Below are 144,179 nucleotides of genomic sequence, written 5' to 3' on the forward strand. Positions count from 1 at the left end.
TAAAAGGACGGTACAGTTGTATGATGTTCCTACCATTACTGGTGAGTCCTAAAGGGACGATACAGTTGTATGATGTTCCTACCATTACTGATGAGTCCTAAAGGGACGGTACAGTTGTATGATGTTCCTACCATTACTGGCGAGTCCTAAAGGGACGGTACAGTTGTATGAAGCAGGTTTAATCATGTTAAGGTCACTCAGTTTGTATTGGAAGGTTCTAATAGCTTGTGAGTGTTTTGTACAAATCTTTTCTTGTGGCAGAAAAACAGTCATCTTGATTTTCGACCGAATCGTCCAAGTCATGAACTAAAATTATTGTATTAGAAGTAGTTTTAAAAAATGATCTTTTTTTTTATTGCTTACTTTTTCTCATTATACCGCCATTTTTATTCTAAATCAGCGTGATTTATATGCAAGTACAATGTATATGAACCGAAACCTGCATGTATACCTACCGTGACAATGATTGACAGTTGATATGTTGTAATTGACAGTTCAGCCAAACGTGAAGTGCAGCGATGTCCCAAACATTTAACAGCTTTGTTGACATGAAAGATGTACTGAAGTTATGAACTTTACATGCAGAACTTTCCATTAATTTGTGGTTAACTTATAGCATGATTGATTTATATTATCGTTCAATGCATTCCTGTGATGTGAAGTTTATTCTGGGTTTTTGTGTTCATCCAATGACTTCACTTACATAAATCAAAAGTTTCCTTATTCTGCAGAATTTATCTAGCGTATCATTTCATAGAAAAAATCCAACAAATGGTTTGTGGGTGATAAGATGGGTCAGTGCGGCTTTACAGAAATTAAACAGCCAATCATACGGTATAGAATCTTACCACGAAATATAAGTTATTTTATTATCTTCCAAGTGTATCACTTTACTTCAAAAGGTTGCATTAGATATAAAACAAAACAAGTTAAGAGTCACGTGACAAAAATAATATTAACTTAATCGAGATATTTCTACGACAGAAACAGCAATATCTTGGTTATCTGTTTCAAACTTACTTCATACTGAAGCATTATTTACAATATAATGTATACCATATCATTGCAATTTAGTGTTCATATCACCGTAAGTCAATCGGACACCGCCGGTACTCTCCGTTAACAAGTAAGTGTTAAGTTGTTCGCATTGAAGCAAAAATCATTGTTTTCGGAAGGAAACAAAGATCAATAATATTGCGGTTTATTGTTTGTACTATGAATTTATCGTTAAAAATGTTTATGACGCCTGGGAAAATGTGGTAGTTGGCAATATGTGGGCATGACTACGGATGGGACAATGCATAGGTAAACTCTTAAAACATATTATACCATATACAAGTAGTGTATAATTATAAGAAATGATTTACATGCAAATGTTATGATTAAACGCCCTTAGGCGGATTCCATATTAACTGTATAAAGAGCACCTTACACGCTATGGCTCCAGTACAGGATGTAGCCCTTTTCCCTCTCCTAGTTACCGTGTTTGTGTTCTGTGTAACATAACATTCGCATTAATTAACCTACATACATACACAGTGGAACACGACCACTTAACCCTCTACATTACCACGTGTCTGTACTACTAAGTAACAATTGTCTTTGAGAAAAAATTGTCTAGTATTTGTAAGTTGCTTATCCTTTAGCTATGAAGAAAAAAACTGTAAAACGAGATCTACTCCTTTGTATTGTTCTGATATATATGTCACTTTTGACGTCTACGAAATTATGAAAAAAGATGCCCATGGTTGTTAATGGTCACCTGGGTATATATATTATCTTACATGTAGTAAATGTACTGTAAACATAGATATCTAGTACATGTTACGTAAATGTGAATTTTCAATGACATAATCAAAAGCAATAAAACTGTACATGAAATATAGGTCTGTGTAGAATCTGAATCCGTATATTAGGTAATTATATAAACCTAAGGGCTGTCGGGTAATAACAGAATCTGAGTATACAGATTCAAAGTCGAGCATATAAAGAAGCTTGTTGACATTGACATATGCTCCATTTGAGCCCTCTCCTTTCCCACTGGAATGGGCCAGGGTCAGAATTGGTATGCCGTGATTATACAACTGAATGTGACCTAAATACACTCATTAATGCCATTCTCCTATATAAACTACAGTAAACACCCCCATCACAGAGGCCAATGAGATGTTCATTGGGAAGAAAAAATCACAATTGTAATGGGGCACCTTAAAGCTATCTATGTAGAGCAATTTACAAGATTGGTACAGCTATGGCAATGGAGGGTTTCTGCAACATTAAACAACTTCGTGTCATCTGACCATACAACCGTAATGAAATACAACTTTATTATTATATATATTTATTCCTTAATAATGTTGATCAGTGTTAGAACGTCTGTTATAAACAATGATTTCTGTTTATATTCCTATTTGTGTTTCTTATTAAAATATAACGCAAACGTACGAAAGCTGATTAGTGTCACATGAACTTTGTTTATATCGTTATTACGAGTTACGCTGTGTCGTTTTTACGAGTTATGCATAGTTAACCTCGTTATTACGAATTAAGTTATCTCGATATTACAACTTAAGCTAGCTATTTATCTTTGTCGCGACATAAACTAGTTACCTTTTACGTGTGACGCTTTCGTACATTCGTGATGTCACACTTAAAACAGAAAGGCATTAGAAAATATCTGTAAGACATCAGTGCCCCGCTGCAACTTGACAACCCGAAACACAGTTGAGGATCGCATCAGCCGTTCCTGAGATTAGCTATATAGTTACATTGCATCGGGGCGGGACGGAACGTGACGGGCGAAGCCGGACAGGACGGGACGGACAAGGGTAACACGTATATGCCCCCCCCCCCCCCCCCCCCCCCCCCCCCCCCCCCCCCCCCCCCCCCCTTTCATGGCGGGGCATAAAACTCATCCTTCTATTTACAACCATAGTGCACGCATATATGTAATTGTATATTTCCGTAATTATGGGAATTATTGAAATGGAATAATAATGGTTCATGCTTTTTTTTTCTTTTTTTTTAACTTATATGTTTTTATTCAATACAATGATACATGTACAAGTTTAAAGAGCACTTAACAACTTCACACAACATCTATGAACTTACACAGCACTCGTACATCTGCTCATATATTGATACAGCATAGCACATGTACACCATACAGTAGAACGTACATATTCTTGGTTGCATACCAATAAGACATACTTATATTTTTACGTACAAATATAACAAACACTTGTATACCAATAGAACCTACATATTCTTGCATACTAATATAGAGCATACACACATATTCTTGCACACAAATATAACTTATATGATCTCACATACCAAAAGAACTATACATATTCTGGTGTACCAATATAAACTTACATATTTTCACACACCAAAAGAACACATACATATTCTGCATATAAGGAATGGTAATTATTTATACTATTAAAGCCCATAGAAGTTTAATGCACATTGTATTTTGTGTTTATTTTTTAAAGATAGGAAAAGTGATACAAAAACAAAGAAAAAAAAATTACGAACCCCCCCCCCCCCAGAAAGAAGATAGAGAGAAAAAAGAAAAGAAAAAAAGAAAGAAAAAAAGAAAAGAAAAAACAAAAAAGAAAGAATGGGTGAGATGAAAAAGGACGTATTGGATTTTTTTCATACAAGCGATCTCTCGGCTAGTATATGTGAGAGACAAATATAATGATAAGAACATAAATCAAATAACAGTATATAAAAAAAAAAAAAAAATAAATAAAAAAGAGAAAATGAGTTAATAGAACTTATATGAACAATAATTATAATTAACTGTTATAGTTCTGTAAGACTGTTCCATTTCTTCATGCTGTTTTCTAAATCTTCTTAAAGATATATGTATTATTCCTTCTCATAAACCCGCGGCTAAGTACAACACCCATTCGACGACACTATGGATGCCTGACAGATCGCACTGGAGCGATACCACGAACAGGAGAAAACGATATTAAATCTAATTAAATTTTATTTCGAAAGCAACAGTTCTTCAGCATATCAAAGTAACATCTGGAGGCTGATATAGTAACGGGTCGCCAAAATGAAACAATTAGTTTAATACGTTTATCGATGAGACGAGTCGACGATGTTGTATACTGCAGTGACTATACCCGACCCCTACCAATGTCTTCAGAACGCCAAGTTACTCAAGACACTGGTGTAAGAAATATCAATTTTACAGGAGTTGGAGATCATCCAACTAACCGAGGAGCCTAGCTGTAAAGGGACACAACGCTACACAATGGAAATAACAATTCAAAATCCCAGAGATGGTGACCAGGAAGGTTCAGATCTATTCTGGAATCGCAATGGCATAAATGGAGACGAGGCAAGCAGGTATTCCAACAGTTGAATGAGTGCGAAAGAACAGCATCTTCAGATAGAGAAGATACCGTTAATGACTACAATCTATACCGTTAATGACTACAACCTATTGCAGTATTGAAGGTTTTTAAATTCACGACAGGGTCCCTACACAGGAAAACAGGATTGAGTAAATGAAGACAGACGGGAGGCAAACAGGATCATATGCACAGGGACTTGACACGTTCCTATGATCCACAAGGAAAAATCAATCCCAGGGTTCAAACCCTAGATCACTTATCATTGATCTAGGGGTCGGACACCAGGGTTATTTTTTTCATTCTGGACCACAAACACGTATCAAACCCTGCGACTTCATAACTCTGTGGGACAGTTGTATCGGCAAGCACAGGTACATGTATTGGAGAAATATCGAGATCGGCTTGGAATACAGAAAACGGATTCAACAAGAGATTGTCAGGTGGGAGTAGACGTGATGCAGAAAGAGGAAAAATACGGGCAGACTATCGCTGGGTGAACAGCTAAGTTTCATATGAGACATTTGGATCACATCACATTCGCCTCCTAATCTATGTAAGGCTTGCTGTCAACACCAACGCGACATCGGGAGGAAACATCACCCCACGCCACCTACGTCTGGACCTCGCTATCTAGAGGAAATATCCCCCGAAATCTTTTCGTCTGAGGGTCGCATTCTACAGGAGGCGTTTGACTGCACACGTTATCGAAGAATTTGTCTCCGTTAAAAATGGGACACAAGAAGAATTTCTACGTCTGACATTGAACTTTTCTTTTCGTTTCTTAGTTCTCTTAAGAGATAAATTCATGGACACGATATAAGGATTTGGTTAAACCTATTTAATGGTATATCATCACAGAAAGATAATATAAGGTGGTGCACAGCTTGAATGTACATGTATATAGTGGCCCAGTCACATTGGCATGTTATCTCTGCCGGTTGAACGAATCATACAAAAGGGGAAACAGGTAAACCTCTTACGTCCAACGAAACAAAGACGATGCAAACTAATTTGCAACAGCCATTTAGAAGCATGATCTTCGATTTTTCGCTCTATTCTGTATCTGTAAAACCTATTGACTTTTAAGATAGTTTGAAAATCTGAGGAAGAATAAAGGGAGTTTACAAACAAAATATATAATAACTGAAGAGTAGTTTACAAAAGAAATGTTTATGAACAGAGAAGAAATAAACCACACAATACAGCAATTGTCTTCATTTTTTATTTCATGATTTTAATAGCGTCACATTCAGCACCCGAGTCCCTTCTAAAGGGGATACAAAATATGAATCCTCCCTGTTTGCATGCAATGTGACCCAATCACCTTCAAGGGTAGTATACAATTCATTCTTTTTCTTGCAACAGAACTCCGTCCTTACTTTACAATTTAGTATGCATTTAATCCTTTCTTATTTCACAGATAAGCATACAATTTAAGTTTTTCTTATAAAAATAAGCATACAATTTCTTTTCCCCCTTAAAATTTAGCATAGAATTTAATTCCTTATCATTTAGATTAGCAGCCATTTCATCCTTCTTATGTTAAAGCTTGGCATACAATATAATGCTCATCCTATAATCTAAAGTTTAGCATACAGTTTACTGCCTATCGTATAATCTAAAGTTTAGCATACAGTTTACTGCCTATCGTATAATCTAAAATTTAGCATACAGTTTACTGCCTATCGTATAATCTAAAATTTAGCATACAGTTTACTGCCTATCGTATAATCTAAAATTTAGCATACAGTTTACTGCCTATCATATAATCTAAAATTTAGCATACAGTTTACTGCCTATCATATAATCTAAAATTTAGCATACAATTAAATGCTCATTGTATATTGCCAATGGTATAAAATATGTAGTAAAATTCTCCAAATTAACCAAGAAAACTTATCATTTTATCTGTCTATTCTTTTAATGATTAATCCTGCAATCTCCTGGCAAAATGATGATGATGATTGATGGTGGTGGTGTGATAATGATGATGATGATAATGATGATGATTTATGGTGGTGGTGTAAGGATGATGATGATGATGATGATGATGATTTATGGTGGTGGTGTAAGGATGATGATGATGATGATGATGATGATGATGGAACATTAATTACTAAGCAGTACAAAGTTTTCTTTGCTGAATGCGTCCCAAATGAGTATTGCAATGTGATACTGACAATGGTGATGGAAATTCATGTAGCTGACAGAAAACAATGGAAATGATGTATGCTTGACACAGTTGTCATGTCTTTTCGTTGAAGCGAGGAAGTACAGGTAGTATCAGATTCCCAAATGAAGAGTCTTGTGTGATGAAGTAGCCCACAGAGTTGGCATTGGCATGCTGAAAATAAACATAAGTAATATGTATATATGCATAACCTATAACCTTTGTAGATCAGGATTTAATGTCCATGCAACAACCAGAATAAATGAATTTTTAAACAATCTAAATGTATATTAGATAAATAACCAGTATCAATAGGTATTATGTAACATTTCCCTCTGTTTGGTAAGTATGTCTGTGACTAGAATATGGTATATTACAACCAGTATGGGATTAAGTTTGAGGTTTGGGTGACTACACTCTGTAACTATACTGGTTGTGTTATACTAATGTCTATTCACTTACATTATCAATCATGGCTTTCAGAGACAGCATGAGAGGTTTGACCCTTTATTTGCGAAAGACTAACCTGTATTTTATGAAATTCTGAAAGCCCTGATTAAATCTGATCCACTTCACAAATTCATGGAGGTCCATGAATAAGAGAACATAAGAATAAATATGGTTACAATTTCATTCAAAAACAATGTTTTGGAATGTAAGTGTCAATGTACATCAGCAGTAAGTGTATCACTCTCCTTATACCGATCAAACAGGACACAAAAACTATTTGATCTTTCTCTGACACAACCACAACAGAACCTTCATGATTCATACCTTGTGATAAATTATTTAGAGAGCTGAATGATTAATTGAACATGAGCATCTTAACCAGTTTTTAATACGCCACACCTTAGGATTATACATTTTTGCAGAGTTAATAAGAAAGGAACTACAACAAAAAACCTCCAATCATTTGCAATGATTTAGGCTTGTCAGAAGCTATAGCAAGTTACACACATCAGAGGCTGTGGTGATTTAGACCAATCAAAGGATGTGCTGATTTACACAAATCAGAGAGTGTAGTAATTAAGACCAATCAGAGGACACGTTGATAAAAACAAATCAGCAGTTGTGATGATTTAGGCTAATCACTTACTGCAATGCTTTAGGCCAATCAGAGATTGTGATGATTTAGGCCAATCAGAGGACGTGTTGATTTACACAAATCAGAGGCTAGCTGTGGTGATGTATGCCAATCAGTCTGTGGTTATTTAGGCCAATAAGAGGACATGCTGATTTAAAACATCGGTGACCATGGTGACTTAAGCCAACCATTACTGATTTAGGTCAATTAGAGGCTGTAGTTATTAAGGCCAGTCAGAAGCTGTGGTGATTTAGGCCAATAAGAGGCTGTGGCAATTTAGGCCAACCAGTTGCTGCTGTCATGTAAGCTGATCGGTTACTGTTGTCATTTAAACTGATCAGTGACTGTGATGATTTTGACCAATCTGTTACTACTGTGATTTAGGCCAACCATAGCCTGTGGTGATTTAGACCAATCAATGGCTGCTATGATTTAAGCCAATCAGAGCCTGTCGTGATTTAGACCAATCTATGGCTAAATGTGATCTGTTATTGCTGTGAGTTTGGCCAATCAGCAATTATTGTGACTTGAATTTAACTTTAATGACACTTTCAATATCTAAATATTACTTTAATATCATATAAGAAGTAGTATTATACCCTGCTAACCCCTACCTGTAGTGCTGCCCTCTGTGCTGGGGTCATGTGTTGTGTTTCCATCACCATGCTTATCTGTAATAAGTACATCAATAACTTATGTACAGATGTTCTCATTTCATATACTTATGATGTGCCTAATTTTCCTGTGTTGATTCATCTTTACAATATTACATCAGTGTTATATACATATATAGATTGTTCACAGAGTCTGATGTTTTGGTGACAATAGTCACCTTTATCTGAGATATGATATCAAAAGCATATGTACAAGATGACAATAAATCACGGGTTGATTCGACTACCATACATGCCATAATTTCAGGAGACCAATAAGGGAGATTGATGATTATTTTAAGGGAGTTTTGCCTAAAATAAGGGAGATTTGTGCGCGACATGAATATCAACATTTTTACTCAATTTTAAAGCAATAAACTAATTTTGAAAGTGATAAAGAATATTTATATTTATTTTGGATATTAATCATATTGTATATGCAAACAACAAAAATTTGTATAAGGTAAAAAATGTAATAGTATACATTCAGATTCTGATGATATGAAATTATTTTTTAAAAAATTTTATGTAACACAAAAAGTTTCACAGCTTCATGCATATTACATAACAGCATTTGAAAAGGGTATATTATAATTACATGTAGCTAAAGATTAAGACAAGAAAGTGTATCATTTATCAGTTTGGATTTTTCTTAAAATTAGAAAGCTTGATCCACTCTGAGGGAACACATCAGTTGGAAAAATATCACCATGAAATGTCCTGTGGGATACCTTATGTTGGACCATTTAGATATAAAAATATTCCAAGTGTGCAAGTATATGTATATATACATGAAGTCATGAGAACTGAAGATGTTCATGTTAGGAGACTACAGTAAATCTTATCAAGATCATTCTAGATTTTGTATATTGTCTCTGTAGTGACTACAGTTCAAGCATATCTATACTTTGGGTGTTAAGTTTATGAAAACAATTTAAGATATCCATTAAATTAATTAATTTATGAAATTGTAATATACATGTTTTATTATTTTTTAATAAAACACCTTTTTGTTATCACATTTCTCTCCAGTAACAGTGTTATCATAGGCCTTCTGGGTCTCTAAATTTTTATGCACAATGGCCAAAATGTACTACAAATCACAATGTACTACAAGTATTTGATATTTTTGAGAGATATTTTCAGACAAAGGTGTGGAAGTTTAATGAAAATGCTTATGAAACGAATTCTAGATGACAGTAATTATGTCCATGACAATTTGATGCATTTAATTATCTAAAGGTACCAACACCTCATGATTATACGAACATTTTTTTTTGTGGCTCAAATTTACAGGCTTAACAAGAAGTCCAACTAGAGGCCTGACTAGTTCTCAATAAAGTAGCATACAAAAACAAAACAAACAAAAAAACCAAAAAAACCCACTGCAGCTGCTTCCAACAATGACTTTTTTTATATGATTCCATTACAACCTTCCCTAGTACAGATTAGAAAGTTTGGTGACACATTAACCTCTACATATCAAATCAGCAATACACTATTACACTTACCTTAACATAAAAACAATACATAATTTATTTTCACGGTCATTATTTCAATAATCATTAAAACAAAAGGATTATAAACTTTACAAAGTTGTAAAATGTCCAGACAATAACCATCTACATTTTGTAGGTCTAGGATAACATGTCGTCTCTCCAATACATCTCTAACCTTTTCTTAAACCTTCTCTGCTGGCCACAGAAACAACTGTTAATGCAAATCATGTATATATCATAGTAACATACATCAAACTTCAATATTAATGTTGCTGACATTTATAAAACGATGTTCTGGTGGTCACAGTCAGGAAACTTTTAAATAATATCTTGGAATGTGCTTGACATTTATACAAGTAAAGTTTGAAGACAAGTTGTCGGTTGTTCACTTGTCAAGATCTAGTGTACTTACATTTGACAAATGTGAAGCTTGCTGATTTACCGAACTTGTTGTACTGTAAAAACAAATATCATATTTAAATTTGACAAAACTACATGATAAATCCCAAACTTCATTTTCACGCTGAAGCAAAAAATTCAGCATACTGACATTATCATCCGATATTTAATGTCTTCAGGTTATGAGGGGAATATTTCAACCATGTTCAAGACACTTTTCTATTGTATGACTTCATACACAAGGGCAAGTCATTGATAATAATTACCTTATATACAGGTAAAGTCATAGATAATAACCTTATATACAGGGGTTAGTCATTGATAATAACCTTGTATACGTACAGGTGTTAGACATTGATAATAACCTTATATACAGGTGTTAGTCATTGATAATAACCTTATATACAGGTGTTAGTCATTGATTATAACCTTGTATAAAGGTGTTAGACATTGATAATAACCTTATATACAGGTGTTAGTCATTGATAATAACCTTATATACAGGTGTTAGTCATTGATTATAACCTTATATACAGGTGTTAGTCATTGATAATAACCTTATATACAGGTGTTAGTCATGATTATAACCTTATATACAGGGGTTAGTCATGATTATAACCTTATATACAGGTGTTAGTCATTGATAATAACCTTGTATACAGGGGTTAGACATTGATAATAACCTTATATACAGGGGTTAGACATTGATAATAACCTTATATACAGGTGTTAGACATTGATAATAACCTTGTATATAGGGGTTAGTCATGATTATAACCTTATATACAGGGGTTAGTCATGATTATAACCTTATATACAGGGGTTAGTCCTTGATTATAACCTTGTATACAGGGGTTAGTCATGATTATAACCTTATATACAGGGGTTAGTCATTGATAATAACCTTATATACAGGTGTTAGTCATGATTATAACCTTATATACAGGTATTAGACATTGGTTATAACCTTATATACAGGGGTTAGTCCTTGATTATAACCTTGTATACAGGGGTTAGTCATGATTATAACCTTATATACAGGGGTTAGTCATGATTATAACCTTATATACAGGGGTTAGCCCTTGATTATAACCTTGTATACAGGTATAAGTCATTGATTATAACCTTATATACAGGGGTTAGCCCTTGATTATAACCTTGTATACAGGTATAAGTCATCGATTATAACCTAATATGCAGGCGTTAGTCACAAAGATTTCAATTAAAACACCCTATACACAGAGGCTAGTCATGACATTTTAAAGTAAGTAAGTATGTATGTATGTATGTATGAAGATAGGTGATGGTTTTCTCTTTTTCTTTTTTTTCTTTTTGTTTACTCATCATCTCCATTAACTACTGTTATATCTATTTTTCATTTTTCTACTTATCTATATATTTAATTTTTTTTGTTAATCTTTTCTCTTCTTTGTTAGACATTCTCTTCAATAAATTATTCTCTATCATAAAGCAAAATTCTCCTCTCAGTTATGATCTTTCTTTTCCATAAATTGATAATAAGCATTCCATTTTACTTTTTCTCTACATAATTATATTTACAACTATACCACTAAAATTATTAATAATATTTATGTTAACGGAAGTATGGAAAGGACCTGTATAGGCTAAGCCTGTTGTCCAATCCAATTTGTATATATATCTCTATTATGAAATATTGTATTTAAATTAATTCAAATGATTTATTGAATAAAATATTTTGAAATGAAATGAAAATGACATTTTTCTACTGTACTTTGACTTTTTGATTTATAAACAAGAGCAAGTCATGATAATGACACTTTTCTACAGTAAAGATACTCTGGCAAATCACCATTATAACATCACCTTCAACTAAAATTACCAAGAGGCCCAATGGACCCGCATTGCTTATATCCCAGCATGCTACTGGTTCAAAACAAAAGACCCAGAGGGCCTGCATCACTCACCTGGATATTTGAGTAATTATGGCAAAATAGTAATAATTTTAGTAATATTTCAAATATCAATTACAGCAAAATACTCTAATTTAAGTTATATTTCAAATATTTTCCTACTTTTGAACTGCCTCTCGATATTTCTCCAGGCCCAATTTCATTAAAATTTATTTTGTTGTTCAGAAGATTTACCCTTCAGGCCAGGTGAACCAAAAAAAAAAGTAAATAATAAAAGCACTACAAAAGATAATAACTCTGTAAGATACAGTCAAATAATTTCTATTTTCAAAACTCGACCGAGATCTTATCGATATATATATTCATACATTCATCAAACTTGGTTGATATTTACTCCAGTTTTTGTGTTTACAAGGTCTAATAATAATATTATTACAAAGTGCAATAACTCTGTAAGCAAAATTACTGTTGATAATTCCAATTTCTAAACTTGTCCGAAATCTATCTGCATACAAAGTTTCACCAAACTTGGTTGATATTTACTTAAGTTATCGTGTTCAGAAGGTAATTGGTGACAGACAGACAGACGCCAGATGCCAAGGTATGGCATAAGCTCACCTTGGTCCTTTGGACCAGGTAAGCTTATAAGGACACAGGGCATGTGTAATGGAAAAAAATTGTTCAGAGATTTTAACATCTTTTATCCCTGTAACATAGGAAGAATGTCAAGGTCATTCATTAAAACAATTTGGTAGCCCTTTATCACAGTATGCTACATGGCAAACATGAGGCCTCTGGGCTTCTTGGTTATTGAGAAAAAGTTGTTTAAATAGTTTAGTATATTTTACCCCTATGACCTTGCAAGTAGTTCAAGGTCATTCATTGGAACAAACTTCACCACAGCATGCTATAGGGTGAGATTTTTGTAATCAATTAATCTGAACATTTGGATGACCTCTTTCGATCAATTATAAATCATAATCAGATTTTGTTACCTGATGATGCAATACTATTTCTGTGTGTCATATCAAGGAAAGACTATCTTTAATTTTATGGAACCCAAAGTAATGCCAAACTTTCAAAGAACTTGCACCAGAATTAAAAATCGTCCATGTTACCATATGTACATTTCGGGTGAGATGCTTGAATGCTGTACAGGCTGCCTTTAAAGTGTCTACAGGACCCCATCCATAACGAGTAATTTCATTTTTCTGATCTAGGCAAGATTTGACACAGTGGCAGAAACTTGTCTTTAGTTCTTTGAAATGCTTGAAAATGCTCATGCAGTGCCTTACTATGAGGTTTTGTTAGTTTTAACTTTTGATTGTTTTATCTTGTTAGCACATTAAAAGTTCTTCTAATGTCTGAATATTCTGTTTTAGTTGTGTAGAAGAAATGACATACAAAAATTACTATGTTGCATGAAGCGAACTGAAATAACCGAAAACTGACCAAAAAACTGATAACTGACCAGAACCGGAATAAAATTCTGAAACATGGGTATCTGACAATGCAAATCTCTGGGCCTCTTGCAAATTGAGAAGAAGTTGTTTGAAGATTTTAGCATATTTAACACATGTGACCCTGAAAGTAGGTCAAAGTCATTCATCTGAACAAACATTGTAGCCCATCACCCCAGCATACTACAGACCCAATATCAAGTCTTTGATTTTCTTGGTTATTGAGAATAAGTGGTTTGAGTGTTTTAGTATATTTTACCTCTGTGACCTTGAATGCAGGTAAAGGTCATTCATTTTGACCAAACTTATTACCCTTCAACCCAGCTTGCTATATGCCCACAATCAGGTCTCTGTGGGTCTTGGTTACCGAGACACCGACAACATTAGCACACTTGCTCTTTTTAGCTAAAAAAGTCTTTATAGTATAATCTTAAAAGACACAAGCTAAAATATCTGATATTCACCAGGTTTTGACTTACCCAGGCCCCATATTGGCAGCATTATTGGCTCCATTTCCTCCTCCACTGACACCTCCTCCTCCACCACTACCACCACTTCCACCGTGAGTCTGCATTCGCAGTCTCTTTTTCTGTTCCTCTAACTGTTCCAGTATCTTCCTATTCTTATGTTCTACAATTGAAATGTATATATTTTTTTACATATCATATATTTGTATGCTGTTTTCAATATTTCAATCAATCCTTCTTTTTTTCAGTAAAAAAATCTAAAAATCTTTGAAAAGATATTAAAATATTATTAAATTTGATGCTACAGACACAAGATGTCTTAATAAGGTAATAATTGTAAGATTTTGATGTAACAGATTTAATTAATGAAGTTGGTAGAGTGATGACATCCAAACATCTGTTTACAGTAACAGCTAGCAGTGACCCAAAATGTTGACCCCAAGAGATCTAGATTGAAACCCAATATTTCCCCAAAAGATGATGATTGTGAGTATAAGTGTATGGAGTTCCACGACCATGAGAAAATAAACAAAGTTGGAAGAGCAAGAACACCAAATATCTCTTTATAGTAACAGTGGCCTCAATTTTGAACCCTTGTGGATGAAATATGAATCCTTCAAGAGATGATGGCTGTAGGTGTAGAGTATTAATCAAGTTTCTGATCAGATGGTTGAAATGCATAATTGTACAAGAGATGATATATATATATGTGTAGTTGTAAGTATATGAAGTTTCAGGACAATCTGATAATCAATGAGGTCAGTCGTCAAGGACGTTGTTTCATCTATCTATATTCCTTAGGTATACAATTGTATACATATATATGAAACAATTTTCAGTACAAAAACCTGTGCAAATTACGCTGGTTTTGGAAGTGGCATATCCCTTTGATTCTCAAAATGAATTCACTATATTGCAATTTAGTATTTCCTAAAAAAGAAGATTTTGATCATATTTTCTAATTCTGGAGATTTAAGGGTGTCTACACCCCATATTGCTGATATCATTGTTGTATGAGACATTAAGTAAGGCTTCATGTTTACATAATGAAATCAGTAAAACACATGTAATTTCACTGAAGAATCTGATACAGATAAGGGAGATAACCTACAGTTATACTTCAAGTCAGGTTTATATATATTATATATATTAATTTTAGGACATTATCCGCAGTAAACAAGTCACAATAGGGCGCATTAAGAAGGTGATGGAAAAGCTGCTTCGCGTTGGCAATATACCTACTTCATTGTCAGAGCATTCACTCATTTCACCATTTGTTTATGGTGGGACATCAACAGTCACTACAAAAAATGGCATATATTATGGCAATACCAGAGTCGAGGGACTTTTACCCGACATGTAATTATGTAATATTTTCAAAACAGGTATCTTATGATAGACATACATGTTTTCCTAATATAAATTACCTTGTCCAGACCCTGGCGGTTGAAAAGCCATTTTCACTCTACTCGTGATGGTTCGGTTTCGTCTGCAACTTGCCCCTTGTAGCATTAAAAAGAAGGTCTCCCAAATGTTGAATGTAACACGATTTCTGATTGGTTACAGCGAATACTTTAACCAATAAAAACAAAGTATACATAAACAGCTGATTATCATTGACATCAGGGATCCGGTGCTGAAAATGGCCAGCTCGGAAGACATCTTCTCCGGCAAAGAAGACGATAACACTTCTTCTGATGCATCAAACGATCAACATAAATTTAAAGATCCATTAATAAGCGGTCTCGACCCAAGTGACGACGGAGAGGTAAATAAGTACCCGCATCTATCGCCTGGAATACGCCATCCCACCTTTGGCTTTGCTATTCTCAGCAAAACACAAATATCGATTAATTTCTGATTTGTGCTTCTGTCATTAACGTTAGTATACTGTCCTGTATCCCGTTTGTCTGCACAGACATGAGTCAGTGTACATTGCAAGGCCTTTTTCCATTATTTAATTGCTACATGACAATATTCATCTTCGGATCACTACTGCTTATGTAGACGAAAGAAAGTGCTGAGTACATGTATTTATAGTAGATAGACATGCATCATAAATTGTAGGAGTGATATTCGATGGATCTGTGACACTAAAGTCAAAGTATTTTCATTTTAAAATCATATAAAGACGGGAGTGCATTTATAGTCCACTAAAGCAAACCGTAAATACAGGCTTCAAAGTTCATGTTGGTGTATTGATCACTGTTAATAAAGTCGAAATCATGACAAGTTAAGGACAATCTTAATAAAGACATAATATTCATTTGATCTGTCCTAAAGAATCTGTTACTTATCACCAAACTCTTATTAGACTTTGACGTCTCTCTGAACTATTTGGTAAGAAAATAGGATTAGTAGTACAAGTTAATCAAATTTATATATGCATCCTTAAAAATTGACAGCTTTTTACTATGATAAGTGCATATACATTGTATGTAGGTTGTATTTGAGTTGTTTATTGTGTAACAGTAAAGGAGAAAAATGTAGTGGCCAGACCAGGGTTTGAACCCTAGACCTCTGAACACTAGCCTGATGCTCTACCAATTGATGAGCTACCTGGTCACAGATGATCGACCCAGTCCAGTCCCGCTACACACCTCTCTCCTTATTTCCAAGTATACGTATTCGCCCTCGAAGACACATGAGACCCTTACACCACCACCATGGGGTATTTTAGCTGGGCGCCAATTTTGAAACAGGAGAGGAGACAATGTAGCAGCCAGACCGGGGTTCGAACCCAGGACCTCCGAACACTAGCCGGATGCTCTACCAATTAAGTTACCTGGTCACCGATGATCAACCCAGTCCAGTCCTTCTACAATAGTAACAAATAAATATTGAATGTACACGAATACCAATTAATTCAATTCATGTAAAAAAAAAAAAAAAAGTATAAAAATTGTTCAATTAAATCCTAAAATGTAAATTTATTCATCTTATTATTTTTTTTAATTAATTGATTTATTGATGAGCATTCAGTCCAATCAAAACACTTAAGATACCCCAACTAGGCCCAGTGCTGGTAACAAATAAAATGGCCCAAGAATTTTGGGTCAAGAGTGAACCCTGCAGTAGTGCTAGGCTTTATGGTAAAGGCAGCAGGTTGACAAAGAGATGCTTGTCAGACCATTTTTATAATTGATATTTTCCACAGCAAAGACATAGCTACCAGCTTTCCTTCCAAATACTAAAGTACATTCTAAAAATAGCATCTTTTTTTCCACAAAACTATAACAGAATAAAATGAGCTCCTACCAGATATGGTGTCTTGTCCCACCAGATATGGTGTCTAGTCCCACCAGATATGGTGTCTAGTCCTACCAGATATGGTGTCTAGTCCCACCTGATATGGTGTCTAGTCCCACCAGATATGATGTCTAGTCCCACCAGATATGGTGTCTAGTCCTACCACAGATTCATTCAAGTCAGCCATCTACCACCATTACTCAAGCAACAATTACATCAGATTATTTTATCTATTTTTTACCTATATGAATTAAAAAAGAAAGAAAAAAACAACTTTTTCCATCTCACTCCTTTCTGGCATTCCCCTTCAAATTGTTGAAGTTGACCACACAGGACCATAAAGGAGAAGGTTTTGGGGCCAACATAAATAAAATCAAACATTAATCACTGTGATACACAAACAATATTCTGTTATGACATCTAAACAATGAGGTTCTTATTTTTACTTAAATGATATTTTGAAATTCCTACATCTCCACCATTATTAATGATCAGTAATAATAAGGTAATGGAAATTCCCCCTATATCCCATATATGTACCTTCATCTACATACATCTAGTTCATCTATCATTACTTTTTTAAATGCTTTTTATAGCATTTATATTGAAATATGCCACAATACATTGAGTAAAACCATGATCAAATATTGTATGTGAATAAAAGACTGCTTTTAAAGGTCACCTGAAATGAAGACTCAAGTACCTATTGCAATTACCTTTGTTCCAATACTGTCCATCGGAAACCATTAACAGTATGTTGACTTCTCAAAAACCCTTTAACCAGCTTTGATGAAGTTTTGCTAATATCTACCATGATCAAATGTCAACAGAAAATGTGATTTATATGAGGCCTGAGGGAAGTGTTCAAATTCTTTTAAGTTTCAAAAATCTTCTTTTCAGGACCAAATTATAATTATGATAGAATCAAATACACTTCATTGATAGAGATGGTGGAGTGGTCTCAGGATGCTTTAACAAAATTGTGAATTTCATGACCTAGGGGTCTCTATTGTTTTCTTAGGAAACATTGTATTACTATTATATATAGTATAATCTATGCAGAAAAATCATATTAATTGTATTTTTTAATTAAAAGTGTTGAAAATTAAACTGCCAGTTGAATGATTTACATTTTTCTGTTTCACAGATGGAGAGTCTTAGTTTAGATGCCTCTGGAAAATCAGACCTCAGTGTGTCACGCAGTTCAAGTCTGATAGCCAACCTGAGTCGCTATGACGATGACCTTGATGATGAGACCCGTGACCTTTTTGTTGTGGTAGATGACCCAGAGAAACACACAAGCACAATGGAATCCTATGTCACATTTAGAATCAACATGAAGGTATCAGTTATTTAGATTACAGGGTTTTGTAACTATTATATTTATCTGTATGATACTGCTAATTGTATAACACTGATCAGAATCATCTCACAATTGTTGAGATTATAAATAGAATACCATTTTTTAGGTCACCTGAGTCTCAGATGACCTATTGCAGTCACCATTTGACCGGTGGCATGTATTGTGCATCGTAAACAATTTATATTTTTGCCTTCTACTCATTAATCTAGATGCCCAGAACCAAAGTTGTTAAAAAAATGACCATGATCTACTTTCAAGGTTACAGGGGTCAAATATGGTAAAATCTTAACATACTTCTCAGTAACCAAGAGGCCTAGGGCCATGATATTGGAACAGTAGCATTCTTGGATAACAGACTGAAAAGTTTGTTTATTTGAAACACCATCATACTATTGAACTTTACTTTGCAATAAGAATGTAATATTTGTGCAAGTTTCACTTTTTGCCACTAGTTTATTATTGTTTTATTTGTCGTTTCATTATGAATGCATTTCAAAGATATTATGAATATTGGATAAATCTAACATGAATTTTACCCTGTAGACCACTAGGAGTGAGTTTGATGACAGTGAATATTCCGTCAGGCGAAGGTATAATGATTTTCTGTGGCTAAGACAACGGCTAGAAGAAAGCTACCCTACACATCTTGTACCTGTAAGTTTGTTTCTCAAGAAATAATCAATGTGTATGTACAAATGTACTATGATTGAAAATACAATTTCAAATTTTTCAGATTTTTTCTTTAAAAACAGTGAAAAAGATTTGTACATTATCACTGTGTATATCGGTAATAGGTATACCAAAATATAAAATATGAAAAAACTTGTTATGACAACAGACTTCAAAAGTTGAGTGGCTGTCTGTTACCTTAAGCCTTTGGCCATTTTCAGAAGTTTTTAAAAAACTTTTCCCCTAATATTTAATCAAATAATTGAAAAAATGCAATTTGGGTTGTCTTCCCTTTAGCATAATATTCATTGTTTGTGTGTTACTAAGTTGAACATTGACAAATTACTTGTAATTGTACTGAACCTTAGACTTCATTATTATTCCTGGTCATTCTGTTCAACTTTTAGCCATTACCAGAAAAGCACAGTCTGCGTCGTTTAGATAGATTCAGCCAAGAATTCCTACGAGTGCGACAGTCAGCTCTGCAGAAGTTTTTGACAAGGATAGCTGATCACCCTGTATTGTCCTTTGACACAAATTTCCATGTATTCTTAACCGCCAAAGCCTGGGTAAGTATCTATCTACTGTATGTATATCACTCTGCAAAAGCAATAGCAAATCTTGTTTTCAAAGGCTTTTTTTTTCTGTCATGTGTGAGGATTATATGGTCTGTTTCATAATTACCACAAACTTTTGATAGAATGGGAAAAGTTTGACCTGTCAAAAACAAAACTCCTAGTTTATCAGTTCAGAGTGGGGAAAATCTCCCAAACAACTTTGGTGACTAAGATACCAAGGTTCAAGATAATTGATATTTGACCTCAGTAGGGATCCAGATGTATGACCTAGACCAGCCTTGGTAGTTGTACAAACAAAATCCATAAAATGCAGAATAATGAATTGTCTAAGAATGAATTTGATGGATGGCTGGTTTGGAGAAGTTCCACTGTATTGGAATAAAATCTGATTTCAGGAATTCCAGGCACACAAGAAACAGGGGTCTGGTATCCTCAGTCGTGTTTCCGACTCGATACACAACATTAGCGCTGCCTACATGATGAAGAACCGCTCTCCTGAATTTACCATGATGCATGAATATGTTCAGTCCTTTGCTGACAAGCTGGGTGTCCTTGACCGGATATCACAGAGGGTGTCTAAGGAACAAGGAGGTGATTCTTACTGTAAAACATCGCATTTAAGTTTAGTTGTTTACTCTAGGATCTACGTAAAGTGTGACAAAAAACAGGACTTCACATTTACAGCTTTTATATCCAGTCATTTGGGTGGGAAATCCTTGTTGATCTTACATCTGTCACTGGTAGCAGAAGATCCTGCCTCACTGTACATTATATCACTACCCATATTTCTTCTTTTCTGTTTCTGGTAGGAACAATTCTGTCACACATTCAACAAAACAATGTAAGAGTTGGTTTATTGATGTTACTCTGTCAAAATTTTACTGAATTTTGAGACCATTTTTTAGCAAGCTAAGATTTTAGCAGATGACATTTTTAGCTAGTTTACTAGCTTGACATCAGGGACTGAAAAGTTACATACATGTATTTCACAAACAATTTTAAAGAAAGATTTAGATAGATTGGTCATGTCCTAATATGAAACGATGGAAATTTGAAAAAATAAAAACCACATTGCAGCTTTATTAGGTAGTGACTGAGTATATTATAGGGGAGATAATTACATTACATTGCAGGCATAGAGTACAGATAGATGTTAATAATTCATTGTTTTGTTGTTAATTATGTAATAAAATACATATCAAATAAATAAGGAAGGTAGAGCCAACGTCAGTTCAGGTGGGTGGGTCCTTCAGCGGGGTGCTTCACTTGAACTTGGATACACAAGGTATGCAGGGCGATAAACAGAGTATATAAATATAAAGAGGGGGGAGGTTAACCGCAACAAGGACAAGTGTCACCAGGTAAGTGGGTTACTTATAATTTATTTGTCGACTAGTTTCGCCTCTATATGCGAGGCTTCATCAGGACAAATTATAATACAAATTTTCCCCCTGAAGTACATTTTTCGGGGTTCAGAATCTATTGTGACGTAGTTCATAGACAATAGATATGGGCAGATAAGCCGTTATTAGTATTTTTCTCGTTCAAATGTTCGAGCTCCATATGAGAATACATGTATATATTAAATGTTCGCTACTCCATGTTAATAAAAAATTATTCTGTGTTATAAAGTGCAAGATATGTAAGCGCACATATGGACGGAGGGATTTATATGATCGTCATATCACGGAAAAACATCCATTTTATAAGATAGAACCAGAGATTTTCAAAGACGAAGTAAGGAAGGAAGCTGCCATTCCCAATAAGTGGCAAAGACCGGCCGAAGCTTCAACAAAACAAGATTGGACAAGAGTTAAATTCAAAGTCAAACCGGCAACGAACGGCAACAGCCCGGGACCACCTGTGATAACACCGGAACCCGTACAGAACACGTTGGAAATGCTGAAAGATGACCTACAACTTAGCGATGATTCCAGCGAAAACACCTCCACGAAAACCAGTAGTATTATGAACTTACCAGATAAGATCGTAGACTATAAGAAACTGGCGTACAAATCTGTATCTGACGCCACGATCTGCCTAGATGAGAGACAGTGAATATAGAAACCGGAAATAACAAGAACAAACTTTTTATAACACAGAATAATTTTTTATTAATATGGAGTAGCGAACATTTAATATATACATGTATTCTCATATGGAGCTCGAACATTTGAACGAGAAAAATACTAATAACGGCTTATCTGCCCATATCTATTGTCTATGAACTACGTCACAATAGATTCTGAACCCCGAAAAATGTACTTCAGGGGGAAAATTTGTATTATAATTTGTCCTGATGAAGCCTCGCATATAGAGGCGAAACTAGTCGACAAATAAATTATAAGTAACCCACTTACCTGGTGACACTTGTCCTTGTTGCGGTTAACCTCCCCCCTCTTTATAAAATACATATCAGTTATAGTTCAAACAAAGGTGTAAGTCCAGTTCACAAGCATAGCCTTATACCAATATGTACCAATTGATGTATGTGTAATATTAGACGAAAACATGTTTTTATACATCTGAGGGAATTTATTCCAAACCAGCACCACAGAAGTAAAAAGCTGTCTGTATTCTACTAATCTGTTTGTCCCCAGTTTAATGTTTGAGATCTAAAAACACAATTTTGGTCACTTCACACTTTTGAAAATTGTTTTCCCTTCTAGAGGATTACTTATTTAAGCATTAACAATGTGTTCCATATCTTGACCATTTTATGAGGGGTGAGCATATTCAGCAGAAATAACTCGACTTTAGCAGTACCACTAGTAGGCTGTAAAAAAATACAATACCTATTCACTTATTTTTGTCGCTGTATCTGTCAGAAGGGTTCGCAATTGATGGGAAGACCCGGCAATTATGAAATGTTGGAATGTGTTTTAGTGATTTGAAGATGTTACTAAATTACAGTAAAATTTTCTGGAGATATTGATGGGAGTATTGTATGGTTGCAGAGTATTTGTTGGAGATGAAGGACTGGGGACCTATATATACCCTTTGGGCTAACTCTGAGGATAACCTTACCACCTCACTGCTGGCGATGTCTAAGGCCGTCGACTCAAGCTGTGATGCTTTGAAGGAAGTGGTATGTAACTCATTGTAGTAGCTGGCCACTACCTCACTGAACATTTTACAGGAGCCCTATCACATGCTCTCCAGAGCTATAGGGCTAAAGAGTCTTTCTGATACACGGACAGAACCACAAATGGTCTGTAGTCTTTTTGGGTAAACACAAGCCATCCCATGTAACGTATTGAGCAATACACCTCTGATCTTCACGCAGGGCTGCAGTAGTCTGCTGCTCTACTGACTGAGCTATAGCTTCCCTCTTTATACTATAAACCAACTTATTTTCGCATGCGATTAATTTTCACTTATTTGGTGGTTGATTGAAATTCACAAAAATAAACCTCTGCGAAAGTTTCAATCACTGGTACATAGGCCATTTATGACTGTTATTGTGAAATTAAATTTCTGCAAAAAAGTTGTTAGACATGAAAATGTGAAATTAAGTCACCATGTAAATATGTTGGTTTACATGGTAGTAGATATTTAATTAGTAAAAATGGCTATGGCTGTCAGAATACAACTTGCATTTATTTAGAAAGTTAGAAAATATGGTTAGTTTTTAGCAGATCAGACTAAATGAGATAATTATGTTGGAACATACCTCAAAGTTTAAAATTTGCTTAACATCAAAACCTTCACATTTTTCTGACTGCAGTCTTGCTTCAGTGTAACATAGAGCATGCTAAGGCTTGTAAACAACTCAAACATCACACCAAAATCAAGTTTTTCTATAAACTTAGAATCATAAGTATGTCCACTTCTCTACAAAAATATACCACCGCTGCTGTAGGTACAATACATTATTTAATGCTGATAACTATTTTCACAGATTGAGAGAACAGAAGCCAACTTCTCTCAACCCCTCAAAGAATACACTCTCTACTGTGATGCCATCAAGGTGAGTCAAAGTGGTATGATTTTAATTATCAAGTTTTCTTAAATATAGTTTAAGAAAACTTGATAATTAAAGAAAATTGTCTGGCAATAAGCCTATGTCTTACTTGATAATTAAAGAAAATTGTCTGGCAATAAGCCTATGTCTTGCTTGATAATTAAAGAAAATTGTCTGGCAATAAGCCTATGTCTTGTATTAAATCTACAAATATCTATTGCAGCTCAGTAGAAATGGTACCATTTCCTGTTTTGTTTCCTTGATATAAACCTACTGGCTTAAATTTTACATGTAGGAAATCTTGGCTTATTACAGGATAGATGATATAATATAATTCTTACTTAAATGAATTGATATCGGATACATGAAAATATGATTCTTGTTCCCTCTTCTAGTATCTCAGAAATTAGAATCGGAGTAGGTATTTAACGTAACAAAAGAAACAGCATCAGATGCATTAACGTGAGTATTTTATCATTGAGAATTAAAAACCTTGAAAGGTAGAGTTTATGGGTTGTGTTAAGATGATTTACCACTGAGTATGTGATTTATAAACAGGCTGTTCTACGACGTAGAGATGCGATCCAGATGGAATATGATATGACCATAGAGGAGCTGAGCAAGAAGAAAGATGAACGAGAACAGGTAAATCGCCATGTTTTCCTGTACATGAGACAGGGACACCTCATAAGCTACACAGTTCTTACCATTTGCTTGGAACTTTTATACAATAATGTACAAGAAAATTTCTCAGAATGGAATCCTATGACATTTCATTCTCAGCTTTGAGGTTTATAAGAAAAGCTAGGAGGTACTTTATTATAAAACATTGATATTTCATATTAGAGCAAAAGTTAAATAGTTGATCAAAAGTTGAAATAACTGGTGAATACAAATTTACCAGTATCTTGATTGTGACAATAGAAATTTACAGGTATCTTGATTGTGACAATAGAAATTTACAGGTATCTTGATTGTGACAATAGAAATTTACAGGTATCTTGATTGTGACAATAGAAACTTACAGGTTTTTTTTACTGTGACATGTATTGTTCTTTATTGTTGTATTCCAGGTAAAGATTTCGGACCAGACCTACTCCATTGGAGCTTTCCTAGGAAAGGATCCCGAAGATGTGAAACAACAAAAACAGGAGAAATTAGAACAACAAATCACAGATGTAAGTTTAAAACTCTGTGTTATACAAACAGCTTTTAAAGATTTTGACTTTAAATCTGTTTAGTGGCAGATCATATACTCTGATGATGTATACTGTACGTGTACTTTATATGCATTTCTACCACAATACCCTGTGTTATTCAACTCTCAGACCATCAGTTAATCATTACAGCTGTTGATTAACAATCTGTTTATACCACACGTGGTATAAACTCTGTACGCATTTCGATTGGCGAACACGGTGAACTTTGACCCAAGCTGCAATTGTTAATGACGTCATCAATAATCTAATGACGTCACATCACCGGGTCCCGGACGTCACCGGTACACTTTATTTGCATACACAAAATTATACTTGGCCACGTTTCCCTTTGATTCAAGCCGATATTATTGTGGTAGAAACAGGTCACACGACTCGAAATTGTTGGATATGGAATTTATTTCACACTCGTAAGTTATTTTTTAAAAGTTGCAAAAAACACTCGCTAAAGCTCGTGTCTTTGGTAACTTTTAAAAAATAACTTACTTGTGTGAAATAAATTCCATATCCAACAACCACTCGTTGTGTAACCTCTATATATACATGAAACAGTTTTTCAGAATATAACCATAAATAAGCAAGTTTTTAAGTTTTCTCTATGACAAACACGTGTATGTATGTGTCATAAATCCTTCTCTAGTGAAACTCATCACTCGCACATTTAAAACTTGGTCGCCGCCATTTTGGAAGATAAATCTTCCAGCTTCGAGACGGAAGAGGTAGAAGATCTTCCAGAAGCAGAAGAGCTACAAATCAAGTGACAGGAAGATATCTTCTAGAAGGAGAAGAGTGCAAATCGAGTGGGGCTCTGTCTGGTCTTCTCTCCAGGAATAACAGCATGATGGAGACTACTTATAATTTAGAAAATTTAATCTACTACTATGTTCTAGAGCTCTCTTTATTCTTCATTTCAGCTCACAACTCAGATGGAATCCTTAAACGATAAAACTGCTTGTGCTGATGCAGACCTCAGGGTTGATATGGAGCGATGGCACAAAAACAAACAGCGGGACCTCAAAGAGCTCTTCATCAACCTAGCAGACAGGCAAATAGCATACTACGAAAGGGTAGGTATCACGGCTGGTACAAATATTCATAAAAACAATGAATGCAGGAACAACTGTCTTGTTCCTTTCCGTTTTTTTTTATATGATGATTTGTTCGAAATAACCTTGCAAGCTTTCATTAATTGATTGATCACTGCAGAGCAAACAAATTATGTTTATGAAGGATAGAAAATAAGACATGGTTCACTGTTGTGTTAAATTTTATCATTTGTAAAATATTTAATTTCAGACACTATCATGTTGGGAAGAGGCTATCTGTGCAATTCAGGAAAAGAATTTATTTGCCCCAAAGGAAAAATCAAACCCTGATACATGTGAAGAAATTGAGAAAGATGGAGAGAAAAAGGAAGAAGAAGATTAACGACACTTGAACTTTTTGCATCAGAATGTTACAATGTCAACCTGAAAATTGTTTGGAAATACCCCATAACCCAATGGGCAAGCATGTTACAGAGTATCTACGCAGGATGGTGTACAGGTCACACAGACAAAGGCTTCAGTGATGTGGGTTATCTTTTGACCAATACTTTAGGAAACACTGTGGTGACACTCAGTGTCTACAATAATAATTACTGCAGTGCAGGTATTGTTTGTCTGAATTCAATTAATCATGTGGCACACACTTGTTCAATGCAGTTTTATTTTTAAGCAGCAATTTTTTTTTTTCATTGAGAATAATGTATACGTATACATTTACCATCTATGCCTTGTATTCATGGATTACCTATAACATCTTCACGTGGTGAAATTCAACTCTTCTTTTTTCCCCGTTTTTTTTTTATTTGCAAAGAAATTGGCAACAAACCAATTGCATATTATTTACAAAGTGCTTCAATATTGAACCAAAAATTGATGTATCTTAAAATATTTTCAATGTTTGCATTTAGTTCTGGGTAAATTGCATTGTTTTAGCACTCTGTAACATGTATGTCATAATTTGTCTTAAAATTTCTGCCTTTTATCTGCAGGTTCTCTATGGTAATTGCAGAGTCGTCATCTTTCCATCTGTCTTTCATCCACACTATTACTTCTAAAGATAATCCATGCACTTAAAAAAGTTTCATCAGCCATAGACTATTACCGTATTTTACCGGGTATAAGCCCAAGGTGCTAGAGCACTGAAAATGGGCAGAAGTCGGGGGTGGGCTTATCCCCGGATATTTTTGCAAGAGGGAAAAAAATTGGCCGCCATCTTAGATTATAAAACGAAAGAGGATAGCCCGATCTACATCAATGATCTAAGACTGAAATATTTAAAAAAAAAATAATGCAATACATTGTTTTATTCCATTTGGATCTTGTCAACAAATTACAGGTGACATAATCGTAAGTTACAAGGTTTGGGAAATGTGTTCAGTCACCGCATAATTTGTGAAGAGAAATAAGAATGTATGAACCATTTCAAAAGTTGGGGTGGGCTTATTCCAGAATATGAGCCTATGCAGAAAAAAGATAAAAAATAGGGGGGGTGGGCTTGTCCCCGAGTATGGGCTTATACTTGGTAAAAAACGGTATATGTGGATGTACAATAGAGATTTAACAAAGTTCTAGATCAGTTTCATCAACGTTCTTTAACTTAAAGAAATCCTCTAACTTTAACATTTTCCATATGAAAACATTTATTATTTAAAGGATTTAAGACAAAAAAATATTAAGGAACTTTCCTTAAATTCTGTAATGCTTTCCTATGGAAAATTTTACATAAGGAATTTCCATAAGTTGATGAAACTGGGGCCAGGTCACTTTAAGAATGAGGATACGGTTCTTGTCTATACCGTCTGGCTCACAGTGGCACTTTCCTTGTTGTTTACTTTAAGCTGATTGTGTTTATTGCTCCATGTGTACAATTTTTGCTACAGTATTTACTCATCAACCATTTACCCATTAATCGGAGTTTAACTGTAATTCACATCTACCAGGTACACTACTGAGGTCTGGTCATCCACATAGTTTGTTGTCCTACCAAATATTTATAGTTTAGCCTTTAAGACACAAATATCCTGTACAGGTTGAGTAATAACTGTAACCCTTCTGTTTAAAAACATCACAGCTTTATCAATATCTTAATAAGCTGTCATCAAAATGCTAGTGGGCGAAAAGACTGTAGTGAAAAGCTTCTATTTTCTAAGTTGCAAAATGTTTGAAATCAAAATGTTGTTTCTTCTTAGAAAACCGTTTCAGACTTTTCTGTGTTTTCTTTTATTTATTTCATTTTTGTACTTAAATTGAAATTGAGTGCCCTCTATATTTGCCAGTAGCTGCAATGTATTGTGTCAAATGGAATGAATCCCAATGAAAACTATGTAGTAATTAGTGGGAAAGAAAATAGATTACTGGTAGGAAGTATTTGTATTCTGTATTTGTTATTTATTTACAGTTTTATTGCATTTTTTAAAATTTTTTGTTTGAGAAATACTCATGATTATGAAGATATACTAGATTGGTTGTGAGATTGAATGCATATTAATTATTCATTTAGATAGACAAAATAATTTCACTGGGGAATAATAATTTGAAATTAGACAAAATAATTTCACCGGGGAATAATAATTTGAAATTTGGAAGGCAGTCAAGTCTACAAAATTTGCTGGGCAAAGGACATTTTCACTGCCAAGTTTTTATCTGCTGTATCTGTAGAAATATGATGTCTTTAATTATGTAACAATTTTGACATAATTATGTTGTCTCGATCATGATATTGATTCTGATATCACACATGTAGGTTACGAAAGTCTACTTTGGCATAAACTGTCTCCTGACTACAAATGATGATACCCCGTATCACTCTAACATGTAGGCCTATGTTGACTATAAACTGCAGTGATGTCACACTACTCAATGGCTGTACAAGAATTTGTTTTGATGTACAATTAGGCCCACACCACATTAAGAGATGTCCTTTTCCTTTAGTCGGTCCATCAGCTTGTCCGTCTATTCAACGTCTTTGATAGATGTTAAGGCTTGTTTCTCTGATACTGTAATTCCCATATTTATCAAGCCTTGTGAAGGTACACCTTAATTCATGGGCAATCTAGGTCACTGTGACCTTTATTTTCTGGATAACTGACTTTGAAAAGGATAGGTTTTAGCTCCATTTCAATCAAGGCAGGAGCAGGAATGTAAATCTAATTAGTCGTTAATTTGAGTTCTCAACTTCAGCAAATTATAATAGTGCAATGGCCTTGTTAAGTTTTATTTCTCCTCTTGAAACAGAAAATTTTGTTTGAAGTGCTATCAAGAGTCTTGTTTATAGATAGAATTTGAGGGGGTGCAGTGTACTTTAATATTGGCTTATTGTCTCAGTCTTGTTTAACTTTTCATTTCATAGTAGTGTATTTGCCAAATGAATATGGCCTTGAAATATGTACACCTGTTATATTGTTGCATTTGTTTTTACATATATGTATGTAAAATGTGCCTCACATTTTCCAATTCTTGTGAAGGCATTATTATTAAGTACTGAGAAACAATTTGTAACCTATTTTTGTGTTACTATATTAGACCTATTAAACACTCCATCTATTATGAGTGCTCCCTATCCAATCCTTGGGTCCTATTTTTTCACCATAACAAATGACTTGCTGTCTTTGTGGGTTTTTTCCCCTTTCAATTTTGACAGTTCTGCAATCAATTTTCCAAATTTTAGTATAATTCAGCATGTTAATTGCCTCAGATATGGCAGAGACTTGTATATCACAAGTCTCTGGATATGGTAAATACTATAGAATATATAGGGATTTACTCCGAGTGGTAACAGATATATACTGATTATCAATTGATCTCATTTACGTGCTGTTGGTCCTCTTTAATCCAGACAAGTTTTTCCCTCCGGTCTAGATCCTAGTACATTGTATGCCAACTTTCATTACTATGATAATCATATTGTGTTCTGTTTTAATGATTTTGAAATGTTTAGATTAAAATTACACTGCAAAACTAGATCCTATTTTTGGTAATTGTTGAGAAGATGTCTCGGATTAATGAGGTTCAGTGGTAATCTTTAATCATATAATTTACAATGTAAATCTGTAGATTGGTGCAGAAATTTTGTATCCAAGTTGCTTTGTATGTCAAAGTAGGCATTGGTCATGTTGTCAGTATTAGTGGATTTGTGCAATTTTTGTTAAACAATTGATGATATAAAGAGATTTTGTGTTAAATTTTGTTTGTAAAATACTAACCTGCATAGCAATACCTGTCTAACCTGAACTTCTGTTGGAAACAATGCAATCTTTTTGGTCGGATTATACAGGGTTATGTACCTAGGAATATACATGGATCATTTGGAATTTAGTGCTATGATATATTAAACCGGTCAGAACACTCAGATGTCAGATTAGACAGGTTTGACTACTTTCTAAGAATGAAAAAAAAAATTGAGGAGACGTGTTGAATTAGAATGTTTGTTAGTTGATGAGAGATTTATACATGTTGCTTGTTGTGTCATGGAGAGGATTTGTTTAAAGAGTCTATGAAATTTTCGTGTTTCCCTGCATCAATGTTAAATTTCTGCCAAATGTCAAAGTTAATTACCATTACATCATAAGCAAATCATACATTTTCTTACCAGTTTTAAAATGTCACCTTTTTACGAGGGTTGATTTATATTTATCATGTCTTTAACATATAACTGTTATAGCAAGTAATAATCTGTGTTATCAATATAGAGAGATACAACTATAATAACACTATCGTAATCACGATATCCCATCAAGATCGAGTCGAAAGTGGAAGACATACAGATCAAGTCGATAGTGGAAAACATACAGATCGAGCCGATATTCATTGGTCCTGAAGGATCCGTCAGAGTCAATACTCATTGTTCTTGAAGGATACAGTCAGAGTCGAAATTCATTGGTCTTGATGGGATATTGATTAAACAATTTTCAATAATGTTCTCCTGATTATTATACCTATTTATGTGATAAATAGAATCTTATACTCTTGTTGGTGTAATAAACAGTTTACTAAACTCTTCATTAATTTGATGTCAGCTACTGAAAGGCTTGTGACATAAATCAAATTATTGAATTATTTTATATCCATAAAATATTGACACAGATGTAAGACAGTCTATATTTGGAAAATCTATTTCATTTCATCACAGATTAAATGTGTTTGACACCTGAGGAGTGTGATAACATATTAATACTCTATCAGGTGTTACATTATCTTTCACTGCTCACTGAAATAGCTCCTCACAAACAACTCTTTAAAAATCATCCCTATTTATTTCATTTTCATAATTGACAAAAATAAAAATGGCTTTGTTGTGAAATTTAATGAAGAAAACCTTTCTCTTTTTATGGAGTGTATTGTTCATTTAAAAAGTCAAAGGTCCTTGATTTTGACTAAAAGATAAAATTTATGCATCTTTTTCTGAAATAAACAAATTTCTCAACTCATTTTGGTTGACAAAAAGTCATGTCACTATCGCTAATTACCAAAAGTCACAGGAGACAGAACACTGTGTCCTGTAACTTTATAAAAGTAAATAAGGTGAACTCATATTGTGTTTTTATTTAATTATCCTACAGTAAGTCTGAGGGTGTCAACACATAACCTTTGTCCCAAAGTAGCGGTGGGGTTATTACAGGATAAATAGTATATAATGGTTGGTAATTCTACTGAACATCAATACATACCTATGTTGGAGTGGAGTCATTACCAGACATGGGCCAATTGCTGGATAAATATGGTAAATATGATTACCAGCAGTTAATTGTTGTGTGACCTCTATTGAATAATCAATTTTTTTTTATTATGATAATTAAAAAAGATTTTAGAATGTTCTTCATTTCATCAGATTATTTACGTACTACTCATGTTTTGATACCAGAAGGATAGCGACAACTTATTTCTTTTTGATAATCTGTTTATTTATTGACTTATTTATATAAATATTATATGTGTATCATTTTGCTCTCATTGTATTTTAATGAACACATTACTATGTATTTGTCTTCTGTAAATAGTGTACAAATATTTTAGCTACAATAGAAAACAACAAAACCACCCTGCATCACAAAATCACGAATTGTTCATCCATCATTGTTATAAACATTCCAGGCAGTTTTATGTTGTATTGTTTTATGTAGTAGAGAGAAAGTATACCTATATCCACAAATTTACAGTTTTGTATTTTTTCTTTTAAATGAATTGTATTGGGTATTAAGCATGTTGTATTTGGAGAAGGAAAAACAATATGCAATATTTAAAATCTTCCATCTTTTATAATATTTGCTAAAAAAATAAATGAAATTCAAACATTTTACCCAGAGATATGAAATGAATACAATTTAGGATTAAAGTCCATCTGGAGCACCATACCTTCATATTGTGAAATGATTAAAGGCTTATGATGTAGAAACTAGAAAGATATGATTTATTGATTTTACAATTGGCTTTATGTTTGATCTGTGATATACAATGTACAATACATGGCTAATAAATGATGGAAATAGTTCTGGTTGTGACAGTTTTTGTGGTAATTTCAGAAAGATATTCAGACATTTATATTTCTAGTGCCCAAAGTGTAATGTTGTGCTCAACGAGTGTTCAGTATTGGCAATCTGCAGTGATCAAATATCTGGTGAAAGCCTTAAAAGTCAGTAATAAAATAGGGTTTTAAAAGAAAACAAAGTTAATTACAAGTTTTGATTGATTTCATTTTAAAAGATCACAAAGTTAATTAAAAGTATTGATTAATTTCATTTTTGTATGCATTTAAATAATATTCTGCTCTTATGTTAAAGCATTCCTTCATCAAAGAGAGAGAGAAGAAATGACTGAACTCCATAATCAAGTTCACAAGGATCAAGTTTGTTATAGCATTCAAACAACTTCTTCTCTCAAACTAATATCAGTCAACAGAAAGTAATAAAAAATCACAGACAAAAATAATTTGGTAATTGTCATTTTATTAAACTGTGTTCTCTGACTATAAGCAAGAGAAAAGATTTTGGTGGGAGATGAACAAGACAAAATCTACCACTCCACTCCGACACTAGTGTGTTCTATCAATAACACTTGACCCATGTAAAATAGAGACTGTATGTGCAACCTATCTTCTTCCTAAATCAGCAAAATATTTAATACTAAATCAGCAGAATCAAGAAAAAGATCCACATTCCTGGAATATTAACATGAGTTCCTAAAGCCGGGTGAATCAAATCAAATACTGCCCAATAGTCTGGCCATACATTTGTTTTTGTCTCCAGCCACTTTCGTTGAGTAATATTCGTTGTAAGATGAGCATACGTGGCATTTTCTTTGGTTTAGAATTGTTGTTAACATCTGTTTAAATGCTGTGAAAACACAGGTACTACTATGATTATAAAGCAACTTCCATACCAGTAAAATATTGTAATTGGTGATATTCTTCGGCCATTACTGATCAATTGTAATTCTGCAAGGTCTGTTTTTTTAATCAGCAGTACATTATTATAATCTAATTAAATTAAAGATTATGAACATATTTCTTATTGATTGTGCAAGTGGATAAATTAAAATATCAGTGTAATATAATGTACATACTAATATATTGTATATATATTATAGGAAAAAGTATATATTTCAAAACAGATTCATATCAAATAAATAAGATGGAAAATGCTCTCCCACTTTTTAACATACAACATGGATGTATGGTACAGAAGTTTTGGGTATATGTTACACTAAACAGTGTTATCACAGGATCACAGACAAAATGATGGTGAATATACGTATAACATTGTAGAATAGTCATCTAATATACCAGGTAAATTAGTATAGGTATAAAAACATAAACTTGTAGACATCAGAAACATGACAGACAACCAACAAATGCCATTAGGAATTAAAGAGACTTCCAACCATTCAGGAATCATTTTTCATACATGATTAAAAATTTCATGGAGACTTTACTGGTCAAATTTTATTTTAACTTTCTTTATTTCACTGATTTTTCTGAACACAATTATCACAGTAGTTAAATGCTTCATGTACTAATGCGATCAACATACTATATCACAAAAAATCCTAACATTTTCATAATCCTGTTCTACCCATGAACAATGTTGGAAGTTTATAAAACTATGTAAAAAGAAATTATTTGAAATAAGATCAGAAAACAGAATAGACAAATAGATTGAGTTACATTGATGCATAGTTGAGAGATTATAGAAAACATTTGAGATAGCGATATGTACATTGTATTACCTACAGGCACTTATAAAACACAACATAGTAAACCCATTTTGATTACATTGATTGTATCAGGAGCAAAAAGTATACAAGATAAAAAAAAAACCATCAAAAAGTTTTCATCTCATGATAAAATAATACTGTTACACTAGATACCATCACCAGTAGTCAAACATCATACTCTGCTTGTACAGTGGAACCTTGTCAATCTGGAGTTGGGCGGGACTAAAATAACATTTCACCCCTTAGGGGGGTGAGACAGGGTGATTTCAAGCCGAGGGGGAAGATTCTTAAGTTGGTAAGCCTCATGTTTGGCAGCTTAGGTATCTAACCCCTGAGGGTTGAGATTTCCCCGTCTCATTTCTAAGGGGTGAATGATTATTTTCTCTAACCCTTTTTACCCTCTTATGTATCTGATATGGACGTTACATCAATGCAGGGAATGTTGACAAAACATGATTGAATTGTCGACGTGACGTCATGGTATTGTTGACGTGACAAAATACAATTCTTGAGATTATGCAAAGAGCATGTGTAGCTTATTTTTTCCCTAGGGTGAGAGAAAGGAAATCTCACACCGGTAAAATTGCGGATGTCCCTGTCCAGGGTAAGAGAAAAGTCAATCTCACATCAGTATAACTGTGAGTATCCCTGTCCAGAGTAAGAGACCTACAATTTACTTTCACACATGTAATTAACTGACCTGTTTCATTAATCTGTATTTGAAAAATAGAGGATAATTAACCAAAAAATATATTAAAGAAATTAAAAATTTTTAACAAAAATTAATTCCAATGCATGGCGACTGTAAGGAAATTGCAAGTCTAACAAGAGTTCCACCGAGTCTGATATTGTAGACATTAAATATAATTATTTTCAGATGTAAATAGATCCCCTTCATCTATACAAGATCACAATGATTTTACATAGAACCATAGAAACCCACATAAGCATAAAAATAAAGAAATAAGAAAATGTGAAAAAAAATTCTACCTACAAACTGAGATAAAAATTCTGGAATTTTCTTACAAACTCTGATTAATCGAGGAAAACTTATTTGATGTAAGATGCTTGTCCAAAAAAGACAACTAAGTGTGTAAAATAGAAACATTGATCTAAGCAGTGAATAAATAGCAATATATATATATATATAACAGAGGGGGAAAATGTATTGATAGAAAACCCACCAAACAATGGAGTAAAAATTGACAAAAAATATCTACCGATAGTGAACACGTTTAAATCATCAAAAATCATAATTTACTGTCACACATGTACTGTTTGTGCTTCATTCTGACTCAAAATATTGGTTACAAACTCATCTCTGGAGGCAAATGTATAATTTTTTGTGTGAGAATGAAGACCGACAGTACGACAAACACACTCGTATATATGGCATGTTAAATTTTACAGATCAAAAAAGTTCATCAATGATCTACATGACCCAATCATAACTTGTGTACATGTATTAAGAGATAGCACTTCTTTTAAACGGGTTCTTGGTAGTTGTAGCTTCAAAATTCTTTTAATATAAATTTATACACAACATACATTCAACCTGTTCAACCTAAAAATTGCCCCTCCCCCCTTATTTCATAATATTATGACTAACTTGTCCTTTGTCCGAAGATGATGACAGAGTGTAATTACTAGCTGAAATATGTCTCGCTTAAATCCTGTACTGGTTGTGATATACCAAAGTTTATTCATAACAGTATGACTTTATTCGTAGACAATGCATACCAACATGTGAATGAAATTGTAATTTAACTCACAAGAAACAATCAGCAATCTACTAAAGACAATGTACATTTATACAACTATTTCATTTTAGAAGATTGTGAAATCATTCAAATCTTCCCTGATTCCAATTGTCCAGAACGCATATTAGTTTGAATATGGTGCATAGGTCTATTTTTAAAAAGGTAACAGCTATTTTTTTCTAAAACCATACAATACGAGATTAACCCTTATTATGAATAGTAGTCAAAGACTAATAAACGACGTCATTAACGGTGAGTATAAAGATAAGTTGGCATTAAGAGTTATCCTTCCTTAATTAGCACTAAATTAAAAATATACTGTGTTGGTAAGCTTAGTATCTCCTGATGACTTACAATATTGTTCACTATCAGGCTTTATACTTAATAATACAGGCGACATAAAAAATGGCCAAATGACATTTGATCAGTACATAGAGATGTTTACAGTTTTCTGAATATTGTAATATATAGGCATAAACTTTGAGTTTTTATTCTAATAACATTTAGCTTGAAAGATAATGTTACCTGGTTAGTTTTTTTTAGAAAATTTGTATCTAGTATTTACTTCATTAAAATCTGAAATGGATCCAGCAAAGGTGCAGCAAAAATATGAACAGAAACAACGCAGAGAATAGAAAGTACCATTCTGATTGGTCAATACCAAAAATTGCATCATCACTAGTGACAACAATTGTAAACTGTACTAATTGTTTTTAAAAGAAATCTGAGATGTCATCAAGGACCGTGCCTCTATGTGTCTGGCTAGATTTTTATCCCCAGTAATCACCAGGAAAACATGATAGTGAATCTGTAAAGATTCACATACAGACAGGGTGATAACTATAGGGCTCTGCATTCTGGTATTTTGAATTAAATTTATCTGGTAGTACAATATACATGTACACAATTTGTATTTATTGGAATTTAAAAAATTGATTAAGAAAATAACTATGATGTATTAATGTTTTATCAGTTAAATTAATTCAATGATATTTGGAATCAAACAATGAAAATTAAAATTTTTACCTTTCTGATATTCTTTGCCATTTAATTAAGTTATATAGAAACATTGGTGAAAATATAAAACCTACATCTCCATAATACATTCACATTCATACATAATTGTATATTCATGGTCAAAACAAGTGTCCATGAAATTCAGCAAAACACTATTGCACATAGTTGTTTTGATGAAAAGTGGGACAATACTCCCAATTACTAGATCAGGAGAATTTTATTGCTAATGTAATACAAATGTAATAACTGTCACCACAGTTGTCTCATTAACATTCTTCACAAATTCATAAATATACAGTTTATATATTGATATTCAAATCTTCAAACTTATCATTGAAGCAAAATACTCCTGTTGAAAATTAATTTGATGAATTTTTCTTTTCTCTTCTCCATCTTGTAGGTGAATATAACCAGTATTTAACTGCCAAACAAAAGTCAAATTATTGAAATTAATTGCAAATATATAAACTGTTATATTGAGTTGAACATGAACTCCCCTAAAATTTCCTAACAACCTAATTTATTCAAAATATACCCCGTAAACTGAACCTATGGCAAATAACTTATTGTTGCGGAATTCATAGGAAGAGAAGGTGTCGCACGTCGAGTCCCACAAACACCGACTACCGATGCGGAGACCCTGGTTGTTGAGCTGGCCTATGTGGACGAGACAGATGATCTTAAAACGAGGGATGTTCATTTCTCTCACCCGTGTCTTGATGATCTGAAAACAACCATTAATATTCTGTAATGTAGTTAATCCGATGTTTAAATTCTTAACACCATCAGTGATTTCTCTATTCTATCATCACTTAAACAACTTATCCAAAAATAACCCTATGCCTGGTAATAACCCAAAGTCTGGTACTAAGGCCATACCTGGCAAATAAGCTAATACCTGACAATTAAGCCTGTCTGGTAATAAGCCTATGTCTGGTAATAAGCTCAAACATGTAAGATAAACCCATGACCAGAAATAAGCCCATTCCAAATATTAACCCCATGTCTGGTAATAAGGCTGTCCATGTCTACTGCAGTAAAATGCTAACAAAAGCTATTTCATTTTCCTGTAATAAGACGACTCCCTATCTGAATTGTCCTGTAATAAGACGACTCCCTATCTGAATTGTCCTGTAATAAGACGACTCCCTATCTGAATTGTCATGTAATAAGACCACTCCCTATCTGAATTGTCCTGTAATAAGACCACTCCCTATCTGGATTGTCATGTAATAAGACCACTCCCTATCTGAATTGTCCTGTAATAAGACCACTCCCTATCTGGATTGTCATGTAATAAGACCATTCCCTATCTGAATTGTCCTGTAATAAGACCACTCCCTATCTGAATTGTCCTGTAATAAGACCACTCCCTATCTGAATTGTCCTGTAATAAGACCACTCCCTATCTGGATTGTCCTGTAATAAGACCACTCCCTATCTGGATTGTCCTGTAATAAGACCACTCCCTATCTGAATTGTCCTGTAATAAGACCACTCCCTATCTGAATTGTCCTGTAATAAGACCACTCCCTATCTAGATTGTCCTGTAATAAGACCACTCCCTATCTGGATTGTCCTGTAATAAGACCACTCCCTATCTGGATTGTCCTGTAATAAGACCACTCCCTATCTGAATTGTCCTGTAATAAGACCACTCCCTATCCAGATTGTCCTGTAATAAGACCACTCCCTATCCAGATTGTCCTGTAATAAGACCACTCCCTATCTGGATTGTCCTGTAATAAGACCACTCCCTATCTGGATTGTCCTGTAATAAGACGACTCCCTATCTGAATTGTCCTGTGATAAGACCACTCCCTATCTGAATTGTCCTGTAACAAGACCACTCCCTATCTGGATTGTCCTGTAATAAGACCACTCCCTATCTAGATTATCCTGTAATAAGACGACTCCCTATCTAGATTATCCTGTAACAAGACGACTCCCTATCTAGATTGTCCTGTAATAAGACCACTCTCTATCCAGATTGTCCTGTAATAAGACCACTCCCTATCTGAATTGTCCTGTAATAAGACCACTCCCTATCCAGATTGTCCTGTAATAAGACCACTCCCTATCTGGATTGTCCTGTAATAAGACCACTCCCTATCTGAATTGTCCTGTAATAAGACCACTCCCTATCTGAATTGTCCTGTAATAAGACCACTCCCTATCTGAATTGTCCTGTAATAAGACCACTCCCTATCTGGATTGTCCTGTAATAAGACGACTCCCTATCTGAATTGTCCTGTAATAAGACCACTCCCTATCTGAATTGTCCTGTAATAAGACCACTTCCTATCTGAATTGTCCTGTAATAAGACCACTCCCTATCTGAATTGTCCTGTAATAAGACCACTCCCTATCTGAATTGTCCTGTAATAAGACGACTCCCTATCTAGATTGTCCTGTAATAAGACCACTCTCTATCCGGATTGTCCTTTAATAAGACCACTCCCTATCTGGATTGTCCTGTAATAAGACCACTCCCTATCCAGATTGTCCTGTAATAAGACGACTCCCTATCCAGATTGTCCTGTAATAAGACCACTCCCTATCTGAATTGTCCTGTGATAAGACCACTCCCTATCTGGATTGTCCTGTAATAAGACCACTCCCTATCTGGATTGTCCTGTAATAAGACCACTCCCTATCTAGATTGTCCTTTAATAAGACCACTCCCTATCTAGATTATCCTGTAATAAGACCACTCCCTATCTGAATTGTCCTGTAATAAGACCACTCCCTATCTGAATTGTCCTGTAATAAGACCACTCCCTATCTGAATTGTCCTGTAATAAGACCACTCCCTATCTGAATTGTCCTGTAATAAGACCACTCCCTATCTAGATTGTCCTGTAATAAGACCACTCCCTATCTGAATTGTCCTGTAATAAGACCACTCCCTATCTGGATTGTCCTGTAATAAGACCACTCCCTATCTGAATTGTCCTGTAATAAGACCACTCCCTATCTGAATTGTCCTGTAATAAGACCACTCCCTATCTAGATTGTCCTGTAATAAGACCACTCCCTATCTGAATTGTCCTGTAATAAGACCACTCCCTATCTGATTGTCCTGTAATAAGACCACTCCCTATCTGAATTGTCCTGTAATAAGACCACTCCCTATCTGAATTGTCCTGTAATAAGACCACTCCCTATCTGGATTGTCCTGTAATAAGACCACTCCCTATCTGAATTGTCCTGTAATAAGACCACTCCCTATCTGGATTGTCCTGTAATAAGACCACTCCCTATAGGTGTCCACATGATATACACATATAAGAATATTAAACTGTTGTGATGTGGTTTCCCTGGGGGAGTAGAGATATCAGTACTCTCTGGTAAAGGATAATGATATAAAGACGGTATAAAATGATATTAATTTATATATATGTTTAATTCAATATGAAACACAGTTGAAGATTCAGTTCAATAATACTTTTTACAGTACCAGGTAATACCATTTTTTATTAAACATTCTGCATAAACAGTCATTATCATACCTCTGACGTGGTCTTTGAGAGTTGTCGACACAGCTCGGGCTCATACTTTTCATGGCGAAGGCAACTTTCAAGAACATCACTAATGATGTATCGGATTTTGGCAGTAGGAAACTTCTGATTGGGTGTTGTCTGGTATGAGTTTTCGTATTTGACCGGTGGTCGGTAATGGTCATCATGACCTGGGTCATCGGTGAAAGAAACAGTACTCATAGAACTGAAAACAAAGGAAACAATGTAAAAAATTATTATTTTTCCATTGAAGTGTACATTATTGTTATACCGTATCTATCCAGTAATAAGCTCAATTAATGGGGCCAATTTAACTCATAAACTTTCGCTCTAAGTAGGGGTTACCTGGCTTATTGTAGGACAAGACAAAAGCAGTTATCATCATTTTTATTGAACTGCCATGTCACGGGTGGATTTGTTACTAGGTGTGTGCTTATTGCCAGAAAAATACGGTATACAAATTCAAAATTTAATTCCACAATTAAGCAAATAATGATTTTTGTGAAGAACAATTATGGATAAAAAGCAGCAGTGATGTTTTGATATTTGTGATAAATTAGACAAGGCTGTTAATGAACACATGAAGCTGTGTTAGTGATAAAGGTAATACTTTACAGTGACAATCATTAAGGTAGGTCCATATGTAACCTTACAGAGCCAAAAACACCATCGTCAGGTGGCCGGTAGACAGATAAAAAAAAGTGTTTACACAATATTTATTCTATGGTCTGTACAGTGTAGAGACTGAAGAGGAACTGGTTATCTTACTTATAACTTTGTAACGTTTAATCTATTTACTTCAGTACAAAGAAGTAGCATGCAGTTGCTAACTACAGTTTTCTTGCTGCTGAAAACATGCTTGTTGTTGATCTAGTGGATACATACAGTCAAACTTTTCCTTAAACTCTGATTACTCCGAGATCCTGTTTAGTCAAAACTATTCTTTATCTTTATTATAAAGCTCTGAAAACAGGAAAATCCTGATATTCTTAAGTGAAATATTGATCCCAGCGTGAATTCTTCATAAAGATTACATCAATTATGACTGAAAAGCTTAAATCTTACATGACAATCAAAAATCAATAAATAGGTGACTTTTCAAAGTTTGACTGTAGTTATAAATTAACAAACATCTTACTGCATGCATAGTAGTATTGCATATCACAGATTTAACAAAAATAAGCCCAGAAAATCTAATGCAAAAAACCTGGATTGTAATCAAAACATTTCTTGTTCAAATTTAGATTATTTAATTGATATTTTCTTGTACACCAATATATTGGTTTAATGAAGAAATCATATCAAAAATGAAATTCTGTGAAAACTCTTATCATAATTTCAAAATTTGAAATAAGAAAATTTATATTTTCAAAAGTAATACATGTACATGTAGTTACAAACAAAAAATGCTACATTGTGAGAATATATCTACTTGTCATTAGATTTTACAGGCCCGTTACTTTAACTACATATTAAAGAGACAGTATAAGTATGCGAGATCCATTATTCTATACACATTTCAACATGCACTTCTTATTAACGATGACAAATACCTGAAAGAAAGGCAGTTAAATTCAGGAAGGAGGTCATCAACAATATCTTACCTCTTTGACTTCAAAGTCACAGTTAATTCCCAAGCCAGTTGACATTGACTAAATCAACTTCTATAAACAGTTGAAAAGTTTTACGATGAAATAGCTCCACAGATAAATAGCATGCTTCAGTCACATTAACTTACAAATTCACTAACTGTCAGAAATACTTCTTTCGGAACAAATGTTTAAATGATAATGAATCCAGGAATGTGCTCAACTTAAAGTATTCTTAATGTCACAATTGTCCGTCAAAACATATACAATTAATGTAATTATAATATGCACATCCCAAAACTGGTAAAATAACAAACTGTTAATTTTACAATATCTGGTGCCTGTAAAAGTATGCCTAGTCACTTTACTCAGTGATAACAGCGTATGATATAAACCTTCCAAACCAGCTGTATTAAAGATGTTTCTTGGTCAAAATAAACACATAAAAAAACTGGGATATTGTTATCTTGTTCAGGTCTATTCTCATTAATTAGTAATACCTAATTATCCTCTTGTTTCAAAGTTACCCAGATAATACATGGATAATTTGGGTCATATTTCAACTTGTCAGCCTTGATCTTAATTAAACCACAAAAACTACACCTTATTAACACACAAGATAAGGGATCAAAGGATGTCCAAATCGTATTGGTATAACGCATGTCATTGGTCCACTGGAACAGCCAATGACAGGTGTGTATGACATCACAATCACCATGCAAATCAACCTGAGTAACCGTTTTGGATGTTACACCTATGTATAATATAAGGCAAAAATTGGCCTAACTTTGACACAATTTCAAACCTACATGTAACATGATCACACATGACACAGATACATCAAACCAAAGAGATTTACATTGTATATTACATAACACCAGCAATTTTATTTTTCAGCTTAAATCTGTTACTGGTGTATTACGAGGACTTTCAATAGAAGGTACCAGAGTCAACTCCCCATTAACGTTTCGATACCTGTGCTATCTAAACGGATAAGAGAAAGTCAAAACTCAAATTCGAAAGCAACAGGATTTTTGACAAACATTAAGAGATGTAAACATGTTCAGTTATGACATGATCAAAAAAAGTAAAATTCCATGGGTAACTTAAGGACCATTCTACATATAGTTCTTTATCAACACAATGTTGCCATCCAAGAGGCACACAGAATCAGTCCTCAGAGAAATTGGAATGTGTGGTCACAGGACAATCTGTGTAATTTGATCCCTACCTGGGGCGGTTTGTGTTTCTCAGCATGTTGAGATCACGAAACATTCTCTCTGTCGTGGTCAATAGTCAAAACACTTTACCCCAGTATTGCTCTCAATTACATGTGGGCCCGTTTGTTGTTCAGTGAGGTAGCCAACAGCTACTCTAAGACGTACCTGCTTCCAAATGACCATGGCTGTTGACCAGGAGATAAACCCAGCAAGCAAATAAACAAACAAAAATCTAAAGATGAACATCTAGCCAGGGGAAATAACAAAAAAAAAACTCCATTTAATGGCTTTTTCTTCTATACCCGATGGAGATCATACTTGAAATAGAAAATAAATCTAAAAGTTCAAAATCATCTTGATTTTACAACTGGTGCATTTGTACAAACTTACTAGCTAGATTAGTTGGCAGGTAAAGTTTTTCCAGATTAAGTACCTACAAACAGTGGAGGGGACAGAAACTGTTATATTGAAGTTAAGATGTTAGGGGACCCCTTGAACATTCCAAGTTTGTTGACATTTGAATATGACTGGGCTATATACAGCTCTATTCTCTGATCTCATCCACACATACCATTATGTACACACACAAACTACCACAGTCCCCCTCACCCAACATAAACACCATTACTCTTCCTACAAGTGTTATATTTCAGGTCCCAAGTACCAGACCACTATAAAATTTTAATCCACTGATCTGTGCTGACTCCATATTGCATTATCTTTTAAATCTAGCTATTCAAGTATAAACAAATAGTCCAAGTGTAACTTGATCTGTGCCTGTTTGTTTTTCAATTTTGTTGTACTAGTTGTAATGGTCTTGGCACAATGAAGTCTACATTTAAATATGAAGTCCAACTAGAGCTGTCCATCACAGGTTTCTAAAATGATCCCAGGAAAAATTGACAAAACTAGAACTGTAAGCCAATACACAGCTAAGTCAATACCCTAACTCCCACATACAAAATGTAACAAAATCATTAAAGGGGCATAACTCCATGGAATTCTTTCAAATATAAAATATTATCTGCAAAAACACACCTATCAAATGGCTGTGATGGGTAGTTTATTTAAAGTTTGTGTTAAAGATTTACAATCCATATCTTGGACTGAAATCAAAGTTTTAGTGATATATCATTTTAATTGGAAATATCACAAAAGTTACATAACAGTCTCATTAAAACACAGAAAAAAATAACTTCTTATAACTTCAAAGTGTTGTAAGTAAATTAACCTAAATGTAATTTGAACGAATCTTGACTAAATTTGGGTAATTATTTTGAAAGAGGGGCAGAACACTTACCTTTAATCTCACTGTTGCATTCCATGTTGACAGGTAAAGTCAAATTTATTCCTATATATTGTAACATGTACCTTACCTACATAAAGCAAGTCTGATTCAGACAAGAAATTGATCAGGCAGGCCATCAGCAGACAGAAATGGTAGGCAGTTATATGATAAACAGAATAACCAAATGTTTATTTCACCTCTATTGAAGCATTTAAAATTAACTCGCATAAAAAAAATTCAATTATAAATCCTTAATTTGTTCACAAAATAAGACTGTAAATAAAGTATAAATTTCAATGTTGGGGGATATATAATGTACCTGGACAATGTAAAGACTTTTTCCAATACCATTGTGTACTTATTCTGAAAAGGACAAGTCATCTACTTTGAGCTTATCATCAAACTAAATATATAACATGTGGGGTATCATACGGCCCCAGGCACAGCGAGCTTTGTATTACAAGTATGGACCATTTTAATGTTCGCTCTCAGGGTTATAGGGTTAAGACATACCTTAAATATACTTCTGATTGCTTTTTATAACATCCAATTGAGAGATAGACAGCCCATTGTGGACATGAAAAGAAATATTTACCAAGAACATTTCAGATTTTGAAATGTGTTCCATTTACGAGGCGTTTATAACCTAACACTTTAAATTACAGTTTTGTCAGTAGTTTGGAATGGATTCAAATAATTATCGTCAACAAGTACATCAAGAGCAAGCTCTGGTTATGGAATGTGATAGCTGACCATTTAAATAAAAGGCAAATAAATGTGAATAGTTCATAGCTCCTCCTCCTCCAGACAACCTTCTGAATCAAAATATAAAGGGCCACAACTCTGTATTTAATGGGACAACAGCTTGATTTTATTCCTTGACACTTAGTTATCTCAAAATGTACTCACACATAAAATGTTATGGTAGCTATGTGAGATACAAACAAACCCTGATTTTAGTATGCCACACTGTCATCCCAATAAAAAAAGACTGATGGACAGAAATGAGAGATAAACAACATACTCACAGAAATAATTTTTAACAAGAGATCACAGAGGGTTCTGGCACCCACCATCACATGACCTTTATTGGACCATTGTACGACTGATCTTTTCTCCACTTTACTCTTCTTCATCTTAATCATTTGAGAACAAGAGGAACCTACATAATAAATTTGAGAGAGATCCATGAAGAACTCTCTGAGAAATAGGGTTAACAAACTTCAACTAATATAAGAGGAATCAAAATGAAATTTAAAAAAATATTCATGAAGAACTCAAAATGAACATGTACAACTAGGGACCAAAAGGAACCTGCAGGTGATATTTGGGAACCCCGAAGAACTTTCTTTGAAACAGCAACAAGAGGCCCAATAGGTCTGGATTGTTCACCTGACTCTGCAGCAACTTTGAAGTTGATCTAAGTCATTTCTGCAGATACTAAGCTAAAACCTATAACAGTTCATAACACGACACGGCCACATTGAGACTTATCAAGCTTAATCAGCAGAAATAGATTTTTTTTAAATATGCAAGAATATTTTTTGCATTAATTAAGCTTTCACAAAGCTTAATTATATCCTTTAGCCACTTGACCCAAATAACAATATTGTGACATGGTTAATTATACACTGGACATTACAAGGCTTTGACCATGGTTAAATAGAAGTCTTTGTTATTCGCCCTGGATTAAGCATTATCTGACCACTTGTACAGGTGCCTGCTTACATGAAACACATATACCCTGGTATAGATCAGCATGTAAAACATACACTGGACTACAGTGTATTTAAAGTGCTACATACTGAATTCACCCACTGTTACTTGTCATCAAACAAACTTGGCTTTAGTTCCCCTTATGAATTTTTAATGGTGTGTAAACCTAAACACCATTCAAGCCTAAAACATCAATTCACCAATATTCTTCTTAAACAATGGTGGCTATTGTATGCCAATATATATATATATATTACCTAGACAGAGAAGCAATAGTAAATTTTGACAGGTTTTTTTTTAAATACGACTCATGTTACAACATTCTATGGCGGGAACTAAGTACACAGTTTGTGAGAGCTTGATATTAGCTCTGAAGTGGAGGCAGGACTGGTGAACAACGTTGTCAATTACACAGCAATCAATTCAAACTTTTCACTTTCCTTTTTTCATTTACTTGTATCATTGGATACAAAATATTTTGTCTTTTAAACACGACAACTGAATGACATATATATGATATCTGACAGGTGTATACATTGTAAAGAAATACAGGTACCTAGGAACTTAGTTTAGTACTGAATACTTAGACATACCAAGTCACATAGTCTTTCCTGTCTCGACAGACAATGTCACAAGACCTCTACTGTCTCATCATACCATAACACATAGCCTTTCCTGTCTTGACAGACAAAGTCACAAGACCTCTACTGTCTCATCATACCATAACACATAGCCTTTCCTGTCTCGACAGACAAAGTCACAAGACCTCTAATGTCTCATCACATCGAGACACATGGCCTTTCCTGTCTCGACAGACAAAGTCACAAGACCTCTAATGTCTCATCACATCGAGACACATGGCCTTTCCTGTCTCGACAGACAAAGTCACAAGACCTCTAATGTCTCATCACATCGAGACACATAGCCTTTCCTGTCTCGACAGACATAGTCACAAGACCTCTACTGTCGTAACATACCATGACCACATGCATTAACCTCAAAGAATTGTAAAGTAAGGAGCATACGGTAATTCCCAAATACATCATCAGATTGAATAATAAATCACAAGTGAAGTCAGCGAGCGATACTGTTTAATGAAACGTTTCTAAAATTGATTGAGAGAGTACCAGGTAGGAAGTTTTACTAAAACTAACTTCTGTCTACTGATACATCAGACAAATGGACAGATAACCTGATTCTAGTAATCTCCCCTTATTTCAAATAGAGTGTATAACGAATGTTTTATAATCACAAAACATATTGATAATATAGAGATAACAAGAGATGTCACAGGGTCTTGTCACCCATCCTCCCTCCTTCCATCCACCCATTGATTGATCTTTATTGGATCTATGCAAGACTCAAATCTTTTCTCTTCTTTTCTTTTCTTTCCTCTTTTCCTCTTGACATAAAATTTGAGAAAAGATAAATTTCCACTATCAACTTCAAATGATCCATGGAAAAGATTTTGAGAATAGCAATAACCAATTGCAACTGTTGGCAATTTAGTTTTTGGTTTAGTCTCAAAATTTTATATGTACAACAAATTTAAGAGACCAAGGGGAGCCCAAGCATATGACATTTGAGAAAAATCCATGAAGAACTTTCTGAGAATTACCTAATCACAAACTTCAAAAGTCAAAATTTAGTCTCAAATTCAATATGCACAACTAGGGACCTAGGGGAACCTCCCTATGAATATTAAGAGAGATCCTTTTGGTACTCGACTTCTCAAGAAATGGACATAGCAAGGATTATTTTACAAACAGACAACGTTAAACAATTCATGGACGAAGACAATTTGAACAGCCCACAATCTGATGACGGTGGGCTGAAAAGGGAAAATGTTCAAATACCACACAAACATCATATATAAGCAGGAACTGACAATGATGAAATATCAACATAGTAGGTATATATTTCTGAAGGTAATCAAGCTGAAGGAGAAAAGTCAGACGAGATCAACAAGAGGACATGGTCAAGTAGACAATGGTGGAGGATAAGGAGGGAAATCAAAACAGCAATAAGAGAAATGATGCAAAAAGGACAAGTTGACCAACTTCGCGGAAGTCCAAGTAAGGAGCAGAGCAACTAGGGTGACATGCACTGTTTAGGGACAAGTAATAGACAGATGTCAAAAGAAGGACAAAGAAATTTTGTAATGGACGGATGCCCAAATAAGGGCAAAATGATTACCAGTTATCAGTCCAGCCTCGGGACCTGGAATTCAAAATTATCCATTAAAAACTGACTTTATAGTATCTGTGTTCATTGAAACCAAAGTCTGACATGTTTTGAAATGTGACCAATATGTAAGAAAATATCTTTAAACATGAATTCAATTTGTACAATTATAAGAAAGTTGTATTTCTCTACCAACAGCTATCCTACACCAGGTACAGTATGTGTCTGTCATTCAAAGACACTATAACAGTATTGTTAGCAATATTTACATTATCTCTTCTTCATTTACATATACACAATTAAAAATGACAATTTACCATCAAGGTTAAATAAACTATCTTCAAAGAGCCTGAAATAAAATGTAGTGGAAATTTTGAAGTTGAAATTTCTGAAATTAGAATGTTTTTCATATAACTCCTATGAAAGATTTCACAAATACTTTTATATTTCGACAGATGTATGTATAATAATTATGTAGTAAATTTATTCAGCCGCTATTTGAATGTAACATTTATAGATATTAAATGAAAATGTTAGGTTGCCTTTATAGTTCACTTTCCGATGTCTATTTTTTCTATTGACCATGAGAAATATCCCTGTATATTGTTATTCTAAAGCAGACTTTGATGTTTAAAACATCTTGTAACAGGTTGTACGTACAGGTATACTCTAAGATGCCAAAGAGTATTAAATGCACTCAGGTACATATTTATCCTTTAGATCAAATACACACAGATATCGATTGAACATGGAGATTTCACCACATTAAGATTTAGTAGTTCATATTACTACAGTATTCCACCTAATAATTATATAACCACACCATCTGCTTTAAAATCACAAGAAGAGTGACATTTTCAGAAAAAAGTTTCCAGGTGAAATCATTTCTGGTGCAAGATTCCCACCATTTTTATTCTTATTTGCTGATTGAAACATTAGTAAAAATTCAGATTACCAGGGAGGCTATTTTCTTTTTAGATAAATGATACCAGGCAATGAATCAAAGACACAAAACATTCCTCAAATGCTAACCACCTAGGGCAATGTTTATGTCAAATATGGCAGATGATAGATATTCAACAAAATGTAGTAATCTACCAATATAGAAATTACAACAAAATGTAGTTGTCAACCGATATAAAAATTACAAGAAAATGATAAAATTGAAAGATACAAAGACAATATTGGACATGATCAAAAAATGAAATGTAAACTTCAAAGATATTGAAAGAGAAAATATGATTATTTTAGAAAATTTAAACGAAAAAATATCAAAATACATTTTATTGTATTCAATGATAAAATGACAGCAAAATACATGTACCCTGTTACTGGGAATATAAAATAGATAAGCTTCAAAGGCTTTAGCAGGATTTCAATCAAGGGAAAAAAAGATGGGCATGGAGGATGAATGTTATACATAGGTAATAATGTTTATTACAATAGACAGTACTATACTGCCTTTACATGATAGCCTGGTTTACAGTTCTTCCTTTAAAGTCCAGCTCAGCAGTGTCTTCCTTTGATCTCAGATAATCTACATATACCTGTACAGAGAAAATGTCCCTAAATCTGTAATAGTTGTGGGAGACACGTATTATGTAAACCCAAATCTACTGCAGTTATACTCGAATAATTACCACACTAACAGTAATTTAACATTGTAGGACCACGGTTCAACAAAACTTTAAACAAATATACACTCTATACAATGTTGGTTAAATTTTCATACAAATTCCAATCACCAAATAAGCATTTTATATCATATAAGGTAACTGTATTAGACTGTTGTAAGTTTGGTGACTCAATGTAGATCAATGTATCTATTAGGTAAGCCTCACTGTTCAGATCCTGTAAATGAAATATTATCATACTATCATCATGTTATATCAAAATCACAAAACATGCAGCGCACTGTTGGTAATTTTCACTCTGCCTACATGTGACATGATGCACCCTCAAGACTCTAGAGACTACAAAATCACAGCTTCTCTAGCAAACTTTACATGGAAATCAAAAATCCACAAATTAAAACCAGTTAGATATGTATATGTCTATAATACCGGAGGTCTTTAGGGAGCATCACATCACTAAACCTGGCAGTTTACACACCAAACCAAGCAAAAACAAAATTTCCTGTTAACACAAGCATGCCATAACACGATACTCGCTATTACCATTCTCCTGGTAGACTTTTGTCTATACTTTTTTCTACAGGTAGACTGAAAAGAAAATTCACCTGATGTATACACACAGATTACAACAAACAAGCTTACATATATAAGCCATTGTCTATACACATCTATAGGTGCATGGTAGAAAGTATTCCTAGTAGGACGTTATACACAGATGTACAATATTTTGGTGTTATATTTCAGTGATCAGGAATGATTAATAAATATTTTACTATAACAAATATCAACAAACTTAAAATTCAGTATATGAATGATAAACTATGAAACTCCAAAGTGTGTTTTTCCTATTTGATTATTTTTTTATACTTCAGATCATAAGTTTATTACATATCATACTTCAAGTCATAAGTATTATGTATTATACTTCAGGTCTTAATATCATTATTCATTATACTTCAGATCATAAATTCATTGCATATTATACTTCAGGTGATAATTCATTACCTATTACACTTCAGATCATAAATTCATTGCATATTATACTTCAGGTGATAATTCATTACCTATTACACTTCAGATCATAAATTCATTACGTACTATACTTCTGGTCATAAATTCATTACATATCATACTTTAAATAATGTATATTTGTCTAATTGATCTAAAAATTAGTTTATCTGATGTAATTTAATATCATCTTTATTGGTAAATGTTGTTTTTTTTTCATTATGAGCAATATTTTTTTAAAACACACTAGATGTAATGCAAATGAAGTGATAGTGAATTCCAACACGAAATGAAAAATTGAAGCATGATCAGTGTATAGCAGATTACAAAAATCTTCGACAGCGACACTCTTCTGTAATGAAAAACATTTTATATCTACTATGGTTGATTCTGTATGACAATGCAAATACCCAGTATACTCTCTGAATAACTGTGCATAGACAATTCAACATTTCACAGAAAAGAAAAGGATTGGTTATTTTTTTGAAACCACGAAAAATTGTTTGGAATTATGTGAAATTCTACAATGACAAGAGGCCAATGCATGGGCCCTAACAGTCACCTGAGTTCTGAAATACCTGGTACATAATGATAGTTGATAATTTTGTTTTTGTTTTTAATTAAGAATTTTAACACATTTGACCCTGTGATCTTGAAGGTAGGGCAAGGTCATTAATTTGAACAAAAATAAACGAGTCTGTTATCCAAGTATGTCACTATCCCAATATCATGACCCTCCAGGCCCTTATGGTATAAATGAGAAGTCATTTAAAATTTACACATATTTGACCCCAAGTTACCTTGAAAATAGGTCAAGGTCATTCATTTGAATAAACTTAGTAATAGTTCAACACAGCATATTACTGGCCCAATACCATGATTCTGGGCCTCTTTGTTATTGAGAAGAAGATGTTTAAAGATTTAAACACATTTTACCCTGTCATGCTACTGGCTGAATGTTGTATCCCTAGTCATTAAGAAGTCAAAATTGTAAATTATTTACAACACAAAACAGACAAGGAACAATAAAAGGTGATTGCAATAGATTTCATCTCAGGTGACCTAGAAATGATGTTTAAGCTCAAATGTCGAAAAGTTGTATACTACCACTCCAGACTAGAAAAGACATTCAACATAAAGATGTGGGATTTCTACTTCATAGTAAATCCAATCTACACAGTAGAGAGTTAGATCTAAAACTTGATGAATTGGAATTAATGCTTATCCTAATCAAAGCACTTCCATAGGTTGTGTATTCTTACCCCAGATTTTTGCCTCTGTGAACATCACTACTGGCCAAAGAAGACATTGACCCCTGCTTTTTTAGCAGACGGGCCGCCTTGTCACGCGCTACATCACTCGTCATGGTCCCTACAGCAACGACAGCTTATTGCACTGAAAAATATGAAAATAAAATCCTTATAACAAAACATATAGCTGGAAATATTGAGGTAAATTGTAAAACTATAACAATTCCACATTAATATTTCTTACACACATGTAGCAGTAGAAAGTTGGCAGTCAAACCTGTCCACAAGGACACCCTATATATTACACACCAAAATATTGTAAAGACCATCTGTCTAAATGGACCACCGACATATTCAAAATCTTGTCTATAACACTGCCTGTCTAAAAAAGTCACCTGGCTAAAAAGAGCACCTGTCTGTAATGAACACCTGTCTGTAATGACCACCTGTCTGTAATGATCACCTCTCTGTAATGACCACCTGTCTGTAATGAACACCTGTCTGTAATGACCACCTGTCTGTAATGACCACTTGTCTGTAATGAACACCTGTCTGTAATGACCACCTGTCTGTTATCACCACCTGTCTGTAATGACCACCTGTCTGTAATGAACACCTGTCTGTAATGACCACCTGTCTGTAATGACCACTTGTCTGTAATGAACACCTGTCTGTAATGACCACCTGTCTGTTATCACCACCTGTCTGTAATGACCACCTGTCTGTAATAAACACCTGTCTGTAATGGCCACCTGTCTGTATTGACCACCTGTCTGTAATGACCACCTGTCTGTAATGACCACCTGTCTGTAATGACCACCTGTCTGTAATGAACACCTGTCTGTAATGACCACCTATCTGTAATGAACACCTGTCTGTAATGACCACCTGTCTCTAATGAACACCTGTCTGTTATGACCACCTGTCTGTAATGACCACCTGTCTGTAATGACCACCTGTCTCTAATGACTATCTAACTGTAATGTCTCCCTGACTTCAAAAACTATCCTTTTTGTATCAAACCAAGAACATGTTATATGTATGGTCTCTGATACACAGTTTACTTTGTCTACATTTAGCTCATTTTGTTGGTCTTTGCCTATATCATTTGTATCATGTAACAATAAACCTAGTATTTCTAAAAAGACCACTTATCTATTAACTCTGTTTTTCTCTGATTTGGTTGGGCTACAGTCTGTGGAAAGTCTTCTTGACAAATTATCAAAATCATTTATTATCATACAAAGCAACATCTGTTGGAAGTACAATCATGTATTATGTAATTTTATTAAAGTTTTGAAATTCAGAAATCTTTTAAAATCAGGTGCTTTGAAAAATGTATGTTTACACTATGGATCATTGTGTGTCTATTATATCTAACACTTTTCGCCTGTACTCTCATATCCTGAGACTCACACAATTCAATGTCTTCTCACATGAATTCCAGTTACTCAAGCCACGTGAGCCAAAATATCACGTAATAAGAAAATGTTCTCCCTCCATATCACATCATATAATGATACACTCTTTCCCATCAATGACAATCATACTAAGAATAAACTGTCATTATTATCTACTGTAAATCTTATATCAAATTCAACCTAAAAATCTGCTTAGCAGGAGGTAAAAAGACGGTAACAAAATATAAAATGGTCAAACATAAAATTTCACTTCAGTTGAACATTCACAAGCTACCACTAATATTCCCATCGCAGTGGACATTTAAATCACCTGGCCGACACTTTTGAGATCAAAAGATCATGTGATTTAACATCGATGAAAGTGAACCCAGGTAGACTGTATACCTGTGTGGTATTTGTGGATGATAATAGAGTACAAACAGTGGACAAAAGCCAGGTAAAGTCAGGATGGGGCCATTGTGTGACATATTTACTTTACTTACTTTTGTCAATACATACACACAGATCATGTCATTACACCTATACATGGCCGATTATAATGAACTAAGGGATATGCACCATTAATAACGATTTATCTATTCCTGTTGATAATCGCCCTCTCAAGCCTGTTTATGATCAAATCAACCTTTCCTTGGCTACCAACATTACCCAACAAAATCACCATGTTACCCCACCAATTACCATGTTACCCAACCAATCACCATGTTACCCAACCAATCACCATGTTACCCCAGCAATCACCATGTAACCCCACTTATCACCATGTTACCCTGCTAAATACCAAACCACCCCACCAATCACCATGTTACCCCACCAATCACCATGTTACCTCACTAAAACATTGTTACCCCACCAATCACCATGTTACCCTGATAAATACCAAACCACTGCACCCCACCAATCACCAGGTTACCCCACCAATCACCATGTTACCCTGATAAATACCAAACCACTGCACCCCACCAATCACCATGTTACCCCACCAATCACCATGTTACCCCACCAATCACCATGTTACCCTGATAAATACCAAACCACTGCACCCCACCAATCACCATGTTACCCCACCAATCACCATGTTACCTCACCAATCACCATGTTACCCCACAATCGCCATGTTATCCGACCAATCACCATGTTACTCCACAATCGCCATGTTACCCCACCAATCACCATGTTACCTCACCAATCACCATGTTACCCCTCAATCGCCATGTTATCCGACCAATCACCATGTTACTCCACAATCGCCATGTTACCCCACCAAATACCATGTTACCCAACCAATAACTAATTGTTACCCCACCAAATATCATGTTACCCCACCAAGCACCATGTTACTCCACCAATCACCATGTTACCCCACCAAATACCATGTTACCCCACCAAATACCATGTAACCCAACCAAATATCATGTTACCCCACCAATCACCATGTTACCCCACCAATCACCATGTTACTCCACCAAATCACCATGTAACCCAACCAAATATCATGTTACCCCACCAATCACCATGTTACCCCACCAATCACCATGTTACTCCACCAATCGCCATGTTACTCCACCAAATACCATGTTACCCCATCAAATACCATGTTACCCCACCAATCACCATGTTACTCCACCAAATACCATGTTACCCCATCAAATACCATGTTACCCCACCAAATACCATGTTACCTCACCAAATACCATGTTACCCCATCAAATACCATGTTACCCCACCAATCACCATGTTACCCCACCAATCACCATGTTACCCCACCAATCACCATGTTACTCTACCAATCACCATGTTACCCCACCAATCACCATGTTACCTCTACCAATCACCATGTAACCCAACCAATCACCATGTTACCCAACCAATCACCATGTAACCCAACCAATCACCATGTTACCCAACCAATCACCATGTTACCCAACCAATCACCATGTTACCCCACCAATCACCATGTTACCTAACCAATCACCATGTAACCCAACCAATCACCATGTTACTCCACCAATCACCATGTTACTCCACCAAATATCATGTTACCCAACAAATATTATGTTACCCCACCAAATACCATGTTACCCCACCAATCACCATGTTATCCCACCAATCACCATGTTACCCCACCAATCAACATGTTACCCAACCAATCACCATGTTACCCAACCAATCACCATGTTACCCCACCAAATACCATGTTACCTCACCAAATATCATGTTACTCCATCAATCACCATGTTACCCCATCAAATACCATGTTACCCCACCAAATATCATGTTACTCCATCAATCACCATGTTACTACACCAAATACCATGTTACCCCACCAAATACCATGTTACCCCATCAATCACCATGTTACTCCACCAAATACCACGTTACTCCACCAAATACCACGTTACTACACCAAATACCATAACAAACTACAAAACTAACACTGTTCACAATTAATACACTACCAACTGCTATCAAGTATCATAAAAACACAGCTATGACCCTTAATTAAAATATAACAACACCAAAACAACCTACATGAACTATATGTATGTGTTATATATCACCATTACTTGGCTCCAACTTAACCAACATGTATACACCTGTGTCTGGCCCCTGTATTTTCACCTGTTCTGTGTATTCCAAAATCACTTCCTTGTTTTTATAATACATTACATGCATAATCTCCAGAACTCATAGTATATAGTTTTTCTAGGTTACACTTCTATTACATCTTTTAATGATCCTAAAACTAATCCTTTGATTTTCTTTATACCCTGGTGTTCTGACTTAAAAACAGCTCATAACTAACTAGTGTAAGAGTCCCTCACTTTTTCTGGTCTATATATATACTGAATAAATAACTAACTTTGGCTCACAGTTGGGGATAGGCTTATCACAGGATAGTGAAATATAACATTTGTTATCATACGAAGACAGTGAAATATAACATTTGTTATCACACGACGACAGTGAAATATAACATTTGTTATCATAGGACAGTGAAATATAACATTTGTTATCACACGAGGACAGTGAAATATAACATTTGTTATCACACAAGGACAGTGAGATATAACATTTGTTATCATAGGACTTATTACCAGACATGGGCTTATTACCAGGTGCAGGGTTATTATCAAGCATGGGGTTATTATCAGACATGGGGTTATTACCAGACATGGGCTTATTACCAGACATGGGGTTATTACCAGACATGGGCTTATAATCAGGCACAGGGTCATTAGCAAGCATGGGGTTATACCAGACATGGGCTTATTACTAGGCATGGGGTTATTACCCAACATGGGTGCATATGAATACAGTAAGAATTGTAGACTGGTTACTACACTGGTTTTGTCACTGTATCAGCCTTCAAGCAGACAATTCTATACTTTTCCTTCCTAACAGTACAGACATGGGAATCAATAAAGTTACTTTCATCCATAAAAATATCAGTGTATCAATGCAAATGCTTTTTTGAAACACTTACTCAATTACCAGGGGCTGGTGACAATGCCCTCCATGTGTGTGATTCATAGATTTCCTATAATATTCACACCCAACGGCAACATCACTGGTATTCATACTTAATAGGGCCTAAGTTTATTTATTTCATTTAAAAAGCTTTCATACATGCAAAATAAAGCTTTTAAATTGTGCATTTCATATTGATTTGTATCATGATATAGGAACTTGGTTGTATTATCATAACTTAATTGACTTTAAAAAATTGGTGATTTAAATTTTGGCAACCTACCAGATGTTTGTTCAAACATCATACAAGTGATAAACATCTCTATATACAGATCTAAAAATAGAACATTATAGCCGTTTCGTTTTCCACAACTCGCCAATGATATTAAGGACCAAACTGTGGAAATCCAACAAAGTCATATTAGGAAAATAAAACTGGACCTGAACAATTGCTAAAATATAGTTTGTTCAATTTTTAAAAAAGAGGCCCAGAGGGCCTGTATCACTTACATGGTTGGATCTGACCAAATGTCAAAACAATGTTCATGTTCAATTCGTTAATAGCGTTATTTGTTGATGTCAAACAATGCTATATATGGTTACGGAGTCCTTATTGGTGTGGTGAAAGACCCTTGGGCCCATCAGGATGGTGTTTATATGGTTATGGGATGGGGATCTTAACTGTTTCAAAATATAACCAAGAAACTACTGGTAAGTCCTTAGGGGAGGGGAAAGACCCCAGGGCCAATTTTACATCAGGATTATGTTCATTTCTTGATGCCCAACAATACTATACAACTGTATATGGTTATGGGGTGGGTATGTCAACAGTTTCAAAATTATAACCAAGAAACTAAGTCCGTAGGGGTGGAGAAGACCCCATGACCTATTTTTAAACATGATCATGTTTATGTTTATCTCTTTATGCCAGACAATGCTATAAATGATTATGGGGTGGGGATCTAAATGGTTTCAAAGAGTTGTGTTTATTTCTTTATGCCCAACAAATGTTATATATTGTTCATTGGGTGGGGATCTCCACAATCTCCGCAATTAAAATGGGAGGTCAGAGTCACCATTAATGCAAAATCTGTTCCACTTCCCCAAAGGATGTTTCTGACAATATTTGGTTAAATCCATTCAGTGCTTTGTGACAAATAGTGATTAAAAGGACTTACTTTAATTTCCCTTATCAGGCCGTCACCCCTCTGGTTCCAGGAGAGTCAGAATCACCATTTACGCAAAATCTGTTCCCCTTCCCCCAGGATGTTTCTGACCAATTTTGGTTTAATTGAGGACTTTTTAATTTGTAGCAATTTAAAGCACTTACCTCATTTCCCCCTGTTGGGCTCCACCCTTCCGACCCAAGGGGGTCAGAGTCACCATTGATATTAATGCAAAATTTGTTTCTCATCCCTCAAGGATGTTTCTTAACAACTTTGATTAAAGTCCCTTCATGACTTTTTTTGCTTAGTAAGGATTTGAAGCAAATATTGACAGACGACAGAAAGGTGGACAGACAGAGCCATTAAGTCCCTTAGGAAGCAACTCATATTTACCTGCATGGTCCCAGTAATAAAATTCTCCCTGGCTATTACAAGTAAATTCTTCCTGGCCTAGTCCCTTGGGAAGAAACCATGTAGTATCCAAGAAAATCCCCCCTGGTCATTACCAAGTAATTCTCCCTGGCCAAGTCCCTTAGGAAGCAACTAGTATCCTTGTTGTAAGACCTCTTTTTGTTTTTGATTTTGGCATTATAACTTGGTGACATTGATATATTAAAATCATAGCTATAAAATTGCGAACAAATATATCATATGCAATGATTCATTAAGGGCAAAATTAGAACTTTGAATGTATTTAAATTCCTGTAAATGAGGAATCTCAGATCCAGATATTGGTATTTCATATTGAAATGCTTTGTGTATAAACATTTCTAAGATAACGTGGAGTTATAGAGCAAATTAGTAAATTTGTAACATACATTACAATGGCATATGATTGCAGACTTATAGTTTTATTGGTGATATGCGAGTGTGGCGGTTGTATTGGGACCGGTAAACCGAGAGAGCACTGTTGCTTGGCTTTAAGAGTTCATGTATTATATACAGTCTTAATTCAACACTGATCATGATCAAAATTAGATAGGACCAACAAAGGACTCACCACACCATTCAACAACCAGTCTTAAATAAAAAAAAACACCTACAACACACTACTTGTCAACACTTATAATGCCAAAAATATCCAATTTACATGAATATTTTTCTGATTGTATTTTAAGTAGCACCTATGAATGTAAATGTGTGTTATTTCAAGAGATTACCTGCTGTGTATAAAACCTTATATCTTGTTTGGGTCAAAGATTATCTGTTCTTTATTTGAATGATATAAATCTAAATCTATTGTATTTTATGATTGAAATAAATTGATGATTAAAATTCGTAATATCGACAGCCAATACACGACAGCTGCCAAACTTGTTGGCAGTGTGTTACTACAACCCTAGGAGGGGCCACACAAGTCAGATGTTATGTTAAAGAGCTGTCGTCACATTGTCACACTGGTTAAAATATACCTGTGTTTCTAGATCCTTAGCTACAATGTACTTCCCTCGTCCTCCACAAATAGGTGCTTATCTAAATCTATGTAAATCTGTCTGTAAATAAGGTTACTGGTAACAATATGTTGTTTTTATGAACAGGGGATTTCTGCTTCATTTCACTGCAAGTTGATTGAGATAGCCGATGTCTTCTGTTTAGGGAGATTTTTTTAGTGTTTTCTACTTCAAGGATTGTAGACCATCTATAATGACCCTCCCCCACCCCAGTAAATGTATATTCATTCTGGAATAATTAGGTAAATTATGGTGAAGAGACAGAAAACCAGATATGTGTAGAAGAAACTTATAAAGGGGGAGAGTTTATATTAGATGAAATACATATGGGAGGTAATTATAAAATATCCCGGGTATTCCAGATAGAAATGCATGAGGTATAATCACCGATCTATTTTCAATAAAACAACGAATAATCTCTTGTAAGCTAAGTCTTTAAAATAAATATCTCGAGCCCGGTACATCCATTTGTTATATATATTAGTGGTCAGTTCCTGAAACAGTTTGCATGTTATCTTGGCTACACACTTTGGTCCTTTATCTCATCCCCTGTTTCTTCAATCGTTCATTTTCTGTAAATGTATCTTAACTGTATTTCACAGGTTAGACAAACTGGAAACATAAGTACAAGATACAAGAATTTTCATTGAACGTCGCATATTTAAAACAGTAAACATTAGCGCTGTAGCACTGTTCTTGCGACAAACATGAGATTAAATAACAAGTATAACATACTATATAGTACTAAGAAATGAATGGAATATTATCTAGTTAAGATATACATGTAGCATACAGGAATCACAGAAGTAACAAACAGCTAAAATAAGAATATGGCAATACATAAATCACAGAGGGCATATGAAAGCAATGGATTAGTCAATACTTGATTCTTTGGAATGTAGGAAACTCAAGACTGAATAATTAAGTTCTAGCTAAAACATGTACAAAATGTGTCAATTTTTGTTTGTAGAACAATAAATATATACTCTGACATACTGTAATTTAGAGCTGCATAATATATATTTTAGGTCTACATAGTGTATATTTTAGGTCTACATAATGTAATAGCTGCAAATCTATGGTGCAGAAAATACACACATACATTATATATGTATTATAGTACGTTTTAATTAAGCCTAGAAAATCCCGAAAACTAATAGGATCTTATATTGATCAGTATAAAAGGATATTATAATGACAAAGATAAGCTTTTAGGAAACCAAATACAAAATAAAGAATAAGCCATGTCTGTACTTATATACATGTTTTGATTTGTTCCAGGGGTAAAATAAAATGTTCACCAAACTTATTCAGAATTATGAAATCACAAATTTGATTTCATGTTATACATATGAATATATTTAAAACATATAACTTGTACAGTTCGTCAATTAGTACTGAATATACAGCATGATTCAGGAGCAGCAATTAAGTCTGTGTCTTGTTTTAATTCCAAATAGTTATTTGTTTTCTCAATAATAACTTCACCATTATTATTTAACATATGCTCTGTATCAAAACCTACATATATTAACTTCTTTGTAAACATTCATAACGTTTAAAAAGGTATGCTTTATTTGGCTCTGATATGGAGTGACTTGGCGACCTGTCGAGTCCACTCGTCTGGTGAGAACACATGGCTGTTTCTGATCACTCACATGCCATAAAACAAATTTCTGTCTGAGTAATCCATAGCAGGGGTTTTTGAGCATATAAGTTATACTCCTTTACGTCAACTTTTTCGGCTATATGATTACAGATACATACCACTTCCTCGTTTTCCTTCGGTTCAGTTTGTATACAGATGACAATGTGAAAATAGGAGAATGCAGTCAGTGTCTTCAGTTGCTTGGAGACTAGATGCTGTTTTGTGACACGAAAGGACAGATTTCGATTTCGTAACAGGTGCCCGTTGAATGAAATCTTTCCGTGTTAATTTTTTCATAAAGTTATTATTAATTTATATATTGATTGATATTTTCTTAACTTTTCTATCGTACTTTTTTATCAAGTGTGTTCAAAGATGTTTAAATTAGTGAAAAATATATTTCGTATCTGTCTTAATGTACCCTTACGGGTTATCAAAAACGGGAAACACCTTTACGCTATTCCAACAATATAATGTAACATAAGTTTTCATTAGTCGTGGAATTTCCTAATTGACCAATGAGATGCGTCCTTTTGAAAAATCACAGCTGAGCAATATGGCTACCTGAGATGTCGTTGTGGCAGGGATCAGGTGGAATTAGCGTAGATAAACGATGTATTTCCCGATTGGATGGCCTAAATATCTAAAAGAAACTCAGAGAGATTCCCCACCACTTCAATATGTTATTAGTAACTGTGATCGGATGCTATTCGCTGTACTTTCGGAAGATACACTGAGTATTTGGTATTGCAAGGTAAGAAATGAAGGAGAAAGTGACAGTCTATTTGACATTTTCATATGGCTATGTCATTTATAGAAAGAACCGGTGTATGTAGATACACCACTGATTTCCAGTTAATGACTTCACATGTTCAAATATGGTAAATAATTGTTCACAGTGTGCTTATGCATCTCTTCATTGTAGTTACTTCATTGCCTTTGTTTTTGCGTGCTAACTACTGTATATATCTCCTCCCATCATTTGAATGAACAATAATAAATTCCCCTGCCTACTGTTTAGTCTGTCTCCAATGAGAATGATACTATATATCTTGTTACAGTGATACAAATTCAATAGATTGAAGAAAACGAAGCGACTTCAAAGTATCATGCCATGATTGGTAGCTATGGCATATCTAATTAAACTTAAAAGAAGAAAACATAGAATACAAACTATGGAAGATATGAATATAATATAAGATGCTTGGTCAGTGGTCACCCCAGCCAAAGTTAGATACACCCCTCTCTCCTTCTTGCTCATATGAAACACTTTATCAATATAAAAGCAACAAAGATTATTGTCATGATTACAAAACTTTCAAACTCAGAATTGATTAAAAGAGGGCAAAATATAAACAAAAATATAGATGGGTATAGAGACTCCTAAAAGGTCCCAGAAGATCAAGACCAGGTGCTTCAATAGAGTAATAAGCATCTTCTGCTTTAGTGACGACACCCACGTGCACCATACAAGTGTAGGTCAAGTTCAGGTTAAGTCACAGTCTGCAATGAGAGTTAGGGTGGTGACGATGGAACCACATGTACACCAGCAAGCATCAGACATATGTCTGACTGCATGAGGAGCTAGCTCAGGCTAAGATACACATCATTTATATTTAATGATTGAATTAAGAAGAAACAAGGGTTGGTCATAAAGGCATATCAGAAATGGGGAAAACAACAGGATCAGAATAAGATACAAATATGAGACCTCTAGATATGTATAGGTGGACACTATAATAGATCTGTCTATCCATCAGGAGCCACTGATTGAGTTAGTGTACAATGTATATATGTGCCCAGTCCAATCCCATTGCACTAATACAGATATATGCATTGTATACTTTGAATTTATTATAAATTTAGATTAGGCCATAAAATATGTATACCTGTTTCCTTTATACATGTCTGAGAAATTAAAGTAGAGTAAAAACTTAGAAGAAATAAATAAGGCTATCTTAATTTTTTGTGTCCTGTTTTCTGAAAACCTTAACATTTCATTAATGTAATACATGTATATAATCATTTTGTAAACAAGATCCAGACTTATGAGATAGTGTTAATTATAATATAATATATAATAAGTAGACAGAAAACTTTAAAGTCGATCAATCTAAAGGAATATAGGAAGTATTCATATTTTTATTTCAGCATTCTAAAAATATTTTCATCAGAATTATAGTCACTGATATATGTAATTAGACTGCTAGGGTCTACAGGGGGACTCTGCCCTTTGTTCGGCTTCGTCTTGATGTTCTCTCATTATTTTTGGGGTCCAAGTTCAAGCAACCATCTTGTATGTAACCCTGTAAAGACTAGCTGCAATGTTCTAGTCAGCTAGATAGAACTCTCTTTAGCTCTATCAGTGATCCAGAGTTTAATCCCTAGTGGAGACATTAAACTTAATCTATCATGCTTGGATCCATTTCATCAGCACCCACATGTACAGTGGTAGGAACCCTGGAATTACACTTAGTTTTACTTGTGAAAGCATCATTGCAAGCCCTTGAACTTTAGAATGAGTGGTTCTTCCCTGGAGGTGACAAGTTGTTCAGTGTTTATATATGTCCATCTATAAACAATTATTGCTTGTATGTTTTGTCTTTGTGAAATCCCAAGCACAATTTTCAAAATGTTCATAAGCTCTAGATCTTTAGCTATATCAAGCAGTGTAGAGTGACCAAAAAAAGTAACCTGCAAGCAAATAAGTCCAGGCAAGGACTAAAACAATCTGCATTGGAAGTATTGCTGTACATAACAAATATAAACAAACCATAAATCATGTTAGGTCCTTCATGACACACTGCTAAGTACAGTATCCATATGGTTTGACATGTTCTAGCCGGGACAATGCCCGGGGCTCTGGACACAAGTTTGGGAAAGTTCTTGTTTGGAGAGTGTAAAAAAATATGAATAGCTCAAAAACATATTCTTACCTGGAAATTTTGTTTCTGGAAACAATCGCAATCATATATATTTATATCTGGTTGTTGAGTTTATCATTTTGAAGCAGATTGCAATTGTACTACTTGCTATCCACAAAACAACATGTGGGAGGCCTATATATATATATGACATGCTAGGTATATCTAGTTGATATATATATATATGACATGCTAGGTATATCTAGTTGATATATATATATATGACATGCTAGGTATATCTAGTTGATATATATACCGGTAAACTGTCATGAGGAACATAGCCACAACAACACAGGACCGTCTGTGATCCTGAGAACATAAACTGCTGTAAGTAGGGATTGAACCACACACCTTGTGTTTATATTTATTAATTATAAGTTGTGGTTGTATTGTCAGGTTAAAGACTGGTCTGTTAACGTTGCTGCCCCTAACTATACAACACACGTCTATAACATGTACAGGGGGCTTTGATTCAATACAAGTTTTTTTTAACATGGAGCTCGAGGTTTGTTTAACTTTTTTGGGGAAAAAATACAAGTATTAAAACATTTTAGAGTTTGCTTAAGTTAAAGCTTACTTCATACTTACAAATTGTGACTGAATTCTTGTTTCGTATATGAAAGTGATACAGTAGTTACTCACAATCTCCTAAAGTCTGTTAATTATAGTATCAGTATATGGAAATAATATTTATAACAAAAACATCTGTGCTCTTTATTTCTTTTGCATTCCTGATCTGTCTTATATAATAAGCTTTTAGTTCCAATCTATTGTAATTTTTGACTGAATGTATAAACAATGAATGCTTTGTAAACACAAATCCATGTAAATTTGTCTGTATAGTTACCTCATACATCTCTCTCACTCAGTAAGAAAACAGAAGTCTTTATTTTGAAAATGATTTCTTTTGTCTACATTTTTGTACTTATTGTGATAGGCAATACGGAAACAAAAGTGGAAGATGATTGATGTTTATTAATGATATGTATACAATAATACATTGTGTTATAGATAACGGATGTAAAACTGTTGGGCGGATTACCTTATTAGGTGTTGCTGCCATAACAAGATAAAGCACCTTGCCCATTATAGATTAGAAGATGCTAGCTGTTTAACCAGTACGTAATTGTATATAAACCATGACTGCAAGGCACATGTTTGCTGGAGCATAGCAGCCACATTGACATAGCCCCCTCTAAATACAGGTGTGACAATTCCTGTATGAGTTTGGTGCCTGCGGCAGGATGTTTGAATTCTGTCGTTACCTGAATTCTGTCGTTAACCTAACTAGGATTCTTACTTTACAGATTGTTATATCATCGTTTATGATGACCTGTCGGTCACGGCTTCTGACCTGGTGATGGAGTATATCCCTACTGACAGGAATTTAAAGATGTTTTTATTTAGCAAACATTTCACTGTGAATGTTTACAATCTTTACACTGCCTGGTATGAGGTACCTGAGATGACTGGAGTTCTTATTTCAGACTTCATCCATGAGTCAATACATGATTGCCTAGCTGCTTGCTGGAAGCAAACAATTTTTGATTTGATTTTTTCAATTTACTTCAAACAATAATACTAAACCCCCAAAAACTTTCATGCAAAAGAGCATCCTATAAGTAATGAGTGCACAACGGTTTTGAAAAAAACTTGCTAACTGGACAGATAGAGAAATAGAGTCATACTTCTGTTAGTTTCGAATTCTGACCCCTTGTGAAAGAGGCATGAAATGATTCTGAAATTTATCTATCATTTAACTTTTCAATTCAACCAGTCCCTGTAATATGATAATGACTAAATTGTGATAAATAATATAACATACACTATTGTGATATCCTAAGTAAACTCTATGTCAGCCACATTGCCTTAGAAGAGGAAAGTGTATCATCAGATTACACAGCTACACACTGACCTGACCCAGGTCAAGGCATCAGACCATATATATATACACACAATGTATATTTATATATAGTTAACACTGTCTAGTGGGATTGTCCCTGACCCTTGTATAAGATGTATAAGATGTATATATATATATATAACTTAGAAACACAAATGAAGAAGGAAGACAACTTTTTGACTCATGCCCTTTTTACCGGGCCTCGAACTCAAGATCTACGACACCAAATCACCTAGCCAGAAATATCCACAGCCTATAGGGCTGCGCCACATCGGCGTTCTTAATAAAGAACGTTTCAATGGCACAGTGATGGTTGGCCCGATACCCTGACATGATCATTGTGGAAGTCGTCTATAAGATGATATATGAATACCTTGATCGCAATGTATTTACATACATGGATGCGAATTGTACATATGTTATATATATTTCTCTCTGTACAACTACGACAGGAAATTCAAATCTATATCTTCGGATCACCAACCTGGAATCACCACAATTTCAAAATGATGGGTGGAGGAAAATTTTTTTGACAATTTTTTCTGAACATGTACTTTTGTGGATGTCATGCAGCCTCGCAGTGCGACGTTTCGAGAAACATCATCAATTATGACATTAAGAATAGAGATTTAATTATGTTGTTTGATTTAGTTCTAAATAAATATGCATTTTAATCATTTGCTCACTATATGCCATATATAAGGGTGGCGGGCCGCCAAAAACAGGCAATGGTGATCACTGCCAACACACAGTGTATATGATACATTGTGCTCATAAATAGATATATAGCTTAGAAACACAAATGACGAAGGACGACAACTTTTTGACTCGTGCCCTTAAGCTTACCGGGCCTCGAACTCACGATCTACGGCACCCAATCGCCTAGCCAGAAATATCTGCAGCCTATACCACATTGGCGTTCTTAATAAAGAATGTTTCAATGGCGCAGTGATGGGCGGCCCGATAGGGGTATAGGCTGCGGATATTTCTGGCTAGGGTGCCGTAGATCGTGAGTTTGAGGCCCGGTAAGGGCACAAGTCAAAAAGTTGTCTTCCTTCGTCATTTATGTTTCTAAACTATATATAAAACTGATAATTGACAAAAGAAGACGTTACATTTTGCATTGCATGTCGTCAACTTAAACATTTTCTATATATATATATATATATAGTTTAAAAATATAAATTCAACACGACAACATGAACTATTTAATCGATACACAAAGTATCTACAAGTTTTGGTTTGTTTTTGTTTAACGTCCTATTAACAGCCAGGGTTATTTAAGGACGTGCCAGGTTTTTGAGGTGGAGGAAAGTCGGAGTACCCGGAGAAAAACCACCGGCCTACGGTCAGTACCTGGCAAATGCCCCACGTAGGTTTCGATCTCGCAACCCAGAGGTGGAGGGCTAGTGTTAAAGTGTCGGGACACCTTAACCACTCGGCCACCGCGGCCCCTACAAGTTTTATTCTATATATATATATATAGGTATTATGATGTGCAATATATATATAAGCTATGTCATTCATTCTTCCCTCTGTTTGTACATGTCCTGTGCTGTTGTGGTTGTATCCTAGGACAAGACATATTAAGTTATTAACCCAGTTCCTCTGGAAATATAGCATGTCACAGGTCCTCCGTATGTTACTCAGTGAGATAGCCACCAGCTACTACAAGGAGTATTCCCCTCAAATTGGCCTTAAGGGTAATGAATGCAGCAAATAAATAATTTAAACCATTAGTTTTTATCAAAACATGGAATATATTCACAGGTCTATCTATCGCCCCTGATGGTGTATATATATACATAAATGATTGTTTCTCTTGTGTTTTTTAACTAAAACAAACTAAGTGGCCAACATATATTTACAACAAAATTCATCAATGAGATTGATAAAAACTAGCTTTAATGTGGCGATGAAACCTAATATTTCAATATTACCAAGCTCTAGATAATTATCAACACTGTATATCTGGGTGGTGTTGTTACACTTTGTAGACAAGAGGTTCTTTCTATCGATACTCAATGGCCAGTTTCATCCTACACTAACAATAATGTGTATATATCTATAGGACCCTCTATGCTTCTATCAAGTCCAACAAGAGTGATTAAGTTGATATTACTTTTGAATAACATAAATTTATTGAGAAAGTTTATCTACACAAAATCTGCACTTGCCCATATAGCAACCTTTCAGTATTTCATTGCGGATAGACATAAAATAAATTATAGCAATGATAATACATGTAGCTAAATGTAACTGGCCCATGAGTTATATATACAGTAATTGTCAGTTAAACATTATATCAACTTCTGATGTTTTGCATTTAGTTACACATCCATGTAAGTTGGATTGGAGCATACTTGTTCCATAACCATTCCCTAGTTCATACATTTTGTTCATGTTTTGTTAACAGAAAGTTGCCCTATTAAGATATTTGTTGTGGAGTGACTTCTTTAAAATGTGTTGTAGCCCACAGTACAGATCGTTAACTACACCCAGTCACAGCGCGACCTCGCCTGTCTCGGAGGATTCTGCCTGGCAGAATGGAAGCCCGATTCATCAATGATTGCGGTCATGGTAAGATGAGTAAATGTTTTCTCAGAATGGTCTACAGAACTCTTGCCTAACAACCTACATGTATCATCAGTATGTAAATTCTGAAAGTGCTGTACATGTGTTATTACATCATGATATACCAAAACAAATAACATAGTTATTATCTATATGTATACTATACTATACAGTGGTATACTGGTAAGTCCCATTATATTATATCCTTGCAATTGCTATTTTGTTTATAAGGAGACAATTAATTTTTTCCAACTTATGACATGTTTTGAACTTTACCCAGTTAATTAGATTTTGTGTTTAGATCCACTTTAGTCAAAGTGATATCAGGGATATATACATGTAGTACTCAAATATTTTCGTTTTCATATCACAAAGATTTTATTGAAAGAAAACAGTGGGTATTGGACAAAAGACTACTGCCTATATAAGCCGTCTCCTCAAACGTTCTCTTGTTAGATTATTTTTTTTATAATAAGATACTCTTATGTTACAAATTAAATGTATATGATTTTCTGTTATTAAAATTGTAATGCATTTACAATCTTTGTATTGATACAGAGCCATATATTGTAAGTGCTTAGATAACCAATATTGTATACAACAAATGTATGTAGTGCCCATGAAAAATATTGCATTATCATGTTGACATAGAATGTAATATTGAAGTCAATATTCATATTGTCTCTTCAATGCAGACGACCAAGCAACATGTGATGTTTTTCAAAGTGGACCTGGATATTTCCGTCGCTAACCATCACTGTCTTTATGTACAACAGGAGGGCCGGTATGTAGTGTAACAGAGTAACATATTAAAGGCAACTTGTATGACATTATGTAAATCATCGATTTACTAGGTATATAGTACTCTTCAGTTCAAAGGTGTTGGTGCAAACTGGGAGAGGGCACTGAGAGGGCTGTAACTGTTGACATTGTGGGCACTTGCATTGGAGGGCTAACTATTGACAATGTGGGCACTGGGAGGGCTACAACTTTTGACAATGTGGACACTGGGAGGGCTAACTGTTGATAATGTGGACACTGGGAAGGGTACATGTACATGTACAACTGTTGATTATGGGCACTGGGAGGGCTACAACTGTTGACATTGTGGGCACAGTGAGGGCTATAACTGTTGACATTGTGGGCACTGGGAGGACTACACCTGTTAACATTGTGGGTACAGTGTGGGGTATAACTGTTGACATTGTGGGCACTTGGAGGGCTAACTATTGACAATGTAGGCACTGGGAGGGCTACAACTGTTGACAATGTGGACACTGGGAGGACTAACTGTTGACAATGTGGACACTGGGAAGGGTACATGTACAACTGTTGACATTATGGGCACAGTGTGGGGTATAACTGTTGACATTGTGGGAACTAGGAGGGCTATAACTGTTGACATTGTGGGCACTGTGAGGGCTACAACTGTTGACATTGTGGGCACTGGGAGGACTTACAACTGTTGACATTGTGGGCACTGGGAAGACTACAACTGTTGACACTGTGGGCTACAACTGTTGACATTGTGGGCACTGGGAGGGCTACTAATGTTGACATTGTGGGCACTGGGAGGGCTATAACTGTTGACATTGTGGGCACTGGGAGGGCTACAACTGTTGACATTGTGGGCACTGGGAGGGCTACAACTGTTGACATTGTGGGCACTGGGAGGGCTACAACTGTTGACATTGTGGGCACTGGGAGGGCTACAACTGTTGACGTTGTGTCTATCCACCTGTCAGTCCTTCTGCGCCTCTTTCTACACTTTAACTTGTCCAGACTCTATTTCCTGTTCTATTTTCCCTTGGAACTTCATAGTTTAGGTATGGACATTGTGCCATATTTCAGGAGTAGGTTAATCTGACCTACATTTTGACCTCTGACTTACATTCAGTGGGGGACTGTAATTTCTGAATTGTCTTAATGTTATGAATATTAATTCAAGCTTGGATGAAAAAAAGAATGTAAAACTGTCTTTTGAAGATCTACACACATTTATGTTTTGAGTGTGATGCATGCTGTCATGTATACATCAGTTTAATATTGATTAAACCAAATGATAAACATCTACACATGGATAATTATCTGTCCATCATTTATAGATACAAACAGTTAGTAAACAACACAAGATAAAATCTTACTGCAAAACACAACACAAGATACAATTTTACTGCAAAACACAACACAAGATACAATTTTACTGCAAAAAAAACAAATACATAGAAATATTTCAAATAGTTGAATAGTCCTTGTGGAGGGTGTAAAAATAACTTCAAAACAAATAAGGATTTCTCATGAGGAGCAGCTGGGAAAGTGCTCAGGATATCAACAGATTTGTTTTGAAGTTATTTTTGTTTGTTTCATAGATATATCTAACCAATAGTTTATTTATCCAACAATAAGCCCTCGTAATAAGTCCTCCCCTGTACAATATAAATATTTTAATCTTCTGAAGTAAGTGCAGGGATTATGTGTTGCACCCATCCACCACCTCCACTTTCGGGCTTATTGTGGGGTAAATAAAAAAAACCACAAACTTTCACACATTTATTAACACATGACCTACACATGTAACCTTGACAGCCCGCCTCACAACAAATACACCAGCAACGGGTCACATAGATCATCAGGCAGCCTCATGCCCATCACATGGAACTTCCTAACACGGACTGTCAGCCGGAATGGGTACGATATGTAATATGTGTACAAGGAAACACATTATTGGTTCCAGTATGATTCTAGACTTTTAAAGATCGATGTTTTCATCTATTCTATAACTATAACTCTTGAAATTCTTTCAGAAATGAATTAATGTAGATAATTGGCTGATCATGATCATTTGGTAATATAAGAGTTTAAATGCAAGGACATTTTTTTTTTTTTTTAATTACAAATTGACATAAAAAATATTGTAGCAATAATTCATTCAAATTGATATCACTTATGTACTGTACATCTACCTTTATAGATATGTCAAAAGGGTTCTTAACCTGAGGAAGTTTGAATTCTGTGTACATGTCTGGACTAGTAAATTCCATTAATTCAGTACACTGATTCAAGTCACAAGCAAGACAAAAGTATTGGAAAATGGAGATATTTTGTATATTAAATGCACTGCTATTATTATTGCTTAATCTTGTTATACTGCCACCATCGTACACTTAAACCTTGTTATACTGCCATCATTATCGCTTGATCTTGTTATACTGCCAAAATTATACCCTTAAACCTTGTTATACTGCCACCATCATACACTTAAACCTTGTTATACTGCCAACATCATACACTTAAACCTTGTTATACTGCTATCATTATACACTTAAACCTTGTTATACTGCCACCATTATACACTTAAACCTTGTTATACTGCTATCATTATACACTTACACCTTGTTATACTGCCACCATTATACACTTAAACCTTGTTATACTGCCAACATCATACACTTAAACCTTGTTATACTGCCACCATTATACACTTAAACCTTGATATACTGCCAACATCATACACTTAAACCTTGTTATACTGCCACCATTATACAATTAAACCTTGTTATACTGCCACCATTATACACTTAAACCTTGATATACTGCCAACATCATACACTTAAACCTTGTTATACTGCCACCATTATACACTTAAACCTTGTTATACTGCCACCATTATACAATTAAACCTTGATATACTGCCACCATTATACAATTAAACCTTGTTATACTGCCACCATCATACACTTAAACCTTGTTATACTGCCAACATCATACACTTAAACCTTGTTATACTGCTATCATTATACACTTAAACCTTGTTATACTGCCACCATTATACACTTAAACCTTGTTATACTGCTATCATTATACACTTACACCTTGTTATACTGCCACCATTATACACTTAAACCTTGTTATACTGCCAACATCATACACTTAAACCTTGTTATACTGCCACCATTATACACTTAAACCTTGATATACTGCCAACATCATACACTTAAACCTTGTTATACTGCCACCATTATACAATTAAACCTTGTTATACTGCCACCATTATACACTTAAACCTTGATATACTGCCAACATCATACACTTAAACCTTGTTATACTGCCACCATTATACACTTAAACCTTGTTATACTGCCACCATTATACAATTAAACCTTGATATACTGCCACCATTATACAATTAAACCTTGTTATACTGCCACCATTATACACTTAAACCTTGTTATACTGCCACCATTATACACTTAAACCTTGTTATACTGCCAACATCATACACTTAAACCTTGTTATACTGCCAACATTATACACTTAAACCTTGTTATACTGCCACCATTATACACTTAAACCTTGTTATACTGCTATCATTATACACTTACACCTTGTTATACTGCCACCATTATACACTTAAACCTTGTTATACTGCCACCGTTATACACTTAAACCTTGTTATACTGCCAACATCATACACTTAAACCTTGTTATACTGCCACCATTATACACTTAAACCTTGTTATACTGCCACCATTATACACTTAAACCTTGTTATACTGCCATCATCATACACTTAAACCTTGTTATACTGCCAACATCATACACTTAAACCTTGTTATACTGCCACCATTATACACTTAAACCTTGTTATACTGCCACCATTATCACTAAACCCTTGTTATACCGCCACTATTATACACTTAAACCTTGTTATACTGCCAACATCATACACTTAAACCTTGTTATACTGCCAACATTATACACTTAAACCTTGTTATACTGCCACCATTATACACTTAAACCTTGTTATACTGCCACCATTATACACTTAAACCTTGTTATACTGCCAACATCATACACTTAAACCTTGTTATACTGCCACCATTATACACTTAAACCTTGTTATACTGCCACCATTATACACTTAAACCTTGTTATACCGCCACTATTATACACTTAAACCTTGTTATACTGCCATCATCATACACTTAAACCTTGTTATACTGCCACCATTATACACTTAAACCTTGTTATACTGCCAACATCATACACTTAAACCTTGTTATACTGCCAACATTATCACTTAACCTTGTTATACTGCCACCATTATACACTTAAACCTTGTTATACTGCCACCATTATACACTTAAACCTTGTTATACTGCCACCATTATCACTAAACCTTGTAATACTGCCACCGTTATACACTTAAACCTTGTTATACTGCCAACATCATACACTTAAACCTTGTTATACTGCCACCATTATACACTTAAACCTTGTTATACCGCCACTATTATACACTTAAACCTTGTTATACTGCCACCATTATACACTTAAACCTTGTTATACTGCCAACATCATACACTTAAACCTTGTTATACTGCCACCATTATCACTAAACCCTTGTTATACCGCCACTATTATACACTTAAACCTTGTTATACTGCCAACATCATACACTTAAACCTTGTTATACTGCCAACATTATACACTTAAACCTTGTTATACTGCCACCATTATACACTTAAACCTTGTTATACTGCCACCATTATACACTTAAACCTTGTTATACTGCCAACATCATACACTTAAACCTTGTTATACTGCCACCATTATACACTTAAACCTTGTTATACTGCCACCATTATACACTTAAACCTTGTTATACCGCCACTATTATACACTTAAACCTTGTTATACTGCCATCATCATACACTTAAACCTTGTTATACTGCCACCATTATACACTTAAACCTTGTTATACTGCCAACATCATACACTTAAACCTTGTTATACTGCCAACATCATCACTTAACCTTGTTATACTGCCACCATTATACACTTAAACCTTGTTATACTGCCACCATTATACACTTAAACCTTGTTATACTGCCACCATTATCACTAAACCTTGTAATACTGCCACCGTTATACACTTAAACCTTGTTATACTGCCAACATCATACACTTAAACCTTGTTATACTGCCACCATTATACACTTAAACCTTGTTATACCACCACTATTATACACTTAAACCTTGTTATACTGCCACCATTATACACTTAAACCTTGTTATACTGCCAACATCATACACTTAAACCTTGTTATACTGCCACCATTATACACTTAAACCTTGTTATACTGCCACCATTATACACTTAACCCTTGTTATACTGCCATCATTATACACTTAAACCTTGTTATACTGCCACAATTATCACTTAACCTTGTTATACTGCCACCATTATACACTTAAACCTTGTTATACTGCCACTATTATACACTTAACCTTGTTATACTGCCAACATTATACACTTAAACCTTGTTATACTGCCACTATTATACACTTAACCTTGTTATACTGCCACCATTATACACTTAAACCTTGTTATACTGCCACCATTATACACTTAAACCTTGTTATACTGCCACCATTATCACTTAACCTTGTTATACTGCCACCATTATACACTTAAACCTTGTTATACTGCCAACATCATACACTTAAACCTTGTTATACTGCCACCATTATACACTTAAACCTTGTTATACTGCCACCATTATACACTTAAACCTTGTTATACTGCCAACATCATACACTTAAACCTTGTTATACTGCCAACATTATCACTTAACCTTGTTATACTGCCACCATTATACACTTAAACCTTGTTATACTGCCACCATTATACACTTAAACCTTGTTATACTGCCACCATTATACACTTAAACCTTGTTATACTGCCACCATTATACACTTAAACCTTGTTATACCGCCACTATTATACACTTAAACCTTGTTATACTGCCACCATTATACACTTAAACCTTGTTATACTGCCAACATTATCACTAAGCCTTGTTATACTGCCACCATTATCACTTAACCTTGTTATACTGCCACCATTATACACTTAAACCTTGTTATACTGCCACCATTATACACTTAAACCTTGTTATACTGCCAACATTATACACTTAAACCTTGTTATACTGCCACCATTATCACTAAACCCTTGTTATACTGCCACCATTATACACTTAAACCTTGTTATACTGCCACCATTATACACTTAAACCTTGTTATACTGCTACCATTATCACTAAACCTTGTTATACTGCCACCATTATACACTTAAACCTTGTTATACTGCCACCATTATACACTTAAACCTTGTTATACTGCCACCATTATACACTTAAACCTTGTTATACTGCCACCATTATACACTTAAACCTTGTTATACTGCCACCATCATACACTTAAACCTTGTTATACTGCCATCATCATACACTTAAACCTTGTTATACTGCCACCATTATACACTTAAACCTTGTTATACTGCCACCATTATACACTTAAACCTTGTTATACTGCCACCATTATACACTTAAACCTTGTTATACTGCCATCATTATACACTTAAACCTTGTTATACTGCCATCATTTTACAGTAAAACCTTGATATACTGCCACCATTATACACTTAAACCTTGTTATACTTCAACCATCATACACTTAAACCTTGTTATACTGCCACCATTATACACTTAAACCTTGTTATACTGCCACCATTATACACTTAAACCTTGTTATACTGCCATCATCATACACTTAAACCTTGTTATACTGCCATCATCATACACTTAAACCTTGTTATACTGCCACCATTATACACTTAAACCTTGTTATACTGCCACCATTATCACTAAACCCTTGTTATACTGCCACCATTATACACTTAAACCTTGTTATACTGCCACCATTATACACTTAAACCTTGTTATACTGCCACCATTATACACTTAAACCTTGTTATACTGCCATCATCATACACTTAAACCTTGTTATACTGCCACCATTATACACTTAAACCTTGTTATACTGCCACCATTATCACTAAACCCTTGTTATACTGCCACCATTATACACTTAAACCTTGTTATACTGCCACCATTATACACTTAAACCTTGTTATACTGCCACCATTATACACTTAAACCTTGTTATACTGCCACCATTATACACTTAAACCTTGTTATACTGCCACCATTATACACTTAAACCTTGTTATACTTCAACCATAACACTGTATTTTATATGCATAGTTACTGTAATGGTTTAATTGTTAATTGTCTGTTACAGAGCTCACCCATCCAAACAGGACTTGAATGGAATCCCTGACAGTGATAGTGTTCCAGCCATCAAGCTTACTGCTGTGTTCCAGCTCAAACTCTCCAGCCAAATTACATGGTCAGTTCATCAAAAGTGTTGACACTTATTGATTTGTTGAATTAAGTTGCTAACCATGGAGACGAGAAACTAGGATGCTTTGTCACCCAGCAAAATCATTGTCACCAAAGAAAATGTGAATGACAGTAGTTTTATTTTCGGGGATTGACACAAAGTGAACGGAGGCATAAAATATAAACCTTCATCCTCTGGCACAAACAGAACTTGAAGTTGTCATGCACTCGTTTGGAAGCTAATATTTGTGTAAAAGTTCTTTTTGGGTTAAACATCAATGCTATGTATATGAATTTTTTCTCAAAATCTGACTTGTTTTGAGCTCCACTTCCATAAAAGTGGGAAAGAGAGGGCCATACACAAAAATACTTTAAGTTTGTTTAAATAAAAAGGAATGTGACTATAATAGCATAAATAAAACAGGAAAGTATAATGAATTAAATGGCCAAATGGAGATATTGTACAATTACCTTCCTCTTCGAGATAATTCCCTTTATCCATCTCATGTTATCAGATAATACCTATCACCTACCTATAACAGGGGTGTACAGATAATACCTATCACCTACCTATAACAGAGGTGTATAGATAATACCTATCACCTTACCTGTAACAGGGGTGTACAGATAATACCTATCACCTACCTATAACAGGGGTATACAGATAATACCTATCACCTACCTATAACAGGGGTGTACAGATAATACCTACCACCTACCTATAACAGGGGTGTACAGATAATACCTATCACCTACCTATAACAGGGGTGTACAGATAATACCTATCACCTACCTATAACAGGGGTGTACAGATAATACCTATCACCTACCTATAACAGGGGTGTACAGATAATACCTATCACCTACCTATAACAGGGGTGTACAGATAATACCTATCACCTACCTATAACAGGGGTGTACAGATAATACCTATCACCTACCTATAACAGGGGTGTACAGATAATACCTAACACCTACCTATAACAGGGGTGTACAGATAATACCTATCACCTACCTATAACAGGGGTGTACAGTTTCTCTGACTCAGCTGTACCTGTCTCGTATATTTTTAGTGATAATTCTCATCATTTACAAAAATCAAAGTAAGCTATTAAGTATGTTAGATATAAAATGAAAAGAACAAATCATATTGTATATGATGTACATGAGTTTCTCTTCTGCTAAGACTTCCTTTGATGTTGTAGGTGTTTATGTGTGAGAGAGGAGCTTGTAGTCGCCACAGCTGATGGATGTCTAAACCGAGTCAAATGGAACGGCACACTCAATGCCAAGGCTCGTCTAGTCCTTCAGGATATTCCAGTGTCATTGGACTTCCAAAAAACTAAAGGTATGGATAATGTTCTCTAGTAAAACCATGTTATACTGCCATCATTAATACAGTAAAACCTTGTTATACTGTCACCATTTATACATTAAAACTTGCTATGCTTAACCATTTATACAGTAGAACCTTGTTATACTGCCACCATTTATACAGTAAGACCTTGTTATACTGCTACCATTTATACAGCAAAATCTTGTTATACTGACAACGCTGTAAAACCTTGTTATATTACCATCATTGTAAATTAAATCCTTGTTATACTACTGACACTTGTACAGTAAAACCTTGTTATACTACCGACACTTGTACAGTAAAACCTTGTTATACTACCGACACTTGTACAGTAAAACCTTGTTATACTACCGACACTTGTACAGTAAAACCTTGTTATACTACCGACACTTGTACAGTAAAACCTTGTTATACTACCGACACTTGTACAGTAAAACCTTGTTATACTACCGACACTTGTACAGTAAAACCTTGTTATACTACCGACACTTGTACAGTAAAACCTTGTTATACTACCGACACTTGTACAGTAAAACCTTGTTATACTACCGACACTTGTACAGTAAAATCTTGTTATACTACAAACACTTGTACAGTAAAACCTTGTTATACTACCGACACTTGTACAGTAAAACCTTGTTATACTACCGACACTTGTACAGTAAAACCTTGTTATACTACCGACACTTGTACAGTAAAACCTTGTTATACTACCGACACTTGTACAGTAAAACCTTGTTATACTACCGACACTTGTACAGTAAAACCTTGTTATACTACCGACACTTGTACAGTAAAACCTTGTTATACTACCGACACTTGTACAGTAAAACCTTGTTATACTACAAATGTTTGTTTAGTAAAACATTACACTAAATCATCATTAATGATAGATGCATAATTGGCATTAATTGGTCCTAGATTCCTAATCGGTAGTAGAATTACAAACAACCAAATTATGAAATCTCACGATGTAAACAGAATGTTTAAATACAATAGTTGTACTAATGTTTGATGGATTGTGATTTGTTATAGCTGCCAGACTGACAGCAGAGGATGGTCATGTTGTCCACATGGAGTATAGCCCCATCATCGGCGGCTACATCATGGTTCTGTCCAGTGGGCGTGGCCTGTTTGTCATGCCACCCTCCTCGCGTGTTGACAACAGTGTATGTATTGTTATTCATTAACTTTTTGTATTAATACTCCTTGTATATTGCAGAAAACACAGTATTTTCAAAGTCAATATTTAATCTCTCAACTTAATTAGCTCACATGGTGAGTTCATGGTATGATGCAGTAGAGGGACGTCTGTCTGTCTGTCTGTCTGTCTGTCTGTCTGTCTGTCTGTCTGTCTGTCTGTCTGTCTGTCTGTCTGTCTGTCAGTCAGTCAGTCAGTCAGTCAGTCAGTCAGTCAGTCAGTCAGTCAGTCATTCATTCATTCATTCATTCATTCATTCATTCATTCATTCATTCATTCATTCATTCATTCATTCATTCATTCATTCATTCATTCATTCATTCATTCATTCATTCATTCATTCATTCATTCATTCATTCATTCATTCATTCATTCATTCATTCATTCATTCATTCATTCATTCATTCATTCATTCATTCATTCATTCATTCATTCATTCATTCATTCATTCATTCATTCATTCATTCATTCATTCATTCATTCATTCATTCATTCATTCATTCATTCATTCATTCATTCATTCATTCATTCATTCATTCATTCATTCATTCATTCATTCATTCATTCATTCATTCATTCATTCATTCATTCATTCATTCATTCATTCATTCATTCATTCATTCATTCATTCATTCATTCATTCATTCATTCATTCATTCATTCATTCATTCATTCATTCATTCATTCATTCATTCATTCATTCATTCATTCATTCATTCATTCATTCATTCATTCATTCATTCATTCATTCATTCATTCATTCATTCATTCATTCATTCATTCATTCATTCATTCATTCATTCATTCATTCATTCATTCATTCATTCATTTGGCCAGAAGGTACTTAGGGAAGAGTACATTAAAGTTCTCTCATATAAATAACCTTGTTTAGAATTACGCATATTTGTCATTGTAGAGGAGTGTAATTTGAAATACTGAAGACAACTACCCCCCAAAAAAATATTCATGTATATACATAAATTTGAAATCCTGTACGACCTTATCAGGGTCTATTGTGGCCAAGCTAATGTTTGAGGAATGTCTATGATCAAATAAAGCTAAAGTGTTTATATGAACATTTCTTTTAACATAAAAAAGCTGCAAATGACACATTTTGAAGAGTGAAAATAACTTAATAAATTAATCACTTTGCAAACAAAAAGACAATACACACAATATTTGTTTTCTTGGAAAACTAATGATTTGGTCCCATGCACTGAATATTTTGGAAAAAAGCTATGAGAATCCACTTCGGTACTGAATCAAAGACTTACATCTTGTAACCTTTGACCTTGCCACAGGTGGCTCAGGGTGTTTGGATTCAGGACTTGAAGGATGCCACCTGTCTATGTGTGAATCACCGGTACAGATTGATGGCCTTTGGTTGTTGCAGGTAAGTCATGATTACTGGTCAAAGTGCAGGGAAAACCTACTGTCACCATTTGTACAGTAAAACCTTGTTATACTGCCACCATTTGTACAATTGAACCTTGTTATACTGCCACCATTTGTACAATTGAACCTTGTTATACTGCCACCATTTATACAATTGAACCTTGTTATACTGCCACCATTTATACAATTGAACCTTGTTATACTGCCACCATTTGTACAATTGAACCTTGTTATACTGCCACCATTTATACAATTGAACCTTGTTATACTGCCACCATTTATACAATTGAACCTTGTTATACTGCCACCATTTATACAATTGAACCTTGTTATACTGCCACCATTTATACATTAAAACTTTGTTATACCGCCCTCATTTGTAGTATATACAGTGAAACTTTGTTATATTGCTGCCACTGGAATAAGGCTGTTCAAATGTAAATCTAGAGAAATAATTAAATGAAAATCTGAGTTATTAATCAATTGTTTGAATTTTTGTAGTGGTCACGGGCATGTGTATGTCATCAATGAATTGGAGGGAACCCTAGAATTGTCACACAAACTGACTGTGTCCAGCAGGGATTATCCAGGTAAAATGTTAGGTAGAAATGTCACACATCCAGGTTAAATGATCTGTAGAATCATCACATATCCAGGTAAAATGATCTGTAGAATCATTACATATCCAGGTAAAATGTTCTGTAGAATCATTACATATCCAGGTAAAATGTTCTGTAGAATCATCACATATCCAGGTAAAATGATCTGTAGAATCATTACATATCCAGGTAAAATTGTCTGTAGAATCATCACATATCCAGGTAAAATGATCTGTAGAATCATCACATATCCAGGTAAAATGATCTGTAGAATCATTACATATCCAGGTAAAATGATCTGTAGAATCATCACATATCCAGGTAAAATGATCTGTAGAATCATCACATATCCAGGTAAAATGATCTGTAGAATCATCACATATCCAGGTAAAATGATCTGTAGAATCATCACATATCCAGGTAAAATGATCTGTAGAATCATCACATATCCAGGTAAAATGATCTGTAGAATCATCACATATCCAGGTAAATGATCTGTAGAATCGTCACATATCCAGGTAAAATGTTCTGTAAAGATGTCATAAAATTTTCTTTATAACAGTCACATTATGTTAAGTGAGAAAATGCTAGAGATTTTGAATTTGAAATTGAGGAAGAATGTTTCCCATTTGAAGAAACACATGAGTTGCTAATTTTGAGATTTCATTGCTCCTTCTTTACATGTGTACAGATGCAGCACAGACAGCAGGTGCAGTTCGCTGCCTCAAGTGGACACCAGATGGTACTGCGATGGCGATGTGCTGGCGTAATGGAGGGTTTTCCCTGTGGAGTGTGTTTGGTTCTTTGCTGGTGTGTTCTCTTGGCGGAGACTACTGGTATGTAGGTCCTATCAGGACACACGCCTGTCAAAGCCTGTCAAACTAATCATCAAAATAATAATCATCTAGCAATAAGTCATATATGGTGTCTTAATACAGGATCAGATAACTACAATCATGGTGAATAGTATTGGAAGGAAAGTAAGGTCACATACGAGAGGAAGTCACTTAATTCAGGTGATCACTAACGCAGGTTGGACTGTACAATCAGAACTGAAAAATATCACCATAATATACAGTATGTATACACAAAGAAACAATACATATATGCTATGTAGACATATATTTCATGTCCAGGTTTCTGTGACTATAGTATACAATGTTACTTACAATGTTATTTAATGATTTTCCAGTTTTCCAAATGATGGTGTTCGTCTGTTTCCCCCTCCTGTGCGGTCATTGGTAAGTCTTATTTACTGTTATAAGGGGCTTATATGTGTCAGATTGTTAAAAAACATTATTTGATATACAACAAAATGGACAGGTAATTCAGTTTACATTATGAGTTGAATCTGTTGTGTCCCTCCATATGTCCCTCCATACGTCCCTCCATACGTCCCTTAGTCTGACTTTCAGCTGATACTACAAAATCATTCAAGATTCATTTCTATACATATTCTTCAGAGACTTTCACCAGTATATCAAATATAGGTCACTGTAACATATATTTTCTACTGCACTGACTTTGGTTAGCCCTTGAAGTTTCTATTATAGAGTTGAGGCATATATATATATATACAGGAAAAATGTTGTTCACTTTATGAATAGATACTTGCTGATAATGGGCTTTCTTTCTAGAAGCTTTCTTTCTAGAAGCTTTTGTTAATGATCTTGTTATTTTTGTCTCGCCCGCGACAAAAAGTTGCAAAGTAAGACTTGAGGGCTACTCTTCTGGTCTTTTTAAAGTCAGTTTAAAGTTTTGCGTTTAACCATTGCTCAAAAAGTATGAGTCTAACTTTAATCAAACTTGGTATATACGTAGTTAGACCACATAGTGGACATCTCAACAGACCTTTCATTTACAGAATTTATGGTGCAGCAAGTCTGGATAATAGGAATGGCATGAATCTGGACTTTAAAGTTTTGTGTTTAGCTCAGTTTCTCAAAAACTATCAATATTATTACAACCAAACCTGGAATAGTTGTATTGTAGTTCCCAGTATAAACATCTCAACACGCCCTGTAGATAATGTATCTTTTCATTTTTCTCTGTTTTTTTTTTGGGTGAAAAACCTTTAAATTTTGAGAAATCAATATCAAATCTTCTCCAATTTACTTTCACTATACATCTGTTGTATTTGTATCTCACTTTTGAGAAAGAGTGATTTTGGGGTAAAATGATATATAGGTGAATTTTGAGAATTAAAGAATTTGTGAAATTTTATATTTGTTTTGCCGTACATCAATACTTTAGACATGTCTATAAGATATACAGGGTGTTTCCATGCTGTCACAATAAAAGAAGAGTTTTCGTGGTCGTTTTTTGGCAAAAATACTGAAATTTTAATGAATTTTGGAGTTTGCTTAAAACTTACTATACTGACAAAGCAGGACAGACAAGACAAATAATTATGTGTAATTCTTGTGAAATATATGCCTTATTAACTTCAGCATAAATTGCAAAAATAGGGTATGAGCTTTTTACAAAACAATGAAAGAGCATTATTTATATCATTTTTGCTGACTGTAATAAATACCAGGCATGAGTTTGTTGTCGGCTAATTATGGCAGTCATACTGAACGAAAAGGAAAGAAGTTTGTTGTTTCTTCTTCTGTTGACAATAAAGGGCGTACTGTTGGATAATTATGGTAATGCTGTACATTGCCTATACTGAAGTTTTATGAACAGGAGTGGGGGTTGGAGGGCTACCAGTTGTGGATGGTGTGTGAGACGGTGGAGACAGAATTGGAGGGATATGTGGGTTACCATGGACACCGAGATATGTCACACATCATGCAGCTCCAGTTTGTAAAAAGTGCTTTAACTGTAAACCCTTGTATGGTAAGTAGATGGTATGGTACCTGTTGTATGAACTATATTAAACTGTTTTTCTCAGAAAAGCTTCTCATTTAAAACCATGAACTAATGACCCTAATTAACAATCGGGATATGTAGTAAGATGTCTGTATGAACCATGAACTAATCACCCTAATTAACAGCTGGGATGTGTAGTAAGATGGATTAGATAGATTACAGTACTTCCTAAATTATAGAAAATAGTCAAAAAAAGATTGGTGAATGCAAGGAGTTGGTCACTATATCCAGGACAAGGATAGGTATACCTAGTAGGTAAATTCTATAATATTGGAAGCTTTTATGCTCCAAAAATAATATGAAAAAAACATTTTCAAATAGTACAAAACAAACCTCTGTATAAACTCACCAATTATCTAGTAAAACCTTGTTGTACTGCCATCATTCCTCTGTTTATGACTATTATGTCCGAGTTTTACTGTCTTTTTGTTATATTTTAAAGCTATTTCTACACTTCTTTATCTACAGGCCAACCACGAGCATGTGTTCCTACAGGGAGAAGACAAGCTTTACATGAACACCAGTGATGTTTCCCAAAAATCTACTAGTCGCACAGAATCTCACTTACTTGTGGGCAACAAACACTGGCAGATCATACCAATATCTCATAGTTACCTTGCTACCAATTGGCCAATCAGAGTAAGTGTTACACTTTGGTAAATCATACACATCTTCCGTTGATCCAATCAAAGTATCTGATATGACAGACAATGGTAGATCATACCTGTAATTATCACCTCACAACGAGTCGTTAAGGGGATAGAGGGATTTGCTCTAATGTAACTAATCATAATCGTTTTTCATCTAATTATTATGAAACTTAGTTCACTTGTTAATAATGTTTGTAAAGTATCAGTTTTAAGATGAACTTTAAGTAAAATGTTTCCAGCAGTATTAATCAAAGGTCAGATGATGAAGGTATAGAGATTTGTCAAACATTACACAACATCTGGGTGTGTGTTACAGTATGCTGCAGTGGACAGGAGTGGTCAGTATCTGGCAGTGGCCGGTAAGACTGGACTTGCCCACTATAATTTCCTCAACAGAAAATGGAAGCTCTTTGGTAATGAGACACAGGTAAGGTTCCAGTATATAATATGGTGGTAATGAGACACAGGTAAGGTTCTAGTATATAATATGGTGGTAATGAGACACAGGAAAGGTTCCAGTATATAATATGGTGGTAATGAGACACAGGTAAGGTTCCAGTATATAATATGGTGGTAATGAGACACAGGTAAGGTTTCAGTATATAATATGGTGGTAATGACACACAGGTAAGGTTCTAGTATATAATATGGTGGTAATGAGACACAGGAAAGGTTCCAGTATATAATATGGTAGTAATGAGACACAGGTAAGGGTTCAGTATATAATATGGTGGTAATGAGACATTGGTAATTAAGTTTCCAGTATATAATATGGTGGCAATGAGACACAGGTAAGGTTCTGAAATCATGGTTTTCCTGAACAACACCTATTTCAAACTTCTTCTCAAATTCCACCAGTGGGATTCAGCTCTAACTTACCAGGAATGATCCTGAGATAGTCTTGATCAAGTGTTGTTATTTTTCGGGTTGATCCAAATTCCAAGATGGCCACTATGGCCAACAGTGCCACTATACTCGCTACAGAGAATGTATACTACAACAGTATAAGGGTCTTTGATTTAGAGTCAGATGACCGTTAAGGCCCTTGGGCCTCTTGGGATTAAATATCTTTTTGTGTATGAAACTATGACTACTAAGAATGACTATAATTATGTCTGTCTGGTGTTCTTTTGTAGGAGCGGGACTTGGTTGTTTCAGGAGGTATGGCATGGTGGAAAGACTTTATTTGTGTGGCGTGTTACAATATTGTAGGACAAAGAGACGAGGTAAATTATATTATATACTTTATTTACACAACCTTTGGTTGAAAAATGTAGGGTATTATTTTATTTTCCTGACAATAAGCCCATGTCTAGTAATAAGTCCGCCAATGTATTTTCCTATTCAGCAAATATTTTAACAAATTTATTTCTTGTAATAAGCGCAATCCCTGACTTTGCTATTGGCTTGTCAGAGGATAGATATATTTGGATTTTGTCTTGTTTATAATCATGTTCTATCATGATTTTCATAGTCCTATCAGACTCATTTGATTTCAACTTTTAACAACTTTTAATTGAATTTAGTGAGACTATTTTCTCCTACTTGTAACAATTTTTTCATTGTCTGTATCACCTCATACAGGTACAATGATCTAAAGAAACAATTAATTTTATATTCATAATGATGACACTAACATAAACTGTTTCTAACCTAACATGTCCTCCACTTTAGGCATGCCCTAATCTTTTTCCCTTATTTTTACAAGAGTGAGGCAGCAGCTCAGAGTCATGTTATAAAATTGTATATATTTGGTTTATATAACATGTAATGTATGTGTTTTTAATTTCAGATTAAGTGCTATCCTCGTAGCTGTAAACTAGACAACACATTCGCCATTAGTACGAAGGTGCCTTCCCAGGTTCTCTTACTAAACACATTCCGGGACATTCTCATAGTGTTCTGTATAGACTCGCACATCATGTTGTACAACATGGAGAGAAAAAATACTCAGTCCAGTAAGTATTCCGTATAGACTCACACATCATGTACAAATACTCAGTCCAGTAAATGTTCGGTATAGACTAACACGTCATGTTGTACAAATACTCAGTCCAGTAAGTGTTCTGTATAGACTAACACGTCATGTTGTACAAATACTCAGTCCAGTAAGTATTCCGTATAGACTCACACATCATGTTGTACAAATACTCAGTCCAGTAAGTGTTCTGTATAGACTAACACGTCATGTTGTACAAATACTCAGTCCAGTAAGTATTCCGTATAGACTCACACATCATGTTGTACAAATACTCAGTCCAGTAAGTGTTCTGTATAGACCCACACATCATGTTGTACAAATACTCAGTCCAGTAAGTATTCCGTATAGACTAACACAACATGTTGTACAAATACTCAGTCCAGTAAGTATTCCGTATAGACTCACACATCATGTTGTACAAATACTCAGTCCAGTAAGTATTCTGTATAGACTCACACATCATGTTGTACAAATACTCAGTCCAGTAAGTATTCCGTATAGACACACACATCATGTTGTACAAATACTCAGTCCAGTAAGTGTTCTGTATAGACTAACACATCATGTTGTACAAATACTCAGTCCAGTAAGTGTTCTGTATAGACCCACACATCATGTTGTACAAATACTCAGTCCAGTAAGTATTCTGTATAGACTCACACATCATGTTGTACAAATACTCAGTCCAGTAAGTATTCCGTATAGACACACACATCATGTTGTACAAATACTCAGTCCAGTAAGTGTTCTGTATAGACCCACACATCATGTTGTACAAATACTCAGTCCAGTAAGTGTTCTATATAGACTCACACATCATGTTGTACAAATACTCAGTCCAGTAAGTGTTCTGTATAGACTCACACATCATGTTGTACAAATACTCAGTCCAGTAAGTGTTCTGTATAGACTCACACATCATGTTGTACCAAAGTTCATTTAAGTGTCAATCCACCCTTGAAATGTCACTGATGCAATAACTACTGCTTACTTTTCATGGATAACTCATATTTTACCTGAGCCCAAGTTAGAACTTCACACTGACAGATAACTTCAGGTCCTTAAGATGTTTTTTTTATTTTGTAGATCCACTGTTGGACATCGTTAAAGTACAGGAAGTATCCTTGAACAACTACGTGCCACACCCGGTGTGTGTGACAGGGCTGGCCCTTACCTCACTAAAGACAGAGTACGGTATGTGTTTTGTAATGGTTGATAAACATGTACTCACATATTAATTAACTTAGGTTCATAGATAACTTCACTTCATTCACCACTAAAATCTAATTATAATGTCACCACTAAAACCTCATTATACTGTCACCACTAAAACCTCATTATACTGTCACCACTAAAACCTCATTATACTGTCACCACTAAAACCTCATTTTATACACAACACACCAAAACAGTATGAAAGTCAAAAATTTATTGAATGGAACCAATAACTTGTTCAGGCTCATATTAAATATTATCTAAAGGTTTTGGCATTCTTAGGGGCTGCTCATTCTTACAACTAAATAACATCAACTAACAATATTACATAATAAATTTTTACTCGCTACTCAAAAGATACACCTAAACAATTAAGATACTAATTATACTATAGGGGCATGCAACCCCCAAGCTAGAGCGATCATAGCTTAGCTAGCTATGACTAATAGAGAGGAGAGAAACCTAGCTTGAGCGACCTCAAGCCACAGAGTAAGCAGTTGGTAGCTAAAAAGCAGGCAGTTCTGCTAAGACTGTTTCAGATGGGGCGACCCCCGAGCTTGGGCGATCCCAAGCATATCATCTACATAAGAAATAAATACACAAAATATGATATAATGAATTGGGGGCAAGAAATTCCCCGAATTTAAAAGTGCTAATATCACGGCGTGATAAATTCATTACTGTGAGTGATATCCTCTAACTATTCCTTACTAAGAAGAGCAGCCCAAAATAAAAATAAAAATGTGACAGCTTGCATTGTAACAAAATAAAGCTTATTATTAATTATAATTAACCAACACAGATGTACAAAAAGGTGCTGCGAGCCGGCTGCCCCAACCTGAATCAGGGAGGTAGGTTTATCCAATGCTCAGACCAGCTTGCCAGGTGTTGTCTCACCATGAGGCCTTACTTATCCCTAAACAAATGAGCCCGAAACAAGTAAAAAAGACATGTAATAAATATAAATATTATAAGTAAACACATATAATAAAAACAACATATACACATGAAAAGTACAGGCAATCAAAACAAAACAACAGTATATAAATATTAAAAGGTAATTATAATATAATATAAACAATTATACACAAACCACAGTAAAGAAAACTGCAAATTATCAAAGGTGGAGGTGGGGCGGATGGTGGATGATGAATAAAACACTGCTGCTACAAATAATCACGCTGCTTGAAAATGAATGCAGGTGGCGCTATCCCCCGACGTATTTCCATTGGTCAAGAACATCACGTGATCAAAGGCGCGAGGTTAGAAATAGATATTTACTAACATGAAGACTGTGACGGGGTTTTTAAATGTTGTGTACAAACAACTATTTAGTAAACAAAATATCATTTTATACACAACACACCAAAACAGTATGAAAGTCAAAAATTTATTGAATGGAACCAATAACTTGTTCAGGCTCATATTAAATATTATCTAAAGGTTTTGGCATTCTTAGGGGCTGCTCATTCTTACAACTAAATAACATCAACTAACAATATTACATAATAAATTTTCACTCGCTACTCAAAAGATACACCTAAACAATTAAGATACTAATTATACTATAGGGGCATGCAACCCCCAAGCTAGAGCGATCATAGCTTAGCTAGCTATGACTAATAGAGAGGAGAGAAACCTAGCTTGAGCGACCTCAAGCCACAGAGTAAGCAGTTGGTAGCTAAAAAGCAGGCAGTTCTGCTAAGACTGTTTCAGATGGGGCGACCCCCGAGCTTGGGCGATCCCAAGCATATCATCTACATAAGAAATAAATACACAAAATATGATATAATGAATTGGGGGCAAGAAATTCCCCGAATTTAAAAGTGCTAATATCACGGCGTGATAAATTCATTACTGTGAGTGATATCCTCTAACTATTCCTTACTAAGAAGAGCAGCCCAAAATAAAAATAAAAATGTGACAGCTTGCATTGTAACAAAATAAAGCTTATTATTAATTATAATTAACCAACACAGATGTACAAAAAGGTGCTGCGAGCCGGCTGCCCCAACCTGAATCAGGGAGGTAGGTTTATCCAATGCTCAGACCAGCTTGCCAGGTGTTGTCTCACCATGAGGCCTTACTTATCCCTAAACAAATGAGCCCGAAACAAGTAAAAAAGACATGTAATAAATATAAATATTATAAGTAAACACATATAATAAAAACAACATATACACATGAAAAGTACAGGCAATCAAAACAAAACAACAGTATATAAATATTAAAAGGTAATTATAATATAATATAAACAATTATACACAAACCACAGTAAAGAAAACTGCAAATTATCAAAGGTGGAGGTGGGGCGGATGGTGGATGATGAATAAAACACTGCTGCTACAAATAATCACGCTGCTTGAAAATGAATGCAGGTGGCGCTATCCCCCGACGTATTTCCATTGGTCAAGAACATCACGTGATCAAAGGCGCGAGGTTAGAAATAGATATTTACTAACATGAAGACTGTGACGGGGTTTTTAAATGTTGTGTACAAACAACTATTTAGTAAACAAAATATCATTTTATACACAACACACCAAAACAGTATGAAAGTCAAAAATTTATTGAATGGAACCAATAACTTGTTCAGGCTCATATTAAATATTATCTAAAGGTTTTGGCATTCTTAGGGGCTGCTCATTCTTACAACTAAATAACATCAACTAACAATATTACATAATAAATTTTTACTCGCTACTCAAAAGATACACCTAAACAATTAAGATACTAATTATACTATAGGGGCATGCAACCCCCAAGCTAGAGCGATCATAGCTTAGCTAGCTATGACTAATAGAGAGGAGAGAAACCTAGCTTGAGCGACCTCAAGCCACAGAGTAAGCAGTTGGTAGCTAAAAAGCAGGCAGTTCTGCTAAGACTGTTTCAGATGGGGCGACCCCCGAGCTTGGGCGATCCCAAGCATATCATCTACATAAGAAATAAATACACAAAATATGATATAATGAATTGGGGGCAAGAAATTCCCCGAATTTAAAAGGCCAAATCGAAGAGGTTACAATAAAGTAACCGAATGAGAGCCCCCAAGCATACTGTCACCACTAAAACCTCATTATACAGTCACCACTAAAACCTCATTATACTGACACCACTAAAACCTCAATATACTGTCACCACTAAAACCTCATTATACAGTCACCACTAAAACCTCATTATACTGTCACCACTAAAACCTCATTATACTGTCACCACTAAAACCTCAATATACTGTCACCACTAAAACCTCATTATACTGTCACCACTAAAACCTTATTATACCGTCACCACTTAAACCTCATTATACTGTCACCACTAAAACCTTATTATACTGTCACCACTAAAACCTCATTATACTGTCACCACTTAAACCTCATTATACTGTCACACCTAAAACCGTATTATACTGTCACCACTAATACCCCATTATACTGTCACCACTAAAACCTCATTATACTGTCACCACTAAAACCTCATTATACTGTCACCACTAAAACCTTATTATACTGTCACCACTAAAACCTTATTATACTGTCACCACTAAAACCTCATTATACTGTCACCACTAATACCCCATTATACTGTCACCACTAAAACCTCATTATACTGTCACCACTAAAACCTCATTATACTGTCACCACTAAAACCTCATTATACTGTCACCACTAAAACCTCATTATACTGTCACCACTAAAACCTTATTATACTGTCACCACTAAAACCTCATGATACTGTCACCACGAATACCCCATTATACTGTCACCACTAAAACCTCATTATACTGTCACCACTAAAACCTCATTATACTGTCGCCACTAAAACCTCATTATACTGTCACCACTAAAACCTCATTATACTGTCATCACTTAAACCTGAATATACTGTCACCACTAAAACCTTATTATACTGTCACCACTAAAACCTCATTATACTGTCACCACTAAAACCTCAATATACTGTCACCACTAAAACCTCATTATACTGTTGCCACTAAAACCTCATTATACTGTCACCACTAAAACCTCATTATACCGTCACCACTAAAACCTCATTATACTGTCACCACTAAAACCTTATTATACAGTCACCACTAAAACCTCATTATACTGTCACCACTAAAACCTCATTATACTGTCACCACAAAAACCTCATTATACTGTCACTACTAAAACCTCATTATACTGTCACCACTAAAACCTCATTATACTGTCACCACTAAAACCTCATTATACTGTCACCACTAAAACCTCATTATACTGTCACCACTAAAACCTTATTATACTGTCACCACTAAAACCTCATTATACTGTCACCGCTAAAACCTCATTATAATGTCACCACTACAATCTCATTATACAGTCACCACTAAAACCTCATTATACTGTCACTGTCAAAACTTCATTATACTGTCATCACTAAAACCTCATTATACTGTCACCGCTAAAACCTCATTATAATGTCGCCGCTAAAACCTCATTATACTGTCACCACTTAAACCTCATTATATTGTCATCACAAAAACTTAATTTTACTGTCACCACTACAATCTCAATGTACTGTCATCAGTAAATTATAACTTTAATTTTTTTCTTGTTCAGGTACAAGATCAAACCATAATAACAAAGAAGCGGAGAGCTTACTGCTGAGTGTAGCAGGAAAACTACTCATGTTCCAGAGAGATGTGTCAGGGCCACAAGTCAAGGATCAAAAATCAAATCAAACCAAACATAAACCTGTAAGTACTGGACATACATAATATTTTATTATTTGTTTTTCCACTTTCCATGTCATTAAGTATATTTCAAATTCACTGTCTCTTTCTGTATGGAACGAGTTCCATTGAGTGTTGTCAGTATAACATTGAGTGTTGTCAGTATAACATTGAGTGTTGTCAGTATACCATTGAGTGTTGTCAGTATAACAATGAGTGTTGTCAGTATAACAATGAGTGTTGTCAGTATAACATTGAGTGTTGTCAGTATACCATTGAGTGTTGTCAGTATAACATTGAGTTTTGTCAGTATAACATTGAGTGTTGTCAGTATAACATTGAGTGTTGTCAGTATAACATTGAGTGTTGTCAGTATAACATTGAGTGTTGTCAGTATAACATTGAGTGTTGTCAGTATAACATTGAGTTTTGTCAGTATACCATTGAGTGTTGTCAGTATACCATTGAGTGTTGTCAGTATAACATTGAGTGTTGTCAGTATACCATTGAGTGTTGTCAGTATAACAATGAGTGTTGTCAGTATAACAGTGAGTGTTGTCAGTATAACATTGAGTGTTGTCAGTATACCATTGAGTGTTGTCAGTATAACATTGAGTGTTGTCAGTATAACAATGAGTGTTGTCAGTATAACAGTGAGTGTTGTCAGTATAACATTGAGTTTTGTCAGTATAACAATGAGTGTTGTCAGTATAACATTGAGTGTTGTCAGTATAACAGTGAGTGTTGTCAGTATAACAGTGAGTGTTGTCAGTATACCATTGAGTGTTGTCAGTATAACATTGAGTGTTGTCAGTATAACAGTGAGTGTTGTCAGTATACCATTGAGTGTTGTCAGTATGTATACCATTGAGTGTTGTCAGTATACCATTGAGTGTTGTCAGTATACCATTGAGTGTTGTCAGTATAACATTGAGTGTTGTCAGTATAACATTGAGTGTTGTCAGTATAACATTGAGTGTTGTCAGTATACCATTGAGTGTTGTCAGTATAACATTGAGTGTTGTCAGTATAACATTGAGTGTTGTCAGTATAACATTGAGTGTTGTCAGTATAACATTGAGTGTTGTCAGTATAACATTGAGTGTTGTCAGTATAACATTGAGTGTTGTCAGTATAACATTGAGTGTTGTCAGTATAACATTGAGTGTTGTCAGTATAACATTGAGTGTTGTCAGTATAACATTGAGTGTTGTCAGTATACCATTGAGTGTTGTCAGTATACCATTGAGTGTTGTCAGTATAACATTGAGTGTTGTCAGTATACCATTGAGTGTTGTCAGTATAACATTGAGTGTTGTCAGTATAACATTGAGTGTTGTCAGTATACCATTGAGTGTTGTCAGTATACCATTGAGTGTTGTCAGTATAACATTGAGTGTTGTCAGTATACCATTGAGTGTTGTCAGTATACCATTGAGTGTTGTCAGTATAATATTGAGTTTTGTCAGTATAACATTGAGTGTTGTCAGTATAACATTGAGTGTTGTCAGTATAACATTGAGTGTTGTCAGTATAACATTGAGTGTTGTCAGTATAACATTGAGTGTTGTCAGTATAACATTGAGTGTTGTCAGTATAACATTGAGTGTTGTCAGTATAACATTGAGTGTTGTCAGTATAACATTGAGTGTTGTCAGTATACCAGTGAGTGTTGTCAGTATAACATTGAGTGTTGTCAGTATACCATTGAGTGTTGTCAGTATACCATTGAGTGTTGTCAGTATAACAGGAGCTTGTCTGTTTCAGCCACAGTTTTGTCCGCCGTCAGTAGTTGCCACTAATGTGGAGAACATGTGGACGACTTCACGAGCAAATCAGGGCAAAATGCAGCTGATGGAGGCTTTGTGGTTAGGGTGTGGAGCTCAGGGTATGAAGGTTAGTATGGGTAGATACACACAAACTGTGACATTGGCTGGGTATGTCATCCGTGGTTAGGGTGTGGAGCTCAGGGTATGAAGGTTAGTATGGGTAGATACACACAAACTGTGACATTGGCTGGGTATGTCATCCGTGGTTAGGTTGTGGAGCTCAGGGTATGAAGGTTAGTATGGGTAGATACACACAAACTGTGACATTGGCTGGGTATGTCATCCGTGGTTAGGGTGTGGAGCTCAGGGTATGAAGGTTAGTATGGGTAGATACACACAAACTGTGACATTGGCTGGGTATGTCATCCGTGGTTAGGGTGTGGAGCTCAGGGTATGAAGGTTAGTATGGGTAGATACACACAAACTGTGACATTGGCTGGGTATGTCATCCGTTATACATCGTCAAGTATAAAATGAACAACAAAATCATAAGTATTTGATGTATAATGTACATCAGGTAGCGTGAACATGCAGGTCCGTCAGAATTTATGTCAGAAATGTTACATCTAATAACAAATGTATTTTGTTCTCTATCAGAATGGAAACCAATGTATTATTTATAGTGTGGACCTGAATATGATAACAGTTTTATCTCCACCAGAGGATTAAAGACCTATATACAGTACTTGTCTGTTTGTCTATAGGTGTGGCTGCCTCTCTACCCTCGGGATGAGACTAAGACCTTAAATTTCATGTCCAAAAGAATCATGCTGCCATTCAGGGTGGATATTTATCCGTTAGGTAAGACTTCTGTACAACTTGCAGGTAAGCTCAGGATATAATTTTTGACATGGAACAATTTCAGAATCTAAAAGGACTGTTCGACCAAGGTTTTTTTTCCTGATTACATTTGTACATAACAAACTGTGCAAAAATTGATTACAGGTAAAGGAACTGAACTTAATATTTTTTGTATAATTTTGTAAAAAAGAAAAAATTGCAAAGTTACTTTCTATTATGATTTTATTGTTTTTATAGCGGTGTTATTGTTTTTATAACTGTGTTATTTGAGGATGCTGTGATATTATTGTTTTTATAGCGATTTTATTGTTTTTATAGCTGTGTTATTTGAGGATGCTGTGATATTATTTTTATAGCGATTTTATTGTTTTTATAGCGGTGTTATTTGAGGATGCTGTGATATTAGGGGCAGCGGGAGATGCTTTAACTTACCAGTACAGCTCCCCGAGTGATGCCTCCCCGATGAAACCTACACATTACTTACCTTTTTGTATTCTGGAGAGAACTGTAAGTTATTTAATAATACATTACAAATATTGAATATATATATATGTGTGTGTGTGTGTTAATGATAATCAGCCCACATGACTTCAGTGAATTTCAGTCCATGTACTCAGTTCACATACTTATTTAATACATATTATCATGTCTATTCAATTGATGTACAATTGTACATACATTCTCATTTTCATATTTCTAACATTGTTGAAATGATCTTCACATGTTTGAGGAAATAAAGATATTCAATTCAATTCATAACATATATTGATGATAAGAACAAATATCGATAATTTCTGGATCCTTGGTTCTACAATGTCCTATATACTATCACAGTGAGAAATACAGATCCTTGTATGTCCTGACTTACATCAGCCACCACATCTACCTCAGATTTCAACACAATTAAAATTCATTCCTCAGTTTACCATCAGTCAGGTGCATTGACAATCAGCTTTGGTTCTCAACATGATACTGAAATATCTATAGAAATTAGAATTCAATTTTTATGGTTAAACATTTTATATTTAATTCCCCTTCCCTGCCCAGAATCAAACCTGTTAAATATGTACATGGTATATAATCATGTTACCGTACTTCCTATAATTCAAATGTTTTCCTTTGTCCAAGATGATACGGTAAATTGTAAATAAATTGTGTTTATTTTTCAGAGTCAGATATATTTACATCATATTCTCCGACAGTTATTAAGGAGGAAGTAAGTATGCTCCCACTCCCGTATACTGATAATCTTATATCAGCATTTTCACACATTTTAATAATATGCCCTGCCATGAAATGGGGGGCATATAGTGTTACCCTTGTCTGTCCTGTCCCTTTGCGTCCCATTGTGTTCCATCGTGTCCCATTTCGTCCCGTTGCAATATAACCTGCTAATCTCAAGAACAGCCAATGCAATCCTCACCAAACTTTGCATCCATAATTATGATGTCTTGTTTTGCACCTTACTTTTCTTCATGGATTAAGCATCCAACATGGATCAGATTGGCTGAAATCATATGCAGTAATAACTTTTGTTCTTTTAAATGGATCTCAATGAAACTTGATGGGATGATAACATGACAGCCCTCATTTTAAAAGAAAAAAAACCCCAATTTGCTGAATTTTAATTCAAGATGGCCACCAAATGGAGGCTTCTCATTGGTCAAAATTTAGGTAATGTCCAATTTTAATGAAAATTGGTATGTACATGTGGTGTGGTTATACTAAGACAATGGCAGTGTTAATTTGATGGACAAAAAACAAAAAAGGCTGCCATTTATTACCCTCTGATTGGCTGAAATCATATCCAATGATAACTTTTGTTCTATTTGATGCTGATCACAATGAAACTTGGTGGGAGGGATGACAACATGACAGTGTTCATTTAAAAAAAAATACTGGTATAGGATTCAAGATGGCCATCAAACAGAGGCTTCTGACATTGTCTGATTTTGATAAAATTTGGTACATTTTGATATATGTGTGGTTTTGTATAATAAATACAAAGACAATGGCAGTGTCCATGCTGTCAAATTGATGCTGCTATAATTTGTCTAAGTAACCGTGATTGTATTGTTATTGTTTGAATCTAAGTTATACCAAAGGGTCAGAATTGATCCTAGTTAAAATCAAAATGGTTGGAAGTTCTCATAGAACACTGAAATTAATTTCCCTTGTTGGCGGGGGCATTCCTGTCTTACAAACATATTTTCTATCTACCTGTGACCTATCTTGTAACCTTGAACTCTTGTGTCACAGCCTAGGAGTGAATGCACTTGATCTAGCCAGGAGTTGTACAGAGCTGTCCTATTTTCCGCACGTGTTGGAGCTCCTACTACACGAAGTCCTCGAGGCAGAGGCTACGTCTAAGGAACCCATTCCTGGTAAGATCAAATTATGATTGTTAGGATTTTAAACCTTTACAACATATTTATCTTCTATGTAGTCCTATGATATTGTATGTGTTGAAAACAAAATTATATTTAGGTTTTAATCAATTTACATGTTCAGATTAACCTAATGATACAGAAGATAGATGGTATTATTGTAAGTGTATTTCAGTGTAGAGTTTGTCCTTTAAGTTTATAGTTTAAGACACAGAAAGCCTAGAAGACAATTGATGGATACAAGTATATATGTTTAGACTTGGTCTTTGTCTGTATTTTTAACTTTGGCCTTGTTCTTCATTTCCAGACCCATTGCTGCCAAGAATTGTTGCATTTATCCAGGAATTTCCAGAATTCCTACAAACAGTTGTCCATTGTGCCAGGAAAACCGAGGTAGCCCTATGGCCATACCTGTTTTCATCTGTGGGAAACCCCAAAGACCTATTTCAGGTATTTCTATCAGTTGTTTGCTGAACTGACATTACCTGGATTGAACCTAGATTAGTATGGTGGGTGTCGTCAATTTGACCTAGATTTGTATGGCGGGTGTTGTTGATTTGACCTAGATTTGTATATCAGTCGTTTTCAATTTGACCTAGATTTGTATGGCAGGTGTCATCAATTTCACCTAGATTTGGATATTTGGTGAAATTTATGTGACCAGTGATTGACAGAAATGAATATCTTATTTTCTTGTTATTACAGGAGTGTTTAATTAATGGAAAGTTAGAGACGGCAGCTTCATACCTCATCATCCTTCAGAATCTGGAGAAACCCATCATCAGCCGGCAGGTGAGGATGGACACGTGTAATAAAAAGTCATACTGGAGGGTCAATAGGGCCACAAGGGTCGGAGTGGGGGTCAGAGTCTGTTCCCTGATTACAGAAAAAGATTTGATATGAAGCATTCCTGTTCCAAGGGAAATAGGAAATGTCAGGCGTTATTTAACAGAGTTACGGCCCCTTGGTTAATGGAAAATTTTGGTTTCTTTTATTTCTATGCAATAACTCCCACAAATATTATCTGATTATCATCAAACTTAATAACAGTGTCTTGCAAAATTAGTTTACTTTATTAGGTAGGAAATAGGGATAATACTTCATAAAATGTGAAATAGATGTTTACATTATTTAGAATGGAGTAAGTTTAGTGAATTCAGAGTACATTTTATAGTGGGCAGGGAATGGAGGCTCAACATGAATCATGTGGTTAATCTCTTCAAGATTAATTTTGTTTGAAGTCTTCAAATGACTACACTTTTTCATAAATGAAGGACAGCATCCTCCAGGGATCAGATGAGTGGGTGGGTTCCAAAAAAAAAAAAAAAAAAAAGTAGGGGTGAACATTTTAAAAGAATAACCCTTAGTCCTTATGTTACAGATATGAATCTAACCTAATTTAGTTTGAATCATCCTTAACCAAGTTAAGTAAATAGTTTAAACAAAAATTATATAAAAGCTCTTTAAGTGTGCCTTGCATCAGTTGAATTTTAAATTGGTGTGGACTTTGATATGGGATCAAATCCAGTCAGCTGGTTGCTATATACCAAATGTATCTTTCTCAATAAATTCAGACCGTATTTTTCTGGTAAATGTAAATTCCAACACAGCATCGCCTTATCTAGTGGGGACCATGATAATTCAGTTGGTTAGAGCTCGATCCAGCCACGTAACCTCAGGCGAAGGTCAGAGGTGTGTAGTTTGACGCTCCCTACCCATTTCTGTTTATCTTTCTCTTGCTGCTGAGAAACAGGCCAGTCTGTGCTGCCATGGTTGTGTCCTTGGGCAAGACACTTTACCCCAATTACTTTGGATGGCATGCGACGGTCTCCTGTATATTGTTTTGTGAAGGAGTTTTTGAACAAAGATATCCTGCCTTAAAATGAGCCTCACTGTTCACAAAGCAATAAACCCAGTAAAAAAACAACCTTATTCAGCTATATTCATCAATATCAAGTTTTTCTTCACAGCATGCCACATTATTACTAGACTCATCATTGGATAAAGGGAAGTGGGATTTAGCTCGGGACTTGGTTCGATTTCTCAAAGCCATAGGTAAGTTACATGTTGTATCTTCTTTTTCGTTGTCTTCGGTCTGTCTGTTCAGAACCAATATCTTCAGCCTCTGCTTTTAAATGTTGTACACTGTTGAAAACTGTATTACCAACACAGCTTGAATATTGTAAAGATTAATGTTATTTTTACCAGAGTTATTGCCCATTCATTTCTTTGTGCATGTTTTAGAATTTTAAATAATGTTAATGTTTTGTTGATAAACCATATACTGATTTTAACAGATCCTTCAGATGTAGACTCGCCCACAAATCTGTCCTTATATGGGCGTGCGGCTGGCTACTCAAGCCCCCCAATATCCCCGCCTGATGCCGATGGATTCAGCTTTACCAATGTTAGTAACGTCAGTAATATCAATCGTGTGCGAAGCTCCAGCGTGACCTCTACAGACCTGGTTCAAAATGTAAAGGTCAAGGAAAAGTTAAAACACACTGTGTCCGACAACCCAGCCCACGGGAGAAGGTCAGTAGATACATGATACGATATTCACCATGATCTGTGTACTGTGTGCTTAAAAATGAAAAGATGAGTGTTTATTAGGATAATATCAACAACATTTATCAAGAGCCTAATAATTATCATTATATTTAAGTGCACTCTTATTTTACTACTGTTACTGAAATTTTGAAGAGAATGATGAAATACTGAGATAAACTATAAAGATACTGAGATAAACAATAAAGATACTGAGATAAACAATAAAGATACTGAGATAAACTATAAAGATACTGAGATAAACAATAAAGATACTGAGATAAACAATAAAGATACTGAGATAAACAATAAAGATACTGAGATAAACTATAAAGATACTGAGATAAACAATAAAGATACTGAGATAAACTATAAAGATACTGAGATAAACTATAAAGATACTGAGATAAACAATAAAGATACTGAGATAAACAATAAAGATACTGAGATAAACTATAAAGATACTGAGATAAACAATAAAGATACTGAGATAAACTATAAAGATACTGAGATAAACTATAAAGATACTGAGATAAACAATAAAGATACTGAGATAAACAATAAAGATACTGAGATAAACTATAAAGATACTGGGATAAACAATAAATATACAGAGATAAACTATAAAGATACTGAGATAAACTATAAAGATACTGAGATAAACAAGATGGCAAATTAAATGAGGATTAAATAATTACCGTATTTAACATAATTAGTACACTGTAAAAACAGAAAAGTGAATGTGTGATATAAAAACACAGAAAAGTTTACATTTGATATCAAGATAATGTCTGGATCAGTCTTCAAATAAGAAACTGAAGAGCATGTTATCATTGGGGTCATCAACTTAATTAAGCACAGCCATCCTTAAAGGTATAGATTTTATAAATATATCCTGTACAGTTTGTATAGAATGTTTTAGCTAGCCTGTGAAGTGGAGAAATATTTCACTTCATTCTTCAATAAATTTTGAGGATTTCCTTTCACCACATAATTCAAAGTGTTCCAACTGTATTTTGACAATGAAAGGTTATTAGCAATTAAAGCTGTTAGGTGGATTATGTGGTCCCCTGAGGTTTTGTTATAATTGTGTTTATACTGAGGTTTAATGTAATACTATATAATGTTGTCATCTTCCAGAATGTCACCAAAGCCTAAAGATGATTCCACCGCTGACCAAGTGTACATTGATGTGATCCTATGTCGCCACTGCCGACGTCTTGTCGAGACAAACAGGATGCGAGACATGGGCTACTTTGCTGCCAATATGGAAGACTTTCAACTGGTGTCCTGGCTCAAACGAGAAAGGTACAAAATAATGGATAGGATTTACATGAGTTTGATTGGTGAAAGCTTATAAAATAAAAAGGTGGTAGATAGGTGATGCTGTGTATTGTATGTGTAATTCACACGTCAGTCTCAAATATTGAAAACATTAATTGCTTTCCTCTCTGTAACCTAGAGGGATAGCTAGTGTTCTATAATGTGTGTACATGTGTTACTCCATCTTATTTCCTAATTAGACTTTGTATTTAGCTCTACTGTCAACACATAAGAACTCACTTGATATTTTAAGGTTACGAGCAGCTAAGGTTGAAGATTTTGTGACGGCGTTAAGAGACCTACATCAACAGTTCCAGTGGCCATTTCCTATACTATCGTACTCTGCCTTCCAACAACTTAAAAACAAAACTTGTGAGTACATTACAAAAGATTTCCTGGTCCATCATAACCTTCCCTGACATATGAAGTAAATATTCACAACACAAATAAAACACTGGTTAGGTTGTTTTTAATAGATATGTTGAAGGAAAATGAATTAAGATATAGTCAGTTTCTTAATAGAAAAAAGCCACGAAAATTTGAACTATCTAAAAAAGAACATTTACTGCACTTAATAAAGGATTAACTACACATTGATGATAATTATTTATATAATTTATATTTACTTATCTAATGTTGGTTTTTGCAGTTTCAACATCAAGTCTGGCTTCAGTGTCACTACTGGAGGAGGAGATAGGGAATGAAGAACGGGATGTATCAGCAGGAGAGAAAAGAGAGAGAGAGGAAGGGGGGACGTACAATCAGTACCTCGGGACTACCAGGCAAGGTCCTAATGAACAGAACTTGTCTCACTCTCTGTCAGACGATATCTTCCTCCGACCTCAGATATCACACAGTAAGTGTTCACACGATCGGGTAACTATGTATTGTATCTATCTTCAATCCCCCTGTCCACATGATACCTAATAGGGGCGTGATGCTTGAAATACAATTTGAAGTAGTTAACAAATTAACCCTCTCCAAACTTAATACCAGGGTTCTATACTTCTAGGGGAGAGGGTTTATATCGGGATAAATATGGTATTTGTTTTCAGAATACATACAATGTATCTTATTGTTCAGACAACATGAGAATCCCAGTGTGTAAACAGGGCCATAATTTTACTCAAAATTGATAAAATGAGGTCGAGATATGAATGAAATATAAATTAAAAAATTAATTGATTTTAGCTGAGGAAAGTAGCCTTGCCACTATGGAAGTGTCAGATAACAGTTCTCTGTTGGGGGAGTTCGAGTACCTGGCTGATGTCAGTAGCTGTACAGAACCCCTGTCACCTGAGCTAGAGATTCTCTCTCAAGAGATGGCCAACAAGGGACCCATGCAGTCAGAATTGGAACTCAGGTGAGTGTCACAGCCTATAGAACTCAGGTGAGTGTCACAGCCTATAGAACTCAGGTGAGTGTCACAGCCTGTAGAACTCAGGTGAGTGTCACAGCCTATAGAACTCAGGTGAGTGTCACAGCCTATAGAACTCGGGTGAGTGTCACAGCCTGTAGAACTCAGGTGAGTGTCACAGCCTGTAGAACTCAGGTGAGTGTCACAGCCTATAGAACTCAGGTGAGTGTCACAGCCTATAGAACTCAGGTGAGTGTCACAGCCTATAGAACTCAGGTGAGTGTCACAGCCTATAGAACTCAGGTGAGTGTCACAGCCTGTAGAACTCAGGTGAGTGTCACAGCCTGTAGAACTCAGATGTCACAGCCTATAGAACTCAGGTGTCACAGCCTATAGAACTCAGGTGAGTGTCACAGCCTATAGAACTCAGGTGAGTGCCGCAGCCTATAGAACTCAGGTGTCACAGCCTATAGAACTCAGGTGAGTGTCACAGCCTATAGAACTCAGGTGAGTGTCACAGCCTATAGAACTCAGGTGAGTGTCACAGCCTATAGAACTCAGGTGAGTGTCACAGCCTGTAGAACTCAGGTGAGTGTCACAGCCTGTAGAACTCAGATGTCACAGCCTATAGAACTCAGGTGTCACAGCCTATAGAACTCAGGTGAGTGTCACAGCCTATAGAACTCAGGTGAGTGCCGCAGCCTATAGAACTCAGGTGTCACAGCCTATAGAACTCAGGTGAGTGTCACAGCCTATAGAACTCAGGTGAGTGTCACAGCCTATAGAACTCGGGTGAGTGTCACAGCCTATAGAACTCGGGTGAGTGTCACAGCCTATAGAACTCGGTGAGTGTCACAGCCTATAGAACTCGGGTGAGTGTCACAGCCTATAGAACTCAGGTGAGTGTCACAGCCTGTAGAACTCAGGTGAGTGTCACAGCCTGTAGAACTCAGATGTCACAGCCTATAGAACTCAGGTGTCACAGCCTATAGAACTCAGGTGAGTGTCACAGCCTATAGAACTCAGGTGAGTGCCGCAGCCTATAGAACTCAGGTGTCACAGCCTATAGAACTCAGTTGAGTGTCACAGCCTATAGAACTCAGGTGAGTGTCACAGCCTATAGAACTCGGGTGAGTGTCACAGCCTATAGAACTCGGGTGAGTGTCACAGCCTATAGAACTCGGTGAGTGTCACAGCCTATAGAACTCGGGTGAGTGTCACAGCCTATAGAACTCAGGTGAGTGTCACAGCCTGTAGAACTCAGGTGAGTGTCACAGCCTGTAGAACTCAGGTGAGTGTCACAGCCTATAGAACTCGGGTGAGTGTCACAGCCTATAGAACTCGGGTGAGTGTCACCGCCTATAGAACTTGGGTGAGTGTCACAGCCTATAGAACTCAGGTGAGTGTCACAGCCTATAGAACTCAGGTGAGTGCCACAGCCTATAGAACTCAGGTGAGTGCCAAAGCCTATAGGCCAATTCATTGGTTTCCAGTCTGGGTCAGACATTCTTTGGGATCTTGGCTTAATTGTTTGATCTGTTGAAATGTCCTAGCATAATGTTAAGATACAATGGAAACCCCCATCAAAATCCGACACCTTTAGAAACCGAACCAAAATGAATGTGTACAGAATTGTTCCACTTAGTTATGGTATTGAAAAACTTCTGAAAACAATCACTCAATATTGTAAATGAGGAAATTACTTTCTGTACAAAATATGCAAAATATTTATAAGTAGTCAACTATTTCCTAGATTGATCAGGATAATATGTGATGCTAACCTCATTGACCTGTCACTGGGTCAAAGGTTAAGGTCACATAATAAATATTTTTACTAGTAAATAATTTATGGCATTATGAAGCAAAATTGATGATTAAAGATCAAGGCCTGAATAACTGATAAATAATTATTTGTTAAAATGTAATGAATATAAGGTGATTTGGATAGGTTATGGGTAAAATATCAAGGTCAAGTAAAATTTGTTTTATTTGGTAAATGTATTTGTAGTGAATATTAAATAGTTATTACATTCTTAGCTATAAATGGACAGACTATGTATTTGACAATAAGTTAACAGTAAATGACTTCTGCCTGTCGGTGTAAGACCTGCTAGATTAAGTCCTGTCGGTGTAAGACCTGCTAGATTAAGTCCTGTCTGTGTAAGACCTGCTAGATTAAGTCCTGTCTGTGTAAGACCTGCTAGATTAAGTCCTGTCTGTGTAAGACCTGTCAGATTAAGTCCTGTGTAAGGCTTGTCTATGTAAGCTGCATGTCTGTGTAAGCTGCATGTCGGTGTAAACCCCACCCAATTAAGTCCTGTGTAAGGCCTGTCTTTGTAAGCCTTGCCCAATTAAGTCCTGTGTAAGGCTTGTCGGTGTAAACCCCACCCAATTATGTCCTGTGTAAATTGAGTCCTGCCTGATTAAGTCCTGTCTTTGTTAAGTCTCCCTGTGTAATAAAGCCATATCTGTGTAAACCTTGCCTATGTAAGTTCGATCCATAAGCTCTGCCTGGGGGGCAGGGGCACTTATGTCTTACAGACAATTTCTAGTTTCTGTCCATTACTGTTCCCCAATAATTTCTTGTATAATGTATTTGTTTGACCAGGTACTTGCTCCAGATATCTCTAGAGGCTGGATGCCTGGAGTGGGCTCTCATCTTTTCTATATTACTGCGCGATGCTCTTGCCGTTGTGAGGACAGTCAACACTGCCAGTATGACTGACACACCATTGGAGATCATAGCCCGTATGAGGGAGGGACTGTCCTACCTGGAACTGTGGTCAGATACTGAGTGGTAAGAATAACAGAGTGGCAGCATCGTTTGTTCTGAAATGATACATTTGATATAAAAGCTAATTATGGAGTGTTATAGGTTTTGTCACCTGAGACAAAGTCTATTATCCATCACAGCTATAGGTCCTTTATCCATCATGGCTATCAACTTTGTCCCTCAAGACTCACAGCTGTAGGTCCTTTATCCCTCACTTCTCACAGCTGTAGGTCCTTTTTCCCTCACGTCTCACAGCTGTAGGTCCTTTTTCCCTCACGTCTTACAGATGTAGGTCCTTTATCCCTCACGTCTCACAGCTATAGGTCCTTTATCCCTCACCTCGCATAGCTGTAGGTCCTTTATCCCTCACGTCTCACAGCTATATGTCCTTTATCCCTCACGTCTCACAGCTATAGGTCCTTTATCCCTCACGTCTCACAGCTATAGGTCCTTTATCCCTCACATCTCATGGCTATAGGTCCTTTATCCCTCACGTCTCACAGCTATAGGTCCTTTATCCCTCACATCTCACAGCTATAGGTCCTTTATCCCTCACGTCTCACAGCTATAGGTCCTTTATCCCTCACGTCTCACAGCTATAGGTCCTTTATCCCTCACGTCTCACAGCTATAGGTCCTTTATCCCTCACGTCTCACAGTTGTAGGTCCTTTATCCCTCACGTCTCACAGCTATAGGTCCTTTATCCCTCACGTCTCACAGCTATAGGTCCTTTATCCCTCACATCTCACAGCTATAGGTCCTTTATCCCTCACCTCTCACAGTTGAAGGTCCTTTATCCCTCACGTCTCACAGTTGTAGGTCCTTTATCCCTCACGTCTCACAGCTGTAGGTCCTTTGTCCCTCACTTCTCACAGCTGTAGGTCCTTTATCCCTCACGTCTCACAGCTATAGGTCCTTTGTCCCTCACATCTCACAGCTATAGGTCCTTAATCCCTCACCTCTCAGAGCTGTAGGTCCTTTATCCCTCACTTCTCACAGCTGTAGGTCCTTTATCCCTCACGTCTCACAGCTATAGGTACTTTGTCCCTCACGTCTCACAGATGTAGGTCCTTTATCCCTCACGTCTCACAGCTATAGGTCCTTTATCCCTCACCTCTCACAGCTGTAGGTCCTTTATCCATCACATCTCACAGCTGTAGATCCTTTATCCATCACTTCTCACAGCTGTAGGTCCTTTATCACTCACCTCTCACAGCTATAGGTCCTTTGTCCCTCACGTCTCACAGCTATAGGTCCTTTATCCCTCACCTCTCACAGCTATAGGTCCTTTATCCCTCACCTCTCACAGCTATAGGTCCTTTATCCCTCACCTCTCACAGTTGTAGGTCCTTTATCCCTCACGTCTCACAGCTATAGGTCCTTTATCCCTCACTTCTCACAGCTATAGGTCCTTTGTCCCTCACGTCTCACAGCTATAGGTCCTTTATCCCTCACGTCTCACAGCTATAGGTCCTTTATCCCTCACGTCTCACAGTTGTAGGTCCTTTATCCCTCACCTCTCACAGCTATAGGTCCTTTATCCCTCACGTCTCACAGCTATAGGTCCTTTATCCCTCACATCTCACAGTTGTAGGTCCTTTATCCCTCACGTCTCACAGCTATATGTCCTTTATCCCTCACCTCTCACAGCTATAGGTCCTTTATCCCTCACCTCTCACAGCTATAGGTCCTTTATCCCTCACGTCTCACAGCTATAGGTCCTTTATCCCTCACGTCTCACAGTTGTAGGTCCTTTATCCCTCACCTCTCACAGCTATAGGTCCTTTGTCCCTCACCTCTCACAGCTATAGGTCCTTTATCCCTCACCTCTCACAGTTGTAGGTCCTTTATCCCTCACGTGTCACAGTTGTAGGTCCTTTATCCCTCACATCTCACAGCTATGGGTCCTTTATCCCTCACGTCTCACAGTTGTAGGTCCTTTATCCCTCACGTCTCACAGCTGTAGGTCCTTTATCTCTCACATCTCACAGCTATAGGTCCTTTATCCCTCACATCTCACAGCTATAGGTCCTTTATCCCTCACATCTCACAGCTATAGGTCCTTTATCCCTCACCTCTCACAGCTATAGGTCCTTTATCCCTCACATCTCACAGCTATAGGTCCTTTGTCCCTCACATCTCACAGCTATAGGTCCTTTATCCCTCACGTCTCACAGCTGTAGGTCCTTTATCCCTCACGTCTCACAGCTATAGGTCCTTTGTCCTCATTGCTGTTTCAATGACTAGTAACCAGAATATCCTTTAGATGGGACAGGTAGCTGTAAGTCTTAAATTTTCATTTTTTTATGTAAAACTACCCAACCTGCTTTCTGCTGGCCTCCATATCAAACTCTTCAGAAGATTTCCTCTGATTATAAAACATCTTATACTCACTGATCATTGTCCTGACATTTGATGATAAATAAGTGTGTACATTTGTCTTTATACGCGGTACATCTCTGGATTTTTTCAGTCTCGGGTACAAGCCATTCCTGCATGCCATTCGAGGACAGATTCAAGTATTAAATAAACTAGTGGAACAGACAGCACCTACACTACAGCTAAGTACAACCCCAATAGAAAGTTCTCCACTAGACGAGGGACAGATTTCACCTGTGTTACAAGCCATGCGTACAATGGACATTGACAATACTGTAGAGAATGACACTGAGAGCAAAGTCAAGGAGGAGAAAAGTAGTGATTGTGTTGTGTCCTGATATTCAACATAGCTGCCAAATATTTCATGCATTAACCACTGAATACATGTTGCTATGGATACAGCTAGTGGACCAAGATTTTCATAACTGTCAATTGTCATCACTTGTTATTGTTTTATGTGTGAGATCAAGGTCTCTACATGGATAAGCAGTGTTACCAGTAGTATAAATTTCTCATTGTTGATACCAGTATCAAAATGGCCTACTTTTGGTGAAAAAATCATATTTTCTGTATGTATGTGTATACATCCCCCCTTACAAAAACATAGATATGATTAGAATGATCACGCTGGGATTAGGAAATAAAAATCTAACAACATTAAAAGTTAAGGTAGGTAGAGTCCCAGAACTCAAATGTGTACCTCTGTATAAGACAAGTTCCAATCTTTTTGACTTGAAACTGCATGCCCAATGGCTATGTTGGAATTATTTTTGAAGAGTTTGTCTTTTCAGTGTGAATTTTTGGCACAAGTTTGAAAAATAATTTATTCTGCATTTTCAAAGATTTTTGAAAATATGTTCCTTCCTTGACCCTCATCATAACTTAAGGGAGGTGGAATATTGAAAATTATTTGTAACTTAATTGTTACAGACAAATTAATTAACTTCAAATTATTGGAGAGTAGTGTATATAAATTTGTAATGATATAACTTTCTTCTGACACATTTTGAGTATTCTAAACTAGGTTGTAATGTATAGGTATGGGGAAAATAAGCCATTTTGATCAATAATGTTTTCCTCATAAAATCACCAGTATTGAGATTACAAGCTTTGTACATTGACAATAGATTTACTGGGGAAATCAGAACTCCAAGATAAATAAGTATCATATTTAACCTGACAAGTGCACTTGCAAAACATAAGAGGGGTGAACTAAATAAAAAGTCACAAGGAAAAATTTCCAGATGAAATCAAGGTTGAAAACAGATTTTACAGATGCACTTGTTAGGTTGAATAAAGTAAATTTGTAAATGTGATGCTGTAAAATATCTTGCATGAATAAATTATGATAATTAATCAACAAGTATTTAGATAAGCTGAATCATTTTCACCATTATTTTGAGTATGACCTTTTAATGAAGTCAATGAATTCTGGTACAAGATGAAATCATGCTGAAGTATTTTATTTTTCCCAGCAATTCAGAATTTCTGTATTTGTATTTCTAAATATCTGTGAAATATATTATGTGCCATTAAGAAAAACATTGTAACGAAAAGGTGACACGCCCATTATAATTGCTGTATACATGTGTTTTATATATCGTTAATGATGTCGTTTTGGTCCTACCTGTAAAACAATGATTTATATACTCCACTTGCACAACCTGAGTTCAAACATGTACATAAGTGTTCAGGTGTACCTTTTTTATGACATTGTTTGAAACCTGTCAATCGTTATGATGTTTCATTTTAATACTTAATTGGTAGGTTTTTCCAGTTTGGAGGGGGGTGGATATGGAAAGGAGAGAAAAAACTCAAACAGGACAATAATCTGTCATTGTTGTTGTTATTGTTTTTGTTGTTGTTATTTACCTTACGATTGCGTGTCACATCTTATAATGTTGTACATGTATTAATCAATAGATTTCGCCAAGTAGCTAAAAGGATATAAAGTTGTCCTTGAATTCAAGAATACCATAAAAAGATATTTCCTTGGTGTGATCCTTGCTACCAAAGTCAAAATGACGAGCTGGTAAATTTTACCAATGATGTTAAAAGACATTTGAGAGTTTTGTTGAATGTTATGCTTCCTGTTTGGAACATACAAATAAACAACTATTAGTAGGTACTGTGGATGTGTACAGATAAACAACTACTAGTAGGTACTGTGGATGTGTACATATAAACGACTACTAGTAGGTTCTGTGGATGTGTACAGATAAACAACTACTAGTAGGTACTGTGGATGTGTACAGATAAACAACTACTAGTAGGTACTGTGGATGTGTACAGATAAACAACGACTAGTAGGTACTGTGGATGTGTACAGATAAACAACGACTAGTAGGTACTGTGGATGTGTACAGATAAACGACTACTAGTAGGTACTGTGGATGTGTACAAATAAACGACTACTAGTAGGTACTGTGGATGTGTACAGATAAACGACTACTAGTAGGTACTGTGGATGTGTACAGATAAACAACTACTAGTAGTACTGTGGATGTGTACAGATAACAACTACTAGTAGGTACTGTGGATGTGTACAGATAAACCACTACTAGTAGGTACTGTGATGTGTACAGATAAACCACTAGGTACTGTGGATGTGTACAGATATTAACACTAGAGTACTGTGGATGTGTTACAGATAAGCTACTAGGTACTGTGGATGTGTACAGATAAACAACTACTAGTAGGTACTGTGGATGTGTACAGATAAACGACTACTAGTAGGTACTGTGGATATGTACAGATTAACGACTACTAGTAGGTACTGTGGATGTGTACAGATTAACGACTACTAGTAGGTACTGTGGATGTGTACAGATAAACAACTAGGTACTGTGGATGTGTACAGATAAACAACTACTAGTAGGTACTGTGGATGTGTACAGATAAACAACTACTAGTAGGTACTGTGGATGTGTACAGATAAACGACTACTAGTAGGTACTGTGGATGTGTACAGATAAACAACTACTAGTAGGTACTGTGGATGTGTACAGATAAACGACTACTAGTAGGTACTGTGGATGTGTACAGATAAACAACTACTAGTAGGTACTGTGGATGTGTACAGATAAACAACTAGGTACTGTGGATGTGTACAGATAAACAACTACTAGTAGGTACTGTGGATGTGTACAGATAAACGACTACTAGTAGGTACTGTGGATGTGTACAGATAAACAACTACTAGTAGGTACTGTGGATGTGTACAGATAAACAACTACTAGTAGGTACTGTGGATGTGTACAGATAAACAACTACTAGTAGGTACTGTGGATGTGTACAGATAAACAACTACTAGTAGGTACTGTGGATGTGTACAGATAAACGACTACTAGTAGGTATTGTGGATGTGTACAGATAAACAACTACTAGTAGGTACTGTGGATGTGTACATATAAACAACTACTAGTAGGTACTGTGGATGTGTACAGATAAACAACTACTAGTAGGTACTGTGGATGTGTACAGATAAACAACTACTAGTAGGTACTGTGGATGTGTACAGATAAACAACTACTAGTAGGTACTGTGGATGTGTACAGATAAACAACTACTAGTAGGTACTGTGGATGTGTACAGATAAACGACTACTAGTAGGTACTGTGGATGTGTACAGATAAACGACAACTAGTAGGTACTGTGGATGTGTACAGATTAACGACTACTAGTAGGTACTGTGGATGTGTACAGATAAACGACTACTAGTAGGTACTGTGGATGTGTACAGATAAACGACTACTAGTAGGTACTGTGGATGTGTACAGATAAACGACTACTAGTAGGTACTGAGGATGTGTACAGATAAACGACTACTAGTAGGTACTGTGGATGTGTACAGATTAACGACTACTAGTAGGTACTATGGATGTGTACAGATAAACAACTACTAGTAGGTACTGTGGATGTGTACAGATAAACAACTACTAGTAGGTACTGTGGATGTGTACAGATAAACAACTAGGTACTGTGGATGTGTACAGATAAACAACTACTAGTAGGTACTGTGGATGTGTACAGATAAACAACTAGGTACTGTGGATGTGTACAGATAAACAACTAGGTACTGAGGATGTGTACAGATAAACGACTACTAGTAGGTACTGAGGATGTGTACAGATAAACGACTACTAGTAGGTACTGTGGATTTGTACACTGTCAGATAGATTTTGGATCACCATCTTTATTTTTTACTTTTTATTTTCTCTCTTATATTTCATAATCTGAATTTAAGGAGCTCATTCTTCTAACTTTTAGATCTAGAGTTTTGGAATGTAGAGTTACCAAGAGGCCCAATGTGCCTGTATCACTTACCTGTTGTACAGCTTGTAAAGAGAAGACTACTGAACACTAAATGAATACCATTTCTGTTCAGTAACTGGTGCTTGTCATATATCCTAACCCTGGGATTTTAATGTAAGCAAAGTTGAATCCCTGTCACATTAAAAGGTCATCAAGGTCATTGATTTGAACACATTTTCATTTGAGCATACTAATGATATCATGATTCTGGGCCTTTGAATTATCAAGAGGTGTCATTCAATAAGTATTAACACATTTGACCCCTGTAACACTGAACAAACTGGCCCAGTAGCAAGAACCTGGGCCTTTCAGTTAATGAGAAGTTGTTTAAAGATTTTAACAAATATGACCTCTGTGACCTCAAGGTCATTCATGTCAAGGTACTTGCTAGCCCTTAATCAGTTTTCTAGCACTTACAAGCCTGTACATTGGTGGACCATGCATAAAGAAGATGTATAGTACACATACAATATGTTGAGAGTTTGTATGAATGTGTGTAATGATTGTATGTGTTGACAACAAAATTATGTGTACACACGAGTGCGAGTTATTTTGAGGATGTTGTATTTATTCACATAAGTATTATTTACCCAAAGCACCTTGTTCATGTACACATTTAAACAAGTATTAGTTCTATTGAAATGTACCAATTACATGTTTACAAGAATAGAATGTCTTTATCCTGTAACAAGCCTAAGGGGACTACCTATACACTTTTACTCAAATAAGAGAGTGAGCTTATTACAGGACAAAGTTTGTTCATTCTAGCCAACCAATTAGTGACTATAAATGGTTTGTCACAGTTACATAATAGCCAGGGTCTATTTGAGTTTGGAGATCCTTGTAGTACCTAGTAGCTACCTCTAGTAGCGACCTCTAGTAGCTACCTCTACTGACAGACCTATTTCGGGCCCCTGCATCTTTTGCTCAAAGACCATAATGTAGTTTGAAAAAGAATACAACATACTTTCTTGTTGAAAATGAAATATATTTATGAAAAATAAAACAATTAAAGGTCACATTTTTCTCTAAGCATTTAGTGTGAATGAGTGAGTGTGACTGTATTTGAATGTATAAAAAATTTGTCACTTTGTAAGAACAGCAGTAATCAACTAACGAGCTGAAATTGTATTAATGTCTACTTACAAATGTACGGGTAGGTAAATTCATATATATCTAACACAATTGAAGACTATTGCTTGTAACGGTACGATAACAGGACTTAAGTATGGTTAAGTAAAGCTAGACTTTGACAGCCATGTACCACCAGTCAGATATGTTTTGGTTGGGTTCTCCACAAAATATGTTTATTACATAATATGTATCATATGCATGTATTATTATATCTATCTGTGATTTGTAAACTTATAAACTTATATTTAACTTTATTGGAATTGTGATATTTGTTTGATTTCATTGTCGGGCACTTTTTGTTTAAGCTTTGGCCTACATGTACTACTATAAAGTATACATTTGAACATGTACCTGACTATAGCCTAGCTACAATACTGGTATTAAGACTGGCAACACTTTTATAAAAAAAACTTAAATAAATTCATTTGTCAGTCTTGAGTAAATAATGATACAAAAAATATATTAACTTTACTTGTATTGGATGATATCTATGCTTTGTCAGCATTTTAACAGTCACTAGTATTTACCCAATCATTATTCTGTAATCGTTCGTTGGCCAGATGTTCATTTCTGTAATTGATATATTTTTGTTGGACAGATATTATGTGTACCCACTAAGTTGTTGAAGCTGCATTTGTTGTCTACTTAGAGCATTATTTTTGTATTAGTTACATGTATTTAGTTGTAGTCTGTATGAGAGAGAAATAGATGTCATATTTATCTTGTAACAAGCCCAGGGGACCAACCGTAACCTCTCCCAAAGTATAGGGGATGGGTTTATCACAGGACAGTGAATTAAAAAACGTTGGCTTTTTTACTGAACTACAATAGACATGTGTACACTATGTTTGTATTGTTGTGATGTACACCTGGTATTTTGCTGGGTAAGCACCAGATATTATTTACTGTATTTGATGCCTGAGAGAGATTCTGCTAGACTTTAGCTGATATTTCTTTTCCCTGTACATGTGAATTTACATCCATTCATATGATGGCTCTGTTGTTTACTTGGATCATCATACTTTTTCAGACAAGTCATTACTTATACAATACCATAAAGGTTATTGTTTTCAAGTGGCTTTTTTCCTTGTTTGCAAAGATACAATGAAATTCCATAAAAAATCAAGTAACGTGGAAATTAATTTAAAAAATCAGTCTGTTTAATAACCTTCAAAAAAAATCACATTCTGTTTAACAACCTTCAAAAAAAATCACAGTCTGTTTAATAACCTTCAAAAAAAATCACAGTCTGTTTCATAATCTTAAAAAAAAGGCTTCTAACTGTTGCTAAAACTACAAAATTTGAACCATCAAAAATATAACTTTATCACCCAATCGGCTTGTTATCCAGTGAATTCACCCAGTAATATTTTTGCATGATAAAAAGTATCTTAAATTTGTTTTCATTTCATATGAGATTCTATGAAACAAGTTTCAGATTCTGAAGTTTTCATTTTTGTGGGCCTTGGGGAACAAAAGTTGAAATTTTGAGACGAGTTTCATAAAATCTCACATGATATGAAAACAAATTTAATATCTTATATTTGTAAAAGTAAAAATTACTGGTGATAATACCAAATTCAACATGAGGTTTAACAGACTTCTTACTGAGTAAGGTTTACATATATCAGGTCTCAAATACTCAATATAATATTACTAAAATGTTAGATAACTAAGCTAAAAAATTAGTCTGTCATCGTATCTAAATTATTTAGCAATAATTAAAGTTTTAGTGCCAGGTTCTGTTGTAGAAAAATACTTAAACATAACTGGCAGAAGTTGCAATACACAGATTTACGGGTACATACTAGTAAGTCTTAGATTATCAGTATGTTTTATCTGAAGCACAATGTTTGATTTAGAAATATCATGCATTCAGATGGAAAAAAATTCAGTACATTTAGTAATTCTCAAAACTTTTCATTGGAATACTCCTATATATTTTCCATTCATTTTATCATCCAAAAAATCCACACACAAAATTTGATTCTTTCATTTTCAAAATCAAAGTCACTTCCAAATGTCATAAATTCTCTATATTTGTAAACAGAAGAGAAGTAGTTTAGAATAGTTCAGGACTTGTTTCATTTATGTATACATGTAGTTACATATTAAACATGGTTGTCAGTAGATAAAAATGATCTGATTGTCATTTCAGGTTGTTCATGATTTACAAAACACATTGGTTACAATGCATTTGTTACAATACAATTCTATTACAAGAACTGTAAACTGCGTGGATCTGTATGTCTGAATGGGATGTTGAAACTTTAAAATGTACCGTATTTGTCCTGTAGCAAGCCCAGAGGGCCAACACATAAACTATTGCTGAACAATAATATAAGATTTTTTTAGCAGTTTTACTGAACTGTAATACATACGAGTTATCGTATTACCGGGCATGGGCTTATTACCAGATAAATACAGTTAATAGATATTGTATATTAATGGCAGTCTGTATATAGTCCAGTTTACTTGTCGATAGATAAATATAGGACTAAAACCTTCAGCCAGGTGGTGCCCTGGGTCAGGGTTGTCATGACGATATAAATTCAGGTTACCCATGTGAGTATGGAGGATGTGGAGAAGAATGAATGTTGAGCGAGTGATTGTAGCGCAGAAACATTAGTCACCTCACTAGTGATGAGACGTGAATAATAATATGAATGAAGGTGCTTTTTAAATAAATGAAAACAAACATATCTTAATTTGTGTTTTGTCAAACATTTGTACATGCTTTCATCATTTTAGTTTATGGTGTCCTTGCAACAGATAAAGTCATTTGGCCACTGCTATATATAGAGGTCATACTTAAATGAGTTAAGTTTCCTCATATAAATGACCTATGACCTGACGAAAGGCAAATCACAGTAGTGAGCCAGTTACTACTGTACCAGTATCCAATTGTGTTTGGTAAAATCTGTTGCAGTACCTAACTCGGATTACACCTTAGTTCCACATTGCTTTGGACCTGTATCATCTAAGGTTGGTTGATGTTCTCGCTTCACACTTCATTCAATTTTTTGAGGTCGACACACTCTGTTGGTTGTCATCCTTTCTATAATACCACCTTGTTCCATGAGGTTGAATTCATTTGTCACATTTTCCAGTAGTGGGAATAGTACATGCCTAGAGGCACTACCACAACGAGGAACTGTATGATCCTCCAACTTAATACTGACTGGCTCTGACTAGTCCAAGCAAGTCATCCATAACTACTCATTATTAATCCCATTTAGTGTGCAACATTACGTTCGTGTACATTACTGGAGCTGGATCCACCTAACACACATATTGGAAACTTGACATATTTGCATTTTCAAAAAAATCAACAATTATCACCGAATCAACAAACATTTGGATAATTTTCACACTTACAATGTATACTTTAATTTACAGTTTGATCAATGAACCCTAGATTATACCAAATGGAACATGTATAAGGATGAATATCACAAGCATAATATCACAAAATGAATAAATGAAATATATGTTGGAAAAAACATACTGTAAGTACCACTTCTTTTCATTACCGGTATGTAATTAGGTGGATAGGAGGACTCGGTGTCAGATTATATCAACCATTTTACCTTAAGGTGAAAAAAAAATTCACTTGGTTAAAAAAAGATTTTGCATTAATGTCTACAAGGAATTCTTTCACTTAAGTAGAAAAAAATGCATTTATTCTACTTCAGCAGCAAAAATACTCCCTGAAGAGGAAGTACGATTAAATCTTAAAATGACTCGCCATACATTGTTAGCAAAAGACCCCATCTCCTACTAATGCAACTTTAAAGTTGATTTTAGCCATCATCATTGGTGTGTAAAACTGATTACGTATTCATTCCAATATAAGATAAGGCTAAGTTTATTCATTTAAATAAATTGTATTGCCTACCATCTCAGTATACCACTAGCCTAATATCATGACCCTAGCTCCCTTCCTTACAATATAAAACACATTTGACCTTGATTTGATGACCTGGACAGTAGGTTAAGGTCATTCATTTGAAATCCTGGTAGTTCTTCATTCCACCATCCTTGGTTAATCTTCGTTAGTGAGAATTGTGTAAAGATTATAACAGAATTGACCCCTGTGACATTGAAATTAAAAGTGATCCATCCCAGCATGCTTACTAACCCAATTATCATGATACTGGGTCTATTCGTTAATGCCAAGTCAAACAAATTTAAAATACCGTTACATTTGATCCTTGTAACCTTGAAAGTAGGTCAATCTCAATCACTTGAATAAACTTGACAGCTCATCATCAAATCATGCTACTGGCCATATATACAACACACATTTCCTATCTGACGTTAAAACAAACCAGGCTGTCTTTCATTATGCAATTGAACCAATATCATACTCAGGCCTCTTGGTGGAGAAGTTGTGCTCAAAGGAACAAACTTCATAGCACAACATCCCATCATGTTACTGCTTTAGTTTGAAGATGACCTTGAAAGTAGTTCAACCGGAGATGTCGACAAGACAAAAGGCTAACGATGGTCAGATGGACGGACCATACACCACGGCATAAGCTCACTTGCTCTTCTGGCAGGTGAGCGAAGCGTTGTCTGAGCATACAGATGGGAGCAAATTCAGCTAGACTGTATCAAACACTTAAAACTAAGCCCAAGTAAGACAGTAGTGTTTTACTACAAACGAAATTCCTATGTCAAATTTTCCCCAGATTTGAACCTCGGTTTTCTAATGATTTCAATGCAAGTGAACTATGACCTGTAAGGAAGGTGCCACAGACCATGGCATTCCATGATTTTAGGCGATTAAATACATAGAGAAACATAACCAGTCTATTCCAGTCAAACTGCTGGGTTGCTGATTCAACCTGGCGTTTCGGGTGGAGTTAAATTTTAGGTCATTCTTCAGTTTCTGACAGTCTTGCAACGAAGAGAGACTGAGTAGACAATCATCTGCAAATAAATTGATATCACAGGTAAAAGAATCTACAATGCCAATGATAACGGTAGGAAAAGGTAATGGGCCCACCACTGTCCCCTGGAAAACCAGGGAACAACTTCTGGATTGGTACCATAAGATTGTAAACTGGAGTCTAGAACTTTGTCAAACGCTTTCGAGAGGTCGAACAGAGCCATATCAGTTTGTTTAGTTTTGTCAATGTTCCTGTGGAAGTCATCAATAATAAGAATTGATTGTGTTTCAATAGAGTTTGGATCAATGTTGTGATGCTAAGGGCGAGAAATTATGTTACTATCTGTCACAGTACACTTCACGACCAGTTTCAGCGTTGATCTCCGAATCGACTACAGATTACCAGATCTATACCGTTCACACCATTGTTAAACCGGCACACCGAAATGGAAATAACCTGTCAATCAAAATGGCACGGAGTGGTATTGTGGGCAGCCATATTTGAAAGTTTTTAATTGCCAAAGTTGCCAACGATGTTTTGACAATGGAATTGGAAAATGGTGATTTTACGTGTTCAAAATTATGATAAAGAAAAGACGGCAAAGTATCTTAAAGTAGAACAATAAGAGTTGAAAAATAAATATACTCTTTAAAACCCCCAAAACGACTTTTCATGAGAGATGAACTTTCCAACATGTTGACACATCGGGTTTAGTAACCAATGTCGTTTTACAACTTCTCGTGACTCTTATGTTAGAAATGTTAGTGAATGATACTTTTTGTGTGTTATCTAATTCTTATCTATCCTTTATCGTATAAATCAATTGATTGAAGAGTGACCAGAAATACAAACGGAATCATATAAAATAAGTCAGAATTTTAACTCGGATATATATATGATGTTTTTATGTCTGAGACACGCACGTTCGTATCCTAAGACGATGTTATTTACTGGAGTGTATGGTGGTTAGTATTGCTATGTCAACTCCAACACTAGTCATCCGTGTTGGCCAGTGGACGGAAGATTTTAGTTTCCATTGGACTGTAAGTATTGGAGCTTCCAAGTCTTTTCTTTTTATCTAAAGAGTCTATCAAACATATGTATTGCTGGAATTAGGCACAAGTTATAAATTAAATCACAGAGTTATTTATTTATGTATAAGAAATTGAAGCTGGGCTTTTAATTGTATCCATATTTATATAACATTACTGGCGTCAATCCCAGACGCCTATACTGACTAAACTAGCCCGTGGTCGAATAATATAACATTCCAAGACACTTAACAGTCTGTTTGTAATGCTAGGGCGGGGGTTAAAATTACACATTTACAAGATACAAGGTACTAGAAAGTTTATTTGACGTCAAATATAAACAACAGAGTAACATATAGGCTCTTTTATTGCATTTTTACCGGTGAGATATCGAAAATTATTCATTCTTTAAATGTGATATTTTTCACTATTGAAAAAATATCACTTTTTCTTTTCTGATTTGACCATCAGAACACCGTGAACGACAATAAGGAAAATAAAGATTTGCTATCCGTTATGTTATAGGCCTATGACGTCGTAATCCAAGATAATTCGCGATTTAGCGTACATTTGTGAGTCGTTGGGGACCGCAATGAATTCTGGGAGAGATTGAGCTGCCTCGGTATATTTTACTATAAAATGTAATAAACAGAATATCTAACAGTATCTTCAGTAATACCAAACATATTTCACTCGTGTGGCTAATATATTTGGTATTACTGAAGACACTGTAAGATATCCTTCACTGTATATATTTCGAGAAATATAAATAAAATATTGTTTTTGCGCTGGGTTTATCGCCCCGAGAAAAAAAGTAAAACAGACATACAAGACAACAACATAAATATACCACAGCACTAGCTAGTTTTATAAATTTATCACAGATATAAATTGCACTTACATCACAGAATTATGGACGTGGAAGAAAAATGTCTAAGAATGAACACTCGTATATTTTAAAACTAAAACATTATTGGCAGGTGTAATATACATATATGCTAATGTTGCAAAAAGTAAAAATTTCCAGAATACGCACTATATAGTCCACCTTAAATAAACGACATTTAACTAAAATGCAGAATCAGAGACGTGTAGACTATATCAGAAGAAAACAAGAAATATCTTTTAAAAAGTATCGGTAAGTATAGAAGAATTCATTTACTATCACAATCATGTTCGGCCTTTCTTGAAGTACTTGCATTCATTCCCTACGAAATTGTCAAATATTTGGCGCGAACCAGTGAGCGCGTGACGGTGTTATCGCCCCTTGATAATGATGGGCAGGGCACTGCGATCACTGGGATTTACTTCCTGAAACTGTTTATGACAGAAGTGAGTGTCTCCGAGTTGCCGCACCGGAGTAATGATGTGCCATGCCTACAGGAGACGCAGGGTGAAGGAAATCTAGACAACAAAACTAACAGGTAACACATATATCAGAAAGTACACAAACATATTACCGTGGGCACGGGTCTGTTACGTGTGTTCTTATTATGAGGAACGACGCGGATAATTCTACAAAGTGGGCTTGTCTAGCGAACACTACTTCCTTGTTGGTTGCCACTTATGTTAGCCATTGTTGTAGTTGGTATAACATCCATAAACTGAAATTATTCTGTCAATAATATTGAAGAGCTTCCTTTAAAACAATATAGATATTATTGTTAAGAATAAATTATTTTGTAATCAAACGGAAAGTAGAAGGCTGCTTGTTACTCCGTGTATCATTTGACCCTAGTTTGGAGCCGATATTCGCAATGTACGTCTGTGACACAATATATATATGTATTGACATTATCATTTTTCGTAAATGTTTAGTCCCTACTGTGGTCTGAGAGAGTTGTAATATAGTAGGTGTTTTTATTAGTCCTATCATCCTATATATGACACCAATGGTTCATGTCTAGCCCTGGCCCGATACCTACATGCATTGTCGGCGCCAGGGAAGACTTTGGCTATAATTCATACTATAATCAACTTTAAATTTATTATCAGATATTTACATTTTTGTTATTTGTCAAATAACAGTCTTATCTATCAACAACAACATCAAAATGCAAATATCAGGTAATAATGTTAAACAGCATGATATTAACATTTGTAGTCTTATATTAAATATATAGATCTAGGACTAGTGTTTTCATGTTTTTCTTTGAAAAGAGAATGTTGCCAGTATGGAAAGATGGTTGGAAAGCCAGATATTACAGATGAGGGTAGATATATTACTTCATATACAAAGGGGCCAGTGCTGGGGGTGTATGAAGATAACATTGTTCTTACATAAACTTCTATATTCCTTATGTTATATGTATCTGATTTAGCTATAGTCTCTGTGTGTCCAACCTAGTACACTTACAAAACCAATAAGGATGATTTTGATAAAACTAGGAACATGTTTCTATGTGAATTGACGGTAAGACAAAAATTAGAAATAGTTTTGAAAGACTGTCTATATCGCTTCTTTGGAGCAGTTTTTTGTGCAGAATTATTGGACTGTATCAGCCTATATCATTGAAGTAAGCAACCTTTCTATGGACTTCAGAAAAGAGTTATATACAGTATATATGTGTGTGTACATGTAATTATAGGAACAAGTACACAAGTGTAATTACCACTACCCCCACCCCATCAACCAGTATTAAGTATAATCAGGTATGAATTCTACTGTATTCCAAAAATATCCAATAGCTGCATTTCAAGATATAATCAAGGTCAAGGTGATTAATGCGCTGGAAAAGGGGGAAAAATTATTAAAAAAATAAAAAAATTGGGTTAATCAGCAAAAATGCAAGCGAAATTGACAAATTTAGCATACATGTCTATATACCTGGGGTATGACTATATTTAACTCTCTCTATATTTGTATTGTGACAGACTGAACAACCTTGGCCAGGTAGCAGAAATGATCAGAACTAGTGATTAGAGTTCACAGGTCACACATGCATCTCTTAAATTTAAATACACAAAGCTGTTACATTGAACAATAATACCAAACCAGGTTTATATTTGGAATACACAGGAGGCTTTTGGAAGAGTTTTATCAGAAAAGAATATTGCATGCATGTGTACTCATTGTCAAAAAATATATAAGGTTTATATAAAATATTAAGAAAAGTGAAAGTGTTGTAATATTACCGACGTTCTTGTTATGCTTGTGTATACAGAAACAAGATATGGCCAATGTTTGTTTACTGTAGATATAATATACCCTGTGTCTTGTAATAAACCCACCAATGTAGATATTGCACTTTAGAAGAAGTACTACAATATGACAGTTCATTGTCATGTAAATTTTTTATTACATATGCATATTATTATATTAAATATAATATGCATATGTAATAAAAAAAAAATTAAAATGTTGTGTTTTTTAAATCTTTCAAACCTGGTTTGTGAAAGTATAATTTATACTTTCACAAACCAGGTTTGAAAGATTTAAAAACCACAAAATTGTCTGTATCCAGTTGATGTACCACATATTGAAATAACACAATAAATCATAATTCCTGATATGAAAGGAAATCTAAAATAAAATTTATTTAAATTAAAAATGTATGATGTATTGCATGTCTTGTAAAATATTTGAAAATGAACAAAAAGTCAATTTTGGGATTATTATTTTTTTTTTTTTTTTTTTTTCATTTTACGGTCAAACATTGAATGTTCAACTTAAAAAGTAATATTCTTAACTGGTTCTCAAATAAAACCCAAACAAATAGAGCTCAAATCAAGTCAAATGAAGCTTAAACAAAAGCTAATCAGCAAGATAGATGCATAATTTTAAAATGATAAATGAATATACAATGTAAAATTTTGTATAGCATATTTTTATTATTGGTCTTCAAAAGGCTTTGTATTTATTGGAAACTAAATCACAAGGAGATATACAAATCTACTTTAATAAATCTTAACTTCTGTGATCTGGTATCTTGGATTTAGAGGATGTGTCACCAAAAGGTGGCTTCATTTAACATAGAAAAGACAAAAATAACCTACAATGGCCTGTATACAGTAGAAAAGTGGTGGGACTATTTGGCTAACTGTAAATCAGTGTGACCTTCTAATTCTTTTTAAACAAATCTAGAGTAGTTTCCATTGGATGAGTCCCAATACTAAGAGATAGCAGGAACTCCAATTTGAGTGAGTCCCAAAAGCATATATCAAACATGTAAGTCTCAGCGATTTTTGATTATGTGAATTTTTTTTTTACCTGTAATTCTTTCATTTTTTTGACGATTTTTCACATACATCATGTATTATATAATATAATAGACATATATACACATATACTTTCACACTTACATGCTGTGTCATCATCATCATCATCATCATCATCATCTTTTACTTTCTGCACACAGCTCACTCGTGTACATTCACACCCATTCTCACACACATAGCAGACTGACTTTACAACAAACACTCACATACAGATACAAAAGCATATTATTGATTTTTATTTATCTATTTTTTTTTTTTTTTTTTGTATTTTTTTTTTGTATTTTGGTGTACGTACATGTACAATGAATGTATATATATGATATGTTTGTGTGTTGATCCACTTGAGGACAGGAACACATCATGGTGTTTTATACATCTCGCCTGCATTGTGTCCATGTTTTAGTTACAGGGTACAGCACATTGTTTCCTGGTTCTGTGGAAGTGTTTGTTGAGAGTTGGATAATTTTTCTATTGTTATGAACATTTTAAACAATAATTACCCTGTTAGTTGTATATTTTAATATTTTAATGCTTTTATGGGTTCATCAAAGTTTAGCATGCAACCCATACTGGGCATAAGCCTACCCATATCTATTGCAAGAAGGTGTACGTCTTGCAATATTGTAGGATAAATATATATTATGGTTAGTCTGAAAATTCCCAACATTCAATGCTATATTGAGAATTATAAAAAAAAAGATACTGCACATCATGAAATCTGTTATTGTGTTTGATCTTATGTTGTAAATTCTTTCCAAATGTTTGAAACTTGTAGTATTAGACAATTCTGTATATGCTCACATCATTAATAAAATATTTCATTAAGTCTGTAACCATGTAGAGGGATGTTTTTATTACATTAGGAAAACCTTGTTATACTGCCATCATTTGTCCAGTAAAACCTTGTTATACTGCGTTCATTTGTCCAGTAAAACCTTGTTATACTGCCATCATTTGTCCATTAAAACCTTGTTATACTGCGTTCATTTGTACAGTAAAACCTTGTTATACTGCCATCATTTGTACAGTAAAACCTTGTTATACTGCCATCATTTGTACAGTTAAACATTGTTATATACACATCATTTATTCACTTTGTGGCCAGGGTTTGATTCCCCGATCAGACATGAAAAGGTAATAACTTAGGGGGTCACCGTCGGACCATGTTAGTTTTCTCCAGGTTCTACGGTTTTCTCCAACACTAAGAACCCTCACACGCTTCTATCTGAGCCAATATAAGTTGATAAAACTTGTTTCACAATTGTTGTAAATTGATAAAGTTTTCATACATTTAATTCAGTAAAATCTTGGTAAAATGTGTGTGTCACCATTCACACCATAAATCCCAACCCTGGTTGATGCCATGTCCATCTAAACAGGAGATACACAGAGACAGAGACTTAAACTGAAATAAACATTATACGTAAATGTGAACCTTGAAATGAGTTGGTGGTAAGGAAGTTATAAAGGGAAGTGTGAGCCTTGAAATGAGTTGGTGGTAAACAAGTTATAAAGGGAAGTGTGAACCTTGAAATGAGTTGGTGGTAAGCAAGTTATAAAGGGAAGTGTGAGCCTTGAAATGAGTTGGTGGTAAACAAGTTATAAAGGGAAGTGTGAACCTTGAAATGAGTTGATTGTAAGCAAGTTATAAAGGGAAGTTTGAACCTTGCAATGAGTTGGTGGTAAACAAGTTATAAAGGGAAGTGTGAACCTTGCAATGAGTTGGTGGTAAACAAGTTATAAAGGGAAGTGTGAACCTTGTAATGAGTTGGTGGTAAGCGAGTTTTTAAGGAAAGTGTGAAGCTTGAAATGAAATGGCGGTAAGCAAGTTATAAAGGGAAATGTGAACCTTGAAATGAGTTGGTGGTAAGCGAGATTTTAAGGAAAGTGGGAAGCTTAAACTAAGTTGAGGGTAAGCAAGTTATAAAGGGAAGTGTGAAGCTTGTAATGAGTTGGTGGTAAGGAAGTTATTAAGAGACTTGAAATGAGTTAGTGATAAGCAAGTTATAAAGGAAAGTGTGAACCATGAAATGAAATGGTGGTAAGCAAGTTATAAAGGGAAGTGTGAACCTTGAAATGAAATGGTGGTAAGCAAGTTATCAATTGAAGCGACCATAAATTAGATCTTATCTTTAAAGGAGAGTTAAAAGAAATTCTAGTACCTAAAAAAATGCAACTGAGCCTAGTAACTTTTGAAATCCCTGTTCTTTCTATCCACTAATACTCTTGTCACTGTTAACACCATGTTGTACCGATAATATCATAATATCGGGAAGTTCAGGGCGTCTTGGTCATGATGAGTGCCTGATCTTCACTACAAGCAGGTTCTAATGTATTGATTTTTCAGGTTCTGTGGATATTTATAGTTGAAAATCAGCAAATGTCGTTGTAAAGTGATAATATTCAGCAAATTCTAGTTTTATTTGATTTAACTGTGTGAAATGGTTAGAGTGGAATTTTAATCAAGATAATGGTGTAATGTGGAATTGTGAACTTGCTTTTACTATATCTGATTTTGTATACCAGGTTTGGAATTCTCACAAGTAGTGGTTTGTGGGTATCACTATATTTATCTCTTCAGTCCATCGCTAACAAAAGCCATTTATGTAATTGTAATTTATGATAATTGTGACATGTGATATTTTATGATTTCTATTTAATCGGTTCTTGTGTAGTAGAGTTATTTCCATGTTTTGTAGTATTCGCTCAGGCTTCCATTAGTGGAGGATGCTGATCAGCGGTAGTGCCAGTGTTTACATTGATTCTGTCGGAAACAAAGCACAAAAACAAATCACTTGAGATTCATCTCATTAAGACTATTTTGTTTGTGATAAACAACAATGAAGAGATTTGTATTTTTTCATTGATCATTGAGGCCGCCAGGACACTCATAAATTTCTAATGAATCGCGTGCTGGAAAAGCCGCACAGTACTGTTAAACATCCATCTCTTGTGCTAGGTCAAGTGGGGTCTCAAGATTACACCGATACTGCTGGGACCACAGAGGGATCATGGCGCCATCTTGTGCAGACACAACATGATCTCCGCTATTATAATGTTGTTGAAATGTTGACATAAAATTTTCATTTAACCCCGACATCTAACTTTTAATTTTATAATTGTTTTATGTTTGTACAACTATTTAATCTGGAGTGTTGTGATATTGACAATTTTTTGTTCAAATGTTCAGGAGAAACATTTCTCATTTGATGACATCTTGACACATAAACAAATACATGCATGCAGAGAAAGCTTAAAGTACGTGATACCTGATATGAGTGAAATACAATTAGGAGTTTTGAATATCCAGGTACATTGACATCCTGGGCCAAAGTCAGGTAGATATTCCTCTTTAAATCAGCAGAAGAACTAATAATGATGATATTAATAATTCCCACTGAGTAGGTATTTTCTCAATGATTGATTTTGAGAAGTATAATATCTTGGACAATAATATCCTTCACAAATAGAATGTTTTGTAAAATCTACATGATCATCAACTCAGAGCATGTGATTACTGACCAGCCATGATCACGCGACTGATAGAGTGTACATGTGTCTCCAGGTATATCATATTAATATTTCTAGATCTCCATAGTGCTTCATTGTCACTAGGATAGTTGTACAGTGTAAAAATATTTGGCATCAGGGTATTGTAACAACAAATATTAAAGTGTTCATAGTTGTACTGTAAATTTTTAATTATGAAGTATACATGTATATCCAACATAGATTGTAGCATTATATAAGAGCACGACTTATCCATCTAAAGACAAAGGGTTTATGTCAAATAAAACATTGATTATAGCAGGAAGTAAGATATATCCTTTTCATACCTGGTATAAGGCTATTAACCTCCTGATTTGAAGTAGGATAGGGTAGGTTTAAATTGGCTGATTTAGGTGTGAAGTACCCTAGAATAACAGATGTTGCACTCAGATATTTAACAATGTTGTCATGATCAGCTTCACACTGTTTTCAACTACTTTTGTCAGAGCTAAAGGGAATATATACTAGCTCTGTTCCATTTTGTTCAGTGTTAATTCCCAATGCCATTGGTTTTGGAGCAAAATTTTGTTGCAGTAATTATATAATAAGCATACAGTCAAACCTTGTTAACTCGAAGTCATTGGGATCGTGAAAAAACTTCGAGTTATCCGAGTCTTCGAGTTAACCAAGTTTCAAGGAAGACTTGTTGGTATGTATAGGTCTTTTAAAAAATTCCTGAACAGAAACACGACTATTTGATTTCAAATAATAATCATAACAAAAGCGTATTTATTATTAATACTAAAACGATATTTCTAATAAATAGATGATATTTCATGCAATACTGTCATATCGTTTTGAAATCAAGTAGGAGCGTATACTTGTGATTGGGAGTCGTGTCCGACATGTCATTTCTAAGTGAGTGAAAGACAAGAAGATTACAAAGACAAGAAGATTACCACACAATTTCAGCACTTTAATATCTATTTAAATAATTTCTATCATGGTGCATAAATGATATAATTGTAAAACATCATAAAAAGCAAATACATGTACCGTATATGACCTAATAAAGGCGCCTGCCCTAATAAGGGCGCCCCTACCTTTTTTCCAAGGAAAAATTTTTTGACTGAGTGTCAAAATGGTGTTCAAAAGTAATGATTCATGTGAAATGATTTGCTGCTTTATGTGCTCAATTTTCTTCAGAAAATTAAGTCACTGGAACACAAGTTTTCACCACATTTTGAATATATTCCTACAGATGTCAGTGCAAAGTGCAACCGAAACTAAACACACATTTGAAGATAAAGTAAAAGACTTCATTCTTGTTGTTAACTAACTGTTGTTCAGAACAGAAAGCTAGTAAAAGACATTGTAAATCAATTATTAGGTCAAAGAAAACGATGTCTAATATGATCTGGGAAATCACCCTGCGTCTATAAATAGAACACAAAAGAGTTCCATTTGAACATAAATGGTGGAACACACGTTCTCTGGTCTAAAGAATAGCTGGCATGGTTTACAAGTTTACAGGAATATTCAAGTGATGTTTAAGCTTAATATATGATAATGAATAGATATCTTCATATGGAATATTTTTATGACTGAATATTTTACCATTTCCACAGCCTTGGGTATTCTGCTATAAGGTATAGTCTGTTTTATAAAACTTCAGAATAACGAATCTTAATAAGGGCGCCCCCACTGTGAATTACCCGCGCCCTGCACACTTATTAGGTCATTTACGGTATACGAAATCTGCGGCAAATAATACATACACAAATTTATCAGCACAGGCCACGTGTTGACAAGTGGAGTAGCAGCCGGAAATACACATTGCGCATCAATCTTTTACAACAATCACGGAGTTGAGTCACAAAAATATGATCCAACAGTTTTAGAACCATAAACTAAAATCACTTATCATAGTTTGATCAGAAACATGTCCTGAAAATAATCCACGCGTTACCCGGCATGGTTGTGATTTCAGGTGTGTCGGATAAGTTCCGCCTGATCGTACATGGTGACCCAGACAAATTGACAGTGTAGCAAGCTTGGGTATAATTATCGCACTACTTTAATCATCAAAGGGCTTATTATGTAAGTGCTGTTTGTCAATATCAATACTGTCGGATCTTAATAAAGACAGGTTTTACAGTAACAATAGTCGGGTATGTTTAATGTAATTTAATAACAAACCGAAACAAAAACGGGATATTTCTCGTGCCCGAAATTTTAAACAATTTACCAAGACGCATGCCGAGTATTTTGTTGACACATTTTGTTTAAAAGTGAAAATACTGTTTTCAACTTCTGGAGTTTTTCAAATTATCCGAGTTTTTATTACAGAGAAAAAGAAGGATTTTGGCCGGGACAGGAGTATTACTTCGAGTTAAACAGGGTCTTCGAGTTAAACGAGTTTGAGTTAACGAAGTTTGTTTGTATATTACAGTATAAACTAACTTTCAAGAAAAAAAATTAAATTATCATTAATTGAATGTATCATGATTGAAATGTCAACATTAAAGATGAAATCTTGTTGTTGTTTTTTTGTGAAATGATTCATTTTCAAGTGAAATGTTTCCTAATATAGCCTGTCTACCAGTTGTATTGATGGTACGTAATCGTAAGTAATGTAAGAGGAAATTAATAAACTATGATGAAAATGAGAATTGAGATCACATTTCAAGGATTTCCGGGAACACAGGATGATGTATATATTTATATATATATATCACAATATTTATCCTGATTCCAGGCGTGGACAGAGCACACTTAGTGCCCACACTGACGTCCATCCCAGCCCTTGTTCACGATAGATTGACTTTATACGTGAGGTGCAGGGGTAATTGAATAACAGGAAATTCTCATCTGTTGATGAGCTTAAGTACTTTATATATATATAATACAGTATATATACATGAACTTTACAAGGAAGATGTTGCCTGGTATACGTGTAACCTAGTTGTGAGTTAAATGATGAAGGATTTACTGATTCACACAGGTAAAGAATTGTGATAGCTATTAATTTTCTACAAATGACTGTTGGCAGTTTTGTTGTGACAGTTTTAATGTATAAAACATTTATCGTGTTTTACATGTGTTGGTACAGACCAAAGCCAAAGGCTTGTCTGGCTGATTTAAGTTAAGTTACATCAAGCTTCATATAGTGTAATGAGTTCTCATTTTACTTTCTATTTCTTAACTTCATATTTACACAGACAATGAATAGCAGTTGTGTCTATTTTTGTTGCTGAAATTACTCCGATGCCAACGCTAGAAGATAAGCATGTAAGATCTTGCTAACTTGAACATATCGGCCTACATCTTGTATATAATGCTGAGATCTCAGGATCATAGCTTCTAAATGATATCTCGCCTGGTCAAGCTATGTCTTGGATATGAAGGTGGGATCTCATTTTTACAAGGGAGATCTGACATGAGATTCCAGGTATATATGAGTGATAATACAAGGAAGACTTTTAGACTGTTCAAAGTTACACAGAATGTGGATATCTGGGACTAGATAAAAAACAGTTCGATTACATTAAATTTTATCTTACCACACTGTTATGTATCTCCTGTTCAAAAGAGTTTCTGTTATTCAGAATTTCCAAATACCAATTATGTTAGTTAAAAAAAAAAAACAGAAATGAAAAGGGAGTTAACTCTTGACATAAATCACTTGTATGATGTAAAGTAGCATATATCCTTAACAATCACTGATAAACTGATTCATTTCTGTTCAACACAATTCAAACATGTAATTGACCTTTTGGAAATAGATGCTTAAACAGACAGTAAAACAACTCGGCTCACATTATAAAGTGAAGTTATTTTGAGTATATATACAAAACAGCAGTTATAATTTTTCAAGGAAACACAGAGTTTTGAAAGACAAGGTACGTAATCATAATATAAAAATTGAAGTGAATTTGAGTCAGTTTTACAACCAACTGTGTTTAACGGATTTCTTCCTGGTTGATGGGAGATTCGCACCATGTCGTGTATTGGGTTTCACTGTCAGGCTGTTTGGTGGTAAATGAAATCATTGTTAAAAGATATAAAGGCATGTTATTCCTGTACAAAGAAGGCAGCTAATGTTTGTAAATTTTACACACCTCATTATAGATATTCTATTACCCAAAATATTATAGCTGAGTACACATAGGTCACCATGTCACCATAAAATGTACTTATGAAATAACATGGTATCTGATCAGGGGTATGTATCTGATTGATCACTTGGATGTTTAATTAAGTCCATGCTGAGTACAATTTGTATTTTATAAGTAATATTGTCTGTACTCTAAGATAAATATTTGTAGATATGAACATCTGTTACAGTACTATATGAATAAATAAAATATTCAAAGACAAAATCACACAAGTAATTTCACGAATATTAAAGCTCTTCAGGCAGTTTCTCGGCATAGGTGTCCGTAGATAGCTGGGTTAAGTTTTTAGGTCAGGATGACCTTCAGCCATTGTGATTCGTCTGTCGTTATGTGTAAACTTTTCACATTTTAAACTTCTTCTCAAGTTTCACCATTGGTACTGAGTTCTAACTTACCTAATATGATCCTGAGATGATCCTGACCCAGTGTTGTTATCTTTTGGGATGGTCTGAAATACAAGGTGGCTACTATCTTGAAAGACATTTTGAATTTCTCAAGTTGAACTAGTGAGATTAAGCTCTAATTTTTCTGAAATGATCCTGAGATCATGGTCCTGACCAAATGTTGTTATTTTTTAGGTTGGCCCAAAATCCAAGATGGCTTCCATAGCTGCCATCTTTAAAAAAACATGTTTGAAACTTCTTCCCAAGTTCAGTCAGTGGGATTCAGCTCTAACTTTCCTGAAATTAACCTGAGATGGTCTTGGCCAAGTGTTGTTATTTTTTTTCAGTTTGGCCTGAAATCCATTATGGCTGCAATGTCTGCAATTTTCAAAAACACATTTCAAATTCTTCACAAATTCCACCTGTTGTTTTCAGTTAATTCTGAAACGATTCTGAGATGGTTCTGACAGTAGAATAACCACTATACTGCTACTGAGTATATCATATGTATACTACAATAGTGATAGGGTCTGTTATGAGATTCCAGGCATATACGAGAGATAAAAGCATTCAGATTTAACTTGGTCAATTAAGATCTAAATATCTCGCCTACTTTAGAGGGTTATCAAACGGGAAAAGATGGATTGATCTCACACAGGGGGTAAAGACAGCTGGCATGCACTAGATGGCGCTACTCACAATAACATAACGCCATCATTTTACATTGAGTAACCAAGTCGTAAATTATGTCATCTATTTTGACACTCATTCCATGGAGCATTGAAGATGATGCAATGAAAAACTTATGTATGTGAGAAATCAATCATGGGTCTGTTCCGCTAACAAGGATATCTCAACCCTTGTGTAAGAGTTTGGCTGGTCAACAATCTGCAAGCCAGGCGCTGACTGGCCAAACTCTTACACTCGGGTTGAGATATCCCTGTCCACGAAACAGACCCATGTTAGTTTCTATTAATATTTAGTGTATCTGATTGAGAATTATGTAAAAGTTATGTATGTATTCCAATATTTTCAGATTTATCATCATGACAGGACATCCTGGGACTTGTATATACCAACACTGACTGGCAGCTGTCTAGGATAGCAGACTGTTCTAGTGGCCACATTTTATATTGATATAACTGTGATATAAACAAAACATTCGTCATGGGTTGTTGCCAAAGCAAGGACAAAAATAATGCCTCAAACGTACAATTTTCTGATATAAACAATAGTAAAACAGCAGAGGAATCTACGGCATCTACCGGCAAAACGAAAGAACGTTACACAGAGGATCCGACGAAATCCACAGGACGCCAAAACAGTGAACCTGCAGCCTCATCAGGTATGGTAGAAGGGGAGATAATATAAGTGTGGTTACAAAGTTTAGGTGTCATGTCACAATCTATAGAAACTATGTTATTAAAGTAAATTAAAGGCATATCATGTCCAGAGACGAGTGCTAGCCACATAAAAGTAAAGACATGGGTCCAGAGAGTTGTGCTGGCCACACATAGTAAAGGCTTTGGTCCAGAGACTAGTGCTGGCCACACATAGTAAAGGCTTTGGTCCAGAGACTAGTGCTGGCCACATAAAAGTAAAGGCTTGGGTCCAGAGAGTTGTGCTGGCCACATAAAAGTAAAGGCTTGGGTCTAGAGACGAGTGCTGGCCACATAAAAGTAAAGGCTTGGGTCTAGAGACGAGTGCTGGCCACATAAAAGTAAAGGCTTGGGTCCAGAGAGTTGTGCTGGCCACATAAAAGTAAAGGCTTGGGTCTAGAGACGAGTGCTGGCCACATAAAAGTAAAGACATGGGTCCAGAGACTTGTGCCGGCCACATAAAAGTAAAGGCTTGGGTCCAGATAATACTGCTGGCCACATAAAAGTAAATGCATTGGGCCAATGGTTACATTGACCTCAGTAATCAAGTTTGCTTGAAGAGAAATTAAGTAGATCAGGTTTTGTTCAGTGGATATTTCCTGTGTTGATAAAAGATAATGCTTGTTTGATCTTCTTCAATTTTTCCCTCTAAATTTACTTGAACCATGTTGTTGATATCAGTGAGACAGAGTAAGTACAAACCATTTGAACTTTGTACTGTTGGGGTGTGTGGATACTCATGATTCTGGGAAGTATTTTCCTCCTCGTTATGAGAGATAGTGTCTTCCTCGTTACCAGAGATAAACTTGTGACATATGAGGTTGTTATTTATATGTGTATTGTTGATGTATACACTACAAGCTCAGTACACTGGGCGAGAGGCAGTTATCAACTGTACACAAAACATAAATGAAGTGGGATTTAAATTTAGGCGTGTTTAGTTTAACTATCTAGCCTTATATCAATTTAGATTTAATGCATTGTTAATGAATTCGACATCCAATGCTAAAATTATATGGACAGCACTTCAAATTTATCATGAAGAAGCAGTAGTGTTTGTAAATTTTCATATACATGTATATATATACACACAATATACACAATTTTTTAACAAAATAGAATTTGGTGGGGGGTTTTTGAGACAGAAAAAGGAAAGTGTTTGTAAATTTTCATATTTATATACACAATTTTTTAACATAATAGAATTTGTTGGTGTTTTTTTTTGAGACAGAAATAAAGATTTTCAAAGGTAAGTTTATAGTGAGAATTTCACCTCAGATCACACTGGCTTTGAATTAGGCTGAATTTTAGATTATAAAGAGGTTTAGACAGGTGCGTGTGAAGTTTTACTAATTTTATATGGGAAAGAAGTTGAAAATCATATACTACCACTACTACAAAGGACTGCAGTGATACAGCATGGCAGACCGAGGTGATGCAGGCAGAGGTGATGCACCCATTTGTCATTGTGTCCCTCGACTTTAGTCACCTTTAGCTGGAATGATCTGTGAAAATGTCTGTTCCTGAACACTCCTGACTCAGGCACATAGAAAAATCAATACAGTATTACTCACTGTTACCATCTCTCTTACTTAAAAGTAAAAGTCTTTCATGTAGTGGGTACTTTTATGTAGATAGGTTACGACATCAAAAATGCTTTGCTGACAATGTTTAAATCAATTAACATTCTTTTTCAAAGACAGCCGATTGTCAAGATTTCTCATACATTATATTTCTTTTTTGAACACAGTTGAATTGTATTTAGAAATGAATGCATTAAAAATCATTTGATTATTAATACAGTGGAACTTCGTTAACTCGAATACCCCGCTTAACTCGAAGTACCTCGCCGGTCCCGGCCGAATTCTCTCTTTATCTTAGTAAAAAAAAACTCGGATAATTCGAATTCGGATAACTCGAAAAACTCGGATAATACGAAGTAAAAATTTGGTCCCAACAATAAAAATCCTACTTGAAATGTTCGAATAACTCGAAGTATAATTTTCGTCGATCGGTGGCAAACGCCGACATTTTTTAAGAGTTAAATTCCGTTTGTAATACTGAACATATCGGCACTACTAACCTACATGCTATTATAAGTGTTTCATAAATTCATAAAAGAAATTGTCGGTTGAATCTTATAACAACAAGTCTTGGTGATAAAAAGTACTGCTTTACTTACATCAGGTAATTTCCTAAGGCGGTCGCCGATATCAGTACACACGATAGCCAACAACTCATCTACCCGTTCGCTCAAGCGGAACTACCTAATCTCTGACACACCGGTAGATCTACCCGGCTGATGTTTTTACAGGTGTAGAAATGACACAGTCACCGGCGCCTATTAAATCTTTAAACTGCTGAAACAATAGCGTAATTACTGCCGAGGTGTTCAGAGTACAACTGTAACGGTCAGTGCTGTCTATTAAATCGGATAAAACACCAACTCAGTTACAGTAACATTTTATACGCACATGCGCAGCCCAACTTCCGGTGCTAATACACATGGAAATGGCCAATCGCAACTTCTCGTACAATTCCGTCAAAGCTCGGGATCATATGATCCCGAGCTTTGACGGAATTGTACGAGAAGTTGCGAATTGTACGAGAAGTTGCGATTGGGAAATGGCGTGGTTATCAATAAAAAGTAAGTAGGCCGATCAAACAGTATTTAATATATCATTATGTCCAATAAAAGGTAATGGTTCTGTTACGTTTTGTATGCAATCTGTGTTAAACTTAAACGGTTATTTGTTTTGACATTAATAACTTGTTATTTTGTCGAATTCCGTTTATCGTTTACCTTTTGCAAACATGACTTGCACATCAGATCGTTATTGAAGTGACTAAGTGAAAGAAACTTTATCGTGACTGTATATCGGCAAAACTACACCAAATTACAAGTGACATAACGAAACATTACATATATATTTACATGTATTGACCAGTCTTCATACTAAACTGATGAGCGACAGAGCGAAGTTACTATGATTATATAATGTTGACAAATATTGACCAAACTTTTCACCAAAAACGATAACTCGCTTAATTCGAACACTCGGATAACTCGAAGTTTTTTCGTGGTCCCGTCGACTTCGAGTTAACGAAGTTCCACTGTAGTTGTCTTTAAAAAGATACTTTTAACAGAGTATAGTTCCATTAAGCACTGTCTGAGCATCTACGAAGGTCTACGAACACAGAAGACACAAAAAATAAGCCGTACATCTTTCCTATTCCGTTTTCTTGGCATCAAAGTGATTACAGAAAACATAATTCAAACATGGTCTCACAAGATTGGTATATCTATCTGGATTTAGATAACTTTATTTTTATGGGTTTAACTTTCTGTACACTTGTCTTATTTGTCAAAATCTTTCAAATTTAACTTGCTCAGCTGTGTAGTTCATTTTATGCAGGTGTCAGTTATATTACTCTCACCAAGTTCATGCTAATGTTGTTCTGTTGAACCAAGTTCTAGTGTTGTTCTGTAGAACCAAGTTCTAGTGTTCTGTAGAACAAAGTTCTAGTGGTGTTCTGTAGAACCAAGTTCTAGTGTTCTATAGAACCAAGTTCTAGTATTCTGTAAAACCAAGTTTTAGTGTTGTTCTGTAGAACCAAGTTCTAGTGTTGTTCTGTAGAACCAAGTTCTAGTGTTGTTCTGTAGACCCAAGTTCTAGTGTTGTTCTTTAGAACCAAGTTCTAGTGGTGTTCTGTAGAACCAAGTTCCAGCGTTCTGTAGACCCAAGTTCTAGTGGTGTTCTGTAGAACCAAGTTCTAGTGTTGTTCTATAGAACCAAGTTCTAGTGTTGTTCTGTAGAACCAAGTTCTAGTGTTGTTCTATAGAACCAAGTTCTAGTGTTGTTCTTTAGAACCAAGTTCTAGTGTTGTTCTGTAGAACCAAGTTCTAGTGTTGTTCTGTAGAACCAAGTTCTGGTGTTGTTCTGTAGAACCAAGTTCTAGTGTTGTTCTGTAGAACCAAGTTCTAGTGTTGTTCTGTAGAACCAAGTTCTAGTGATGTTCTGTAGAACCAAGTTCTAGTGGTGTTCTGTAGAACCAAGTTCTAGTGGTGTTCTGTAGAACCAAGTTCTAGTGTTCTGTAGAACCAAGTTCTAGTGGTGTTCTGTAGAACCAAGTTCTAGTGTTCTATAGAACCAAGTTCTAGTGTTCTGTAAAACCAAGTTATAGTGTTCTGTAAAACCAAGTTCTACTGTTCTTTAAAACCATGTTCTAGTGTTGTTCTGTAGAACCAAGTTCTAGTGTTCTGTAAAACCAAGTTATAGTGTTCTGTAGAACCAAGTTCTACTGTTCTTTAAAACCATGTTCTAGTGTTGTTCTGTAGAACCAAGTTCTAGTGTTGTTCTTTAGAACCAAGTTCTAGTGTTGTTCTATAGAACCAAGTTCTAGTGTTCTGTAAAACCAAGTTATAGTGTTCTGTAAAACCAAGTTCTACTGTTCTTTAAAACCATGTTCTAGTGTTGTTCTGTAGAACCAAGTTCTAGTGTACTGTAAAACCAAGTTATAGTGTTCTGTAAAACCAAGTTCTACTGTTCTTTAAAACCATGTTCTAGTGTTGTTCTGTAGAACCAAGTTCTAGTGTTGTTCTTTAGAACCAAGTTCTAGTGTTGTTCTGTAGAACCAAGTTCTAGTGTTCTGTAGAACCAAGTTCTAGTGTTGTTCGATAGAACCAAGTTCTAGTGTTGTTCTATAGAACCAAGTTCTATTGTTGTTCTGTTGAACCAAGTTCTAGTGTTCTGTAAAACCACGTTCTAGTGTTGTTCTGTAAAACCAAGTTATAATGTTCTGTAAAACCAAGTTCTACTGTTCTGTAAAACCAAGTTCTAGTGTTGTTCTGTAAAACCAAGTTCTAGTGTTGTTCTGTAGAACCAAGTTCTAGTGTTGTTCTATAGAAACAAGTTCTAGTGTTGTTCTGTAGAACCAAGTTCTAGTGGTGTTCTGTAGAACCAAGTTCTAGTGTTGTTCTATAGAACCAAGTTCTACTGTTCTTTAAAACCATGTTCTAGTGTTGTTTTGTAGAACCAAGTTCTAGTGTTGTTCTTTAGAACCAAGTTCTAGTGGTGTTCTGTAGAACCAAGTTCTAGTGTTGTTCTGTTGAACCAAGTTCTAGTGTTCTGTAGAACCAAGTTCTAGTGTTGTTCTGTTGAACCAAGTTCTAGTGATGTTCTGTAGAACCAAGTTTTAGTGTTGTTCTGTAGAACCAAGTTCTAGTGTTGTTCTGTAGAACCAAGTTCTAGTGTTGTTCTGTAGATCCAGGTTCTGGTGTTGTTCTGTAAAACCAAGTTCTAGTGTTGTTCTGTAGAACCAAGTTCTAGTGTTCTGTAAAACCAAGCTCTAGTGTTGTTCTGTAGAATCAAGTTAATGCAATTGTTGTTTTAGATCTGTAGATTCGAGATCAGTTGTACACTTTACTGTGTGATTCAGGAGTTTGAAAGCTCTTATTAGTTTTGCTAGTTAAACATTTGTTTTCTGCTGTGTTAATATATACACATCACTAGCACTGTAATTAAAAGCGTATCATCTAAAGGCACACATTCTGGAAGGATTTCAATAAGTCTGAGCTTGATACACCTTTAACACACCTGAAAATTCAGTGATTTATCAGTATATTTAGCTGATGTCCCTAAAGTGCTTACTTTAAATTATTTTGCCCCTCTGGCCATCATGCTTCATAAAACACTACATTTCAGCTTACCACAGATACAGAGGTAAGGTGTCCTTTGGTATATATAATAGATCTTTTTCCTGGATTGTGTATACATACATATATACATTTACATTCAACTCCAAAACAAATTATATCAATGAACTTGCATTAACTGTCATGATATTGTTATATGGTGAAAACTGTGTTTACTGACATCTAGAAGGACTAAATTATATGTGGCAGGGTATACTATTGATGGGTCAGTATAGTGCCAGGGCTTTAATAAAGAAGAGAGTCTGTTGGGGCTGCATTATTGTGTCATTGAACATCCTAAAAAGGGATGTCAGTAAAAGCAGGTTTCTATCTATATAATCGAAATCCAATTTTAAGTAATTATTTTCAACTGAAACAAATCTTACTATGTTATGTTTATGTACTCTTATATATAATTACCTTACAAAGAAAAACGATTAAATCTGACCCCTGAATATTCCAAAATCTTGTCTAATGCAGCAAAATGCAGATATTATACATTCTTATGAAAGCTAGTCTACGAAATAAGACCAGAGTAATTGTTATGTCCCACTTGTCATATTGGACAGGTTCCTGTATATCTTATGATGGTATATACGATATTCTTTGAGTATACAGTTGATGACCTACTTCTATACATGTTCTATTGTCATTCCTGATTCATACGTGTATTCACTACAAGGAATTAAATCATGTCCTTATAAGGAAGTATATATATTGTTTACAGTAAATATAGAATGGATCCCATACTACTGTGTATTACTGTGTGTAGATTAATTAGATTATTCCTTTTGGTTATTTCGATATTGCATATGTGGAGAATTTATAAGCCTTGCTACAACATTTGTTTGGGCTCATAAATTTCTTGAGTTTTTTTTTATTCTCTCAGCCAAACTATACATATAAAGTATGAACACTATTGATTTAGAAGGTACTCATGGCTTTAATGAAACAATAGTAAGCTTTTGTTGTGTACATGTAGATTAAAGCATCATCTCAACAGGGCCTTGATCGTCTGAGGTTCTGAGGACATGTACACAACTTAGTAGATCTACTACATTGTATAATGGTCAGGTCATTTTAAAAGCAGGCAAGATCAACACAAAGGTTTAGAAAAATTAACTTTTGTTGTTGTTGTCATCATCTGTATATACTTTGATAACTAGAGTAACATCACCATACTTGTTCATTTTAATATAATTGTGAAAGAGTCAGAGTAGTATTATGATGACAAGCTGCATTGGTCCTTGTAATATTAAGTTTTCATTGAGGACTTTTTTTGAATGAAAAATAAGTTTTTTTATCAAACAATTAATTGTTTCTTTACCTGATAAATTAAGAACACACCAACATTTGTACTTCACAAACACTGAAATTTTATACGTGTAATATCGGTATCTGTTTACCAATGTATTCTGTATTTATATCTTATATATCTATCACAGTAATCTCAATCAGGAAGTTACCTGTACCAAGTGTTATACGATAACAACATTGAGGGGAAAGGTCAAAGTCTAGGTAGACGGTTGTTCACAGACACATTTTGATGTCATTCAATCAGGCAATGTTGTCAGGGACTAAGGTTGAAGGCAGACAGAGAATATTTTCTTAAGATTTATTGATACCCTCTCTCACTACTCCCGAGCATACCCTCATTCATCAATACTCTCTGTCATACCCTCTCTGAGTATCTCCCCACATACCCTCATTCATCAATACTCTCTGTAATACCCACTCCGAGTATCTCCCCACATACCCTCATCCATCAATACTCTCTGTCATACCCTCTCCGAGTATCTCCCCACATACCCTCATTCATCAATACTCTCTGTTATACCCTCTCCGAGTATCTCCCCACATACCCTCATTCATCAATACTCTCTGTCATACCCTCTCTGAGTATCTCCCCACATACCCTCATTCATCAATAATCTCTGTAATACCCTCTCCAAGTATCTCCCCACATACCCTCATTCATCAATACTCTCTGTCATACCCTCTCCGAGTATCTCCCCACATACCCTCATTCATCAATACTCTCTGTTATACCCTCTCCGAGTATCTCCCCACATACCCTCATTCATCAATACTCTCTGTCATACCCTCTCTGAGTATCTCCCCACATACCCTCATTAATCAATAATCTCTGTAATACCCTCTTCAAGTATCTCCCCACATACCCTCATTCATCAATACTCTCTGTCATACCCTCTCCGAGTATCTCCCCACATACCCTCATTCATTAATACTCTCTGTTATACCCTCTCCGAGTATCTCCCCACATACCCTCATTCATCATGACTCTCTGTCATACCCTCTCTGAGTATATCCTCACATACCCTCATTCATCAATACTCTCTCGTACCCTCATTCATCAATACTCTCTCGTATCCTCTCCGAGTATCTCCCCACAAAAGCCTTATTCATTATTACTCTCTCGTACCCTCTGCGAGTATCTCCCCACCATACCCTCATTCATCATTGCTCTCTGTCATATCCTTCTACGAGTATCTCCCTACATACCCTCATTCATCATAACTCTCGTATCCTCTCCGAGTATCTCTCCACCATACCCTCATTCATCATTGCTCTCTGTCATATCCTTCTACGAGTATCTCCCTACATACCCTCATTCATCATAACTCTCGTATCCTCTCCGAGTATCTCTCCACCATACCCTCATTCATCATAACTCTCGTATCCTCTCCGAGTATCTCTCCACCATACCCTCATTCATCATTGCTCTCGTATCCTCTCTGAGTATCTCCCCACCATACCCTCATTCATCATTGCTCTCGTACTCTCTCCGAGTATCTCCCCACATACCCTCATTCATCATTACTCTCTAGTACCCTCTCTGAGTATCTCCCCACCATACCCTCATTCATCATAACTCTCGTATCCTCTCTGAGTATCTCCCCACCATACCCTCATTCATCATGACTCTCTCGTACTCTCTCCGAGTATCTCCCCACATACCCTCATAACTCTCAGTCGTATCCTCTCTATCTCCCCCTTTGGCTCCTCATTCTTAAATCTACCTAGTCAAACTGGTCAAAAGTTATACCACATTACTTCCTGCATTCCTTTCGAGATTATGAACTAACATGCATCATCGTCTTAATCGAAAATAACTTGGTTGTTGAGTTTGGGACCAAATTTATCAAAGATATATATTCAAGACCCTTAATTACACAACACTCTCTTTTTGGTTATCGGTAAAATAAATCTGAAATATTTTATTGCTTCCGATGACCTTAAAACACGGACATTTAAGGTTTTTTTTTTTAATCTTTCATTGAACTATTTTACAAGCCAATTGAGGAAAAAAAGGGTCAGATTGGGAAAAAATTCACGAGGGAAAAGTACCGAAAGTCAGCACTTTAACAGGGGTAAAACAATCACTGAAAGTGTTTAAATGTTGACAATATATAGAGTGTAGTCTTGGCTACCAAATGACCAATCCCGCTGTTCTGTATTATATCATACTTGTGTTATTACATGGCACTGTGTCTTTGATTTATTAGTCTTTTACTTACAGTACAATTAGCATTTATTATATTTGGTAATTTGATCCTGAAAACTAAAAGTGAATTTCTGCTATGCGTGGTCTGTTCATTGTACATGTTTATGCTAGCGCTCTACATAATAATTATAAAGAACAGAATCAGACCTGACAATTTTAGATATATATGATTAAAGTTAAGGTTCTGATTGATTAACATCAAACATAATGAAGAAATCAGCCCTTCTTCCCTAACATTGATAGCTGCTCACATAACACAAACTCAAAACGTCAATGTTTATGTGTTGTATAGAGATGTTACTACATGTTTTCATGGGAAACTGCGGCTTGTTTATGTGTGTACTGGTATGCAAAAATGAAGCTCAGGTGCATTTATAGTTGCGTAAACCAGGAAGATTTAGTTTTAGCTTCTTAAACTATTTACCTGTAATGAAAGTTTTTATCCATAGCAATTACATCATAGTGTAAAATATAAACCATTCTTTCTAACATAATTGAAATATCATAAATATTATTATTTCTTCAGTTGCCTGTTTATGTTTCCTGATTAAAGGGCTTGATTTCACCATACAGGGACATGTATTCAAAGCATACTGGTATATTAATTATCTTGCTATCTAAAGTTCTATCTCAATGATTCTGAGAATGCCAGTCCATTTTAAATATAATTTGTAAATGAATGACATTCTAGATCTTTTCAATCCATTTGTAGGTGTTTGTTGGGCATGCTACTGAAATGTTTGGTTTTAAAACAAAATGAAAAAAAGATGTCTTACTTGATTTGATGTATGTTTCCAGCCCACAAGGGACAACTACGAGCTCTCTATGATTACGATGCACGTGCGGAGGATGATCTGAGCTTTAAAAAGGGTGACCTACTCTTCCTTCTCGATGACAGGTAAATACATGCATAGACCCTGCTGGGCTTTTTAGGTCATCTGACCCGAAGGGTCAGGATGACCTATAGTCATCATGTTTCGTCCGTCGTCGTGCGCCGTGCGCCGTGCGCCGTCCGCCGTGCGTAAACTTTTCACATTTCAAACTTCTTCTCAAGTTCCACCAGTGGGATTGAGCTGAAACTTGCCTGAAATGATGCTTGGATGGTCCTGACCAAGTGTTGTTATTTTTCGGGTCAGTCTGAAATCCAAGATGGCCGCCATGACCGCCATTTTGAAAACACATTTGAAACTTCTTCTCAAGTTTCACTGGTGAGATTGAGCTGAAACTTGCCTGAAATGATCCTGGGATGGTCCTGAGGAAGTGTTGT

General features: G+C 35.2%; 5 protein-coding genes across 13 annotated transcripts in view; 3 read left to right on the top strand and 2 right to left on the bottom strand.

The window, feature by feature from the left end:
- Positions 1 to 5,587: 5,587 nt before the first annotated feature.
- Positions 5,588 to 15,532, bottom strand: LOC117325519 (SOSS complex subunit C-like). Its single transcript, XM_033881791.1, has 5 exons — positions 15,431 to 15,532; positions 14,016 to 14,166; positions 10,198 to 10,240; positions 8,248 to 8,304; positions 5,588 to 6,723 (listed from the first exon to the last, which is right to left on the bottom strand). The coding sequence occupies exons 1-5, from the start codon at positions 15,513 to 15,515 to the stop codon at positions 6,625 to 6,627; spliced, it is 435 nt and encodes a 144-aa protein (XP_033737682.1). The 5' UTR covers positions 15,516 to 15,532; the 3' UTR covers positions 5,588 to 6,624.
- Positions 15,533 to 15,540: 8 nt separating this feature from the next.
- LOC117325517 (sorting nexin-30-like) lies at positions 15,541 to 32,579 on the top strand. Its single transcript, XM_033881786.1, has 11 exons — positions 15,541 to 15,771; positions 18,400 to 18,594; positions 19,159 to 19,269; positions 19,692 to 19,853; positions 20,258 to 20,453; positions 22,820 to 22,950; positions 23,764 to 23,832; positions 24,385 to 24,471; positions 24,900 to 25,004; positions 25,958 to 26,110; positions 26,340 to 32,579. The coding sequence occupies exons 1-11, from the start codon at positions 15,646 to 15,648 to the stop codon at positions 26,469 to 26,471; spliced, it is 1,467 nt and encodes a 488-aa protein (XP_033737677.1). The 5' UTR covers positions 15,541 to 15,645; the 3' UTR covers positions 26,472 to 32,579.
- Positions 32,580 to 33,013: 434 nt separating this feature from the next.
- LOC117325518 (tctex1 domain-containing protein 1-B-like) lies at positions 33,014 to 61,881 on the bottom strand. 3 transcript variants are annotated; one of them, XM_033881788.1, is made up of 5 exons: positions 61,761 to 61,881; positions 52,497 to 52,629; positions 48,605 to 48,628; positions 40,587 to 40,800; positions 33,014 to 37,798 (listed from the first exon to the last, which is right to left on the bottom strand). In XM_033881788.1, the coding sequence occupies exons 2-5, from the start codon at positions 52,598 to 52,600 to the stop codon at positions 37,595 to 37,597; spliced, it is 546 nt and encodes a 181-aa protein (XP_033737679.1). In that variant the 5' UTR covers positions 52,601 to 52,629; positions 61,761 to 61,881; the 3' UTR covers positions 33,014 to 37,594. The 3 variants fall into 3 exon arrangements, with proteins under 3 accessions (XP_033737679.1, XP_033737678.1, XP_033737681.1); XM_033881787.1 differs by lacking the exon at positions 48,605 to 48,628 and adding an exon at positions 50,770 to 50,814; XM_033881790.1 differs by lacking the exon at positions 48,605 to 48,628.
- Positions 61,882 to 62,202: 321 nt separating this feature from the next.
- On the top strand, positions 62,203 to 114,964 carry LOC117325520 (RAB6A-GEF complex partner protein 1-like). 6 transcript variants are annotated; one of them, XM_033881793.1, is made up of 34 exons: positions 62,203 to 62,395; positions 68,941 to 69,048; positions 69,738 to 69,826; positions 77,191 to 77,298; positions 78,497 to 78,639; positions 79,684 to 79,817; positions 81,151 to 81,242; positions 81,746 to 81,834; positions 82,535 to 82,679; positions 83,036 to 83,084; positions 84,532 to 84,684; positions 85,186 to 85,356; positions 85,684 to 85,794; positions 86,504 to 86,593; positions 87,160 to 87,325; positions 88,435 to 88,542; positions 93,162 to 93,298; positions 95,042 to 95,170; positions 95,808 to 95,904; positions 96,281 to 96,411; positions 97,074 to 97,120; positions 98,164 to 98,288; positions 98,599 to 98,741; positions 98,997 to 99,083; positions 100,262 to 100,346; positions 100,589 to 100,826; positions 101,979 to 102,146; positions 102,415 to 102,533; positions 102,811 to 103,017; positions 103,353 to 103,524; positions 106,127 to 106,315; positions 108,765 to 110,795; positions 111,512 to 112,615; positions 112,820 to 114,964. In XM_033881793.1, the coding sequence occupies exons 1-32, from the start codon at positions 62,255 to 62,257 to the stop codon at positions 109,006 to 109,008; spliced, it is 4,215 nt and encodes a 1,404-aa protein (XP_033737684.1). In that variant the 5' UTR covers positions 62,203 to 62,254; the 3' UTR covers positions 109,009 to 110,795; positions 111,512 to 112,615; positions 112,820 to 114,964. The 6 variants fall into 6 exon arrangements, with proteins under 6 accessions (XP_033737684.1, XP_033737685.1, XP_033737686.1 ...); XM_033881794.1 differs by having other exon boundaries at positions 111,512 to 111,733; positions 111,765 to 114,964; XM_033881795.1 differs by having other exon boundaries at positions 111,512 to 111,696; positions 111,765 to 114,964.
- Positions 114,965 to 121,326: 6,362 nt separating this feature from the next.
- The window catches only part of LOC117325523 (tyrosine-protein kinase SRK2-like), a 39,544-nt gene continuing 16,691 nt past the window's right edge, over positions 121,327 to 144,179 (top strand). The window contains exons 1-3 of one of the 2 annotated variants that reach the window (XM_033881802.1): positions 121,327 to 121,468; positions 133,349 to 133,657; positions 143,711 to 143,810. In XM_033881802.1, the coding sequence (XP_033737693.1) occupies positions 133,480 to 133,657; positions 143,711 to 143,810 (278 nt within the window). In that variant the 5' untranslated portion in view covers positions 121,327 to 121,468; positions 133,349 to 133,479. Of the gene's footprint in view, positions 121,469 to 130,658; positions 130,756 to 133,348; positions 133,658 to 143,710; positions 143,811 to 144,179 lie in introns of those variants that run through there. The other variant, XM_033881804.1, reaches the window with a different exon arrangement.

This window comes from Pecten maximus, chromosome 4, assembly GCF_902652985.1.
Source record: "Pecten maximus chromosome 4, xPecMax1.1, whole genome shotgun sequence".
Taxonomy (NCBI): Eukaryota; Metazoa; Mollusca; class Bivalvia; order Pectinida; family Pectinidae; genus Pecten; species Pecten maximus.

Coding starts and splice junctions, on each gene's coding strand:
- LOC117325519 (XM_033881791.1), bottom strand. CDS start 15,515: ATGCTACAAGGGGCAAGTTGCAGACGAAACCGAACCATCACGAGTAGA. Junction 8,305..10,197: donor AAGCTTCACATTTGTCAAAT/GTAAGTACACTA, acceptor TACTTATTACAG/ATAAGCATGGTGATGGAAAC. Junction 6,724..8,247: donor CACAGAGGGCAGCACTACAG/GTAGGGGTTAGC, acceptor GTTTATTTTCAG/CATGCCAATGCCAACTCTGT.
- LOC117325518 (XM_033881787.1), bottom strand. CDS start 52,600: ATGACGAGTGATGTAGCGCGTGACAAGGCGGCCCGTCTGCTAAAAAAG. Junction 50,815..52,496: donor CACAGAGGCAAAAATCTGGG/GTAAGAATACAC, acceptor TTTTCTTTTCAG/TCTACCTGTAGAAAAAAGTA. Junction 40,801..50,769: donor AAAAGTCTACCAGGAGAATG/GTAATAGCGAGT, acceptor CTTTGTTTTCAG/TTCTATGAGTACTGTTTCTT.
- LOC117325517 (XM_033881786.1), top strand. CDS start 15,646: ATGGCCAGCTCGGAAGACATCTTCTCCGGCAAAGAAGACGATAACACT. Junction 19,854..20,257: donor TCTTAACCGCCAAAGCCTGG/GTAAGTATCTAT, acceptor ATCTGATTTCAG/GAATTCCAGGCACACAAGAA. Junction 22,951..23,763: donor GTGATGCTTTGAAGGAAGTG/GTATGTAACTCA, acceptor CTATTTTCACAG/ATTGAGAGAACAGAAGCCAA.
- LOC117325520 (XM_033881792.1), top strand. CDS start 62,255: ATGTATTTCCCGATTGGATGGCCTAAATATCTAAAAGAAACTCAGAGA. Junction 98,289..98,598: donor GTCTAAGGAACCCATTCCTG/GTAAGATCAAAT, acceptor CTTCATTTCCAG/ACCCATTGCTGCCAAGAATT. Junction 100,827..101,978: donor AACCCAGCCCACGGGAGAAG/GTCAGTAGATAC, acceptor GTCATCTTCCAG/AATGTCACCAAAGCCTAAAG.